We start from the raw sequence: 144,179 nt of genomic DNA, 5'->3' as shown, positions 1-144,179 counted from the left end.
TGGAACCAAGCCTGCAAAGAATTTCTGTGTTAAGTCTAAAAGTGTTCTTGTCTTCTTTCCAAATATAGAGATAAACATTCTTGGCAATATGGGCATACATTCTAATTAATTAGTCAAAAGTTGTATAGAAATAGCAATACTTTGTATGCCAGAAAAAGTACTGGTGGTAGTTAATAAATAATAATTATATTCTCATTTTCAGTAATCAGAAAAATAGTTTGAATAGAACAGATGAATGGTTTCCCACAGCTGAATAAAAATCAAAATAATTAGCATAGTATCATAAAAGTTCACTTTAGAGACAAGCTATTTTTAGGACTCTATCATTGCAAATATCCTAAGATATCCTACACAAAATAAATAAAAGAACAAATGAAAACTGCCAGGAACAGCTCCAATGATTTACTCTGAATAAGAATGAAAAATTCTTGGACTTGGAAAAACAAAGTGAGAAATAGACCAAAATGTCAACTCAAGCCACTGTCCACATAAAACATACCAGTAAAGTGTACAAACCACAAACCTAGGTCCTAAAAAGCAGGGATCCACTACATGATGCCAAAAACATCGTCAGGAAGTCCCAGCTAATTGAAAAAGGTACAAGAATTGTTCACAACTTGAAAATAACCGAGTAAAATCTGTTGTCACAGAAAGGATAGAGTTCATTAATTTCCCATCTCCTGAAGGTAGAAGTCAATGGACTGTAAACAGGCCATTCAAGCTTAAAGATTTATTATTTACCTACTTCTAAATAGTTTAGCATCATTAAACAGAGTAACAAGGCGCAAAATTCAAGACTAAATTAAGTCACGTAAATAGTGTTCGTATAGATATTGGTTCAAGTAAATATGGGCACTATCCTAAATCTACTGATGAAGTGACATTTTTAAAAAATAACAAGAAAGCAGGATGTCCAAGGCTCTAATGCTGGAATTTTGGACACATTGTACATTACAGGTTTCTGGCTATAGAATCCAGAACTTTGACAGCACAGCTTATAATTACATCGCTGTAGGAAGTTCTAGATTCTATAGCCGTAGTTGGATGATTGAGAAATGCATTTCCAGATGTTTGCTGACCATCTCCACTGTGTGCCCCACATGTATCTTCGATTCAGTATGCCCAAACCGGACTCCTTGTTTGTCCCCTACCTTGCCAAAAACAGAGCAAAACAAAAACTTAAGACAAACTGCTCCTCTCATTTTCTTATCTGAGAATGGTGTCCTTGTTCATCCAGTCACTCACACCGGACACCTAGGAGCCATGCTTACTTAATACCCCCCTCTCACTGCCTATATTCAATCCATCACCATGTCCTATTGATTCTGCCTACGAAATAGCTCAAATTTGACCTGTTCCTCCATTAGCATCAACCAAGTTCATCATCAGCTCGCAGATCCTTTACTGCAAAAGCCTCCTAAGCTGTCTCTGTCATTCACTTCAGACCCTTCCTATTTATTCTCCATGCAGCAACCAGATTGATTTCTCCCTCGAAAATGAAAATTTGGTCATGTCACACTGTTCCTTACACTACTTGATGACTCCCCCTTGCTCCTGTGGAGGAGCAGTTATAAAAAGCCAAATTATTCCAAGGACCTCTAAGGTCTTGCATGGTCAGATTTGGGACAGAGTGTGTCTGGGCAGTACAGAATTCCATCACTGTGAATCATAGGATTCCATTGACTCAAATGAGATTAAAAGTTTAACCCAGTTACAATAAAAATTAGGTAAGGACAAAACCTAGAAGGCATCCAAATAACCTATGGGGTCCAGGGCTGCAAAGCTGTACCCCAGTTAAAATGCATGGGCTTGGGGCCACCAGGGACCTAGCAGGTCAAATCAGGTAATTAGAAGTAGCTCAGCATGTTAGACTGACTTGGATAGAATCATCCATGAAGTAGCACCCAGTTCTCCAATTTCTAAGCTTCTCTAATCTGCACCCATTATTACAGTCACACATCTTTGACCCTGTAACAATATCATAGGCAAAATCTTTGAGCAAGTACAACTCCATCAGTGATGGTATCCACTGTACTAGTTGGATAAGTGATTTTGCAAACGCAGGAGAGAAAATACAGGATGCCCAGTTAAATTTCAGTTTCTGAAATGGTATTGGTGGTTCATCTGAAATTCAAACCTAAATAAGGTATCTTATGTTTTATCAGCTAAATCTGACAATCCAAGCAGTAAAATATAGCAATAAGTATGTAAATATCAAAGCAAATCAAACCCTCAGTAAATATTTTTTCATTTTAGGCATACATTATGATAATCTGTATGTGGGTTTGTAATTTAAGGTATTTGAAACATTTAATAGAAATGGACCTATTAGAGATTCTAAAATGACAGCTTTAAAATGTTTAATTATCATTAAACTACTGAAAAGGGTAAGATAATTTTGTTATGTGAATATAAAAAGCTCAAAAGCTTATCAGAATGTGACTTATTACCATTATAATTGTGACTAATTAAATTTGTAAGCATTAATGCGGGGCTTAGAAACATTTTGCTTATTAGGTATGTAAGATTACCCCCATTAAGCACTGGAAAGGTTTACAGGAATCAAACTTACTACATTTTAAAATGTATTTAGGGTAGAAAATTAAGGGAAAGTCTATTAAGAGTTACTCAGAGAACAAGTAATTTTTTAAAATGTATGTAACAAAAATACTAGATTTAGGACTAGAATGTTGAACATAAAGGTGTAAAAAAAATTCGATCTTCAACTTAGAGCTTTGATTAGTGAACATTAAGGTGATCACAACTGAATACAGCTTCACCCTCACCACACCCCAGTCACAGTGGACTTGTTTCAGGGGTTTCTAGGCTGCTTCCCACCACAGGTATTTGCCCCAGGTGGCTCCCTCTTCCTCGAGGCTATCGTACTCCCACACCCCACCAGCCCCTGATTAACTCCTCTCCTTTCAGATCTCAGCTAAGGCTTCAGAACTCCCTAACTAGGTCAAATCTCAGTACACACTCCCACACTATAGGGATAAGAGGCTATTAGCGGTTATGGTTATCATCGCTGTTATTTCTGGATTTCTCACCTCTTCCTTTTCCTTCCTGGCACTTGCCTTAGTTATAATTAGGGTCTCTTTCTCTAGAAGTTCCACAAAGGCAAAGACTACATTTGTCCTTAGTCATCATTTTATTCTAGAGGGACGGTAGCATCTGTAACATACTAGCCACTCAATAAAAATTTGTGGGAACTGGAGGCAGAGGTCAGCAAAGATAGATCAGCTTGCATCTTTTTGAACTGTGGGGCTGAGAACCTACATCAGCATTTCCGCTCACAGAGCCCCCTTTTTCTCCTTGCAAACCCTGGCTCTCTCCCCTCTGTGTAGACAGAAGGGAAGTTTATATTTATACTTGGGAGAAAACCAACATGTTTAGGGACACCAGGCTGGAAACAAAAGCCTTACATGAAGGTCCAAATATTGAATGTTAAGGGGTGTCAGTGGTCCCCTTTCCCTGCTTGGCCCCCAAAATGCTGTTAGCCAAGTTCCCATCACCCAGGAAGAATGGAGCAGTTCTCTCCAGAGTGAGAGACGCTGACAGCCAGTCCCTCATTATTTATTGCCCTACAATGCTACCAGTCAAAAACACTACTCCTCAACAGAAGCTGATCAGGTTTTTTGTGCATAGCCATTAAATACAATGGAGAGCAGATCTAAAGAAAGTCTCCAACATAAAAGACCAAAATAAACGACTCAGTGGACCTAGACAGTCCATAAGGTGGGGAGGGGAAGCTTCAAAATATTTATAATTAACAGCTTTAGGATTAGAAATATTGAACCTGTGAAAATAGTAAATCGAGGATATTTTTTTCCAAAGAAAACCAACAATATTGGAGGATAAGAAAGAGCTCCTGGAAATTTAAAGCATATTGGCCAAATTTTAAAATCCATTAGAGGTGGGAGGAGATGAAGTTTAGTTCTACTTTTGGGAAATAGTCTCAAGACAGAGAATAAAAAGACTAAATGTAAGAAAAAAAATTTTATTAAAAAAGCCACTTGGGGAGAACCTACACCCAAATAAGAGAAGTTTCAGAAACGGAGAATGAAGAAAGCAAAGGGGTAGGAAATCATAGAAATAAAACAAGAAAACTTCCCAAAACAGAAGGGCATGTTTCCACATTAAGAGGACGCACTGAGTGCTCAGCACCAACTCTCATGATCAAGAGTTAAATCAGAATAAAGACTTTTTCAAGATTCAAGGGATCGGGAACAGTCATTCCCCCATGAATCCTTCCAAGTTGGAAAACCTCAGTCTCTTCCCTCCTGTGTTTCTCCTTTATTCCCCCACAGCTACCACCCTCACACCACTTCGGCCCCCCGATGTGTGGGTTTTCCCCACACCACCAAGCAGTTCTCCTGTGCGAGCTGGGTGTCCTGCGATCCAACCTCATCCCGACACCATCCAGCTGGAGATAGCGTCAGACCCTGCGGGTTCAGGGCTTGGTCCTCCAAGACGGCCCTGGCCACCCCCTACTTCAGACTCCAGTTGCCAAGTCCGGGTTGTCACCTGTGCGTCTGTCCCCCTAGCTACAGATCAGAGGTTCCAACGACCATGGGTGGAATTAACTGGCTGCAGCGGCTCACAGAACTCAGAGAAACATTTTACTTACTAGATTACTGCTTTATTACAAAGGATATTAGAAGATACGAATCAACAGCCAGATGAAGAGATACATAGGGCGAGGTCCCGAACAAAGGAGCGTCTGTCCCCGTGGAGGTTGGGGCCCGGCAAGGCGGCACGTGGATGCATCCTGGTTCACTAACCCGGAAGCTCTCCGAACCCGTCCTTTTTTGGGTTTTTATGGAGGCTTCATTACACAGGCGTGATTGATTAAATCATTGGCCATTGGTGATTGAACTCAATCTTCAGCCCCTCTCCCCTCCCCGGAGGTCAGGGGGTGGGACTGAGCGCTCCAACCCCTTCTTCACGAGGTTGGTTCCCCTGGCAACCAGCCCCCATCCTTAGATTACCTAGGGGCTTTTCCAAAAGTCACTCCATTAGCATAACAAAAGACACCTTTGTTGCTCTCATCACTTAGGAAATTTCTAGGGTCTTAGGAGTTCTGCGCTTGGGACAAGACCAAATACAAATTTCTTATTATAAATCACAGTTCACACCTTCTTAGCAAGCTCTCTGCACCAAAACAAAGAAGGAAACCAAGAAAGAAGAAGAGGTGGAGCCCAGGAAGCTGGGGATCAGGAGAAGAAAGAACATGAGAGACTCCTAACTCTGGGAAACGAACTAGGGGTGGTGGAAAGGGAGGTGGGCGGGGGGGGTTGGGGTGACTGGGTGACGGGCACTGAGGGGGGCACTTGATGGGATGAGCACTGGGTGTAATGCTATGTGTTGGCAAGTCGAACTCCAATAAAAAAAAATACAAAAAAAAAAAAAGCAGTGAAGACAATTCCCCCAAGACAATGGTGAAAGAAAACCCCGAGAAGGGCAGTTGGAGACTGGTTTGGAGAGTGAGCGATCCCGAGTGGAGTGGGGAAGGTGGGGGTGCGGGACAGGAGAAGGTGGGGGGAAGAGAGAAGGAAACAGAGGAGGGGCTGAAAGGACACCTGATACGTGTGATTGTAACAAGCGGTTCTTGGGGTCTGATGGAGAGTCTAGGGCAAGTGTAGGGGGTAGCATATAAATAAAACAACAACAGCAAAAAAAAAAAAACACAGAAAACAAGGGAATTATGAACTCTATGGAAAGTAAACTTGTACAATTTTTTAAACAACTTGTACAATTTTTAATAGTTACAGCACACTATATGGCTCAGCTGTGTACAATATTTACATCATCAAAATACTATTTGCACAGATAATATTGATTTTTTAAATCATAACTACAGAAAGAATGGGGGTATAGGTGTAGGGGGCCATGAGTAAAATAAATCCAGTTTCCATAGTTGCAACTCAGTGAATGATGTGTAAAATGTAAAAAGCAAGAAATAACTGTAGAAGCGTATTACAAGGAATATGGAAATAGTCCTTATTCCAGACCAGGATAAAAGCTGACGAAGGTAAAAGTAGTTGCACCTGGAGAACAGGGGAACAGGACAGGAGTAAGGGGTGAGGATTAGGGACTCCTGTTGTTCAAGACTCGTAATACAATTTAATTTTTTGAGTTGTGTAATCTGACTTTTTAAAAAAATGTATGAGAACAGGACACCTGAGTGGCTCAGTGGTTGAGCATCTGCTTGGGCTCAGGGCGTGATCCTGGGGACCTGGGATCGAGTCCCACATCGGGCTCCCTGCAAGGAGCCTGCTTCTCCCTCTGCGTCTCTGTGTCTCTCATGGATAAATATAAAAAATCTTTTTTAAAAATCTATGAGACAAACTGGAGTGCCTAACATTGCATACAACAACCTTTTATTACACAATGAATAATGGGCGTGTTGCCGATGGTAGTGAGCAGCACCCATGTTGCCTGTTACCTCTACCTCCAAAAGAACCGCCTAATGACTGTGTTCAGGAACTTGAGTTTGAACTCCGCCTGCCACGTACTGGCTCTAAGACCACAGACGAGCTCCCTGAGCCTCAGTTTCTTCAGCTGTAAAATGGGGGTAATACTATGGATCTCAAAAGGTTGTTGTGAGGAATTAAGGAGTTACTAGTGAAAGCTAAGGTAATGATGCCATGCTCCCCCATAAAAGACCTCAAGGCTCCTGTTGCCTTTACAATGAGGTCAGACCCCTCTGGGGTGCCCTGTTGGCTCAGTTAGTAGGGCGTGGGATTCTTGATCTTGGGGTCATGGGCTCAAGCCCCACATTGCAGGTAGAGTTTACTTTAAAAAACTTAAAACGTGGGGGTCCCTGGGTGGCTAAGCGGCTTAGTGCCTTAGTGCCTGCCTTCGGCCCAGGGTGTGATCCTGGAGACCCAAGATCGAGTCCTGCATCGGGCTCCCTGCATGGAGCCTGTGTCTCTGCCTCTCTCTCTCTCTCATGAATAAATAAAATATTTTTAAAAAATAAAAATAACTTAAAACATAAATAAAATGAAGTCAGAATCCATCAAAGAACTCCACAGTCTACACTCCTCGTTATTCTATCTTCCACCCCAATCCTACTGGCATTTTACAATCCAGCTTTATCAGATTACTTGCCATTCGCCAAGTGCTTTCACATACGTACATTTCTGCTTGCTAACCCTCCTCTTGCCTCCTGATTCTCCCGGCCCCCACATCACTATACCCACCTGTAGCAGTCCTGGCCTCTCATTGCACAGCTCAAACCACACTTCTTTTGCAGACTTCCCTAGATCTCACCTGTCACAGGTCATCTACCCATCCCCCCGTATTCCCACTGGGCTCCGTATTTCCATTTTACCACAATTCTTTGGATGCATCTGCTGCTCCCCCAAGACCACTGCTTTTTTTTTTTTAATTTTTTTTATTGGAGTTCAATTTGCCGATATATAGCATAACACCCAATACTCATCCCATCAAGTGCCCCCCTCAGAGACCACTGCTTTTTAGAGTGTGGATCAGAATCACCTGGAGTTCTTGGTAGCAATTCGGACTCCAGGGCTCCACTTGAGCCCAATGCAATCAGAAGCTCTGCAGATGAGTGCTAAAAAAAAAAAAAAAAAAAAAAAAAATCCACGTTTTCGGGACACCTGGATGGCTCAGCGGTTGAGCACCTGCCCCTGGCTCAGGGTGTGATCCTTGGTCTCAGGATCGAGTCCCACATCAGGCTCCCTGTATGAAGCCTGCTTCTTCCTCTGCCTATGTCTCTGCCTTTCTCTCTCTGTGTCTGTCATGAATAAATAAAATCTTTTTTAAAAAAATCTGCCTTTTTCACAAGCTCACAAGGTAACTCTTAGGCCTGCTAAAGTTCTGGTTATTTGCTCAAGACTGAGACACCCCTCCAAAGGAATCACGCCTCATTCTTTTGTAGATATGTTCTCCCTTCATATCTGTTGCCCAGGTCACAGGCATCAATTAATAGACTTTAAACCGTAATTTAATGTGGTCACAAGGGGATCTTGGAACGGAAGCCATAGCTGCAAACTTCAAGAACTCTCCAACTTAGTTCTCAGTGAATTTTACTTTGAAGACAAGGGAAGGCACTCAGAGATCTCAACGATATCAAGATGCATCATTCTCCTTTCTCTCCACATTTCCAAATCCACTCTTGGCTTTTCAGAAATGTATAATAAAAGGTGTAGCTTTTAATATCTACTACACTAGAAAAGAACTCTGTAGCCGTTCTTAATCAGAATGAGAATAATGTGCTTGCCCTTCATCCCCGCAGCTTTTAATATCTGTACACTATATTTAATCATCTGGGCCCCTTAAATTTACTGACATTTAAATGATCTCAAATTAGATTTCCTGGAGCACTGTTCCAAATAAGTAACTTTTTAAGATAATGCAAGGTCTTATTAGTTGCAAATCATGCCAGTGGTTGCCACTTGCAGCTTCTACACCTTCCTGAAAAATTACCCTATTTCTATTTAAAGAATTTTTTTTCAGTGTGGCCAGAGTGTAAAACTATGTAACCATCTGAGTTTTTACATTTTACAATAACATCAAAAAAGTACGACATAATAGATAAGAGGCTTCTTTCTCATCCTTAGTGCAAAGCAGTTTCAAATACTTTAAACCCCTTAAATTTAAATTTATATAATAGTATTGTTATATTTCTACTGTATTCCTTTCACATGTGTCATTACATTTGGTCCTCAAAACATCCCTGTGAGGCTTAATAGAGTTGCTATTATTTATTCAGCCTTAGAGATGAAGAAAATGGGTTTCAGGGCAGTCATGTGACTTAGCCCAATGCCTAACCATTAGAGCTGAAACCCAGTTCTTCTGACACTTAAAAACATGTTCATTTAACTATAGCAGAGTTTCTCAGGCTTTTTGGACTGCCACAATCAGGACACATATCCCTAAGGTGTAACTACTCACTTATTCTCACCAACTCAAGACACCACTGATCATGTACTAACAAACTATAGCCACTCCAACTCCCTACAAGTGCCTTTCAGAGATGGTGAGATCACACGATGCAGGCAGGCACCACCTACTTCACATACACCCAAAGCCGGGGCATCTTAGACTCCCTATTGGAAATGGACGGCAGAGTACAGGTGCCCTCTTCGTGGTATGCTAAGCCTACAGCCTTACCCCTATTCCTATGAAGGTAGCATACACAAGCCCTGGCCTGCATAGAAGGGTATCTCCAGTGGACATGGTGCTCAGTGATTTCAGAAATGCTAGAGATCACAAGTTCCCTCAAAACTTGGGGACTTCACTGAATTGACAGCTCATTAGGATTTAATGCATTAACTATTCCAAAGGAAACATCATGTCACCCTAAATTACTCCAGACGTAATGACCAGAACCAAGAGGTGGTCGTCTCAAGCCAAGGAGGGAGACTTTAAGAAAGCTGCCTAGAAAGCTTGTCATATATCTCCTGGAGTTTGGAGAACCTATGAACTGGCTCCTACTGTCACCTGGAAGTCTAAGGATGAAAGACAGGAGAAGGTAGGCTATAGGGGAACAGCTGGCATAGCCAAAGTTTAATAGGAAAAGGTGTTTTCCTTAGGCAACAATAAACACTGAGAAAGATGGGTGTGAGCCATCCTGAAAGGACCCAATCCGAGAGATCTGACTACCAAGGCAGTGGTATCTCCAAAGAAAATGTGCATCAAAAAAAAAATGTGCATCAGGTGTACTGTCAGAAGCAGGAGAAGAGTGATGGGAGGAGTCAAAAGCAGTCAGTTCTGAGGATGTATGACCCATGCTAAACATGGTATAGTGGAATGTCCCCATGGCGGGTGACTCCAGAGAATCCTTAAAAGCACTTCACAAGAAAAAGAGGCAGCACTGGGGCCTGTAGCACCCCCAGAGCATGCTAATGCAGGATTAACACTGCACCATCAAGTAGGATCTTGTCCATTTCCTTCCATCCATTGGATCTGGATGATCCAAATGAGGTGAGAAACAGCATCAAGGGTGGAAGAGTACAAGGGCGATTGCTGAGAGGAATGAAAGAAAGACTGACTAGACCCCTTTGGTAGACTCCATGATGTGCTGCCCAACTCCTCTGTCAGGAATGAAGGACTCATTCCCCTATCCTCTGGAGGGCTGCCAATTGACAGCCCTCAGCTCTCAGCCCCTTAGAGGAGATTGTCTCGGCTGAAAGAAAAGACACCTTGCCTCAGGTCACATGCCTTTTCAGGGGTGGCCGTTCAATGCAGGTATAAAGGCCTGGTCTCTTCACCCAACTCGAGAGGATTCTAAAGGGTCATCTCAGCTTCAGAGCTCCCCCACAGGGTTGGCCGAGACCAATGAGGTGCATTGCAGCTCAACTTCTTTCCCTACCCAATCCTGCATTTTTCTCCTCCCTTTCTATCCACAGGTGTTGAGCCCAAGAGCACTCTCTAATGAACCACCTGCTCACTCATCTCCATCCCAGAGTCTGCTTCCTGGGAAGACCACCCACAAGAGCTCCGACTTCCCTATTGGATGCTTCTGAGTCCAGGTTAGGCCAGGAGCTGTGAGGGAAGAGGGCAACTTTAAATCGAAAGACATTTAAGTTCTGGTTTTTATCCGACTGAGCTTTTTAATCCTTAAGATTGCGACTGTTCATTAAAAACTCTACATGACAGAAAAAGTGATGGAATCTGCCTGAGATTCTGTACAAGAGCAAGAAGGGAGATCTTATGGAATGGATTTGAAAGTCACTTGTGACAAACTAAAGTAACTTCTTGATTTCACCCCACCGAGTCCAGCCTGGGCAATAAGCTAGTTATGTAGATCACACCTCGGTTTTCCTTCTTCCCTAGTACTCCCTTTGGGACATGATTGCTGTTACCTTCAAATTTGTCTCCATAGGAAAACATGCAGTGATTTTAATGATGCTGCCAGAACTCCAAATGTGTGTCATCACTCATTTGGATGTGCCTTCAGAGGGTTTGTTGATTGGCTCTTTGGTTTCTCCTCAATGGTGGCAACTCTCTGTTCCATGAACCCATTTTTTATTTTCAGGTATATTTAAAAGTGACCCAGCCAAACTGCTGAATCGAGTAGATAATAATGTATTCAGGCCAACATACATTTCAAAGTAATGCTATAAGAAAGACACCTTCATTTGGCTGGATGACTGCCTCTAAAAGCAAGACGAACTCTGAACACATTTTGAGCAATGGCAAGCTCTTTAGGATGAAATGAATATTCTTTTTTATAATTTTATTTATTTATGAGAGACACAGAGAGAGAGGCAAGGACACAGGCAGAGAGAGAAGCAGGCTCCATGCAGGGAGCCCAATGTGGGACTTGATCCCGGGTCTCCAGGATCACACCCTGGGCCGAAGGCAGATGCTCAACCACTGAGCCACCCAGGTGTCCCTGAATATTGTTATATGTCTAAGTTCTGGTGTGTTTTCTGGGCATCATCTAGAATTGCCCATTGCACTACTATTTGATAGGTAACTCAGGAAGGCTCTGAAGGTAGAAGGGGATCCCCCTTGTGCTCGGGATGCCAGACGAAGAACAGCCAAAAAAGTATTGAAGGCAAAGAGCCTCACACCAAGTTCTGTATCAGACAGCCTCTGTTAGTTGTTGAATTGACAAAAACAGACATGTGGGACACTGTCATGCTATTGCAACACATAAAATGTCACCCCATTCCCACTCCCATCACACATACTTGTATTACAAAATATAGAAAAACTTAGTATAAGGCACAACCGAAGTTTGACTCACAAATTAACAAAATGGGATTTGGGCCAGAAATCACTTTTACGTGCATTAGCAAGGGTAGAGCACAAGCCTCAGTGCTCTGAGGGCCAAACAGAGCAGGAAAAATTGGATGAGCTGACAACTGGTTGCTTTCACAATCCTTTCCCATGGAGGACCTAGATCTAAGCATCCTCCGTCTTATTACGGCCCTCAAATGTCAGCCCACTCTACAGAAGTTAAAAGAACGTACAATCATCCACCTTTCCCCTGGGCACAGAAGGTTTACAATAGGATGGATCCCAGAGGGCAGCCTGGGTGGCTCAGCGGTTTAAGTGCCTGCCTTCCGCCCAGGGTGTGATCCTGGAGTCCCAGGATCGAGTCCCACGTCAGACTCCCTGCATGGAGCCTGCTCCTCCCTCTGCCTGTGTCTCTGCCTCTGTGTGTGTGTCTATCATGAATAAATAAATAAAATCTTTAAAAAAAAAAAGGATGGATCCCAGAGCTGAAATCAAGGGTATGCATCTAGTACGAGAAGAAAATAGGTATGGGGGAAAGAAGAGGGTACAGATTTTTAATACCTCAGTCTCAGTGCGAAGCCTGGGGTGTGAAAACTCTGACATCACAATAAGAAAAATCGATAGCGTTCTTTTTTCCTCTACAAAGCAAACAGCAAGCATTTATAGAGCAACTGTGTTAGGCCTAGAACAGAGTTGACCACTTTAGGGGATAGAGAAATGAATGAGACACGGACCGTGGCCTTGAAAAGCTCACGCTGCAGAGAGCTGTGGACGTAAATAATCACAGAACAGTGTGGTACGTGGCCCCAAGGCGCCACAAGAGCAGTTATCACTACTACCCTTAGTAAGGAATTCGCGGGACCATGTGGTAGATACACCACTGACATCACCAACTCATAACTATTTTGTGTCTATCCATTCCCGTCCCAAATTGCCCCTAAATGAACCACTCCTAGACTCTTGAAGTGTTCTGTTTCACCAGAGGACTACCTTGTTTTATAAAGGAAAGTGCAGTATGTTAATTTTTAGATCTCCCTTATGTATACAAAGCTTCACAAGAGACCTCAAAAGTACTCTTATATTAGCTAGATATAGAAACTTCTGAAACAAACTACAGTGGAAATGAATAGCTTTTGACAAAGAAGTAACAGGAGGGAGGTGTTTGTTTCCAACAAAAATGTGACACTCTTACATCAACCCACCCAGTCTCCCAGGGATTCCAAAACGCAGCTAACGTGTCAGAGTATGCCATTACCTCTTGCTATTTCTGTATCAAAGAAATGAATTCAGTATTTCAATTATATTCTTCCCTGTGGGGCAGGATAGCTAATGTATTATTTATTTAACAAAAGAATTAAAATTAAAATGCTAGCATTTCCATAATTTGGTCTAATTTCTCATCAATGAAAATAAAAGATAAAATTGGCAGAAAGTGAAACACATGTAGGTCTTAACTGTTTAACTCCCTCAATTCGGATATCAAACTTTTGAGCTAAATGACCCTTTGGAAGGCCAGTTGTAAATAACAAATTTATTTGATTGCACCAATTTTTTTTAATTTTTTTTACTGGAGTTCAATTTGCCAACATATAGCATAACACCCAGGGCTCATCCCGTCAAGTGCCCCCCTCAGTGCCCATCACCCAGTCACCCCCACCCCCCGGCCACCTCCCCTTCCACCACCCCTAGTTCGTTTCCCAGAGTCAGGGGTCTTTCACGTTCTGTTTCCCTTTCTGATATTTCCCACTCATTTTTTTCTCCTTTCCCCTTTATGCCCTTTCACTATTTTTTATATTCCCCAAATGAATGAGACCATATAATGTTTGTCCTTCTCCGATTGACTTACTTCACTCAGCATAATACCCTCCAGTTCCATCCACGTCGAAGCAAATGGGGGGTATTTGTCGTTTCTAATGGCTGAGGAATATTCCATTGTATACATCTTAAAGAAAATCACAATCTTAAAACCTCATTTCTTGGGGCACCTGAGTGGCTCAGCGATTGAGCATCTGCCTTCGGCTCAGGGCATGATCCCAGGATTCCGGGATCGAGTCCCACATTGGGCTCCCTGCAGGGAACCTGCTTCTCCCTCTGCCTGTGTCTCTGCCTCTCTCTGTGTGTCTCTCATAAATAAATAAATAAATAAATAAATAAATAAATAAATAAATAAATAAAATCTTTTTTAAAAAACACCAAACCTCATTTCGTGACATCTCTGAAAGATAATTCTTATCGGACATTTCAACAGAAAAACTTGGAGGGAGTGGGATATCCTGAACATTCCTGTAGGTAGTTGCACATAAACCTGAGTGAACAACTTTATCATAAGCTTACTAGGGTAGAAGTGATGGGCGCTTCTTGCAAACTCACCTAAGTGCTTTTTTTGATATGATATGTAAATGCCTGCAAAAAAAAATATGTGAGCCTGTACAGAGTTGTAGAATCACTACGTTGTATACCTGAAACGAATGTAACATTGTCAATTATACTCAACTTCAAAAAAAAAAAAAACAAAACCACGAGAGCCTTATTTCCAAGCCCTCAGCATGAAGAGAGACTCACAGAATCTTCTTACACCTTCCCACACAATTCTAGAGCCCAGTCTGAGCAAGATGCTAACACAGGTAACCTGGAAACCTCCAAGGCAACGCTGCTGTTCCATAGCTCCCGGTGTGGTTGTGCAAACTGCAAACTGCTTAGACGCTTGCTCTAACTGGTGCAGCATGTAAGCAATCCATTTCCTACCTGACTATACCTACACCTGGCTCAAACAGACAATACAAAGGAGTGTGGAAGGATGACCAATCCACTCCTTCCCAAGATTGCATAGAGTATGTGTTGAAGACAGTTGACATCTAGCCCTGCAAAGCTCCTCTGGGAAATCACGTCCACAGCATGGATTCAGGCCGCCTTCACCTTCACTCACGATGTAGGGGCATCATCACATTTATCTACCATCTCCATTCTGATCTGTGTCACAACCTACCTTTTGGTCAGTGTCCTGACCAATCCTTCTCATCCTAGCATTGACCCTTGTGACTTGTTACACTATTTTTTTTAATTTTTATTTATTGATTGACGAGAGACAGAGAGAGAGAGAGAGGCAGAGACACAGGCAGAGGGAGAAGCAGGCCCCATGCAGGGAGCCCAACGTGGGACTCGATCCCGAGTCTCCAGGATCACGCCCTGGGCCGAAGGCAGGCGCTAAACCACTGAGCCACCCAGGGATCCCTTGTCACACTATTTAGAAGCAGCTTCTGTCTGCTACTCCAGGAATTCTGCTTCTCTAAGGAGTTTGGGGGGGGGGCTCTTCCAGCTTGGCACTGCTGTGAATGGGTGGGCAAACTTGCCCATTTCAGGGTTCTGTATTAGCAAGCCCAGTTAGCTAACAGGCCTGAGGCCACATCCTCCAAGCTGGCCTCTGAAGGTTATAAAGATGATATCTGGCTCCGGGTGCCATTTCTTGGCTTTCTCAAATTGTTCCAAACCTGGTTGGGAAGAAGGGCGTCTCCTCAGCAACCCCAGTAAACCCCAAAGCACTACGTAAGGCAAAGGATTTTGCTTGTTTTCATGGCTAAGTGTGTCTAGTGTAGTGGGTCAGTCAATAAATGTACCGGCCAGTGAAATGTGAGGGAAGGATGCTGGGAGGCTTCTGAGAAAGACTTCCTCAGCCTTGAGAAGAGACTTAAGGAAGGGAAGTTGTCTCCTCAGGCTTTGGGGGTGGTGCCTTGAGGCTGCTTTTCTCAGAGCCACCTTTCCACCTCGAGAGGGTTAAGTCTGTGGCTGAAGTTGGTCAAATGTATGTAGGTAGAAAGAACCCGGTTCTTTGATAGTATTGCTAACTCAGTGATTTAGCCAATGCCGTAACCACTCAGCCTCTGGACTTTGTATAATATACAATAAGAAATCTCCTTAGGGCTTAAGTCAGTTTGAATTGGGCCTTCTGTTGCTTGAATTAAAAGTCTCCTAAGTGCTAGAGCAGTGAAAAAGACAGTTACCGCTTAGACTCCAGGGAGGAGAGAGAGGAATACGCATGTCTACATGGATCGCTTAGGTTGGTTCAGATATTGATGCTCTGAAGAAGACAAAAACGGGGTGATGTAGAGTGACTAGAAGGGCTTCTTTAGCTTGTGTGGTCAGGGAAGGCTTCTCTAAGGAGGAGGAAATGCTTTTCTTGAGACCTGAATGATAAGAAGTGAACTATTTGAAAAAATGAAGAAAAAGTATGCCAAGTAGAAAGAACAGCAAGTAAAAGACCCTGTCATGGGAATATGGGCATGTTGAATCGTGAAGGAGAAAGCCAGTGTGGCTGCAGCAGAGGAAATGCGGGGCTGAGTACAAGAGGAGGTTAGCATGTTAGGCAGAGGCCAGATCATGGAAAGCCTTATAGGCCAGAAGGCGAGAATGGTCGCTCCTCTGCTGGTGAATGGGAAGTACTTAAGAGATTTTAAGTAGAGTGGTATGTCTGATTTATGTTTTAAGACATACACTTTGTCTGCTGTATGTAGGATGATCTTCATGGGAGGGACAGTCCTGTGAGGAGACAAGGACACTAATTTTGAGGCTATTGCAATAACTCAGGCAAGAGATGCTAATGGCTTGGACAATGGGACTAATAGTGGAGATGATGAGAAGTGATTGAATTTGGAATATATTTTGCAGGTAGAGCGATCACAAGACTTCCTTGGGTGGGTTGGATGTGACATATAAGGAGAAAAGAGGAATCAAGGCTGATTCCTAAGTTTTTACCCTGAGTAGTTGAGTAGATTGTGAAGTCACTTCCTGAGATGAGAAAGGCTTTTTGGGATGGATTGGTGGTGCAGAGATCAATAGTAGGGCTTCAATAAATATTTATGGAATGAAAGATCAAATATTTGGACAATGAAGCTTTATAGTTTAAACACAGTTGGGAGGAGGGTACGTATACACCTACTATAAACACCAAGAGTATGACTAATCATATTTGGATTGTATCACATCACGTTCAAAAGCCTCGTTATTGCCAAAAGTTGAGACAAACAATACAACCGTGTACCATTAACAAAAACATGCACAACAAATGAAACAGATAATTATGGGGCTAAACCAATTATAGCACGTTGAAATTAGAAAGCAAGAAAACAGCCACAGAACACTATAATCAACTCAGTAATGAAAGCACAGAGGGCTTGCTGACCAGGTATGCTCCTGAGAGCCATGGGGTCACCAGCGTCTACGTGTGAGCATGCCCGGGGGAGGGGCGTTTTACAGTGTTGCTCAACACCTACCAGGCTCCTTGAGAGAACCCCAGATTTAAGTCCCTAGGACACATCAGCAATGTGCTCATTTCATTTTATGAATACCAAGGTTTGATAATCTTTTAATATCTAACAGGAGGTCAGTATGGGTTGTCTCTGGTTATACATAAAATGAAAGTTTGGGAATTTGGTATCATTTTTTTTTTTTGTCTACAGCAATTAAAGAAAGGATTTGCCATGAGAAACCATTCAGATCCTATCAGAAGGATCTTTATGGCCCAATGTTGGTCCTGGGGTCCTACTCGTGAACTTCTACCCAAATGCAGCACTTTCCATAGGCTTAAGTAGGAGAAGCAGGAAAAATTCAGCATCTGTTTTTGTTTTTGTTTTTTCAGCATCTGTTTTAAGGGGTACCTCCTTCTCATAACCATTCTTAAGTGCCCCATCCCCAACAACCAGTCACTTCTCTCAGCTCCTTTGTCACTTACTGCTTGCATCACTGTTTTGGGCTCCTGGTATTTCTGTCTTGCTTCATATGTGTCCTCTTTTTGCAACTGGATGGCACTTCCTTGGCCCTCAAAGGTCCGCAAGGCATACCTCATTGTATGACTGCCTATAGTAGGGGCATAATTTATACTTGCTGTTTTTGATGATGATATCAATGGACATACACGAGCAAATTAATCTATGTGTATATTTTTGTTAATAGTAAGACCAATGGCCTAACTTCCTCATGAGTTACTAGAGTGTAAGCCTTGACAGTTGCGTTTTTCTTTTTTATAATACAGGTGCTTGACTGAAGCTTTGATTGCTGAGGCATCCACTTCAGAGATAACTATCTGGAATAAACGCACTGCCAGCCACAGGCCTAGATAGAGAGCCCGTCCTCCCTTACCCCCCGAGGCTCCCTTGTTGTAGAGATCTTGGTTGATTTCAATAACTGACCATTTGAGTGTCTTGTGTTTTCTCTTCCCAAGATTTAAATTCCTGCTCTTATGTTTTAAATTCACCAAGAAAGAATGAAACAGCAAAATCCTAAAGCCCCCACCTTCAACCCCCATAAAAGTAGAACTCCACCACCCTCCATTCTCAACACCCCTCAACCTGTGTGGCCCTAAGTGTACTATGTAATTTCTAGGACCTATAAGTAATAAGCCTGTTTTTTTTTTCAAAGTTTCATAATGGTTATTGCCAAGGATGTCTTGCAATCATAATAAGAACCACAAAGGCCAGTCCAGCCACATATTGGTTATCAATAGGCTGAGATTGGCACATAACAGTTATTTCATAGTCAAGTAATAGCATTATTCTGTTATATCTAAAAACATCAGCATGTGATACCATAATTGTAACATATGACATCTCATACACAAAATAACATATTGGGAGCCAAGCAACAGAATGTTGATTCTGTATATGAACTGTACAAATGTTGTATTAGAGAAGACTGAATAAGTTGTCATGGAAATTGTTCTAATTTGATACTTACTAGATGCATCAATATTTCATTTCTGTACCTGCCACATGTCCCTTAATCTAAGATACGTAGCTTCATAGGAACTACATATTTCGTTGTAAAAAGTCATAGATTCGTGAATACTTTTGTAATGGTTAGAAAAACAAAAAGTATACACTGAACCATATTTCTTTTTCTATCACTAAAATTAGAACCTGAATTTTCAAATAGCAACCTGAATTTTTTTTTGAACAATGAAAAGTTGACACCATATTTACCTCCTCAGCCTACCTTCCACTGTACGAGATCTTCCTAAAATTGCCTACAAGTAACTGGAGGAGTAAGTTGAAAGTGGAAGAATAAACACCTCCCCCATCCTCCTCCTCACTCTGCCAACACAGGACCTAAAGGGAATGAGAGCACTAAACTGAGGCCCTTGCAAGAAGTAAGTAATCTCAAAGCTGTGAGAGTCTTTGATAGCTGAGGGAGAGGTCATCAAGGCTTCTATGGCTCAGGCATGGGCCTCTTTCTTACTGCGGGGAAGCCTAAGGAGTAATGATAGGAGAGCCAAGAATGGAGGAAGAAGACATACTACTGATGAAGAGTCACCAGCACACACCAATGGTCATTGAAAATGAAAATGCAAGGAAATGGCCATGGTAAATGCAAACCAATCAAGGCAACAGCGAGCTGTGTATGAACATGCTCCATGGAGGCCTTACAATCCTGAATTTGAATTTTCAATAAACTTAAGCAATGTGCTGATTTAAGCTTATGCAATATCAAGTTTTAGAAACCTTTAATCACTCTCTTCATTAGTTGGTAGTACGTAATAATGTTCAAGAGCATGGACTCTGGAGCCGGATTGTCTAGATTTGTTATTTGTTTATTTATTTTAAAGTAATCTCTAACCCCAATGTGAGGCTCGAACTCACAACCCTGTGATCAAGGGTCACATGCTCTTCCGACTGAGCCGTCCAAGAGGCCCAGATTGTTTATATTTGAATCTAAACTCTGGGGATGCCTGAGTGGCTCAGCGGTTTAGCACCTGCCTTCGGCCCAGGGCGTGATCCTGGAGACCCAGGATCGAGTCCCACACTGGGCTCCCTGCATGGAGCCTGCTTCTCCTTCTGCCTATGTCTCTCTCTCTCTCTCTCTCTCTCTCTCTCTCTCTCTCTGTCATGAATAAATAAATAAAATCTTTTAAAAAAAAAAAAGAATCTCAACTCTGGATGTACTAGCCCTGTGTCCTTGGGCAAATTACCCAACTTTTCTGTACCTCAGTTTTCCATCCATAAAATGGGGAAGATAAAAGCATCATCTGTCTATAGTGTTGTTATGAGGATTAAACACAAGGAACCAGTATTTTAAAATTTCCTAGGACAGTGCCAGGCATAGCGTCAGCTCTATGTGAGTGTTAAGCAAGAAAGTAAGTTCTCCTAGTTGAGCATAAAATGATGGTCTCTGGAATTATGTGCCTTTTGCCTGCACTCACCAAGGAAAGGGCTCATACTTTTAGATTCTTCTAAAACTCACCAGGGGAAAATTCACTGCCCTGCAGTAGGCCTGGAACCATATCTTGAGAATCCTTTAAAGGCCTCCAGTCTAATTCACTCATGTTACAAATGAGGTAACCGAGGACCATGGCAGGGATAGGACTTGACCGAGGTAGTAATTTTTAAAATGTGACAGAGTTAGAAACAGAAGCCAAATCACTGCTCTCCTCACCAGCTGCCTCTCTGCCTTCCTAAGGTTCAGTTTCAAATAGATCTTGTGAGAAATTTATTATATATATTCTTGAAAAAAAATCATACTCATAAGGATGGTATTTGCACTAACGATCAAAGTAAATTGGGAGCACCTGGCTGGCTCAGTCCTTAGAGCATGAGACTCTTGATCTCAGGGGTCATGAGTTTGGGCCCCATGTTGGGTGTGGAGCCTACTTAAAAAAGATGCAGTGACCAAATACATTTAAGAGAATTCTTTAAAAAAAAAAAAAGTAAATTGTGTGCTTGGCAAACCACAATCCTGTGTTATGTATGAGACTGTGATTCTCAGTGTCATCGATATTGCTTATTTCACAAAACTTTTACCAATATGGTTCTCTCTCTCGTGAATAAATTAAGTTGCAAGATTAGTATTTCCTTCTGTTACTGTCTTAGTCTGTTCAGGCTGCTGTAACAAAATACCCTAGACTAGGTGGCTTATATACAACAGATTTTTTTTTCTAATTTAAATTTTGTTAGATAACATACAGGGTAATATTTGTTTGGAGTAGAATTCTGTGATTCATCACTTCCATACAACACCCGGTGCTCATCACAAGTACCCTCCTTAATGCGCATCCCCCATCTAGCCCTTTCCCCACCGACTTCCCTCCAGCAACCCTCAGATGGTTCTCTATTGTTAAGAGTCACTTATGGCTTGCTTCCCCTCTCTCCTTTTTTTCCTTTCCCCCCTTTCCATAGGTTCATCTGTTTTATTCTTAAATTCCACATATGAGTGGGATCATATTGGATTTGACTTTTCCTGACTTATTTCACTTAGCATAATACGTTCTAGCTCATGTCATTGCAAATGGCAAGATTTCATTCTTTTTGGTCAATATTCCATTGACTATATGTACCACATCTTCTTTACCCATCCATCAGTCAATGGACATTTGGGCTTTCTCCATAGTTTGGCTATTTAAACAACAGATATTTATTTGTCACAGCTCTAGAAGCTGGGAAGTCCAAGATCAAGGTGCTGGTAGATTCAGTGTCATTCATTTCTCAATTCATAGACTGCAATCTTTTTTATGGCAGAGGGGCAAGGACGCTCTCTGGGACCTCTTTTATAAGAGCACTATAACCATTCATGAGGATTCCACTCTCATGATCTCATCACCTCCCAAAGACCCCACCTTCAAAGGCCTTCACAATGGAGATTAAGTTTCAACATAAGGATTTTGAGGGGACACAAATATTTCAGTCAAATGGCAATTACACATTCAAAAACAGCACTTAGTAGTTAAATAAACTGAACCTGTTGAAAGAAACCCCCTAAGGCCAATTTTATTATTTACAATAACACTTCAAGAGATCTCTCCCTAATGAGTGACTCAGACGATAGTTTAATTGCAATTTTGATTTCCCATATCAGGATGTCTTCATCTTTTTAGCTTTATTATACTTCAAATATTAAATTATTAAGAATGTATACAGCACAGGAATTAAACAGGAAAGCCAGCTCAGAGGCAGTGAAGTATAAAACCACAAATTGCTTCTTAATTCCTTTGTCAATTAAAAAAAAATAAAAATAAGTGAAGAGCTTGGCCTTACAGTTTTTAAAAAGACATTTCTGAAAGTCAGGATTGTGAATCCATATGCTGTATTCCTAATACACAGGGAGCCCTTATAAGACTCATTTGTTAAAAAGCAAAAAAGCAGAGATTTGGAGGTGCCTCCTAAAATGAAAACCTAGCACTTCTCAAATTTGCATTTATTTTTATATTTATCACTGATGAAAACCCAGTGAGCTAACATTTATAAACATGAAATGTCCAATAGCAAACTCATTAATTGGAGTCTTTTTAAATTTTTTTTTTTTAATTTTTATTTATTTATGATAGTCACACAGAGAGAGAGAGAGGCAGAGACAAAGGCAGAGGGAGAAGCAGGCTCCATGCCCCGGGAGCCCGACGTGGGATTCGATCCCGGGTCTCCAGGATCGTGCCCTGGGCCAAAGGCAGGCGCTAAACCGCTGCGCCACTCAGGGATCCCTGGAGTCTTTTTATAATTTCATTACAGACCATGATTCTCTGTTTGGACTAAAGTCCTACTAGTTTGTCACAATCATTAATGCTTCCTAGGAAGCAGTGATTGAGATTTGTCCAAGCATGTGAATTGCACAAATCATGCATTTCCTCCTATGGGCTTCATTATCCTCAATACTTGACACTATTAAAATAATAAACAATTAGATACCACAATACAACAATGAGATATCAGTAGGATATTATGTAATAAATGTTACTATTTTAAAGAATTATTAGAAAAAACAAGCTAATGAACCATGGTACATTCTGAAAATGTTAGATTCAGTATGTCAGAATTGGAAGAGCTCTTAGAAATCCTGCAGTTAAACCACAAAGGCAAGGAAATGGATAAAGAAAATGTGGTTTATGTATACAATGGAATATTCCTCAGCCATTAGAAACGACAAATACCCACCATTTGCTTCAACGTGGATGGAACTGGAGGGTATTATGATGAGTGAAGTAAGTCAATCGGAGAGGGACAATCATTATCTGGTCCCATTCATTTGGGGAATATAAAAAATGGTGAGAGGGAATAAAGGGGAAAAGAGAGAAAATGAGTGGGAAATATCAGAGAGGGTGACAGCACATGAGAGACTCCTAACTCTGGGAACCAAACGAGGGTAGTGGAAGGGGAGGTGGGCTGGGGGTTGGGGTGACTGAGTGACAGGCACTAACGGGGGCACTTGACGGGATGAGCACTGGGTGTTATGCTATATGTTGGCAAATTGAACTCCAATAAAAATATACAAAAAAAAAAGAGAGAGCAATGAAATGGTTTAAATCAGTGAGTTAGTCTTAGAATCAGGAGTCTTCCAGATCCTTGTTCTGTACTTTTCCAAATTTAGGATCTTGCGTGTGTGTATGTGTGTGCGCACGTGCACACATGCATTTCAGTATATACTTTCCCCGTTTGAGGTCGATTAATTCCAAGGTTTTTCTCTGAAGCCAATCATAATCTAACCAGGTTTCATTGCAATAATTTCCCATTTATGAATATTAACATTTATGAATATTAACTTATGTTAGGTCTTCAGACATAACATTCATATTTGGAAGAAAAAGAAGTACAATATTGGAGAACTTGCACGCTACAGGCATTTTCTATTTTTCACAAACATAATTTTTCACAAGCTGCAGCTTCTTAGATTTATATTAAAATGTTATATATTAAGAAATTATCTATAGAATCATTCTTGCATTCTAAAGATAAGTGGACCAGCTACTTTGTTTTAGGCAAACTAAGAAACTAGGTAAATGGAAAAATCATCTCAAAAATGGAATTTCAAAGCAATAAGGGCAGAGGTCCTTTTAGTGACTTCTTAGAAGCACATTGCCACAATTTATCCTTCTGAACTCTCAAGAGCAAATAATATCCTATAATAACCATATAAACTTCTTCCCTGCTTTTGGTTCAACAGCTATTCTGACACAATGCTGTCCTCTTGAAGGACGCCTCAGCTTATATAATCCTTCCTTAAGACTTTACATGATGCTCAGTAAACCAAGACCAAGCTCCTCACCCACATCATCAGGGCATTTTGGCTCTTAGCCTTTTCAACTAAACCTGAAGCTTGTTGCTATTTCTTTACTTACTTCTCCCACTTACTCAAATGAGCTGACTTACTTGCCCACTTGCTAGATTTTATCTAGATAGTAGAGTTTTGAGGATTGCTCCATGCCACCCCCCTAAGGGAGAACTACAGTCTATAACCACTCTTAGCTATGGTGTGCAATTGGCCCCTCAGCCACAAGGTATCCTACTTCTCATACTGCCTTTCATCTGGCCTCTTTTATTTCAGTGTCCCCCTGTGGAAGGTGACGGTATAAAAATCTGGCTTTTGCTGTCTATGTAAGTAATTAATACACTGTTTAAATGTATCTGGGCTAATTGTTTTTTTACCAGCTGAATCAATCAAGGCATTTGACATAGCATGTATTGGCAAACACCCCAAGCTCCAGAGCAAGACAACCTGAGTACAAATCCCAAACGTCTCACTTACAGTTGCATCATCTTGGGCAAGGTACATAACCTTTCTGTGCATTGATATCTTCTTCGTATTACCCATTATGATGGAAGCCTCCATGACTGTAAAAGAGCAAGTTTACCGGGTGAAATAACCAGTCCACTCGGCGTCATAAAATAAGCTATGCCACTTTTTTCATCAACCATCATGTATTTACTTAAGGACAGTTTTGCACTAGGCATTCTAGATAATACAATGACTTTTAAGACATGAAACTCTTCGCCATGAAACCACTTAGTTGGGAATGCTGAAGAATATGTGCTTAATGAGGAATATACACAATAGGCCTTCCAAGAGTTTAGAGGAGAGACCTGGGGCCATAGTGTAGACCTATATATTGTCTCCATTTAATCCCTAGTATGCTTTAGCAAAGCCACAATTGTCTTTCCTCACTATTCCAGAAAGACATCAACCATCCCTTATTTAAATTATTTTAGGCACCAGCATTATAATGATAAACTCATGATTTCTACCATATAAGCATAATATATAAGTCCTATGCTTTTGTTCATCTTGTGAAATTTATTTTCATTCAATTATTTATTTTCTGCTTAAGAAATACTACATACTCAGTAAAGAAATTGAAGAATACAGAAAATACTTTAAAAACCACCCTTAAAAAAAAAACCACCCTTAACCCCAAGATAACCACCATTAACATTTTGGTATCTTTTCTCCCATTTTTTTTTCCTAGGCATTTTTACATTGTTGAGCTAATATTGCATAATTTGTATTTAAATTATTTCTTTTCTCTTAATTTAAAATGTATAATGTATAAGAACCAAATATCCCATGTAACTCTAATACCAGTTAACACCAGATGACCTTTTCAGAAAAGCTATACATGGTTAGAAAATTCAAACAGTATAATGGTGCATCCTTCACTGCACATATATCAGAACATATGCTATATATGCTATATAATATGCCAAATGACTTTCAAATAGGTTTTCAATTACTTGAAATTATGAACAATGTAGTGTTGAATATTTTTATCAGTGCATGTCACTATCATATGAAAATGAATGAATGAATTTTTGCCAGATTTGTAAGGTAGGTTCAGAATAGTCTGGCTCAAAAAATAGGCTATTTGAAGTACAGGAGCTTCACTTTAGGGGTCAGGAGGGAAACCCTCACAAAAATCCACTTCAAAACAGCTATAGTAGAAGTTCAGGGAGAGCCATTTTTGACTGCTAATAAGGAAAGCCCTCCCATATGCATTAAGATGCCAAGGAAACAAAAATCACACAATGCTTAAACAGAAGCCCCTTTCTGAAAGTCATAAGAGCAGATAACTCCAAATTAGAATACTCCAAATTATAAGCTCTGATTTTTTTACTGAATTATTTCTCAAATAGATAACTCAATGTTATGTGATCCAGAGTAACAACAGGGATAGTAGTGACATTATGATCATTAATAATTAACTTGAACAGCTCAGAAGAGGCCAGCTGAAAAATAATTGCCCATTACCTGAAGATGATGAACAGCATGCAAAAGTGAACCAAAGCTGAACAGAGGAACTAACTCCGAAGGCTTAATGCAAGAAACAGAAGAAAGCTTTAGGAAAAAGTCCTCGGAGAGAGATTCAAGAGGATTTTGAAAATCAACAACACAGGCAACAACAGATGTTGGCTGAGATGCGGAGAAAGGGGAACCCTCTTGCACTGTTGGTGGGAATGCAAACTAGTGCAGCCACTCTGGAGAACAGTATGGAGGTTCCTCAAGAAGTTAAAAATAGAGCTACCCTTATGATCCAGTAATTGTACTACTAGGTATTTACCCAAAGGATACAAAAATACTGATTCAAAGGGATACATGCACCCCGATGTTTATAGCAACATCATCAACAATAGCTAAATTATGAAAAGAACCCAAATGTCCATTGACTGATGAATGGATAAAGAAGAGGTATATGTATATATATATATATATACACCACCTCTTCTTTATGCATATGAATATATATATATATACATATATATATATGTTACTCAGCCATCAAAAAGAATGAAATCTTGCCATTTGCAACAATGTGGATGGAGCTGGAGTGTATTATGCTAAGTGAAATAAGTCAAAGAATGACAAATACCATATGATTTCACTCATATGTAGAATTTAAGAAACAAAACAAATGAACATGGGGGAAGAGAGGGAGGCAAAAAATGGACTCAACTATAGAGAACACACTAGAGGGGAAGTGCGTGGGGGTAGTCTAAATGGGTGATGGGCATTAAGGAGGGCACTTATGATGAACACTGGGTGTCATATGTATGAATCACTAAATTTTACACCTGAAACTAATGTTTTACTGTATGTTAATTAACTGGAATTTAAACTAAAACTTGAAACTAAAAAAAAAAATTGTGTATCCATAAAGGAACAGAACAGGCTACTGTGAAATAAAAAATATACGGTTGTAAAGGAAACAGTTTGCGAATATTGTAAATATAATTGCCAGATTAAAAAAGAAAATATTCCCTTAAAGGAAAAATCTAAGTAGCAGAAGGAACACAGCGGGAAATCAAATTAGATGTCTGGAAGATGACATTAAAGTACAGTTTTAGAACATACTGGGGAGGAGTAGGGAGGGAGAGAGAACAAAGCTAGGAAAGAAACATTCTGAGATATAAAGAATAGATACAGGTGAGTTGATGTCTGTCTGATAGAATTTCCAAATGGTGAAGAAGAGAAAGGAGAGATGGGAAACCATAATTGCAGGAGTAATGAAAGATACACTCCCTTAGCACTGAAGACTATTGTTTTGAAGAAAAATACTGAAAAAATGGCACCTTATGAGGTACTGCTTGCAAGAATGGCCACAATTATTCTCTCCCGGTATTCCTGCTCCTTTGCAAATTGACTTTAAAGCTCCTCCCATTGAGGAGTGGAATCTGTCTCCCATCCCTTGAATCTGATAACCTGGACTTCTGACTCACGTGAGCCAACAGGATGTGTTGGAAGTAACACTGCGCTAATGCCAAGCTACGTCTCCAGAGGCCTCGACCATGCTTCTATGTTTGCTTAGAGTCAACCTTATGATTACTGTGTGAACAAGCCCAGTGAGTGAGATGTGGAGCACTCAGAAGCCATTACAGCTGAAAGCCTGCCTAGCACTCAACTGGGCTACCAGATTATCACAGACACGTGAATGATTCCAGCCAAGAACCGAAAAACTGCCAACCCACTAACCTGCAGGAGTCAAAGGAACTAGCTATGTGGATAGCTGATGGAAGAATATTTCAGGCAAAAGAGATCAGCATGTGCAAAGGTCCTGAGGGGAGAGCATGTCTGCCATTTCTGAGGAAAAGCAAGGAGGTCATTTGTTTGGAGTAGAGTAAGTGATGAAAGAGGGGTAGGGGATGAAATGAGAGGAGGGGTGTGGTAAATTATAAAAATGGCCACATATTGTTCCCCCCTTTCCATGTTTGCCCTTGCAATGTGATATCACAGATCCTTCTGTCAAGAAGTGAACTCTACAGCGCCACTCCTTGTATCTGGGTTGGCCATATGGTTTGCTTTGGCCAATGGGATATTAGCAAATATTAGCAGAGACTTGAAAAGCCCTTGCACATCAAGGCTTGCTCTTTTGCTATTCCTGAACCCCCCGACTGCCACGTAAGTTCAGGCCATTCTGCTGGATTGAGACCCAGCCACACTTGTCATCAAGACAACACCTAGCTGACCCCTAGCCATGTGGTCTGTAGCATTATTCAAGTCAGCTGTTTCTTTATTGGCTTTCTGTCTGGATTTTCTATCCATTATTTTAAGTGGAGGTATTGAAGTCCCTTACTATTATTTATGGCTGTCAATTTCTGCCTTCAGATCATATGTATATATATACATTTATTTATTTATAATTAAATTTATAAATTTATTAGTATATATAGATGCTCTGATGGCAGGTGTTTATATAATTGTTACATCTTCCTGTTGAATTGACCCCTTTATCCTTATATAATGACCTTCTTTGTCTCTAGAGACAGTTTTAAAGTCTATTTTGTCTGATACAAATAGAACCATCTCTGCTTTCTCATGGTTACCATTTGCATGAAATGTCTTTTTCTGTACCTTCCCTCTCAGCCTATGCGTGTTTAATTCTAAAGTGAGTCTCTCTTATAAGCAGCATATCACTAAATCATGTTTATTCATCCATTCTGTGCCTTTTGATAGGTAAGTTTAATGCACTGACATTCAAAGTGATTATTGATAAGTAAGAACTTACTGTTGCCATTTTGCTGCTTTGTTTATCCTTTTTTTTAAGATTTTATTTATTTATTCATGAGAGAGAGAGAGAGAGAGAGAGGCAGGAGACACAGGCAGAGGGAGAAGCAGGCTCCATGCGGCGAGCCCGACGTGTGACTCGATCCCGGGACTCCAGGATCACGCCCCGGCCAAAGGCAGGCGCTAACTGCTAAGCCACCCAGGGATCCCCCTGTTTATCTTTATTATACTCTTTATTGTACTTCTCTATTGTACTCTGGAGCTTTCCTAGAGCTATTCCATTGGCATATAGTTGTTTATTCATTGTTTTTGTTGTTTTTGTAGGAGAGATGAGCATTGGGACTTCCTAATTTGCCATCTTGCTAACATGAGGGTAGAGACAATTTTCAATCACTCAGAAACTCTGAGTGAAAATATTCTCAATGAAAATATTCTCTGAAAGGGAAACATTCACTCACGAGGGCTCCACCCTCTTGACGTGATCACTTCCCAAATGCCCCCACCTTTAAATAACCTCACATTGGGAATTCAGTTTCAACATATGAATTTTGGGAAAGACAGACACGCATTCTATAGCACCCTATAACTTGCTTTGGCCAACAGAATGTGGCAGAAATGGTGATGTGCCAGTTCCATCTCTAGGCCTCAAGAGTTTGGTCTTCTAAATCTTGAAAGCAAGAAAACATGTGGAAGAGACCCCCAACCATCCCAGCTGGGGCCTTCCTAGGGCAGCATAGTGCTAGTGACCCCCAAATATGTGAGAGGGCACAGTTGAAAGCAGCACAGCTATGTACAGGATCCCCAGCTGATGGCCACTATTAATGGATTCCCTACATTCATACCTGTTGAAAGGTGACTTGGCAGTTCTTCCAATTGAAGGGTGAAGTTTTTCCCCCCAGTGTCCTTAATCTGGGATCCATTCTGACTTCCTTTGGCCAGCTGAGTATGGAGGAAGTGATGGTGTGCCAGTTCCACTTTTAGGCCTTGAGAGGTTTTACACACCTCCACTCTCTCTCTCTTGAACTCCTCTATGCTATGAGAACATGCCTAGGCTAGTCTGAATGAAAGATGAAAGATCATGTGATTGGGGGCCTGTTTATCCCAGCAAACCCCCAAATATGTGAGAGAGCCCAGCCAAGATCAACAGAGCTTCCTTATTAACCCATAGCCAAGTGCAGACTCATAAGGGAGTCTAGTAAAAAATGAGAAGAGATGCCCACCTAACTCATAGGCTTATAATAAAAGGTTATTGACTTAAGCCACTGAAATTTTTTTAAGATTTTATTTATTTATTCATGAGAGACAGAGAAAATGCAGAGAGAGAGAGGCAGAGACACAGGCAGAGGGAGGAGCAGGCTCCACGCAGGAAGCCCGACACGGGACTCGATTCCAGGTCTCCAGGATCCGGCCCTGAGCCAAAGGCAGAGGCTCACCCGCTGAGCCACCCGGGGGTCCCTAAGCCACTGAATTTTGAAGTGGTTCATCATGCCACAATAGGGAAGCAGCACAGGCCCTATCAATGAAGTAACCTGGAAGAAAGTGACTTCGTGTATCTTTTCTGGGGAAGTCATTAAATTACCACTAAATTCAAACTTGGGCTTACAGAGATGGGACATCTTAATCCATGTTGATCATTGATCTAAGACTTTAAATGGCTGTTTTGTCCTTTTATAAATAAGAAAACATGCAAATCATATTAGTCCCTGGATTAGCAGGAGAGAGGAAACGTGAGAAAAAGTAAGGAAATGTAACGAACATAAAATTACAATTGAAGTTTGTTATCTTAGTTTTCTGGTGTTTTGTGTTGGTGCTTATGGTAAACAAATTATGAACTATACATGTGTACAGAAATAAACCCACCTTAACTTCCTGGATAAAAATTTAAGTCTATTTTTGACACTGGCTACATTTTCAGATATTCTCATTCTTAACTGCTATTTGCAAAGGTAAGCTGGTGAAGTACTAAGATAATAAATATCTATATTTATCTAAAGGCCTTTAATAAACTGGGGTTCAACATTAAAGCTGCTCTCAACAAAGGAAAAACACTAGTTCCCATAAAAATAAAGCATTAATAATAATTTTTAGATAACTGCCCAATATTCTCTTTGAACTACTTATGTCCTACACTTTTGAATTCCCCAGATAGAGACTTTTCTTTGCAGACAGCTGGGGTTTGAGGAATATTGATGGAGACTGTCTGAAGCTATACAATTTATAGCAATTTTGAAGAAACATATGCTATTAGAAAGAAAAATGAAGGCTGCTAAATTGGGAGAGAGGCTAGCAACACTAATTTGAACACATGGTATGGTCTTGTAAAACATAGCATGGTTCAGTAAAGTCAGTAGAAAAGGAGAAAAAGTTGGCTGCACAAAAACACACATGAAAAAATCAGACTAATAAAGCCCTCATTCAACCAGGTAAAAAGAAATAGTGACTTAAAAGCAATAACATGAACTTGCAGTATATTTTGAAAAAAGTAATTTCCATTCTTCATGAAAGTGGCTAGTCTGTGAAGATGCTCAAAAGGGACAACATAAAGTGGGTGAGAAAAACATTGCGTACAATACACACGTGACTGCAATCCTCAGACAAATTCTGTATCAGGACTACCAGAAACTTATCGGCAAGCACTGCACGAGCATCTGGGCTCCCCCTTATTTTTCACATTGCTGTGAGGACAGGACCTTTCTGATGCTGAAGTTGGTTCAAAATGGAGGCACATGTGTTGGGGAGTTTATCCTAAGTGATATAACATCCGGATATAAAAAGGCCGTGGTACAGTGAACTTAGATGTGTCAAGACCCCATCCTGTAGTGTAATTTTGCAGCTATGTGTTCCCAGAGATCCTACAAGAGCAGCTTTGCTGAGCTATGAAAGAAAACTTGATGCCACACTGTAGGGGGGCAAAACATGTTTTATTCACTAAAAATAAGAAATGCATACAAGAAGGGACAAGACTCGGCGCTAACCAGGAAACCAGGAAAACATATTGTCTCAATAAACTATTAAGTTAAGGTCATGAAATAGAAACAGTACAGTGTAAGCAACCAAAAATATTTTGAAGTCTAGACAAGGGAGCAGTGGTTCATCAAGAATTCAGCTTTGTTGATCCAGCAGAACTCCATCTCATGAGGAAAATATTGCTTGCAGATGTACTGCCTTCTAGGAACTCTGGGGGCAGAATTATCTGGAAGAGATGGTAAGGGAAATAAAAGTAAAAAGTATGCTAAAGACCTTGTCTTGTTGGGTAGGAGTGCACTAGATAACTGATGATTTCTTGGTATTGATTAGAAAATATGTCTCCTCGGTGCCTAGAGTTCTTGTGTCCTATTCCTAGCTTCCATTCTAGGGTAGGATTGGCCACACTGACTGAAATGCGAGCAAAGGCTCTGTTGATGCATCAGGCCTCGAGCAGCTGATAGAAACTTCCAGAGGAGCTCAAGGTCACAGATTACAGTTTGATATCCCCCAAACAATTCTCCTGGAAATAGAAGATTGACTATCCTTTGCTAGAGAGGGTTCAGAAATGGCGGAAAGGTTTAAATTGAGGTGATGTTTAAATTGAGTCAACTATTGTTGACTATTAAGGAAATAGTATAAAGAAACCTTTGGTTTGGAGTGAGGGGTAAATATCAATCTCAAAGTTAAGTCCTTTTAGGACATGGTCTAAATGTCCTTTCTCAGTAAACATCAAATGCTTTAGGGTTTCATGGTCAAAAATGAAGTCTCTTCCCACAGTTTTGTAACCAGAAATGTTTCTGCTCCCTGAAGATATACATCTTCCTATAATGGAAAACTATTAGGACAAAAGAATAACTCATCTTGTAAGACAGGTATCTGCACTCTTTGTGGTTGGGTGGGACTCAGCAAAATATAGGGGAAAAATAGAGAACAATATAAATGAAAGTAAAGGAAGGAACAAATGCTGACATATGAGGGAGTGAGGAAACCGGTCTGACTGGAGTAGATCCACAAGCAAGTAGAGAATAGGAGGGGTATGTAGGGGAGTCATGGAGGACTTGGATGTCAGTTGTATTGTTTAGATTTATTAGGAATTGAGTTATATGAAGAACATGATATTTTAAGAAGATAATCTGGCAGCGATAAACAGGATGGACAAGAGTGGAAGGATATAAAATCTCGAAGAGAGAGCCTGAGCAAGGGGCATGAGACTGGTGAGGAATGAATGAATACTAGGTACATTTAGAAGCAGATGATTTTGTTTTATTTTCTTATCACAAAGGTATTATACGCTCACTTTAAAAGTTTTAATGATACAAAAGTATAAAAGGTTAAAAAATACATACATTATATGTATATATGCAACCACTATTAGAAGTGATATTTCAGGGGCGCCTGTGTGGATCAGTCAGTTAAGCGTCCAACTCTTGATCTCAGCTCAGGTCTTGATCTTGGGGTTGTGAGCTCAAGCCCCACATGGAACTTACTTTAAAAAAAAAGAAGGATATTTCAAAGTCCTAAACCACTATAGGAAAGGACATGCAACCCCCCCCAAAAAAAAAGGACATGCACTTTCACAAATCTAGCAAGAAGAGAAAACAATAAAAATGACGGAATTAGAAATAAATATTACAGAATTGTAAGAAATGTGAAAGATTTAATTATGAACTAAAAGGCAGACATTCCAAAAGAAAAAAAAAGAACTTATCTTGTACTGTTTTGAAAAGATACACCTAAAACCAAACAACACAGAAAAACTGAAAATACTGAAATGGATAAAGATCCAGCAGACAAATGTAACAAAAACCAAGTAAAGGTGGCAAAGGAACATCAAGGCAAAAAGCATCAAAGATATCTTTATGTTGTGAATTAACACAATCCAATAAGATAACCATGAAATTTAATGCACTGAAAAAGAACTTCAAGTATGTAAAGCAAAAAAAGGCTAGATATAAGAGACTATGATAAAATAAGAGGGGGGTTTTACATACTTGCATCAAAGATTTAGATCAAGCAGATAAAAGAAGGAAGAGCTTAGTAACAAGTTTGATTTAATATGTAGAAATATGATATAATATTACCCAAACAAAAAAAATACATTTGCTTTAATTGCCCATGGAATAGTTATAAAAGTTTATATGTAATGTTTATTACATTAGGACCCAAAAACATTCCAAAATGTATAATCCACGCAGGAAACATCATCCATCCATGAGACAGTGTAAGTAGTAACAAGGGGGGGGAAAGGATAGAAAAAAACATCAAATAAAACTTGCCCATGCTGAAGTATATAAATACTTCTAAATAACTCTTGGGTTTAAAAGGAAAACAAAACTACAGATGAAGTGATAAAACAAGGATGATGGTAGCACTGCAGATGGAAACTAGGTGATATGGTCAAACATGAATCCAGAGGAAAATTTATCATTTAAATGCATTAAGTAGAAAATAAGAAAGACTGAAAAATAAACCAAGCACTCACCTAATTAATCTAAAAGAAAATCAAACAGAACCCAAGAATATAGAAAGCATATTAACAAAAGCAGAAAGTGATATTTTAAAAACAACTTGTAAAAATAGTTAACTGAAAACAAAATATACTAATCTATGAGCAGTTCTATTAAGGAAAAGACAAAAAGGGAGGTGTAGTCACATACATACAAATTAAGACACATTACAAAATATTAGGTACAAAAAAAATTTAAAAAAAACAAAATATTAGGTACAATTTCTAATCAATACATTTGAAAATTCAAATGAAATGGAAGAGTTTTACAAATGGACCTCAGGAGAAGTGGGAAACGTGCATGAACTAATCATCAAAGCAAAAAGGAGACTTAAATACAGAGAACAGACTGCTTGCCAGAGGGGAGGTGGGTGAGGGAATGGGTGAAATAGAGGGGATTACAAGTGTACTTATCTCAATGAGCACTGAGAAATGTACAGAATTGTTGAATCACTATATTGCACACCTGGAACGGAGATAAACTATATGTTAATTATTCTTCAATAAAAATATAAATGAAATTTTAAAAAAAGAATTCACACACATAAAAAAGAAACTGAAAGATTTATATTTCTGCCCACCCTCTCCCCAAACAAGCACCAGGTCAAAATGGTTTTATGGGTATTACCAACTTTTCAAGGGAACAGGTTGTGCTGAGTTACACTGTAAAATAAGAAAAAAGTTCAAGTTCATTCACAAGTACACACAGTCATGATATTAAATCAGGAAAAGGATATCACACAGAGGAAAACTATAAATGAGAGTTTCCCAACAAGTGTGCCTTGGATGGGCTGTAGGTGTAATTTATCTCCTAAGGCCTCAGGGGCAAATAGGCAGAGCCTGAGAAGCCAGCTGCCTCTACCCTGAGCAATCCTGCCCATTTACCCCTGTATACCATGATGTGAAAAAGGTAAGGAGGCACACTGTTCTAGCCACTTGTTAATGTACAGTTTTATATCCTAAATCAAATATTGACATAGCCGAAACACCACTGTCAATTTTATTCCAAGAATGCAAGCATATCTCAATATTAGGAAACCTATTACTGTAATAAACTACATTAACAGATTAAAGAGAATAACCATATTATCACCCTGGCGGACGCCAGAAAAGACATTTATACCATTCTATATCTATTCCTGACAAAACTATAAGTGAATCAGGAATCAAGACTAGAAGGGTATCTCCATAACTCGAAAAAGGCTATCCATCAGAACGTTGGTGATCATCATTTTTTTTATTGGTAATTGTCATATTTTAAAGTGAAAAGGGGTATTTGTGTTAAAGTCAAAAACAAGAGGATGCCTTCTCTTTATTAATCAATATAAATCTGCATTGTCCTAGAAGTCATGAGATCTTTATCAATGTTGTAGAAGGAAAAAAAAATTAGATACAAACATTAGCAAAGACCAGTGTTCCATTATTTACAACTGACATGATTGCGAACCTAGGAATTCAAGCTAATTAACTGGAAAAATAACATAGAGCTAAGAACAGAGTTTAATATGATGCCTGGATACAAGATAAATGCAAAACTCTGTATCGTAAAGATGTCAGTTCTTGACACAAAAGGTCCGAGGCAATTCAAAGGATTTTTTTTAATAGAAGTTGATGCGTTGGTTCTAAAATTCATCTGAAGAAAGAGGATGTACAAGAATAGACAAGTAAATTCTGAAAAATAAAAAAGAATAGTGAAGGGGGAAGAGCAGCCCCATCAGATTTCAAAACACATTATAATGCCATAGTAATTAAAGCAGTGAGGTACTAGCTCAGTAAAAGACAAAACTGAACAGAAAAGATCATAAGCATATCTACATACTTCACGATTAAAAAAGAATTCCAAAGTAGAGCAAATATAATACAGTAATACAGTAAATAAATTAGGAAAACTAGCTATCTCTTCTGAAAAAATAAACGTAGGTCCCTACTTTCCACCACACACACACACACACACACACACACACACAAACACACTCAATGCCATATGGATTAAAGCACCAAGCAATAAAAAATATATAACATATTCCTAGAAAATGTAAGAGACTATTTTTTAAAATGTTAGAATACAGACGCCTACCTAAGTATGAGACAAAACCAAGAAACTATAAAACAAAGATTAATATGTTTACCTATTTCCATAATTAAATCTTCAGGGCAATACCACCATAAATAAACTTTTACAAAGACAGATGACAGGCATTTGTAGCATAGAGCAGACAAAAGGATACCAGCTCTAATATCCAGAGACTTCCTACAAATCAACAAGGAAAAAAGACAAATGATTCCGCAGAAAAACAGGCAAAGGATATGAACAAGCAATCTCCAACAGAAGAAATACAAATAGCTAATAAATACATTAAAAGGTGCTTAACTTTACTAGTGATTAGGGGAAAATAACTTAATGGAATGAGATTGGATTTTTTTTCTCCAAAATGCTGACAAATTAAAAAGAATGATAGTGTCCAGCATGCCAGGAGGGCTATTTAGCTCAAACCCTTTGATCTAGCCATTATACTTCTAAGGTACCAGCCTAGAAAAATACTTCTAAACATGCAAAAGATAGATGAAAAAGAATACTTTTTATAGCATTATCTATAATAGTAAACACACTGTTAACAATCTAGATTTACCATGTGGAAAGAGTTGGATAAATGATACAGCACACCTTACCATGGAATTCTACTGGCTATTACAGCAATGACTTTCTATCGAGCGGTGGTGGGTGGGGAGGGCAAGCTGTAGAATAATATGTATAGGATGACTTCATTTTCTAAATAAAACATACCAAGAACACACGCACAGAGAGAGAAAAAGTACTTGGAAGATACAAAGTAAACAAATAATCATGTCTGTCTCTGGACAGGGGACCAGGAGAGGGATATTTTCGCTCCTTACTATATATACTATATATACTTATATAAAATGTTATAGTCCATATTCTATACACTATACTAAATATACTATACTTATATATGAGTATATATAAGTATATTTACACTTATATATAAGTATATAAGTATATATAAGTATATAAGTATACTTATATACAAGTATATATAGTATATATAGTATAGTGTATAAGTATAGTATATATACTTATACACTTTATAAAAAGACTGCACTTTTTACTTTTATAATAAGCATAGATTACTTTTGTAACCGCAAAAAAGTAAGCTCACTCCATAACATTTGGCTTAAAAAACAAGTAGAAGGAAACATAAAAAAATGATAGGAACTCTCACTCCTCAAAGGCAATTATTATTAACACGTCAACACTTTTTCAGTCCCCGTTATGCGTGTTTAACATATTTGAGATCTTACTCTATGTAATTTGGGGCTTATTTTTCAATTAATATAATATTGTATTTTCCCTATAGAAAATTTAGAGACTAAAGAGCAACAAGAGAATAAAAAGCCCATGTACTCCAACCACCCAAAGATAACTGCTTACGAAATATGAAATTTGAGTGCACTGAATTGTATTATGAGTGATCCATGCACACTGTCTCATCGGTCTATGCATGGCCCTCTTTTATTTTCATCCATTAACTTATTTTAATTTTCATAATAATCGTGCAATTATTAAATAGTCAATGGTGTGCTTTTAGTTATTTAATGAACAGCCACCCACCCATCAAAACCTGAGCACTAGAAGATGGACAAATAACTTCAATCCATTTCTGTGATCCTCTCCTATTCCAAGCCCCTTTCCTAAGCCCCAATGATCATTATCCCGATTTTTTAATTTGTTTTTCTTTGCTTCTTATTAAGAATATTTTTAATCCCAAATATATATGTACACCTAAATAATATAATGCTTAGTTTTACTTGTTTTTGAAGACTATAGAAAGAATATCCTTTTATATGTAGTCTTCTGGGACTTCATACCTTAATCTAACACTATAGAAGTACAATCTACTCATATTATTATGTTAGCAGTTCATTCATTTCACTGCTGTGTAACAATATTACATTGTGAAAATATACCACAATTCGGTTATTTTTCTTTTGAGATTTTTACTACTAACATAGTATATGTTCTTCCAGTTATTTTTCTGAGTACATTTATATAGTTTCCTTTCTAAAATTTTAAATATTATACATACTTTCATGTGACCTATTCCTCTCACTAATGAGATCTTGTGAACATATTCCCATTTCAGTAAATATTCTTCTGTGATATAAACTTAAATGGCTGCATAGTAGTCCATCATACAGTTACCACATAATTTTATTTAACTATCCTCAATTGTTGGACATCTGGATTGCTTCTAATTTTTTTGCTCTGGTAAGCATCATGATGTATATAGTCGTTGGCTCAGCAACTCTCCTTTAGGAATTATCCTCAGTAATACCTGTGCAAATTTGCACACAGTCATGTACAGGGCCACCATGCAGGATGACATGTTCTGCACAACTTGTGCTATGTTTGTGCTCATCACAGCAGTTTTTAAAATACAAAAAAACTGGGAAGAACCTAATGCCCACCAAAAGGAGATAAAGTAAATAAGTCATGTATTAAAATCAGAACATAGATTCACAGTTACTGACATGGAAAGATGTTAACAATCTATTGTTAAGTGAAAAAAAATAGGTTAAATGGCAGTGTGATTCCATTCTGTTAAAAAGAATAAACATACCTACTACGAAAGAGTGTGGAAATACATACATCAAAAACTTTGTAGCAATTATCTCTAAGTATTGAGTTTAAGATTGTAATTTTTTCACTTTGCTTGCTTTTATTTTGAAGTGTTTTCAACAGTAAAACTTGATTACATGTATAATAAGATGAATAAATAATGAACTTTTTATGCACAATCATTTAAATATTTTTCCTGAATATACTTTCACACCGTAAGAACTTTGGAAGAAGAAAAAGAACACCAGGAAGTAAACAAAAATCACACATAATCCTACCCACCTAGAGATAATTAGTTCACAATCTCTAATGTGTTTATTTCTAGTCATTTGTCTCTGATTATATATATTTAAGATAATTGCAATCACACTTTATATAATCTTGTATGCTGATTTTTCACTTAACATTATATAATATCAACATACCATAAATATTTTAATGAAAGAATATTCCATCACATGGAAATAGCACATTTACTTAATCATGCCCTTAAAGTTAGACCCCCCAGGTTTTTCTGTTTTTCACTATACCGAATAACTATGTGAGGAACATCTTTGTGCATGAATTATCCACATTTTAGATTATTTCTTTGAACATATTCATTGAAGTGAAAATACTAAGTTGAAGAGTACCAATATTTTTATATCCCCTGATATATATTGCCCAAACCGTACTTACTATTTATTTTAAGGCAGCATGGAGTAGTAGGGAAAGAAAAGAAGTCAAAATACATGCTCTCGTGACCATCTTCAGTACTCGCTGTTTAACCTGATTAGGTAAAACTGATATAAAAGCATCCATCTTAATAATCAAATAAGAAAATCAATCCTTCAGTCACCATACATGTTACTTCCTCAGGAATGCTCTCTAACTTTCCAGACTCTTACAGCATCCTATATTTACTTTTCCTTCATGGCCTTGCAACAACATATAAATAATTGTTCAATTGTTTGTACATTGCCAGTTTTCCCTAGGTGATTGTAAGCTCCATTGAAATATGCCTGGCACACAGCTGGCGCTCAATAAATATCTGTTGAATGAATGAATGAATGAATGAACCAATAGATGAGTGATGGATGAAATGACAGCACTTTGCAAAATAAGTCACTAGACATTTGGAAGGTATTTCAATTTTAGTAATAATTATTATGATTCATTTGCATTACCATGTAGATGATTCTATGTCTTTAGAAATTCCCTGTCTGACCATAATTTCATTATGTGGCTTTAATGCTTGTTCTGCCAGCCAGAGGCATGGTAGCAATGTTGCTGAAAGCACCTGGTAGGAGCTGAGACTCGGAGAACCAAGTAGCTGGCTCCCTAGGTCAGCATACTGGGAGTTAGGGAGTTGTAGTTACCATTAGTTGAACAACAAGACAGTGGTCAGGAATCCAGGAGGTCAGTGATATTGGAAGAAACAGGTGAATCCTGGAGGTCAGAAACAAACTAATGGTAAGTGGTCTAGATAGTAAGGTGCAAAGTGGAGAACAGTCAGTGATAAGGGATGAAAGTAGATGGATAAATTCCAAGCACCAGTACTCAGAGCATGGATCTGTGAATATGATTCTAAAGCAAATGGTACTTGGAACTCAGTGCTTCCTTATATTGTTTCTGCCCAGACTGAAAATGGTATCAGAAAGTGTTTGTGGGATGCCTGGGTAGCTCAGCGGTTGAGCATCTGCCTTTGGCTCAGGACGTGATCCTGGGATCCAGGATCGAGTCCCACATCAGGCTCCCTGCATGCAGCCTGCTTCTTCCTCTGCCTGTGTCTCTGCCTCTGTGTGTGTGTGTGTGTGTGTGTGTGTGTGTGTGTGTGTGTGTCTCATGAATAAATAAATAAAATCTTGAAAAAAAAAGTGTGCCTAGTTCCACATACATGGGCAAGAGAATAATAGTAGCTAGTTGAGGAATGAGATCTGTGAATACAAATAGGTTCTGATAGTGGCAGCATAAAGAAGACCATTTGTATATAAGATCTGATAATAGTCTGCACATAAAATAGGAGCAATCAAGCTTTGGATCCCATAATTCTCAACTTGACTTTCAACAGCAGATATTATAGCACAGTGATTGGGATCATGGACTCTGGCAAAAGGCTAAGCTGGGTTCAACAGGCTAGCTAGGTCTATCATTTATTAGTTGTGTCCTTTGAACAAGTTACTTCCCCTCTGTGTGTCAGTTTCCTCATCTGTAAAACGGAGATGATAGTACCCACTTCAGTGGGTTCTTGTGAAGATTAAATGAAGTGATGCATTAGAACAGTGCCTGGATGTAGCAAATGCTATGTCAAATGTTATTATTATTATTATTATTATTATTATTATTGGCTAGTCACATTAAGATCAAACAAAAATTGGCGGTATAAGAAATGGATAAATACATTGTATGTTCACTCTAACTAAAATAGTCTCTAAACAGGAATTTTTTCTTATTAAAATAAGAATTTCATTTGCACCTAACCATAATTGACTATATAAAAACTTTAAGCATTAGCCAAGTAGCAAAATTTATCACAGCAATCCCTTCAATGTGCTTATATTACAGAAGCTGTCTTATGAACACTTATCTTAAAAAGCTGTGAATAAATACACATTTCCTAACAGCGAAAAAATACTATTAAGCTTCAATATGGTGGATCCATAGAATCTGGTCTATAAGAAGGATGGCCTTATTTAAATTTTTTGAGGCTAATTCTACTGGAAGCAGGGTTATTTGTGTTGGAAGACCTGTCTGTGGAAAGATCTGAACATGGAAAGGCTCGGACTTGGGAAGACTCCTTTTAAAAAGGTCTGGACCTGGGGAAAGGTCAGAAGACCTGGACTATGGAACATGTCAGAATACCTGGATATCGTAGACACCGGAAGACCTGAATGTTAGAAGGCCGGTACCCTGGAGGCGTCGGAAGACGTGGATATTGAGCCCGCTGTTGGAAGACTGGGTAGTTGTCGGAAGACGTGGAGATGCTGGAAGACGAAGAGATGCTGGAAGACGAAGAGATGCCGGAAGACGCGGAGATGCAGGAAGACGCAGAGATGTAGGAAGACGCAGAGATGCTGGAAGACGAGCAGATGCTGGAAGCCCTGGAGATGCTGGAAGCCCTGGAGATGTAGGAAGACAAGGATTTTCTGGAAGACGTGGCTTAGTTGGAAGACGTGGATTTTCTGGAAGACGCAGATTTTCTGGAAGACGTGGCTAGGCTGGAAGACATGTATTTGATGGAAGACACACAGCTTTGCTGGAAGACGTGGATTTTCTGGAAGCCATGGATTTGATGGAAGACATGGATTTTCTGGAAGACCTGGAGGTCACTGGAAGACATGGATTTCCTGGAAGACATGGCTTTTCTGGAAGACGTGGATTTTTCAGGAAGACCCGAATTGTCCGGAAGACCTGGATTGTTTGGAAGACGTCGATTTGCTGGAAGACCTGGAGGTTACTGGAAGACATGAATTTTCTGGAAGACGTGGATCTCTAGGAAGACGTATATTTGTTGGAAGACTTGGATTTAGTGGAAGACATAAATTTTCTGGAAGACGTGGCTTTTTTGGAAGACCTGGATTTATTTAGTGGAAGACATAAATTTTGTCTGGAAGACGTGGATTGACTGGAAGACTGGATTCGGTGGAAGACATGGATTGGTTGGAAGACCTGGATTTTTCCGGAAGATATGGATTTGGCGGAAGACATAGATTTTTCTGGAAGACGTGGACTGAGTGGAAGACCTGGATTTCTTTCCGGAAGACATCGACTGACTGGAAGACCTGGATTTTTCCGGAAGACATAAATTAGCTGGAAGACTTGAATTGATTGGAAGACTTGGATTTGGTGGAAGACATAATTTTTTCTGGAAGACGTGGATTGGCTGGAAGACCTTGAAATTGCTGGAAGACGTGGATTGTCTGGAAGACCTTGAAATCATTGGAAGACGTAGATTTTCTGGAAGACGTGGATTTTCCTGGAAGATATGGATTTTGTGGAAGACCGAGAATTACTGGAAGACGTGGATTATCTGGAAGACGTGAATTTTCTGGAAGACTAGGATTAGCTGGAAGACCTTGATGCTGTTGGAAGACTTGGAATTTGTTGGAAGACTTGGAGTTGCTGGAAGACCTGGAGTTGTTGGAAGACCTTGACACTGGCGCCATTGGAAACCCTGGACATTGGAGACATTGCAAGCACAGGATGTTGGAGACACTGGAAGCCTTGGATTTTGTGGACATTGGTTATTCTGGACATTGGAGACTTTGGAGACCTTGAATGTTGGAATTCATGGGTACCGGAAGCCCTGAATACTAGAGACATCGTAAGTCCTGTACCTTGGAAGCCCTAAACATTGAAAGATATAGATAATAGAAGATCTAGACAATTAGAAACCCTAAAATTGGAAGGCCTGAGTATTGGGAAACATTTGGAAAACCTGGGTATTGACACATTCATGTTAAGACATAGAATTTGGGAATTGTAATTTTCATGATGCTGGAAGTCAAGGGTGTTGGTTAGCCCCAGACATTAGGAAACTTGGACATTAAGATTTCAGGATTTTAAAAGACCTAGTCATTCAGACATTGGGGATGTCAGAACACCTAAACACTAGAAGACCAAGTTCTTAGAGATATTGAAACACTTGGGCGGTGGAGGAATGATAATGAGATACTACAAAACCAGAATTTAGGAGATACTGAAGGTTGTAGGAACTGAATGATGTAAGCACTAGAGGGTATTATAAGAGCTGGACTTGGACACAATGAGACATGTGGACTCTAGAAGACCTGCATATAGGACTCACTGGAGGATTGGGAACATAGAAAAAATGGAACTTGGAACTCTGGACCCAGAAAGACAAGACCTGGATCTTGAAGATTGACTGTTGGAGAAAGTAGAAGACCTAGACTTTTAATTTCCCTGATATTGAGGAGATTAGAAAACCCACATTGGAGATGCTTCAGGCCAGAGAGTGGAAGACATATTTTAACATTTAGAAGATCTGGCAATTGGAGATGTTGGAAGCTATGGTGCTCAGAAAACCTGATGTTAGAGACACTAAAGAATTGAAAGTCCTAACCTTAGAGATGCTAGAAGGTCATGTTGAAAGAACTGGCAATGTTGAAAGACTTTCATATTAGGACCTGATATGACATTTGAAGACATATCATAAAGCTACTCTAGTAGTCTTTATGTCTAGAACATCTCTTTCGCTAAAAAGCAAAACACAGAGAAAGGACATTTTGGGAAGATGACAGAGAGGAAGTCGGAAATTCAAGTAAAAGCAAGTCATTTGAATGGGTTGGAATCTATTTTCATGGTCCCAATGAACTAGCTTTCTAGATCCATATTGTTAGACGGGATGGAAACAATGAATTGCCAAAGAATAAGTAGTATCAAGGCATGGAGAACTTCATGGTTTTAGGTAGGAGTCAGCAAATGTTTTCTGTAAATAGTTAAGTTTTTAAAGGCCATATGGTTTCTATGGCAACTACTCAACTGTGTCATTATAGTGTAGCCACAGACAATACATAAATGAGTGGGTATGGCTGTGCTGCAATAATACTTTATTTAAAAAAAAAAAAAAAACAACAGTTGGGCCAGATTTGAACCGGGGGCCTTACTTTGCCAGGGCCAGCTCCTTATGCCAAATCTAGGGTATAGTAAGTATAGGGAGTACATTCCAGGCTAGCAGTCACATGCCAAAGAATGAGTAGAGCAATTTGAAGCTTGGTGGTAAATAAAGATACTATGTATGTGATGATGCTCAGAATAGGAGGCTAGCAAGAACCTAAGGATGGAGTTTAGATCTCTACTTAATTATTTCAGGGCCCTGACAAGGATATTTGTATTCAGAGCCAAAATTAAATGGGTAGCATCCAGGACTCTAGGTAAGGGGTGGGTAGGGTTCAGATACCCTAATTTGGTAGGCTGGAAGCTTAAAAAGAAAATTAAAGAAGAAAGTCACTTTTACAGACTGAGGTTATCCTTCCAGGACTGAGCACCACTCACCCAAAGAAAGGGAGTCCTCAGCCCAGGACAGACAAGAAGGGGCAAAGCCCTCACTCTACTTCCCATGTTCTTCTCATTAGCCGGAGCCAAGTTAGGTGTTTGTAATGCTGGAGGAGAAGAGGAAGGAGACTACAGCTTGGTAGTCTCATCTCAGGCACTCTGGCTCCAGCTAATAAGTCTAATTTCTGTTCTTACCCACCAGAGCTTAAGTGACAAACTTAAGAGATCAGGGCTGAGTTGTAGGCTAAAGATTCTTAGTGCTTAGTCAGATAGGACTGAGGAAGTCACAGACTATCACATAATCGTATGAAAGAGTATACTGGCAGACAAAACCAATTCCAGTACACTGGGACTGGGCTGTGATTTAAAGGTCAAATAGTGGAATATATAGACAGTGGGCAGCCACTGAAGATTTTTTGAACAAGGAAGTACCACAATCAGAGCTGTACACGAGGAAATTTCATCAGGAAGCAAAGCGCTGAAGACTACCAGATATATATATACCAGGACATCAAAGACTCCCAGTTAAAGCAGTAAAAGGGTCGGGATGTGAGTTATGAGGCCACTCTAATCATCCAGGTGAAGAGGTAAATGAGGCCAGAAACAAGGCAGTGACAGCTCCGTTGCTCAACAGATCCAGCATTGGGATTATGATGAACACTCAGCATTCTGAAAGCATGATTTTAAACTTCTTGAATGCTCTCAGAATACACGGAATGACAAAGCTGTTCAGAAGCTAGTTATGAGGAATTGCGCTCACCTAGCAGCATTACTTGGATATCCAATTCTCCCTCAAAGGCAACTAAGCTAATAACTTGGTGGTTTAAGCAAAGAAGGCCCTACATAGCTGTATCTTTAGCTCCTATTAACACAGTGTGAGTTAATTATCTCAAAAGTGGAACCAAGTGGATGGACTATTTTCTAGAGACTAGGAATACATCCATGTGAAAAAAGTCATTAAAAGTAACCACTATATAAATAAATACCATGCAATGATAACTACATTATAAATAAATCACATATAAATAATAAAGCTGCAGGTCAAGGAGTAACATCGGGACAGAGGAATTACTGTTTCAGGTCTGTTTCACAAGCAAAAATAAATACTGAAAATCGATTTTTATTCCTTCTCTCTTCTTAAAACAATCATGCATACTATTTTTTTTGGAGGGAAATCAGATAAATACCAAAGTAATAAGATTTTGCAAAAACAAGAGTAAACTATCATATTTATTTCTATAACGTTTCTTATAATAATAATAATAGCAACAATTTATTGAGCGCTTGCTATGTGCCAGGCACCGTACTAAGCATTTCTTATAGTCTCATAGCAATCCTATAATGCAGGTATTTTTGACCCCGTTTTACAGATTAGAAAGTCAAGTCTGAAAGGTTAAAAAGCATGCCCATAGTCACATAGCTGCTAACTGGCAGGGACAGGATTGAAAGCAGGTCTGATTCCACAGCCTGGGCTCTAGGCTGACTTGTCACACCCCAATAACCCAAGGGTTATCCTGACAGGACTAAGCGCCACTCACCCAAAGACAGGGAGATCCCCGGTCCAGGACAGGCAAGAAGCCAGTGGCGAAGCCAGTGGCGAAGCCCCTCCTTATTATCTAAGTGCCATGTTCTTCTCATTGTGGCCCTCATCACACCACTGCCAATTAATCAAGAGCCAACTCTAGGTATTTGCAAAAATGGGTTAATTATATCATTGGCTTTATGTCCTGGGCTACTTTCATCTTTCAGCACACAGATCACCGCATCATCAGAGCTGTTGGAATCTGACTCCCAAGCCTCAACTGTCACTGTGGCCTTTCTGCCTGCAGCTCGCTCGTGGGCTGGGCTCGAATGACAAAACCCTAAGGTCCAGCCTCTTCTACCCTGTTGAAGCAAACAGAGAGAAAAGGCTTACTGGCCTTCATTTGAAAGTTTCTTATTACTGCTTTATAGGGCTGTGGGTAATCCTTTTAATCTTGCCTGTAGGTCAATAAATATTTCGTCGAAGGATCTCTTTCCTCTGAATCATTACGGCAATTTGATTTGCAGAGGGGCTGCTTCACCATTCTTCGAGTTCTGGATGTTAACCTATGCTGACCTCTTTTATCAATTTTTGATATGATCACATCTCTGAGAAATTTCTCAACGGTCTCCTGAGGGGGGGAATCTGACAGTTCAGCAAAAAGCCACTTAATTCAATGTCTTCAAATCCTTCACCACCCAAACATTTTGCAGATGCTACAACATTTTCAATTCCTTCTACCACTGGAGGAAAATTTCCAGTCAGTTACAAAGTCATTCCAAAGTTTCTGCCAGAAAAAAAAAAAAAAGTTTCTGCCAGGCTCCATTAAGGGTTGTTTATGTTATTTCTCTCACCGATTGTTCTACTCTCGTTAAAGCATTACAAATGGAGAAATTTTGCCAAGCTACTTTAACAGTAAGTTCTGGTGTCTCTCTCATGAGATCTGCAAGGTAATCAAATATATGGCAAGTACAGGACATCGTGAACAATTTTTAGCACTCCCAGAAAGGGGAACCCTTGCACTGTTGGTGGGAATGTGAACTGGTGCAGCCACTCTGGAAAACTGTGTGGAGGTTCCTCAAAGAGTTAAAAATGGACCTGCCCTACGACCCAGCAACTGCCCTGCTGGGGATTTACCCCAAAGATACAGATGCAGTGAAACGCCAGGACACCTGCACCCCGATGTTTATAGCCGCAATGTCCACAATAGCCCAACTGTGGAAGGAGCCTCGGTGTCCATCGAAAGATGAATGGATAAAGAAGCTGTGGTCTATGTATACAATGGAATATTCCTCAGCCATTAGAAACGACAAATACCCACCATTTGCTTCGACGTGGATGGAACTGGAGGGTATTATGCTGAGTGAAGTAAGTCAGTCGGAGAAGGACAAACATTATATGGTCTCATTCATTTGGGGAATATAAAAAATAGTGACAGGGAATAAAGGGGAAAGGAGGAAAAATGAGTGGGAAATATCAGAAAGGGAGACAGAACATGAGAGACTCCTAACTCTGGGAAACGAACTAGGGGTGGTGGAAAGGGAGGTGGGCGGGGGGTGGGGTGACTGGGTGACGGGCACTGAGGGGGGCACTTGACGGGATGAGCACTGAGTGTTATTCTATATGTTGGCAAATCGAACACCAATAAAAATAAATTTACAAAAAAATATAAATTTTAGCACTCCCAGATGCATGGGATAAAGGAGTGGACCGTACCAGAGGGAACAGAGAGGACTCGAACACATGGATCAGTGTTAACTATGGCAATTTTGTCAGTGGGAACACTGTCCAGAATCAGCAACACTTTGAATTCGTGATTTTTTTAGTTTAAATCTTGTCTAACCTCAGGAACAAACCCTTCAAAAAAGTCCAAAAAAGAGTCTCTCGGTGACCCATATTCTCTGGTTTCCCACCATGCAAAGTGAATGGGTGACGGGCACTGGGTGTTATTCTCTATGTTAGTAAATTGAACACCAATAAAAAATAAATTAAAAAAAAGAAAAAGAAAGTGTTTTTAGCATTCTCTTTAAGAGGACAGGGATTACGGAATCTGTGAGGCAACTTGGATTTAATCAGAAAGTCACCAGAAGCCCTGGAACAAAACAGAACTCTGAGCTTGTCTTTACCAGGCTTGAAGCCTCTGGTCTTTTGCTCATCCTTTGCAATAGAGGTGCAAGTAGGCATGCGCTTCCAGAACCGGGCCGTCTCATGGGCTCGGAAGAAGCAGCCACGGGCCTCAGTTTCCTCAGGTACTCAGGATACTCAGCAGCAGCCTCACAATCTGCTTCCTCTGCCAGCCAGCTCTTTCCACACAGACCACACGGCGTTTCTTAAACCTACCCAAACCACCCGTTACTGGTGATGAATGTTACAACTTTTCATCCAGATCGAAATTTAAACTTGCATTTTTGGGGATCCCTGGGAGGCTCGGTGGTTCAGCGCCTGCCCTTGGCCCAGGGCGTGATCCTGGGGTCCTGGGATCGAGTCCCACGTCGGGCTCCCTGCATGGAGCCTGCTTCTCCCTCTGCCTGTGTCTCTGCCTCTCTCTGTGTGTGTCTATCATGGATAAATAAATAAATAAAATCTTTAAAAAATAAATAAATAAACTTGCATTTTTGTGATGCGCGCTGGCAAGTTACACACACAGGAGGAGGCCTCGCCAGCGATCCCCGTGTTAGAAGCCGCACAGGCCAATCTTTTTCCATTGTCTATGTTTTGACATTTCAAGCTATGTATGGTTTTCTCAATGATTCTAGTGTGCCCTTCGACACACTGGCCCTAACAGCTTTCTCATTTCTCTTCACTGTTCAAATTAGATTCATTAACACCCAAAAAGCACCCTATAGAGGTCTCAGTTTCACCATTATGGAGCATTTCAAGCACTTTCATATTGTTTGCTACAGACATCACTTTTCTTGCCCTTTGTTTTTCTTGCATTTCTATCGTCTGCCTTCTTGTTTTTCTGCTTGGATGCCATTCTCACCCAAACCTACGCAAATCGACAAGTACTGAAAGTTCTATGTATCAGTGGTCAGCACGCAACACCAACTTATGACGTGCATGAAGCCAAGGACAACATTCACGAGACAAATACGAAAAGCAAGACAGCTTTTGTATGACAAACACGCGTGTGTGATCAACGGCTGCAGAGGGACCAGCGGGCAGAAGAATGAGGCCAGAGGCAAGCAACCCGGATGTTGGTCTTGTCACACGAGACAGCAAGATAACATGCTGGTGACTTGAACTTGCATGTTGTTCCAAAACTCTCAAACTGGGTAACCTCAAACTTTGTGGGAGAATGACTTGCAGTTGTGACGGGATCACGGACCTCAGGAGTCAGGGTCAGGCTACCAGGCTGAGCTGAGAAGCACAAGTATCACCATCTAGGAGAAAGCAGATACAGAAATAGAAAATGAAGTCAGGAACTGGAGCAGACTGTCTAAGGAGCTTTTACATTGGCGAGGAAACAGAAATTCAATATATGCCAACTCGCCCTTACGAGGGCTGTGCCTACCGATTTGTATGCTCGCTAAGGGTGGAGGAGAGGCCTTCTCTGCCGTGTGTTCAGCAACATGAAATATTACCAATCTTTGTCATTTGTGCCAAACAGAAGGTGAATAACGAGGTAACTCATTTTTGTCTTAATTTTCATTTCTTTAATCATCTTTCCATATGGTGAGCCATTTCTATTTCTTCATCTTGAAATTGTCTTGTTTATATCCTTTGCCCACTTTAAAATGTTTTCCTTGCCGATTTGCAGACACCATTAGCATATTAGGGAACTCTTATTTTTAAGTCTGTGTGGCAAACGTTTTCTCCGAGCCTGTCATTTATTTTTTAATTTTGTCTTTTGCCATAAAGATGGTCCAAATATTTACATAGTCAAATGGTTCAGGCCTTGCTTTGAAAAGGCTGCCCTACCCTAAGAGGATAAAAAATATATTCACATATTTTCTTTCATTATTTTATAGCTCTGTGGTATTTCTGTGGTATTGCGGAAAGGATGGACTACTCAGTGAATGGTGTTGGAATAACGGACCGTGCACCTAGAAGAGTGCCAGAGGGCCTCTCTCCATGGCACTTCCCCTCTTTACAGGAGACGGGGGCTCTGGTGGAGTCAGAGCCCCCATGTGACCAAGTCAGAGGCGCAAGTTGATTCCAATCAATGGCTCAACTTTCTCCAGAGGTCAGTATGGATCAAGGAAGGGACTGTTTCCAAACGAATAATTAATTACTAGACATTTTGCTGGCTTAAGTTCTGCTCTGCTACCAATCTATACTCCTGACATGTCAACTGAGGGACAGTAAGTACCAAGTTCTCAGATCTCCGACCTTCCGATAATGGCTTCACTAATAATTAACGGTCACTCACAGTTTGGGCACAACTGGAGAAATCTGGATATGAGGAGGCTGCTGGTGGAGAGCAGGTGATTATTGTTGACTCTATTAGGTCCAATAATGGAACCGGGGTGACACTGGCAAATACTTTTTGGGGGGCTGGGGGTGCTGAAGCAAATACATATATAACTAGTCACTTCTTTTATGAAAAAATATCAACAATTGTTTGATCCAGGTGGTCGGTAGGTGGACATGCATTTCACTATCCCACTTCTCTGTAGATGTGAACATTCTCGTAATAATAAGTGTGGGGGTGTGTGCATACACATGTGGGCGTGAGGGAACAATCTCATGTTTCATGGTACATTTTAGGCACTATCACATAACTGTCAGTGGCTTTTCGGGTTAAATACAAGATTCAGAATTACAACTACAGAACAACTGATCATTGGGGAGAAATCATGTTAAATGAAATCTTTCTTCACTTGAAATCAACAGATTAAATCCTAAGGCGTCATGAAGCCCGAATCCCAATAGCAATTTAAAGGTATGAGGCTCAATTTCCAAATCTCCTCTCTCTCTACCAAACTTGAACAGAAGATTTATGGCAATTTTATCCCAAACCAGATTATCTGAACCTGGGGACAGTTTAACTTCATTATACTAATAGCAATTCTTTTCTATACCTTATAAGATAGAGATGGGGGCACCTGGGTGGCTCAGTCAGTTGAGCATCTGACTCTTCGTTTTGGCTCAGGTCATGATCTTGGGGTTGTGGGATCTAGCCTCCCATCGGGCTCCATGCTCAGTGGGGAATCTGCTTGAAGATCCTCTCTCTCCTTTTCCCTCTGTTGCTCCCCCATTCATGCATGCTCAAGCTCTCTCTCTCTCTCTCTCTCTCAAATGAATAAATAAAATCTTTTTAGAAAGAGGTGGAGATGTATGAAAGGAAATAAGGAGCAAACAAGAGCATAAAAACTGATCACCCAGGGCAGGAGGAATGACTACTACATGTTTCACTGAATCACTGGGTAAAACTTCATTCAACCAACTTTCAAATGATAAAATACCTTCTACCCACCACATTCGCTTATGGTCACAGTTTCACCTTGTGTTCTCTGAACTTGCCAAGGACACATCACTTTTGCACCAGGCTAGTGGGAAGGGCAAAGCCTCTGAAATAAACGTCCTCTGTTACCTTTTGGTTCCGTGAACTCTACCAAGACTGGAAGCTGTTGGGATGCTGTTAAATAATGATACACTCTTGTGCCCCCCTTCTCAAGGTATTATTCCCAAGTACATTTATCTCCACGGCTGAGGGTGGAACATCATTCTTCTAAGTCCTCATGAGTCCAAGGAGGCCTGGCATGCTCTCCAAGGAGAATTAAAGCCTCACTGACTGAGCTTTGAGTTGAGGCTCACGCAGCTCACATGCCCAAAGGGGCAGGAGGATCTCAGGATGTTTTTTTCTGTCAGCCTTTGAACAGAGAAGAACAGAGACTTCCTAAACACACCACAGCCTGTGAGGATTTGTATGGACAAACCGGACTGAGTTCATCGTAGCCTCTGTTTGAAAGGACATTGGGTCTCAAGGGGTTTGCTGTCATATAAGCTGTGCAGAGCTATGGGTCTCCTCCTTCACAACTCTTTTTTTTAAGATTTTTTAAAATTTATTCATTTATGAAAGACAGAGAGAGAGACAGGCAGAGGGAGAAGCAGGCTCCACGCCGGGAGCCGGATGTGGGACTCGATCTCGGGCCTCCAGGATCATGCCCTGGGCCGAAGGCAGGTGCTAAACCGCTGAGCCACCCCGGGATCCCCCTTCACAACTTCTAAAACACACACACTCAAGTGGCGAGCTCAAAAAGTACAGCCCATTGGAATCATTTAACATTTCCAAGTATGATACCCCTAAGTGGGAGCCAATGGTGAGATTTCCATGAGAAATCTTATTTCCTTTCAAAATGTATAAACTACCCCAGCGCGGTGACTAAGATGATAAACAAACCTGTCATGCAGCTGGCTTTTGAGCCCAGAGGGCACAAATAGAGCATTTCAAAAGTAAGCCCTCCTGAGAAAATCATTCAGACATTTTCTCCTCAGTCAACTCAAGCTTATCGTGTACCAGGCCATATGATACAAAGAATAAAGAAATGAACTGAGAAAAAAAAAAAAACAAACCTTGATTTCCAGGAACTTCGTTTTCCAGGGAAGGGCAATGTAACATAACACAAGGTAGGAAGCCACACATTCTGTAAGAGTCACAACAATGTGTTATTGGGGCCTCATGTGCCCCCTTTTATCCATTTTTACTTTATCTATCCAGTTGGGGCCTTTCTCTTTCCTCATCTGAAGAATGGTACCACTTCCTAAGTGGGGCACCGGCCATTCAAACCTATGGACCACACTGCCTCCAGAGCAATCTTCTGAGATGCGGGTCTAATCCAATATCGTCTCCACTTGAAATCACCCCATGAGTCTCCATGGCTTATTGAATCAAGTCCGACCTCCTCTGTGTAATGGTGCCGGCCTACTTTCCCAGGCCTACCTGTCTCTACCTCTTCCCTTCCTCCCTTGTCACCAACAAGGTAGCCAGTCTCGGGGGCCATTTCAATCATCCAGAGTTCCTTAACCTTCAGCACTAGTTCAAGCACCACCTCTTCCAGGAAGCTTTCCCAATCTCTTGGCCTGTGTCTGAAGCACCCGCTGGCTCTGAAGTACCAACCAGAGCTCCCAGAGCCTCCTTCCCATCCCCACTCTGATTACAGCACTCGTGACATTTCACCACAGTGCCATCTGGCTCCCTAGGCTTCATCCCTTGACAGCACTCACAAAAAGTCAGTATTTGAAGTGGATCTTGAAGAATGGGTAGGATTTCCAGAGTGTGAAGAGGGAAAGTGAGTGGGGAGTAAGAGGAGGCAGAGGCAAGGAAATGCTGGAAAAAATGAGACGAGGCTGAAAGACAGGGTGGCTAAAGTGGAGAGTGAAACACAAAGTTCAAAATCTGTTGAGGCAAATCACAGAGGGCCTCAGACGGCAGATTTCTTTGGTGAGAGGAAGTTTCGTTTAACTGTCTCAGTGTTCATGAAAGTTCGTTTGTAATAAATGAAAAATTAAAAAGAAGATGTTTAGGATAAAGCAGACCCGTTCTTCCTTGTTACTAGGTCTCGGCACACACATTCCTAGGAGAAAAAGTCTTATTTGTGTCCTAAATAATTTAAGTATATCATGCTGATATTTATTACCACATTGCTATTTTAATGTTTGATAACGACAGTTATGAGACCTCTTCTTTCCTTCCACGGTTTGATGGGTCATTAATCAAATAGACATACACAAGTTCTTAATAATAATCTATTTTTCCCATTAATATTTCATGGAAAATCATGCATATTTCTTACTGGGTCCAAGTATTTTTTTATGCCTCTGAAAAGTCTCCCCGCCCCAAGAAGTCCAAGGGAGTCTGCGTGGCAAGAGTGCCCTCTGCTGGCTGGAGCGTGGAACAGCTAGGCCCGGAGAGGGAAGGCACGCAGCCCAGGCGGTGGCCTTGCGCCTGCAGGACAGGGCCCAGGATGTCTGCACCTCCCCAACTTCTCCCCCTTTTGTATTGAGGGGGTGGGGGTGACTGGGTGACGGGCACTGAGGGGGGCACTTGACGGGATGAGCACTGGGTGTTATGCTATATGTTGGCAAATTGAACACCAATAAAAAATAAATTTATATAAAAAAAAAGGGGGTGCTAGAGCATCGCAAATTCGGACTGAATTGCAATACCGGGAAATGCTCATGGCGGGCTAGAAAGGAACAGGCTGTCCCCAAGCACAGAAGGATCCGTCTTTCTGCAAAATAATCTGCAAAGTCCTTCCCTGCTTTATTGTGGTTCCTTTTAAAACATGTATATTCAAGCGTCCTCTGAATGGGTTCCTAGGCCCTAATGAGGGGAGCACAGCTTCCTCTTTCTTGTGCCTTCCCTCCGTGGGGGTTTGGTGGGGGGGTTGGTGGCTCCAGTGCTGCTCCCGCACCAGCTCTCGCCTCTGGTCTCCTCCAAGCTGCGCACCTGTTCCAATGGCCTCAGCGAGCCAAGAAGTGGGCTTGGCTCCTGGGGGCACGAGGTGGCGAAGCGGCAGTGTCACCTTCCTTCTGCACAGCCGGGGAGGCACAGGCACCGTGAAAACCGAACTCATTGCAGAGAAAGAGCAAATGAGAAGTAGGACGGAGGCCCAGGACTTGCGGGCACGGAGAGAGGAGGGAATCGCTACAGAGTGGACTTGCAGGGCCCGGGTGAGGGGGAGGCCAGGGTGGCTGAGTGGTGCCACATGAGGGTCACATCTCGTCTTTATTTCACGTCTTCATGTTTTGTTCATCATCGCATTTTATTTTGCACGAACTTTGAATTTTTAATGATACTGAATTCATTTTGATGGTAATTACTGGGGGTCTTGGTGCGCAAGCCCCACGCCTCCTCCCCCCCACCCCCCGCACACCCCCCACCGCCGCTGCCTTCAATTTGGCGCCTAAGGTGCGTGGGTCGATTTGCCCTCGGCCCGGCCGGTGACCGGAGGGAGGGAGGGGCAGGCGGGGGCCCCTCATTTTGCAAGTGGAAAAGCGGTCGGCGGCGGGAGCAGGAGGCGCAAGAGGCGCTGCCTGGGAGCCCACGCCGCGGCCCCGGGGGTTTGTGGCAGCCCGGTTCCCGCGGAAAGCCGACCGGCGCCGGGCTGCCGGGCTCCCGCCGCCCCGGAACCCCCCAAGCCCTCTCCCGACCGCCGAGATGCGAACGCTCCCCGGCGGGGACGAGTCTGGGACTCGCGCGGCGCCGCCTTTAGCAACGGGCCGCGCCGCGAGACGCCTGCGCCCCCCCACGCCGCGACCTCCCCCCACCGCGACCTGCCCCCCACGCCCCCCCCGCCCGCGCAAGGACGGGAGGACCGGTGCAGCGCAGGTGGCCGCGTGCGGAGCGCTGCCCCCCTTACAGCGCTCCCCCCGCCCCCCCGCGGCCCCTCGGCGCCAGCAGCGCGGCCCGGGGCTCCCGAGTACCCGAGTGACCGTCCCAAGGCCCGAGGACGAGCCTCCGCCAAGGGGACCGACGCCCGAGCGGTCGGAGGCGCTGACCCGCCGCACCGCTCGGGCAGCGGCAAATCGGCCGGTGGGGCTCAAGCCTCCGCGTCTTTCCGCGACAAGTCACCAAGCAAATGAAACACGTGTCACCGTGCGGAGCGGGAGTGCCCCTAACCAGCGGCCCGCAGCGACCACCCGACGCCGCCCGGGCAGCGGGAGCTCGGCCGCGGGACGCGAGCCGCGCGCGTTTCGACCCCGCGGGGCTCTGGCCGCAGGTAAGCGCGGCCCCGGCCGCCCCGGCCCCCCCGCCACCCCGGCCTGGGGCGCTGGCTTCGCCGCTCGCGCCCAGCCCCTTCTAAGGCCTCACGTTCCCCGGAAGCTCTCGCAAAAACCCAAGCAATGAAAACGGGCTGTTCAGGCGAGGCTGGCACGCGGGATGCAAACCCAGACCCCCGGAAAGCGGCTGGAAGCCGGGTTTACGCCCAGCGGAGCTTGCAGCGGGTTAAGGAACGCTGGAAGCCACCACGGGGTGCAGATGAGCCGTCTCCTCAAACCTCCTTTAAAGACTCGTGTCACTTTAGAGTCCTGCCTTCAGATCTGTCGTTACTCTTAAGGCTTCAGCCAATGCGGGATGGACGAAGTCCCTAAGTACAAGAAATGCCGCATTTACCGATAAAAACACCCCGTTAAAATCTCAGAAAAACAACAGATATTTCGTCAATACAAGTATGTCCTATGCAATACAGGGAACAAACTTTTAGGGTAAAAATTATTCGTTGCTTAACTGAAATTCAAATTTAACCAGGTGTTCTGTTGTTTTTTTTTTTTCTGGTAATTCTAAGAACAACGCATCCACTGTTTGAATTCTTTTCTTTATAGTCGATCTAGCAAACAAGACACAAGGCTATATTGAGAGGTAAGCAAAATATCATAGGCATGGTCAGTCATTTGTACACATACAAAAAAAGCCACGTTGAAATGGATTATGAAAGCAGTAAAAAGTTTATTTACGTTAACTGAGGGGACTGTCCATCTGATTGTTAAGACTATTATGGGTATTAATCCAGGGACCTGGGCAGCTCAGGTGGCTCAGCAGTTTAGCGCCACCTGCAGCCCAGGCCCTGACCCCAGGTCCTGGGATCAAGTCCCATGTCAGGCTCCCTGCATGGAGCCTACTTCTCCCTCTGCCTGTCTCTCTCTCTCTCTCTCTCTCTCTCTCTATATATATATATATATATATATATATATATATACATATATATATATGTCTTTCATGAATAAATAAAATCTTTAAAAAAAAATCCAGGGACCTACAAATGACTTCCCGGGGAATAAATCAGGCCTATTGCCATTCTTTGTATGGTCTTTGAGCTAAGAATGGTTTTCACATTTTTAAATGGTCAAAAAAGTCAAAAGAAGAGTGTCTGGTGGTAAATCAAAGTTATATAAATAAATAAATAAATAAATAAATAAATAAATAAATAAATAAATAAAATAGAGTTACATGGATTTCCAGACTCAGCATCCATCATTAAAATGTATTCTAACCGAGCCATGCCCACTCATTGTCTTATTGTCTCAGTCTGTTTGCAGGCTTCTAGCCGGCAAAGGCAAAGTTGAGTCCACTCAACAGAAATGGCTCAACCCGCAAAGCCAGAAATATTTACTCTCCGGCCCTCTACAGAAGCACTTTGTCGACTCCTGATATGGATGAAACCATTATCTGTAAAGTGGTGCCATAAATAATCGTTAAGTCTGTTAGCTATAACTCGGAGTGGGCTAAACACTTCCTTATTGGCTGAAATTATTTGCTTAGCTGTCCTTTTTTCTTATAGTCAAAAGGATCATGTTTTCACAGATACAAGATTTTGGTGAACTGTAAGCCTGTGGCGTTTGAATGAAATTTATTTTCACAATACAGGCTGCCTCTGCTCATCACAATTCTAATCCACCCTTTGTGGTTGCTGCACTGCCTCACCACCCCACGATTGCTGGCTGCGTGGATCCTCGGCCCGAACAGTATTTTACCAAGTGGCTCGCCTGCCATCTAGTGGGGAGAGACATAAGTGACTCACTATATATATTTTTTTTTAATAAATTAATTTTTTATTGGTGTTCAATTTACCAACATACAGAATAACACCCAGTGCTCACTGGGTGACTCACTATATTTATTCAGACAAACTGACTAGCCAGGTATAGGTTGTGGGACTATCCCGGGCAAAAAAATTAATTAATGAATTAAAATAAAATAAAGATTAAAAAATAAGCTGTAGGACTTTGAATAGTGATGATCAGAGTAATTCCTTACATTTGTTTTCTTTTTTTAATAGAAGAGAAATCTCTTTGCCACAACAAGGTGAAGACCTACCCAGGGAAGCTGGGCAATAAAAAATAATAATAATAATCAGAGAGGAAGAAAAATTATTTGTTTCCATATGACATGATCTGCTACAGGGGCAACCTCTATAGATTCCACAAACTCTAGGAATTAATTAGTGATTTCAGGGTAATTCCTTACATTTGAATAGCAGCTTGTGATTTACAAAAAGCATTTTCCCTATTTTAGACTATTTTAATTAATCCTCCTTCGGGACACGTGCTGTGTTATAGGGGGATCTTTTTTGCCCGGTTTTTTTGGATGAAGAAACTGAGTCTGCACTGTAGCTCTCTCGGGGTCATACAGGTGGCTCAATCCCAAGTGCCGCGTTCTGTTCGCTCAACCTAACTCCTCTGAACTTCAGTTCCCTTGTTTCTATGCCCCTACCTCTACTCTGTGAATGATTTTTTTAAAGATTTTATTTATTTATTCATGAGAGACACACACAGAAAGGGAGAGAGAGGCAGAGACACAGGCAGGGAGAAGCAGGCTCCACGCAGGGAGCCCGACGTGGGACTCGATCCCGGGTCTCCAGGATCCGTGAGTGATTTTGAAAGTCTGTTTGCCACAAGTACATTTATTTTAGGAAACTTCCATGGGTAGTGTTTTTAAACAAACAAGAGCCATCCAAAATATCCCTTCTCAAGAAAAAAAAAAATTCAAAGGAGGCACAGGCAATTTTTTCCAGGCAAATTTTTAATTAGCGTTTGTCAAAAATGGGGTATTAGTTAAGACCCATTTTCTAATGGAAGGTGCAAAAACTGGGCAGAAGACACTCAAAGCTGAACCCTTGCAGGGCTGTTGATTACTGGCACAATACCTGCCACTGGCCACCTTTAAATCCTTTTTGATTAAGACACAGAATAATAATTTTCCAGTGCAGTATGATTCCCTTACTTCTAGGTCTACAAGATGATGTTTACACAGAGCTCTGAGAGTGTAAGACACAGAGGTCTCAGAAAGAGATCCGTTTTAATTGCTCTGTGTCTCAGAAACTTCCAGAGGCTCGTCGTGAATCTGCAAAGGAACCTTTGAGCCTGCTATGCTAAAGCTCATTTGAGAAGGGAGATTTGTGGGCTCTTCCAGGAGTTGGTAAGGCGCCTCTGTCTTGCAGCAGTGGTGTGTGTGCTTAGCGATTACGAGGAACCAGATTAAATAGCCAAAGGTTAGGGCAACCCGAAAGAGTCACGTTTACGATGACATCCATCTGCTGGATCTGCAGTTGGGCGCACAGTGGGAATATACGGAGTCACAGGCCACCTGCTAAATGCAGCTGTACATGTCGAGCGCGTCCGAAAATGCACAAAAGTGTCAACGCAAGAAAGAACAGTTTCCAAAAAATAAAAAATAAAAAAAGAACAGTTTCCGCGACTTTGCAGATCACTGATCTCAGGCTGTGCCTGTTTCTTGTGAGCCTGCCCCTAGTGGGAACACTGCGGGATTACTTGCAGACAGCCACACACACTTCCATACTAAAATTTCAGCTGGAGGTAGGAGTATGAACACTAAGGCACCCGGGACATAGGCATTCAGTTCTTTGATGGCCAGACTTTCAGCACCGCCTTCATTTTTTTTTTTTAAGATTTATTTTAGAGAGAGAGAGCATGAGCAGGGGAAGGGAGAGAGGGAAAGAATCTCAAGCAGACTCCCGTAGAGCACAGAGCCCAGTGCAAGGCTCGATCCCCGGACCCTGAGATCAGGGCCTGAGCCCAAACCAAGAGTCGGACACCCAACAGACTGAGCCACGCAGGCGCCCCGGCACCGCCTTCAGTTCAACCACTGGCAGTGCCTACTGTTGGCAAGCTCTGCTGCTGGTGTGATGTGTATCACAGACAGGGGGCTCTGCACCTCCACCTTGGACGTGGTCCTCATCAGTTGTCCCCATTGTCCCGGAGCCAATGTTCTGCGTGGGCCCTTTGCAACTGCTGAGGCCTGGTTATTTATGTGGCTAGGACATGGCCCAGGGGTACCTTAACAACTATGCCAAGAGGACACGACAGTATTGATCATTCTTCAACGGCCCCTGAGGCTCCAGCAGGTCAGGTCATCCTAGGGGTGTCCCCACAAGCTCCCAGCACAAAAACTCCCTAAAGTTGTTCCTATTTATATGACAGCTGCGGTGGATACTACCGCCGCTGCCGCCCACAAGGGACACATGCGGTGCGCCCTCTCTGCCCTCTCGTTGGGTGCTGCTGGGGGGCCTACGTATGCGTGAACTAAACTGATCCTCAGGGGCTGTCCCTGTGGGATTCAGTATTACTGTCAGCCCCGTTTTACGGATGTTCAAACCAAGGCTCAGAGAGGCTAAGACACTTGCTCAGTCTCACCAGCAGGCCTGACTGTGAAGGACACGGCAATGCTGGAACCCCACCAGCCCGACTCCAGAGCCCTCGATCCCAAAGCACATTCAGAAGTGTGTCCTCCACCCCCATAGGACTTCCCAGTGACAGGCCATGCCTATATGCCTGCCGTTCCTGCTGCTTCGTCCCCTCCTTCCCTCCCCCTGCCCTCCCACCAGTGTTTGCTCAGCCTTTAAGGCCCAGCTGCAATTTGGTCTCTTTGAGAAATAGTCCCCTGAGGCCCCCAGCTGGAAGTCAGCACATTCACCCTACTCTCCCCCCTCGCAGCCCTTAGTCCGAAGCTCTCCTAGGGCGCTCAAGGGCACTCAGCACCTTCTCCTTGGTTTGGGAATTATTTGCATGCGTAGCAGTCACACTCACTAGAGTATAAACTCACTAAAGAAAACCCAGCTTAACCTCTGCTTCTGCCATGACTCCTTGGTTCCCCAAATATATTAGCTCCTAGGTTCCCTCAGCACTTTGTTCCTGCCTTAACCGTCTCTAAGGTGCTGTCATCAGCCTGGCTGTCCGCCTCACCCAAGAAGCTAAGCTCCTTGAGGACAGACCGAGTTCTGTCTCTGTAGCCTCAGCCTAGCACAAGCTCTTGTTCATTTGTTTCCTGAACGAATGAGCGTAGCCCTGCCCGAATTCCCCCAACTGAACACCAATCGCTCCCTGCTCTTCCATGTGACCTTTTTTAAATCTTTGTTATAGTTAATCTCTAGACAGGTCTTAGCTCTGGTTGGAGCTGTGCCTTAGGCATCTCCATGATTCCGTCACTTAGCAGAATTTCTGGTCCAGTAAATGGGCTCAATAAATATTTTCTGGATGAATGATTCATCACAATGACTGAGACCCATAAGTGATGGGCTCACGGGCGGTCCCAAAGAATAGGTTCAAGAAGGCTGGGGCGCATGGGGGGCTCCGTCGGTTAAGTGTCCAGCTCTCTGGCTTCAGCTCAGGTCATGATCTCAGGGGACTGAGCCCCACCTTGGGCCCCACACTCGGTGTGGAGTCTGCTTGAGACTCTCTCTCCCTCCCTCCGACCCCCCACCACTTGTTCTCTCTCTCTCTCATTCTCTTTCTCTCAAATAGGTAAATAAATCCTAGAAGAAAGAATGAAAGAAACAAACAAACAAGCAGGCTGAGCTGGGTGGGACTCAGCCATGAAGGCTGAGGTGAGATGTGTGCGATGGAAGGGCTGTGAGCTATGGGACCTGTCACTCACACGCATACAAACAGCCATCATCTATCATTGTCAGGACTGACATTAAAGGCAATGCATTATTTTTTGCTTTGCTACTGGAGGTATGAGGAAGACAAACATCAACATCCTCCAAGAGAATGGGACAAAGTGATAAAAAAAAAAATCCAGACAAAGAAAAAACTATTTTCAGGTTCACACAACACTTGTATATATTCTGGGGAAAAATTCTGCATCCATTTGCCAGTGTGATTATATCCCAATCCTAAGTTAGTATTCCTTTCAGATCATTAAAAACATCATCTTAGCACCATAAGGTAAGAAAAATATGAAATTAAGAAGTTTGTATTATAATTCAATGGTAGGAAAGTGTTAAAATATCATAAAAAATTATATGGGGGGGGATCCCTGGGTGGCTCAGTGGTTTTAGCGCCTGCCTTCGGCCCAGATCGAGTCCCACATCAGGCTCCCTGCGTGGAGCCTGCTTCTCCCTCTGCCTGTGCCTCTCTCTCTCTCTCTCTCTCTCTCTCTCTCTTATTAATAAAGAAATAAATAAAATCTTTTAAAAAATTATATGAGTCTACAGGTTAATAATGGGTCACTCTTATGCCATCAACTGATAAATAAGAATAAAATATCTCAGAATGAAGTCATCTTCAAAACTGAGTTCTTAATAGAATAACAACCCTAAGACTTAAGAGAAGAAAGAAAAAGAACATTTGCTGAGACCCTTCTAGGTGTCAAGTACTATCTTCATTGCTTTTACTCACATTATCTTATTGGTCTGAAAAAAATCGTGGAAGGCTGCATAGCTAATAAGCATCTGAACTGGAATTTGGCCCACGTCTTCTGTGTCCTCACCTTTATCCTCCCCTTCCTCTTAAGAATTCAGCGCAAATATCACACTTACTGAAATTCCTCATCAGTACTGTTGAACTTTATCCCTCCCCACCACGAACGGCATTTCAGATGCTATCCGGGCCAGTTAATTGAATTTCAGAGATTCATTCCACACATCTGAAGTCCAAGTGGTCAGGATTTCTCCCATTCATCTACCCTAGAGCCAATGCCTATGATATTTTCCTTTAGAGAGTTTAAACCTGTTAAGTCACAGAGCCTACCAGTGTTTTTAAATTGTTTTCTTCTTCTCCAGACACACAGTTTTAGTAACCTGATGACAGAAAGCCAATCCTGGCAATCCAAATGGGCTGAGCTCCACTGGATCAATAACTCACTTGGTGGCCTGCTGCCCAGTGGCCAAACAATCACCATCAGAAAATCTGACGCCCAATTCTTCTCTAGTCTGCCACTGACTGAGTGGCTCGTTTTTTCTTGGCCACGATGACAGTCCCTTCCAGGCAACCATAGGTGTGAGAGTAGCCTGCGACCAGCATGCACACAGGGGACCTACCGCCAACATTTGTAGACAGTTTCAGACTGGGGGAAAGTTTGCGAAGATGTATAACCACAAATTTCAGCAAGAGAGTATTCATGATCAGTTTTAAAAACACTAAGCACTTGTCAAAATGGCACAGTTAATTTCTTTTAGAATTAAATGAAAATGAAGGAACAACAATTAAGCATGTAATTAGCCACAAAAATGTTTTTAAGATTTGTAATTACAGCTAATTGCTATGAAATATCATGTTGACTTAAAAAGCTGTTAACAGAATTGAAAATAAAGCAATGGCATGGTAAATGCATATTTCCTTACATTCACCCAGGCACAGAGGCCAGAGTAAAGCTCCAACTCACTTTGTGACCCAGCTCCCTGTAGCACCTGTTGAGCCGGCTATACATCCAGCTTCCTTACTTGCACCACTTTTCCCTCTTTCTCACTTTGTCCCTGCCCACGTGAGAGATCCTAATATTCTCTGCTCCCGTCCCCCACGCCACAGAGGTCCAATAGTGAAGACGCCAAAAGAAAATGATCCATGGGATTAAGAAAAACTAAAATGAAGCTATGCAGGTGATCTGGCTTTATTTATTTTTTATTTATTTATTTTTTTATCTGGCTTTAAAACTGGAATTCCACGGGCATCTCGGTGGCTCAGTCAGTTAAGCTGACTCTTGAATTGGGCTCAGGGTCATGAGACGGAGCCCTATGTTGGGCTCCACACTGGGCGTAGAGCCTACTTGAGATTCTGTCTCTCACTCTCTCCTCCTCTTCCCTCTGCCCCCCTCTCAAAAAATAAATAAAATAAATAAAACTGAAATTCCAATGAATTACATCAGGGTCGATGCTCTCTAACCGGGACCTAACTTAAAGCATGTCATTTTTATTTGCTGTAGCTACAACTCTCTCTTAATCCAAGAGGTTTTCAATTTTATTTTTTCCAAAGTTTCATTCAAGTGTAATTTAGGTTATGACTATAGCATGAAGATGAACTTTCAGAAAAATCTGTCCTCAGTAAAAAAGCATGTTGTTATCTTTCATACCACACCTGACATTAAAAAATCTAAATGCATGGCTCCATGTAAAATCTTTTTGGTAAGTTAATATCACTATCCTCTTACAGCTGCTCTTAAAAAGAAAAAGTTGGGCTCCTAGTTACACATCTGCTCTATTTTGGGGGTGGGGAGAAGTTACATAGGCAGTTCAGAGAATCCTACTTTTTTCCTCAAGCACTAAAATGTACATGTTTCAATATAATATATAATTACTGATTACCAATCCAACTCAATGCTTGTCCATTTCAATGGCTCCTTATTTAGTAGACTGTACTTACATTTGGCTATAAAGTATCTGTATTTATCATTTTTCACAGCTGAGAACAATTTGAACCCCTAAAATATCTCTGCAACATAAAACATGTACCCTGGCCAGTGTGAGCCTCAAAGCCAGTGTTAGAAGATGCTTTCTCTAGTTCTTCATCTGCTATGTCTGGCATCTACTGTATGAAAATGCCAAGGAAATGGAGGCACACCGAGTCTGAATCTTTGATAGAGAAACTAATTAGGCTTTAGTAATTAGTTTTGCATACTAAACCCTGGTACTTTTATTTTTTTTTAATTTATTTTTTATTGGTGTTCAATTTGCCAACCCTGGTACTTTCAGATTGACCCAAAAAAGATTGACCCAAAAATGCATCTCTGTAAGCATGCGCTTTGACTGTAATATTAATATTTGTTAATTCATTCATCTATTCATCCCACAAACCTTTCCTCAGCTGCTATTCTGAGCACGTCACTGTACCAGGGGCTGGAAATATGCAGGGCGACTCATTAAATCTTCACAAGAATAGGAGGTAGGTACTGTGATGACTCCTATTCTACAAGTGAAGCTTAGAGAAGTTATTTGCCCAACGTCACTCCAAAATAACTCAGACAACATCAACACCTTAACGTAATCTTAACTCAGGAAAACATAACATAAACCCTTTAACTTAATCTTAACTCATCAAAGTGGTATTTAATCAAAATTCCCGGGCAGAGAGAGGAATGGTAAAGCCTCAGGGCACTGTGGACACACTGGATTATTTACTGGAACTTTTCTCCCATTAATCATCTGGTGCCTCGACAAGGTAGCACCACCACTGCAGGTGGCACTGAATTTGGCCATTCGTGATCACAGTAACTCAGTACCTCTTTCTCAAGCATCCCTAGAATTGAGAAGGAAGGTGACTTCCCCAGACCTCATGAGACAATTCAGTAGAGTCTGATTTAAAGGCCTAGGGTTTTCAGTTGTTTTTTAAACCTGTCCCAGATTAATTGCCAGGACTCCAACCTGAGTCATCTGTAGAGGGCGGACAGGCACCTACAGCCCTGAGAAGCAGGAAGACTTAGCAGAAGAGGAGCAGCATCCTCCTCACTTGGACCCATGCCAGGGCCTAGCCACAAACAACTGTGGCTCTAATGAGCATTCCGGGCGGCAGATCGCAGAGGGCAACTCCCAGAATTTGAGGGTCAGGCTAGACAATGCAGCCTATGCTACTAGGAATCAACATGAACTTGATGGTTGCTTGCTCCATTCTAGAGGACAGTCTAAGTCCAATGCAACTGCCTTTTCTATGTTCTCTTCCTTAGATCCCTTAAGGGTCCAAAAAAAAAAAATCTCTGCACTGAAACAAATGTAAAACAAAATAGGCAAAATTTGGCAGAAGGAATTCTTTTTTTTTTGTAATTTTATTTATTCATGAGAGACCCACAGAGAGAGGCAGAGACACAGGCAGAGGGAGAGGCAGGCTCCTCCCAGGGAGCCCGATGTGGGACCCAAATCCCTGGACCAGGGATCACGCCCTGAGCCCAAGGCAGACGCTCAACCGCTGAGCCACCCAGGCGTCCCCAGAAGGAATTCTCTTAACCAAAGAGATGGTCATAGTCCTTGAGCTCCATTTTCCTCTCTGAAAACAGACCAAGCAATGCCCAGTATCTCCCTGGGAGGCCGGATGGAATGCTGTAAGCTGATTTTCAGAAACTCAAATAAGCAGTAGCAGCTAAGACAGAATTAATTCAAGTTACTGTTTTGGTTCTGTTTGCTTGATTTGTAACAACTGAAGAGCTAAGGAGAGGGCCCTTTTGCTCTTAATAACTAGCTGAGGGTCTGAGCTAAGCCTGTTTCAGTGCTGCCTCCCCCTCATCCAGCAGCTGTCCGGCCCAGGCTCAGATGTGTTTCTGGCATTCGGCTAACAGAGTCCGCCTCTTCATGACCACACCCCCTACGGCCTTCTGGAAGAAATTCCAAGATCGCTAGGAGCTGGATCAGAGAATCAGAATAATAAGGTGGGGGGGGTCAGTATTTTTTAAAAGATCCCCATGTGATTCTAAAGTGCATCGAAGGCTGAAAACCACAAGTTTAGATGGTTTCAACCTTGGGAGATTTCTAAGTAGTGGAACTCAGGTCACATGGAGAAGGAGGAACTCTCTAGGCCAGGGTTGTCCAAGACAAATATAGTATGAGGCATGGATAAAATTGTACAATGTTTAGATAATACGAAGAAGAAAGTAGAAAGTAACAGGTAAATTAATATTATAACATATTTCATATGACCAAATGGATCTAAAATATTATCATTTCAACATGTAATCAATATGAAAAATAATAGAATAATTTTTTCCGTTCTCAATTCTGGAAGTGTGCTGTGTATTGTAGACATACAGTAGTATATCCTCTGCACTGGACAGCTACAAGTGAAGGCGCTCTTCTATCGTGGGAGTAAATTCGAATGGATACCCGCCAAATGGGCATGGTTTCTACCTCCCTATCGGTTACCACTCCAGAATGGAACTATATAAAGTAATAAAATAATGTTTCATCTATAGTCAGAGCTGGAAGAGCCAGTCCATATTTGATCCAACTCCTTTACCTATTAAGTGATTAAGGCCCATGGGTAGAAGGCTTGTACCAGATTGTACTGATAATCTGTTACAGCACAAAGGCTCTGGAATCTCTGGCTGTTTTCTCTATCCTGAAAAAGATTGGCAGTTGAAAAGGTGGCATCTGTCCTAATTCTCCTTTTTCTTGATTAGCAAAGAAGTGTTTTTCTCCAATGCTGAATAAACAAAAATTCATCAGAAGGTCTTCATTTTATGTTAGAAATTCAAATTTTTCACTTTGTTGAGATTTTTTTTTTGAATTTTAGAACAGCGGGCTTTGGACAGCTTACTTGATGCCTCCTCAACTGTCAATTTCAGCACATACAGGGCCAAATTAACTCAAGAGGTTCCCAGTTGAATAGACTGATTTCTGGAACAATCCACGTATCTGGTAGGAGCAATCAGAAGCCTCATTAACAGACCTGAGTTAAACAAAATGTTATCAGGGGTGTTAAAGGCCACTTGTTGGTTATACAAACCTCCTTAGTCTTTCATCTGTTTCCTAAGGAAACAAGAGTCAGTAAAGGTTACTTAAATAGCAAACTGCCTAATATTCAGGAATGTGTAGTAACTAAAGTGTCTCCCCGGCCGCTCCTCCCACCAAAAAGACAAGTTGATAGTGACTAACAACATGTGCTTCCCTAATATGCAGTTGTGTACTAGAGAGAGCTATGGGTCCATGTGTTTGGGTCTTTTGTTGTTGTTGTTCCTTTACTTATTCACTTCTGTGGTTTAGGTTAGGGCTAACCCAGAGACAGTTCAGCCCCACTCACTACTGGCCTCACTATGGCTTATCACTGTTACACCACATAACGGAGTAAAGAGCCAACATGTAGATGCAAACAGACACGTGCACACTGATCCTGTCCTTCATGCAGTCGATCATTGACCCCTATACAAGGCACCGGGCTGGGCCCTGCAAGGGACACAAAAGCAAAGGAGATAGACCTTCTGCCCTCAAGATGCTCACATGTATGAGAAGGGAATATACAAATAGCTGAACTATATCAAAAACTCTAAGCGTTCAAAGACATGCAGATGCAATGTTATGGGAGACACATCTTTTTATAGATTTATATCCTCAATAATTTTTTATATTTGCTTCGACGTGGATGGAACTGGAGGGTATTATGCTGAGTGAAATAAATCAATCGGAGAAGGACAAATATTATATGGTCTCATTCATTTGGGGAATATAAAAAATAGTGAAAGGGAATAAAGGGGAAAGGAGAGAAAATGAGTGGGAAATATCAGAGAGGGAGACAGAACATGAGAGACTCCTAACTCTGGGAAAAGAACAAGGGGGAGGTGGAAAGGGAGGTGGGTGGGGGGGTGGGGGTGACTGGGTGACATTGGACGGGATGAGCACTGGGAGTTATGCTATATGTTGGCAAATTGAACTCCAATAAAGTAAAAAATAAAAATAAAAAATAATTTGTTTTTAGATCATTTTGACTAGATCTGTCAAAATGAGAAAGGGACACACAGATGAGGCAGGATGAAGGGACAGGGAGTTTTGATTAACTCCAACACTTGAAATCAGGACTTAAGGATGAAAGCTACAGTTTTAGCTTCCACAGCAACAGGTTTGTTTTTTTTTTTTTTTCTGTATTCTGCTTTAATTCCACAGTGGTGAGAAAATCCCCATTTACCCCAAAAAAGTAATGCATTTTACCCAGAAAAGTAATGCATTCTTGCTCAGCCAACTTGACCGTCCCCTATAAAAGTTGGGCATGAATTTTTACCAAAATGTGGAAGACAGCCTTCCTAGTCAATGGTACATTTACAAGACAGTCAAATATCTGCACAGAGTAAGTAAGAAAATCGTCACTACGGGGCTTGCACAGAGCCCAGGTCATCTGGCAGTTCATGAGCCATATGAGGAAGACACAAGCAAATGACCATGCCTGGCAGTTGGAGCAACAGACACTGTTGATGTTAGGGACAGAGAAGCCTTTCCCTCATGGGAAAGCCTGGGACCTTTGCTCTCCACTTCCTCCTCCTCTCGACCTTGGAACCTGTAAGATTTTTAAGTTTTGCCACTGAGTAGGCAAAGCTGGGATGGCCCAACACCACTGAAGATTTTGTTTCTTGTTTGTGATGGAAGGGACAATGAGGATGCATTTGAGATGAGCCTGGAAGGAGGGGATGAATTTAAACAGCCAAATGGAGGAAGAGGAGCCTTCTGGGAGAGGCAGTGGTATGCGAAGGAGAGGGGGGAGCCCCTACAGGGAGCCTACACTTGCAGATTAGGAGCCCTAGCAAGCCTATTCAGGAGGCCAAGCTGCGTGCGGTTCTGCAGGGCTAAATACCCCACCCTGTCCCCAGAATCATCAGCAGCCAGGAATCGGAGAGGGGATGAGGGGATGGGATGGCAAAGGTGAAGGAACAGTCGTGAACATCTCTCTTCCCCTGGCCAAGTTCCCCTGCCAAAGCTGTTCGGGTTCCCCTTTGTCTTCCCTAAGCCCCCCTGCGATAATGACCAGCTGTGGGGGCGAATGTGTAGAGGGCTTTCTGAGCCCCTGCAGAGAACTGAATAATAGGGCTTTGCAAACGAGGGGCTTTAAAAGTCCTTAATCCCAAGAAATTTAATAATATTCACAAACACAAGTTTAAATGAAAAACTTGAAAAGCAAAAAATGTCTGCTACATTAATAAAGCATTAGTGGACTGTAATCAGGTTTTGATTTAATCTCTTTAGGAAGCCCTTAATACTCTGCATCAAATACAAAGCTAATCTTCTTGTTTCCTCTGAAACTCCACCTCAGCAAATTGTTCATCCAGCCGTGGAAAGAAATTGAAGCCTCTTCAAAATTTATTATGCCCACTGGCAGACCAGTTGAGGTTTTCAGATCTTATTTTATATTCTATGCATCTCACTTTGGACTCAATGTGATTCTTTTGTGGATTAAACCATCCTCTATCAATAGTCATTTCTAAATTTTGCAGCTTTGCAGGTTTTAAGCTGCAAATTTTAAAATACTTTTCCAGTTGTGACCCACAGATATTATTTCTCTGCTTCCCCTTCCTGCCCCACCCCCATCCCCCTCTTTTCCTCCTCTCATGTCTCCCTATAATTTACAGACATGCTGGGTCCACCTGGGCACAAGCTGAACACTGTGTGTCTCCCTCTTCTTTTGTGTCCGGGCCACATTGCTCTTTCATTCTGGCTCCCCAAGGCTTCCTTAGGGGAGCTGATCTCAGATTCCAGGCATGGGCATCTGTGTGCTTAGAATCCACCCATTTTCCTCTGCAAGCAGCAACAACTCTTTCCCTATTTTTCATTATTTTTAAAAAATATTTTACTTATTTATTTGAGAGAGAGAGTGAGCAAAAGAGAGAGAGAGAGAGCATGAGCCAGGAAGGGGGCCAAGGGAGAGGGAGAAGCAGACTCCCCCTTGAGCAGAGAGCCCCGAGGAGGACGAGGATGCGGGGCTCAATCCCAGGACTCCGGGGATCATGACCTGAGCCCAAGGCAGATGCTCAACCCACTGAGCCACCCAGTCGCCTCCTATTTTTCATTATTTTACGAAGTGTGCCAATTTGCCTCTCTCTGAGCTGGGGGTAAATAAAATGCATCACAAAAACTCTCCCACCCCCGTTACCCAAGATAAATAGAGAATTTTAGAAAACTCTCAATGACAAGACAGTTATATTCCCATAACTATGGCTACTTGGGCTATTTCACGTGGCCTACTGCCTCATGTTTGACGTGTTATAGGGTTGCCATTGAAAACTATGCAGAAAAAAAAAAAAGAAAACTATGCAGAATTGTGGAAGCCACATTTTTTTTATCCTTTCATGAAAAGGGACTGATTCTGAGAAATAGGTTGGAATCTAACTCAGCTGAAATATCGTGATCTTTATAAAATATATCAAAAGATGTCTACAAATTCGAGGAAACGGGGGTACACACTAAAATCTGCAGTTTTAATAACTACTGGAGCAGTAAAAGCCACTTATATTAAATATGTTAGGCATTGTTTTCCACAACTGACAAGTTCCTTATGCTTGTTATTACATTTCACAATACTCCACAACTGTAGATCACATTAAATTTTATGTGTTCATACGTATTTTCTCACTTGTACCCACAACAGCCCCGTGAGGTAGGCAGAGCAAATATTATTATGCTTCCCATTTTACAGATGAGGAAACTGGGAATGGGATGAAGTTTACCCAACTAGTCAGTAGTGGGGGTGATGCATCCCAGTTCTCTGCCTTCCTGTTCAACATGGGTGTTGCCAGTAAATACCACTGGGGTAAACTCGAATTCTCTGCCATTCGGTAATAAAGACGTTCACCTTCTGGATAAACTGGATAGAATTACAACAGGGAACTACCTGACCCTTAACCGAGAAGCAGAGGGAAGAGAATGGGGCTGAACGTCCAGGGGAAGAGATCCGTACCACCCCCGGGTCAACCGCTCACCTGCTGCCATGAAATCGCAACTAAAATTTTGCTGCTTCATGCTCTCGCCTTCTCTACACAAGAAACACAGGTTCCTGAATATTAAAATATGAAGCTCATAGCCTTAATACAGCTTCATTAAGAGCAAAGCGAGGTAGTTTCTTCGGGAGTGGAAGTTAATGCTCTGTGTTCCACGCCAGCTCTCTATCTGCATGTAAAACAGCATGCACTGGTGCTTTAACTGCATGAGGCAGTGCCATCCGTCTACACTCTGCTCCCTACTACCAGGCCGGTGGCCAAAGAAGGGGAGGCAGAGTCCAGGGCAGGGATGGGCCGTGGCCAAACAGGCCAGGAAACCAGAGGAACTTTGCTGCCCGTGGCCAGTTCTGCTTCTTCAAAAAGTTCTGCTCTTGGAGAAGGCGGCTGGGCATGGCCGGTCCCCCCCACTGCGAGCTGCGAGAGACCTACAATCGAAGCCAACACACCTGGTTTCACAGGCTCGCAATTACTCTGCTGCTGTGCATGAAGCCAGGCCAAGATTCAGTGCATTCCAACACAATTCCTTATTCATCGGTCCAGAGATTTCCAAGCTTTGAAAAAATATAAGACTCAGCTCAGCTCACCCTTTACCTAAATAAAGCTTTCTTATTGTACTCCTTATTTCTCCTACTAAGAAAACTCCAAAAAAAAAAAAAAAAAAAAACTCCAATGCAGGGAAAATGTATTTCTCTTTCCTTTTTAAAATGAATTCAGGGGGATCCCTGGGTGGCTCAGCGGTTTAGCTCTTGCCTTTGGCCCAGGACGTGATCCTGAGGATCCGGGATCGAGTCCCACATCGGGCTCCCTGCATGGAGCCTGCTTCTCTGTGTCTCTGTCTCTGTCTCTCATGAATAAATAAATAAAATAGTAAAAATAAATAAAATAAAATGAATTCAGTTTTGTGTGACGCTTACATGCTTTCTTCAGAACACTTCAGGGAGGGCAAAGGCAAGGAATGAGATTCGAGACTATAGGAACACCAGTCCCCAGAAGAGAGGGAGAAAGAGCAATCAATGTAGTGAAGGCCAAGGAGGTGCGTGGGGCGGGGGGCGCAGAGTAAGTCATTGTGAATATGGTACCATGCAAGCAAAACCTTCACCCACATGTTCTTCTTTCCAGAAAGTTCCTCACGCTAAATAGTGTGTTCTACTATGTCCATAAATACATTTGGCTCTCAGCCCTCGTGTTGTAAGATAACCATTGCACGGAGCATTGATTACATAATTTTAAGTGAGTGATTACTGTGATGTGTGCTGATTATATAAACAGGAATGTGAACATGCTCAAAAAGTAGTACCACACTGGATCCTGCTTTCGTTCATTTATATGAAGCAGAAATCGGCAACATCACATCTTTATGTTCCGCCAGGGATTAGTTTGGAGGGAATTAGGTAGAGAACATACCACACTTTGCAGCCTATGCAGTGAACAAACTTATTAGCTAAAATCTAGAGGAAGAAAAAAAAAATCAAATTGCTCTATTTTTAGTGACGGAGTCCTGTCTTCCTCTCCTTTGCAGGTAACGCTGTTCCTTCCTAGGACTGGGAGGGGGACATAAGAGGAAAGGAAAGTTTCAAGCTCACTCCTGCTCCATTGTGAGCCACGCGTGTGATTAACACAATTTCTCAACCACATTTCAGGTTCACTGTTCCATATGTTCCCAGGTTCCAGACTCCATATGAAATGATATGTACATAAATGAGGGATGTGTCGAAGGAAAATAGATACTAAAGCTCTTAAAAGACAATACACCAGATAGCTTTCTACCTTTAACTTTGTTCCTCCCTGGAACACCTGGGTGGCTCAGCAATTGAGCATCTGCCTTTGGCTCAGGTTGTGATCCCAGGGCCCTGGGATCGAATCCTGCATCGGGCTCCCTGCAGGGAACCTGCTTCTCCCTCTGCCTGTGTCCCTGCCTCTCTCTCTGTATCTCATGAATAAATAAATTAAATCTTAAAAAAAAAAAAAACCTTTGTTCCTCCCAAGCCACCATGACCTAATGTTCAGTGAGGGAAATACTCCTGGTCAGAAGCTTCAGCTACCCCCGTATTTCTCTCATTTTTATTTATGAGAGAGCACGCACGAGCAGGGGGAGGAGGAGAGGGAGGAGGAAAAGCAGACTCCACACTGAGCACAGAGCCTGATGCGGGGCTCAATCCCGGGACCCTGAAATCCTGACCTGAGCTGAAACCAAGAGTCGGACGCTTAACTGACTGAACGCCCCCACCCCAGGGGCCCTATCGCTGTAGTTCTTAGGGAAGCAGGTTTCAGGCTTCACTAAGGTGAATTTAGACTGTCTGCAAAGTCTGAGTGAGTCAACACTCTGACTATAAATGCCATGTGGCCAATAGAGAGATCAGACTGTGCAAGACTTCAGTACCCCAGGGAGGGGGTCCCCTGACCTTTGGTTCCTGGTCGAGAAGGACAAAACAAGGGGAACAGGGGCCCAAACTGTCAAATGGGCAATGCCAGAGAGAGACGAACCTTGGCAAAGAGAAGAGTCCAGGAACTGTCTTCAGTGATCAACGGGGCCATGTGTCAGCAGGAGGCGACTTGCCTCGAGTTCAGAACGTGCATCCCAGGGAGGCAGACTGCATCCAACATGAGGCCAAGCTATAAACATGGCCAGACACTGAACAGGCTGCCTCAGAAAACATGGCATTCCCCCTTCCTGGAGATGTTCAGGCCAAGGAAGGAGAAACTATTTATTGCAGATTTCAAAATGGAGATACAAGGACTGAACTAAATGGCCTTTAAGGGTTCTCCGCAATTCAGAGACTATATTATCATCTTCCCTTCTCTGGTCCTCAACCTCAACTGGGGTCCTAAGAGAAACACTGGAAATCTTCCTATATTACAAATGAGATCTTTGCTGAGCTCCCAACTTACCTTCGCCAATGGGTATGGCCTCTCTTGGTTGGTCTGGGAACACAGTAGTGGTTTCAGGCAGTGCTACAGGGAGCTCAAAAAAGCTCTTATCCCTGGGGGCCTGGAGGGGCTCAGTCAGTTGAGCATCTGACTCTTCATTTCAGCTCAGGTCATGATCACAGGGTCATGAGCTCGAGCCCCACATTGGGTTCTGTACTGTTCGTGGAGCCTGCTTAAGCTTCTCTCTCTCCCTCTCCCTCTGCCCCTCTCCTTTCTCTCTCCCTCCCTAACAAAGTTCTCTTATTCCAACCTGAGTAGAGCTTAACCTAAGTCAGTTACAGACACCTACACAGACAACCTCCATCCAACTAGTTCATGAAGTCCCCACGGAACCCCCCAACTCCTCACCCTCTCACATGCAGGCATCTTTGTGCCTGCACCCAGACCTCTATGTGCCACAGCCAACTCCCTTTCGCAGGCTCCCTTGTGATGAAAACCTCTCAAAATGAACATGCTCTTACAGTTGCCCAATCGGCATCCTTGTCCCTTGTCTCCAGTCCTGATCTAGGTTGTCACACAACCTCCTCAAGCCAAGTTGTGAGGTAACTGGAAGGCTCAGATCTGAACCAAGGGATCACAGACCAGATATTGACTCTTTGCTTTTGGTTTATCAGGTCTTCAGCCCTTGCCACAGACCGGACCCAGTGGGCAAACCCTGGTGCAAAAAAAAAAAATCAAAATAATGGAAATACATCCCAGCCACTTCATGCCTGCATTCCAGTACAACACAGTAACCCCTCATTTCCCCATGGAGATATGCAATCAAATACACTGTACCCTCGTAGCCAGAAAACAGCCTTCTCCTGGACACTCATTCCTAATAAGCTACATACCTATCCTTGCTTCTGCCCCCCACAAGAGACAAAGTCTTCAGTGATCTCTAATATAGGCTGATATATGAAATAAGACAAATTGTTGATCACCACGTCCCATCAGCGACAGGAGACATTGCCAAGATATTTAGAATAACATTTTCTGTGACCTCACTTGAAGTGCTACCTTCACCTCTCTCTATGGCATCACAGCAAGACCCAGCGAGTGTGTAAATAAGACTCTGAGGACGTACCATGGAAGTCACTGACAGGCATTCTTGCACACTTAAAAGCCATGCAGGATTTCCTGCTGGGAGGAGGGTAATAATTTTGCATCTGTTTCAGTCTTTATGGTTCACAAGTACTTCCATGGGCATTTCAGTTGGATTCTGAATTAGCCTCATCTGGAGCTAAGGAGAACAACTGCAATGGCATTGCCATTTTATAGATGAGAAAAATAAAAACACAGAGAACAAACAATTCTAAAATTTATATGGAGCCACAGAAGACCCTGAATAGCCAGAGCAATCTTGAAAAAGAAAAGCAAAGCTCCGGGCATCATAATCCTGGACTTCAACTTATCCTACAAAGCTGTAATAATCAAAAGAGTATGGTATTGGAATAAAAATAGACATACAGATCAATAGAACAGAACAGAAAACCCAAAATTATGTGGTCAATTAATCTGCAACAAAGTAGGAAAGTTTATTCAGTGGGAAAAGTCTTTTTAACAAATGGTGTTGGGAAAACTGGTGAGCTACATGGAAAGAATGAAACTGGACCACTTTCTTACACCATACACAAAAATAAACTCAAAATGAATCAAAGAAAAAAAAATGAATCAAAGACCTAAATGTGAAACCTGAAACCATAAAAACCCTAGAAGAGAGCACAGGCAGTAATTTCTCTGACACCAGCCATAGCAACTTTTCCTATGTAGGTCTCTAAGTCAAGGGAAAATAAGAGCGAAAATAAACTATGGGGATTATCTCAAAATAAAAAGCCTCTGCACAGCAAAGAATACAATCAACAGAACTAAAAGGCAACCTATGAAATGGGAGGAGAATTTGCAAATGGCATATGCAATAAAGAGTTAGTATCTAAAATATATTAAAAATTCTTAGACAACTCAACACCAAAAATCCAAATAATCTAGTTAAAAATGGTCAGAAGAATTGAACAGACATTTCTCCAAAGAAAACATCCAGATGGCCACCAGACACATGAAAAGATGTTCAACAGCACTCATCATCAGGGAAATGCAAACCAAAGCCACAATGAGATATCACCTCACACCTGTCAGAATGGCTAAAATCAAAAACACAAGAAACAAGTGTTGGCAGAGATGTGGAAAAAAAGGAACCCTCTTGCACTGTTGGTAGAAATGCAAAGTGGTGTAGTCACTGTGGAAAACAGTATGGAGGGTCCTCAAAAGTTTAAAAATAGGGGCAGCCCAGGTGGCTCAACAGCTTAGTGCCGCCTTCAGCCCAGGGCATGATCCTGGAGGCCCAGGATGGATTCCCACATCAGGCTCCCTGCATGGAGCCTGCTTCTCCCTCCTCCTGTGTCTCTGCCTCTGTGTGTGTGTGTGTGTGTGTGTGTGTGTGTGTGTGTGTGTGTCTCATGAATAAATAAATAAAATACTTAAAAAATAAAAAAATAAAAATAGAACTACTCTATGATCCAGTAATTGCACTATTGAATATTTACCCCTAAAATACAAAAACACTAATTCAAAGGGATAAGTGCACCCCTATATATTTTTTAAGACTTTATTTATTTATTCAGGACAGAGAGAGAGAGAGAGAGGCAGAGACACAGGCAGAGGGAGAAGCAGGCTCCATGCAGGGAGCCCGATGTGGGACTCGATCCCGAGTCTCCAGGATCACACCCCGGGCCGAAGGCAGCGCTTAACTGCTGGGCCACCGGGGCTGCCCACACCCCTATATTTATAACAGCATTATTTACAATAGCCAAGTTATGGAAGGTCGTGATCCTGGGATCCAGGATCAAGTCCCACATCGGGCTCCTTGCAGGGAACCTACTTCTCCCTCTGCCTGTGTCTCTGCCTCTCTCTCTCTGTGTCTCTCATGAATAAATAAATAAAATATTTTTAAAAATTATTAAGAATTTCAGGACCATTACAGCAGAGCATTAAACTAAGCATGGAGCCCTATGAGACTCACAAGTCACACGTCCGGGAAGCAGGCCCTGCTTTTGAGCCCCTAAGAGATATGTAAGTCTTAGTATAATGTTTAACTGTAGTTAAACCTACAATTAAACCTGGTATTGGTTCTTTTATCCTCCTCATTTCATGAAAACTTTTGTTTTTGTTACCTCTTGCAAGTCTCTCATATCATCAAGAGTATCATTAGAATCAGAGATGTGTCACAATTCCTGGATGACAAATCTAGGGTTGTTTTCATTGATTCTTGAGATAATGTACTTCCTGTGGAGTTCTGATTCATCTTATGGACCCTCTTGAATACTCTATAAAACAAAAACTAGAAAAGCAGCTCAATCTCCATTCCTCCCTCTCTCAAGCCCTTCAGTCAAGAAAGGATACAATGAACATGTTAAAATTAAACTAAGCCATGACAAGGAGAAAGGCTCCTTCTGTTAGGCCACTTACGAAGAACAAACAGTGCCATTGAAGGCACAGCCTCCCACAAGACTGTGCTAAGTGGTTCTCACAACAGAGATGCTAGACTTTTTCAGTCTGGAGAAATCCACTCTGTTCCCCAGCCATACTCCACCCATCATGATTCCCACTCCCGCGCCAGGAAACAAATAAAAGAATGCTAAGAAAACTATGAAACAGTGCAGATGAAATGTATAATGCAATTGTATTTAAGTGCGCTATGATAGATGTTTAGATAAGAGCCACATTTTGTTTTTCACAAATACAGTCATACACAGAAGAGAGGTTTTCACTAGGTTGATGTCTTGGGGTTTGTCTCCTGTGGTCCTTTTTTCGTGACAAAGGACTTACCATATTTACCTGATTCTGAGATGTATATTTTCTTCCCTTTTTAATGTCTCTGCAATCAGAATGCACCTTATAATCAGTGGGCATTTTACAATCACTGTCAGCCAGGACGCAGTTGAAAGGGAGTGGTCATCGCCTGTGTACACTCAAGTCTGCGCGTGGCTATTGTAGTATCATGACCTGCGATAAACATATATATCTAAAGAAGCCAAAAAGAGCTCTCCAATAAGTATAAAGTTACAATTCTACTGATATGAAAGCATTACATCACAGCTTATTTAGAGGTGTTTGTTTTCTTTCTTAGTGTTACACAAAAACATAATTATAGGGGGAAAAAGCATCTCAAATGCGATGGAACGCTTCATATCTTCAATAGAATGCAATATCTGCCACTGACATTTCTGAAGAGTTTGAAAAGCTTCACACGCACCCACTTAGAAGCCATCTAAAGTTCACGTTGGCAAAATTCCTAGATACTAACAAAAGACTACTTTTTAAATATCCTTAATGGAATATCGAAGTTTTTGTTTTGTTTTGTTTTACTTTTTCTTGCTTACAACTAGAAATTCCCCAACCCAAGAACCTAAACACTAGTAAGAGGTCCTGGTTACATCAGAATACCAATATACTGGACCAGATTAGTGGACAAATCCATTTTTTTTTCTGTGGTCATGCTTTTGGAGGAAATTCAAGAGTTCCAACATAAGGTCTAGAGCAGCACTATCACATATAACGCATACGATGCCAAGCTACAGGTGTAATTTTATTTTTCATGTGCGACCTTTTAAAAAAGTTTAAAAAGTAAAAAAAAGTTTAAAAAGTAGACGAAATTAATTTTAATAATATGTTATTTAACTCAATATATCCAAAATACTATTATTTCAACATATAATCAATATAAAAATATTAGCGAAATATTTTGTCTACCCTGTCTCTGAAATCTGTTGTATACCGTATTCCACACTTAGAATATATCACAGTTTGCACGAGCCACATTTCAAATGCTCAAGAGCCGTATGTGGTTCCCATATTGGACAATGCAGACCTGGTCAATACATACATTATCAACAAAATAAAATAATCCCTTCCAGAACATTTTGCTCAAACACAGAAGCATTCAGCAGAAATTCAACAGTGGCAGCTATTTCCACAGCACTCTTTTGCGTGTCAACTATGATGAATTGATTATGACAATGACAATGATATATTGTTCTGGAGCAATCCTGCTGAAAATAGTCTAGAGCAGTGGTCTTCGAACTAGGCTACTGGTACATGAAATCTTTTCAAGAAGTATTCTGTATGTTAGTAAATTGAACACCAATAAAAAATAAATTAAAAAAAAAAAGAAGTATGTGAGCATGGATAGTTTCCATGGATCCACTCTCAGATTCTCAACTCCCATGGATCTTTTCTACTAAAACTGATCTGCCTAAAAACTTTTTTCCCACGTGCTTAAAATTAGGCATTATTTTGCAACTATTCTCAATACCGATCGCTTAAATGTATCATTAACTGGAAAAAAAAATGCACCTAACTAATGGCAGTATATATTGTTGATATTGATTCTTTTAAATATAACTAGAATGAGGACGCCTGGGTGGCTCAGCGATTGAGCGTCTGCCTCCGGCTCAGGGTGTGATCCCGGAGTCCAAGGATCGAGTCCCACATGGGGCTCCCTGCATGGAGCCTGCTTCTCCCTCTGCCTGTGTCTCGGACTCTCTCTCTCTGTGTCTCTCATGAATAAATAAATAAAATCTTTAAATATATATATATATATAACTAGAATGTTTTCCTATACGACAAAATGTTTACACCAGTAAAACCAATACATAGAAATTGTTATTTATTTCAGATAAGATACATCATTCAATTAAACTACTTAAAACCTGTTTTCTCAGATTGTATCTTGAAGTATCTTTTCCAATTAAAGTAAATCCTCATATCACTTTATAAATATATGCTATATATTTATATAATATTTCACTTTATAATATTCACTTTATAAATATATATTTATATAATATTTCACTTATATATTATATATTTTCTTCCTCCCATTATCAAAAACAAAATATAGTAGTTTCCAGACCAATTATTCTTTAGCTATATATGCATATCTCTTTCATAAAATACAGTTGAAAAGTTTGATTCTGTGGTCTAATAAAGTTAATGGATTTTTAAATTTCTGTACATGATTCCTACTTAATTATTTCCACAAACCCAACACCAGAGTTCTAAAAACACATGCATACAAATTTACCAAAGGAAACTATGCTTGCTATCAGATTCCTTGTTTTATACATGAATTATAACGTTAGCTACATATTACATTGTTTAATTTAAAATCACGAGAAACAAAATTATGATTTAATCTCTTAATTTATTTTGAAGTTGATAAAATTCTCATTATAATTTTAATCGATTTCCTTTGTTAATAAACTATTAAACAGGAGGTGTCCCGTAATTGACTTCTGTGTGGTTTTAATAATGTTCCTCAAAATGCATATCAATTGATTTTTCCATTGAAAAATGAAGTAGACATTTTTCTGAAGGTACAGCTGATCTAGCCGATTATTTTGATATGGATATTGCTTTTGCCAATTAAGTTATATTATAAATATTTTCTATGAAATCAATGATCCAAATCTGTAGCCTCAAAGATTTATATTTAAATAAATTAAAGGAACTTTATCAAAATTATTATGTTGGCTAAGGCATATCGGTCTAAGTATTTTGATTTTTCTAATCTTTTTAAGTACACTGCATTAAAAATAATGCCCCAAAATTAAAGTATGTCAGATATAATAGTTATTTGCCAAATCCTTGATAAAGTCATTTTGGTAAACTTACCAGAAACCCAGAAATAAATTATTCAGCAAGAAATCCTTTAATAAATTGGGGCTTCCTTACTTTCATGGAACTAAAGATAGGCCTAATCAAGTTGTCTGTTACAAATTTTAAATTTTAATTAAAATATTTAAATCATGAAAAATTACTTGTCGTAACAGGTCACTGTGATTTTTGACTTATGATTTGGACATTCATTCCATTCCCTTCTACTTATTTTTGGGAACGAAGTTTTCTGACCTCTTATAGCTCTAAAAGTGAAAAATAGGAAGAAAATTTTTACTGCACTGTCTCATTAGAAGTAATAGCCATCCTCAGAGTCATGAACTATCTTGGAGGAAAATAAACAATCATATGCCCTTAAGGGGTGCATTTCCAACCAAATTTGAGTTTTTATTTTTAGTAATTACTTATCAAAATATGTAATATTTTATACTGTTCTGATAAACTGTATACTACTAAAAATTTAAAGGTAAAAAGTTTAATATTTAATAGGCTTGGCATTATAGGAAAATTTCTTTCAATCCATATTGAAAATCTTTCGCAGAGATGTATGGTAGGATGACCAATAAAAGGCTTTTAAACATAAAAATATATTACATTAGGGTAATTTACTGAGGGCACTTAAATAGAATGGTGATTTAAAGGAGGTAATATCATGAAAATTTCTGACTGTTCATGTTTTTTTCTTTGCTTTTAAATCAACAATGATGAGTATCAAGATGCTATGGTACTTTTAGTTCACTGAATAAATGTACAAATGTGATTAAATCGTTTTATTTAAAAGTATGGTATTTGTAATATGCCGGAAATAATAACTACAAATAAACTTATGATCAAAAACTTCAGATGCCAGCTTCAATATTGGTGATGGAATTGATAGTTTTCCAAAATTATTTTAGCAAGTCTATAATTAGAAAGTTTAAAAACCACTGTTATAGAACAGTCTCAGTGAAGCCCAGAGGAAAACTAAGTGGGAGAAAGGAAATTTAGAAAGAAAGATTTATTTTACTATCATTTTTAATTTCTGAATATACCAGAAATCACTATAACTTGAATACACTAGCTTATTTGCCAAGGCAATTAGGCAACTTTGCAATGGGTGAAATTTTAGGAATATTTCTGAGCAATCCACAAACACTGTACTTACTCACTATGGTCACTAGGTGGCAAGTACACACTGGAAACGAAGCCCTCTCCCCCTCCTCCAGGGCTCTCTCAATTGTCCAATCTCCTGCAAAAAGAAAAAGGATATGAATAAAGAAAATCACAACAAACAGTAGCAGGGAATATTTGCTTCCTTTTGCCAGGGAAAGTAATAAGCCCTTAACATCTGAAAATTTCACAAATGGCCTTATTTATGTAATCTAATCTACCCTTCATTAATACCATTTACAAATAATGTTAATACATTCTATGGTATAACCATGTACTTTGACCACAAAACCCAAACTCTATGCAGCTAAGAACTTCACCTCTGGTAAAACCGAAAAGCAGTATCTATGACATTCCAAGCACAAGGTTAAGATCTTAATTTCATTGAATCTTCAAACAGCTCTCAAAGATACAGGCTAATGTCACCCCCATATTATATGTGAGAAAGCAGAAAAATGGCCCCAGATCATTGAGTTAGTAAGAAAATGCAAGTTTGTGTTTCTCCCAATTCAATAGCCATGCCCTTAAATATTACACTGTATGATGTTCCAGCGGTGTGTGTGTGTGTGTGTGCGCGCGCACGCATATGAGTGTGCATGCCATCTGTCTGTGTATCTTTCTGTATTTGGCTGTGCACATTTGTATTTCTGTGATTCTATGCCTGTGGTTCTATGCACGTGGAAGTGTGTGCATTTGTGTGTGCAGCACACAAACACCTGTGCACCCCAGATCTTTTAGATCTCTTTCTGGTAATCTCTACATCTGCTTTTATACTGTATAGTCATTAGAGGGAGCTCAAGAATTTCCATTTTCTCTTGATGAGGCTAAGAAAAAGGTGCATTAAAAGTCACTGAAGGGGGCACTTGATGGGATGAGCACTGGGTGTTATTCTGCATGTTGGCAAATTGAACACCAATAAAAATAAATTTATTTAAAAAACTAAATTAAAGTCACAGCTTCCTTTGAAAATGTGGAAGTGTGTTTATTTGTGCGTGCTTTTATAAGTATTTGAGTCTCTGTGTTTTCATACATATAAACCTCTGCATATGTCCCCGTGACTGTGCATGTGCCCGTGTTTCTGCTTGCAGACTAAGTCCACGTATGCAGCTATATGCCTATGATGGCAGATGCATGTGTGTGTGTGCACTCCTATACTTGATGTACATCTAGGATTGAGTGCCACAGGGGCATGGGGTATATTTGTAGATCATTTGTGTATGTACATCTGTGCCGATGTGTATATATGCTGATGTGTACATGTCTGTGCCTCCGTATGCCTATAGATATGTCTATTTTTTTTAAAAAAATAGACCATGTTCAGGTCTGTGTTGTCTGTAGATACCACGTGGCTTGTCTCTTATGTTATATGCTGAGGATGTTGTGTATTTCTGGCAGGTACACCTGGCATCTGAGTGTGCATCTCCATGTGCATTTATATGTCTGTATACGTGAGTGCTTTTATGGAGTTGTGTGTGCGTGTGCCCCTAAGAGAGGTTTGGAGTGTGTCACCACCTGAGTAGGTGAAATCTTGTCTTTTTTGGAGGCAGTACTCACGTCTATGTATACATATGTAAGTCCACGGAACCGTACCTGTATTCCTATGTATATGTTTCTGCATGAGTCCATGTGTATAAGTAGCATCTATGTCTATGCAGAAATGTTTAGTCCTCACGTTTGCTGCCTGCAACTATTCATCTGTGTGAGTATTTGCACGTCTGCATGTCTGTGTGTCAACTGATATGTCTGTACCTATACATTCTTGCTGTAAGCCTCTTTATCCATGTCTAGGCGCTTCTATATTCACATGTACAAGCCTCAGCATTCACCCATCTGTTTGTCCACCTCTGTCGGCCTGTGTAAGTCTGTGTAACCATCTGCGTGTCCACAGGGGCACGTGTGAGTGCATCTGCCTCAATCTGTATACGTGAGAATGAATTTTTTTGGATGACTCTGGGTGAATGCGTATGTGCCTGTGTGCAGATGTTTATGCTGCTGCCTAACATAAGGACTCTGCATGCAGGAGAATTTTGCATGTCTGCATGTACTTGTCTGTGTGCACGCTTCTGTGCTACGCATACTCATCTGTTCGTGTGCATACACAGGAGAACCCATATAAGCATCTGTGTGGCGGGATGTCTGGAAGGTATGCTGGGTTCTGCTAGTGTGTGCCTGCATTTCTGTGACTATGCACAGAGGTCAATGCACATGCACACTTCTGTGTGTATCCGTGCACCTCCTGGTTGGTTCAGGTGTATGTCTGTGGGCCTCTGTGTCTACCTGTACATCCTTGTGGGCCTCCACATCTACCTGCACGGGTAGAAATCTGTATGTGTGTTTCTGCCTGCATCTGCTCGAGCTTCTGCAGCTGTCTCTTTGTGACTCTATGTGCGTGTGGGTCTGTGTACATCTCTGCCTCTGTGTCCATGCCTGCATTCCTGTGAATGTCCCTGTGCTTCTCTATGGGTAGGGGACTCTGCGTGCCCCTCTCATGCACCCGTGTGAGCCTCTGAGAGTGCAGATGCGTTTGCCCACATATATCTTTGTGTGGGTCTCCAGGCCTGTGGCTATATGTGTAGGTGTATGTTTCTGTCTATAAAAGCATATGTCCCCCCAGATCTATATACAACACATCTCCCTCTCCGTATAAAAGCATCTCTCTAAATGCACATGCCACTACCCCTGTGTGTGTGCATGTAGAAATCTCTTTGTGGCTCCATCTCGGTTTTGTATCTGTGTACATGTATACTTCTCCTCGCACAAGTGCATTTACATGTGCACACCTGCGTGCTTGTGTATTTCCATATGTACATCCACACGCCCGAATATTCCTTTGTGTATCTTCATATAAGTTTTCAGGCATGTGCCTGTATGCACATTTGAATTGTCATGGTTAGCATGAGCACTTGCAATGCAGGTGCAGGCATGAACGTGTTTGTACATATGTGTTCTAGTAACAACTATGCTTCTGTGTGTACATGCATGTGACTCTGTAAGCAGGAAAACGCCAGTAAATATATGTTTAAAACACATGTATTTACCTATGAATGAGTCTCTGTGTTTCAGTGTTTGTGTGAATGTCTCTGTGTCTGCACAGCAGTAAAAACACATATGTTTATGTCTATGTATGGATGACTCAATGCACCTGTCTGTGGGTACGTGTACACACGTGCAAACACATATGTGTCTCTGTGGGTTCGTATATGCCTGCCTACATTTCTGCATAAACATCCAGGGGTGCTTGAGAATGTGTTTAGGACTCATGAGCCTCTAGAAGCAGCTATGTGTTCTTGCATGCGCATATGTGTGTGCATCTGTGATTTTGCATCTTTGAGGCTATGAATCAGTAAATACACCCTCTGGATGCTACCCAGGTCAGCATATATGTCTCTGCATGCTTCTCTGGGTCTATGTGAATGTGGATTATGTATTTATGACTATGTGTTGCTCTGTGCCTACATACAGAACTATGGGGATTTGTGTGCATCTGTGTGTATCTGTGTGTATACGAGATGACCCACGTCGGGACGCTGGAGTTTTAGGTTCATACTTGTGCAAACATGTATCTCTGGTTGTGGCTGTAAGAATATATGGTCTGTGAGATTATGACACCCCTGTAGGTCTGGGTCAGTGTGAACATCTCTGGCACTGTGTGTGTGTGTGTGTGTGTGTGTGTGTGTGTGTGTGTGTTCTAGGGTGTATTTATCTATGATGAATATATGTGTGTAGATGTGAGCACTTTTTTTCCAGAAAGACTTTTCTGGGCATTTCCACACCTGCTTTTCTATGATACAGCCAGCATGAGGGGCTCAAGATCTTCTTCCTACTATTGAAGTAGCCAAGAAAATAAACATCAAAATATGGACTCCTTTGGAAAATATCCATTACTGAAGATAGTAATAATGGTCTAACAGCACAGAGGCTTTTTATAATCTGAAGACAAAAAGCGGGTGGCTGCTCAGTTCTTCAAATCCCACTGCCACTGCAGACGTTTCTGTCAGAGACTCTGGCACGCACCTACCTTCTCCCGTCCGGCCCCAGCCGGAGCCCACATGCTGCCTCCTGGCTGCCCAAAGCCCACATCATACGGCCCCCACCCCACCTCCCACTTCCCCAGGCTTGCCTACTGCCAAGGGCCCCAAAGGTGCTACTGCTACTTTCTTCTTCATTCTACTTTTCTTTGGCTAGAAAATCAGATTAAGATACCTGCTGTCATTCAATCCTCACAACGGCCTCGGAGGCGGGAACCAGTGTCATCCTCAGTTTACAAATGAGGGCTGAGGATCAGAGACTTAGAGTGCATTACGTGGGTCATGTGGCCAACAAGTGGCAGCCGCAGAATTCGAACCAGGCCTGACAGACACCAAACCTACATTCCTTCTGCTCTGCCGACCATTTCTACTATGGAACGTGCCCGGGTCCCAGCAACCAGTAAACGGGCACGTCTGCCTCCAAAGACTGTTCTAAACCATGATTCTTCCTTGAAACGATCTCGCTTAATTCTTGGAATGACCTAAAAGGAAGTACTGTCCAAGTTTACATGTGAGTAGACAGGCTCCAAGAAGTGCAGTCACTTGCCAAAGTTCTGTGTGAGCACACAGGTCCTCTGTCGGTACCCTACAGAGCAAAGGGTCATTGAGGACAAACACGATGGAGGGAGGACGTGCCTCGTGAAGTGAAGCTGAATGTTCTAGCACCAGGATACATATTCGGCTGTCATTCTTGGTGGGTGGGGCCTCCTGAGCATTGTGTCATGAGTCCGGGTATTATTAGAGGTGCCTGTGAAGTTTGGGAGCAAGTCCGGGTGTCCTGGGGTGAATACGTATGTCGTGGATTACGTGTCTCTGCGTATGGCTCTTCTCCGTGTTGTGGAATGGGTCTCTGAGGACCGTGGGGCAAGTGTGAGCGCTCCGGGGCTAGTTTCTGGGTTAGGTGGCACGTCTCTGTGTAGTGCTGTGAGGCTAGATGTCATGTGGTGAAATGTGTCACAGGGTAGGTCTCAGCTAGTCTCTGTGCTCTGGCATGAGGCGAGGTGTGGGGGGACTCTGGGTGTGGTGGAGAAAACCTTTCTGTTACAGGGCAATCTCTTTGTACTGTGGGTTGATGCTACATGGTTTGAGGTGATAAGTCTTATGTTGTAGGGTGAGTCTGTCTGAAGGAATGTGGGTGTAGGTGTTGTGGGACAAGCATGTGGGTTTTATGAAGTATTGGTAAGTTGTAGGTCCTGTGAGTGAGTTTCCTGTGCTGCCAGTTTGTGACTAGTGTGATTCATGTGTGCACCGTAAGCTTGTTCTCAGTGCACATTAAGGGAAGCATAGCAAGGAGAGATGAGGTGAAGCAGTGGATTGTGGGTTGTCTCTGTGAATTATGGATCCTATGAGTCCTGAGCTTCTGATTTGGAGGAACTGTGCTTTGTGGGAGTGATTCTGGGTGTTCTGACTTTCATGGCAGTGATTTTTTTTTTGGATGTATTATCTGGAAAATCTGGGGATTGTGGGACATCTTCCTACATTGTAGGTCATGTCTAGGTGCTGTGGTGTATACACTGCAGTCTGAATAATGTGGGATGTATCTTGGAGTAATGAGGTGAGGCTGTGTCATGGGTTGATTCTAGAGATTCATAGCAAATTGTCTTGTCATAGGGCCAGTCTTTGCATTGTAGGGAATGTCTGTGCCTTATGGTGAATCTATGTGGGTTTTCTTAAAGCAGGGGGGAGACTCTCAGGTATGGGGTTGTGTCTGTACACGGTATGTATGGCATTTCAAGAGGTTGTGGTCCAATACTGTGTATTGTGAGGCAAGTGTGTATGATACAGGCTGACTGGAAATGTGGTGTTGGGTCTATTCTGGGGTTGTAAACAGAGTATGGGTTATTAAGGGGCAAATCTAGGCATAGGGGAGCTTTGTGTTTGTGCTGTGGGACTACTCTATATGCTGTAAGGCCTATCTGCTTTGTGATGCATTTCTGTGTGTTATGGGGTATGCCAGTGTGTAATGAGCATGTCTCGAGTTGGAAATCTTTATGTTGGGTGATGATTTGTTTTGTAGGGTGAGTTTATATGGCAGGCCATGTCTGTGTATCAGGGGGTGGGTCTCTCAGTGATATGGGGCAAGTCTGCATATTGTAAAGCTTATCTGTAGTACCGCAGTTCATATATTCATTTTGTGGGATGGTGTGAGGTTACAATGAGATTTTGTGTGTGTAGGAGAACTTGAGTGCTATGGGGCATGTCAGTGCATTGTGGGGAAAACCAGGTATGGGTTCAGTTTGTATCCTGTGATTTGATTCTAGATGTTTGGGAGTGAATTTGCATTCGGGACAGAGTCTGAGCATGACGTGACCATTCTGGGACTGTGGGGAGTGTCTGTGTATTTTCAAGGTATTCTGAACATTGTAGGCTGCATCTTTTCATTGGAGGTTTGTCAACGTGTTGTGGGGGTATGTGGACCACAGACTGTGTCTAGATTGTGGATCAAGGGTGCCTTGTGGGGCAAGGCTAAGTTGTAAAGCATGTCTGATGAGGAGCAAAACTATGTAATATGTCTTCATCCTGTGAGGGAAGTCTGTGTATCCTAAGGCAATTCTGGGTTTGGGGGATACGTGTTTTTCTATGTGGGGTATTTGTCTTGTAGAATGACTGTGTGCATGTGTGTGTATTGGGGTAAATGTGTGTATCAGAATGCAACTTTGTGTTTGTGGGAGAGATCTATGTGTTATAGAGTCCCTCTGTCCATGGCAAGTTAGCTGTATTAATGTATCATGGAGCTATTTTGTTCCCTGTAAAACATGTCTTAGAGGTGTATGGCAAGACTGTGAATTTGGGGATGTGGCTGGATGTCTGCAGTCGATCCTTACCAGAGTGGGGTAACTTTCTGTTGTAGAGTGAGACTGTGCATTTTCGGGAGGTTTTTCCATTGTGGAACTTAACTGTGGGTTATAGAGCACATCTTGGCATTATGGGGTAAGTCTTGGCATTATGGGGCAAGTCTGTTCACTCTAAGTTCATTGTAGGTATCATGAGACATTTCTGTAGTATTATGGTGCAAAACTGAGTTTTGAGGCAAGCCGAGTTGTTACGGTAATACTGAACGCCTACCGAGTAAGTCTTGGCATTTATTGGAGAATTTTTGCCTTGTAAGGTATATTTGTGCATTGTGATGGGATTCCATGGGCTATGCTGGGAGTCTCATGTCATGGAACATGTGTGAAATCATAAATTAGTCTAAGAATTGAGGGGTGAGCGTGGGAGTTATGGGAGAATCTGGGCGTTGTGAGGTTCATAAGCATGTTGTGGAGTGTTTCTTGGTGCGGTGGTGCAGGTCTGTGTGTTTGGGCACATATCTGGTGGCTGAGGTACGTGATGGGTTAATTATTTGCTCTGTGGTTGAGTCTCTGCATTGTGGGATAACACTGTGTAGGGGTAAAGTTTGTGCACCGAACGGTGAATTTGGAAGTTGTATCAATTTCTACGCATTTGTGGGGCAAGTCTGTTTTCTGTGGCATGTTTTAGAACTACTGGCCAAGAATGCTGGTGGGGGTGGGGTTGAGTCTAGGCATTTAAGGATGTGACAGGATGTTGTGGAGGAGTCCACTGATGATGGAGTGCATGTTTTGAGAAGTGTTTGTAAGTTGTTATGCAATACTGTGTGTTTCTGGGGGGGAATATATCTTATGAGGCATATCTGTGTACTGTGGGATGTATGCTGTGGGAAAAGCTGTCCATTTTGGAACAAGTGTGTGTTTTCATGCAATTTGGGGTGCTGTGAAGTGGGCATTATAGAGGAAGCTCTGCAGTGTTATGGATTCTGTTCACTGGGGAGTATCTAAGCTGTGATTGTTGTCTGTACGTTCTATTGTGTATCTGGGCATTGTGGGGCAAATATGAGTTGTCAGCTGATTCTAAGTGAGGGCAAATCTATGTGCTATGCTGTGTTTGATGCAGGGTGGGTTTGTGTATTTTGGGCTGAGTATGCGTGCTTGGCACAAATTTGGGAATTGTGTGGTAGGTATGCGGTTGTGGGAGCCTTGTTCTCTGGGGTAGGTCTGTGAGTTGTCAGTCATGGTTGTGCATTATGATGCAATTCTGTACATTGTAAGGCAACTCAAAAAAAAAACTGTGACTTGAGTTTGAGTGCTGTTGTTCCTTTCTATTCATTGCAGGGCAACCATGGGCTTAGTGAGGGTGCTTCCATGGAGGCGTATTTTTATATTTTAATATAACTTGGCAGCTGTTTTTAAAGTTTCTGTGCGATATTGCGGGTTTGAGATGCTATGGGTTAAATCTGTACAAGTTTGGGTTTTGGTGCAAGTTTGGGATTTGTGGAGTTAGCGTGCCGTGAAGCAGAAGTGTGCCAGGCTGGTCTATATCTTGAAGAGTGAGTTGATGTGCTGTGATGTAATCCTGTGTGTTGCAAGAGAAGTTGGTGTCTGGGGACACATCTCTACACTATAGGATGTGCCTATGTGTTGTAGCGTATGTGTGTGCAGTGCTTGGGCAAATCTTTGCACCATGGGGTAACTGCATTAATTGTGAGATTGTTCTACCTATTGTAGGATGGATTATGTTTGTGATGCTGCTCCACACCTTATTGGAAGAGGAGGTTGAGTTTTGTCACTGACCCCAAGTATTTTGGGGTCCGTCTTCTGATGAGGGGTGTGTGTGTGTATTTTGTATCAACTCTGAATACTGTGTAGCACATCTATGTGTCATGAGTTGACCCTATACAACGCATGGCAAATCTGTACACTCTGGGGTAACTTTGTGTGCTTTGGTGTGCACCTATGCGTGGTGGGCAGAGTCGTGGCTTATATCTAGGAACTGTAAAGAATGAATGACCGTGTCATGGAAGAGATGCATGCTGAGGCATGTCTCTCTGTAGGAAGAGTCGTGTGACATGAGAGGCATTTCCCCCTGGTGACTTGATATTGTGTATTGTAAAGGGCATATCAGTGCTTTGTGATATGATTCTGTACTTTTTGGGGAGAGTCTGAGTTGTGCATTTATGTCTGTGCACTGGGTTTTGTGCAATTCTCTATGCTGCACAATGAGCTAGTAGTTGGTGGAGCTAGTATGTCTGTGTAATGTGTTGTGGATGCCTATTGTAGGATGTGTCTTTGAACTGCAAGGCAGTTCAAACTCTAGGTGCTTTGTTGCTCCTATTTTCCTTGTAAGCCTGCTGTTTGCACTGCAGGGAGAGGGTGTTTTGTGAGGCGTGTCTCTGTTGTAGGGCATGTCGTGCATTGCTGTGCAGCTAAGCACTTTCAAGACAAATCTGTGTGCTGTGTATTTCTGTCTGTGCATTAATGATACGGTGTTTCTGGGTAGTGTGGAGTGAATCTGGGTATCATGAGGTGATTCTGGATGTTGTGACACATGTCTGTGCCCCTTTGTGTGTGGGGACCAGTCTAGGGTTGTGATATTAGATCAAACTGAGTAAGGTGGACTTATGCTTCACAGGACAAGCCTGTGCACAGAGGGTTAAATGTTCTCTGAGGCATGTTTGTGTTGTATACAAGGTGTTCTGACATCTGTCTGGATCGTGGGGGATGTCTATGCATTGGATGGCATGTCCAGGTGTGGATGGGCAAGTCTATGAGTTGAGGGGCATCTCTATGCATTTTAGGGCCTCTATGTGGTAGAGAAGTGGGGGCGGGGAGGATGCTTTGCAGTGAGCCTGAGTGTTGTGGTTCTAGTGTTTTCATTGTGGAATGACTGCATATGTTGTGGAGCAGATCAGTTGTGTAGAGTGGGTCTGTGCATTGTGATTCCGATCTTTGCATGGAGTGTGTGTTGCACGGCACGCTTGTGTTATGAGGTAGGCCGATGCCCTGTGGGGTTTATCTGTACTTAGTCGGGGTTTACATGTGGCATTGTGGTGCATGACTGTGCTATGTAAGAACTGTGTGTATTGTGTGGCAGTGTGGGCTTTGTGGAGCATACCACTTGGCATTGTGTTATTATTCTATTCATCATGGGGCAAGCTGGTGAGTTAGGGTTACGTCCATACTTTGAGAGGCATGTTATGGGGCAAGTTTGTGGGTTGTACTCTGTGACCTGTGGGTTGACTCTGAATGCTGTGATGTGCACGTGGTTAATGCAGGCAGACATCTGCATTGTGGGCGATATCAGTGCATCATGGGACGTGTTTTCAGATTGTGGGATAAGTCTGTGGTTATATGTTGTTTTTGAGTTGTACGGGTCCTGCATATCCTTTGGGGGACTATGTGGAGAGAACTGAAGGTCTTTGGGATCTTTGCGCTGTGATGTAACTGTTCCCTTGGGGAGCTGTGGGCTGTGGGGATGCTAGAGTGTACAGTGGGACGACATGGTGTGCTGCGGTGCCATTCTCTACTGTGTGGGAGGAGTTTACACCGGGACACTGAGTCTGTACAGTGTAGGGCATTCGAGGTCTTGTGTATCTGTGTGTTAGAAGGTTTTCTGTATGTTGTAGGACAAGTCTTGGTACTGGGAAATGAAGATATTTACTGGAGCCAGTGTGTGTTATGTGCCTAATACAGGCATTGCAGAGTGCATCTGCTCTGTCACATGATTCTGTATATAGAAGATCTGTTTGTGGGGAATGGGGCTATCGTGTGCTGAGGTACAAGCCTGTGTGCTGTGGAGCAAGTTTGAGTCCTGTGGAAAGACAATCTGCGTTATGGGGGGAGTCTGAGCATTGTGAGCAATTTGTGGGTTTTGACAGGGATGATGTGATACAATTCTGTGTGTTGGAGAAGTCTGCGTTGTGGATTGTTTCTAGGGATTTGAAATTGAGCTCTTCAATGCTGTGGGGCCAACGTGTTCTGTGGTGAGCATGCGTACTGCAGAGCCTGTATATATATGATAGAGTGCATTCAGTTGATGAGTGTTTGCATGGTCTGTATCACGGGTATGTCTATGCACTGAAATGTGTGCCTAGGTGTTGTGTGACGAGGCTTCGTGTTATGCGGAGACTCGGTGTGGTAACTGCTTCTGGGCGTTGCGAGCTAAGTGCAGTCATTATAGGAATTATAAGCAAAGGGTGGTGAGAGTGTGAGCTATGGTGTGACTCTGGGCTTTATGGGGGTATACCCCATGTGCTGTGGGTTGATTCTAATTATTTTAGATTAAGTCTTACCATCATAGTCCAGTTCCTTGCGTAGAAACAACAACAATAATAGCAACAACAAGATCAACTAACATTGATAACACTAATTCTGTGCCAGGCACTGTTCTAAACACTGTATAGGCATTCACTCATTTATTTCTCTTAACAGCCCTACTAAGTAGGTACTACTAGTATTCCAATTCATATCTGAGAAAAATAAGGCACAGAGAGGTTAAGAAACCTTTCCAAAGTCACACAGTTAGTAAACAATACATGTGGGATTGAAACCCTAGTAGTCTGAATCCTAAGCGTAAAGCTTTTAACCACAATCTATACTGCCCCTTTGTCTCTGGGCCTTGCGGGGATATGTCTGGGTGTTGTGGCATGTCCAGGGTTACAAAATACTAGGGATTATAAAATTTATCTAAGTAATGTGGGGCTTATCTGTGAATCGTGGGATGGGTCTTGTTGAGAGGGCATTGTTTTACATCGTTAGGAAATGCTAATATTTGCACTGTGTGGCAAGGCTTTCTATTTGTGGGCCAACGGCGTAAGGGGTATGTCAAGCCTCTGCTTTAAAGGAAAGTTGTGTGGTGATGGGATTTTGTGATTGTCAAAGAATTTCGTGTGTTTGCATGAGGTAGAAGGTATGTTGAAAGGTGTGTTTACTTGTGCGTCTAGTCCCTGGATTATGGCGCGTATCCGTGCCTTGTGGAGTGGGTGTGGGTATTGTTGCTCAAAGTCTGCTTTCTAGGGGAAGTTTATACACTGTGAGGCAGTTCTGTGAGTCATGAGGGAACCATGTGTGCTGTGGGAAATGTGTGTATGTTGTAGGGGTCTCCAGGCATGCTGGGGCTAATTGCTACATGGGGACGAGGGGCTGTGCATTGTAGGATGCCTCCGTGTGTTGTAATACGTGTGTGTGCACACATGCATAGGCGTGTTGTCATGGAATGTGTCTGTGCATTTTGGGGCCTGTCAGGGCTCATGGGAAGTATCTTCGTGTTGTGGAACATGTTTGCGCAATAGAGGCCAGGAGGCATGCTGCAGGGGGATCGGTTTGTGCATTGTGGAGTGAGGATGTGTTACGCGATGGTGAGGCCTCCCTGTACATGCTGACATACCGCTAGGTGTCTTGGGATATGTAATCTGTATTACGGAGTGTTCTCTGTATTCCTGAGGCAAGCCTCAGTTTACAGGAAAGGCCTTAGTTGTGGGTCTAGTCTGTGTGCTATAATGCAATTCCATGCATCGTGCAGGGCATACGTGTACAGGCTGAGCTGTTTTGGAGGAAATCTGTGTACTGCAGAGCATGTCTAGGTGTCTTTGGATGAGTCTGTGTATTGCAATGAGTCTGCATCATGGAGAACCTCTGGATTGTTGAGTGAGTCTGTGTGTTACAGGATGAGTCTTGGGATCACGGTACAAGTGTTGTAAATTTAGGAGCATGTTTGTGATTAGAAGATACATCCACACATGATAAAACAAAAATCTGAGTGTGGGAGGGTGTGTTGGTGCGATACAGGGCATATCACTGAGTTGTAGGGTGCATGCGTGTTTGTGTGTTGTGGTGTGTTGTGGGTCTGTGCCTTGTGGGGTGAGTCTGGGTGTTGTGCATGTGAATGTTGTGGGATGAGGTTGTGTATGATGGAGCGAGCCTGTGCACTGTATAGCAAATTTCTTGACTGTGATACAGCTCTGTCTTTTGTGAGTGGCATCTGGTTTAGGGGTCTGTCTGTGCTCTGTAGAGCGTGTGGGGGTGTTGTGGGATAGCTGTGTGCTACAGAGCATCTGTACATGTTCTAGGGCTAGTCTGTGTATCATGTGGCGAACCTTTGTGTTGTCAGATGCTAGGTATTTGAGGTAGACCCTCTTCGCTTTAATAGTAATGGGGTGGGGGGAGTGATAGTAACATATAGGAACAACTGCAATAGTTCCCATGTGCCAGGCACTGTACTAAGCGCTTAACATACTGTAACTCATTCAATCCTCACAACCACCCTTATCTTTGTCTTACAGATGAGCAAACTGAAGAACAGAGAAATATACTTACCCAAGGTGATACAATTAGAAAGGGGTGGAGCCTGGATCCTAACCCAGGTAGCCTGGGTCCAGAGGCCTTGCTCTTAACCAGTACACAAACCGTGTCTCTGTTGCAGGCCAGAGTCGTAGCTCAGTAATGTGGTAAAGTTTGTCTGCACACTACAATGGAAGCATCTGCATTGCAGGGGTAATATGCGTGTTGTGTGCCTGTCTATGCACTGGGGAAAGTTTATGTGAATTGTTGGTTTTCCATTTTAGGGTTAAGTCTGCGTTACGATGCGATCCTGTGCACTGCACATAGAAGACATCTATGTGTTCACAGGTGTGCCCATGAATCGTAAATTTTGTTGAGTGTGATTAAGTGGCGGGGCAAGTCTATGCCCTAAAGGGCTTGTCTGCCCACTTAGGGTGAGTCTCAGTGCTCGGTCGTGTTCGTGTGTGTTGTGGGGTGAGTATGTGTATTAACGGAAGAACCTGTGCATTTGGGTGGAATTCTGTGCCTGGTTGAGCATAGCTGGTTTACGGGCAGCGGCATGAGCAGTGAGACTAGTCTGTGTGGCCTGAGGTAGATCCGGGACTTGTAGGGCAAATGGTTGCACATGTTGTGGGCATGTGTTCTCCCTGTGTAGCCACCCTAAGGAGTGTGGTTTTCGCGAAGTGAATCTGTGTGACAAACGTGTGTTGCGACGCAGTTACGTGCACCGTGGGGATGGGGTGCTGCGCTGTGGGACGTGTTTGTGTGTTTGCATCTGTGCTGTGAAGTAAGTGAGGGAAGTCTGGATCATGTCTGTGACTGTGCCCTGAGGAGCAGATCTGGACGCTTTAGGCGCTGCTGCAGCATGAGTGTGTCTGTTCTAGAGCGAGTCTGTCCGTTGTAGGGCCAATCTGCATGCTGTGGTGCAGTGCTGTGCACCGTGGGGGGGGGTCTATTTATTGCAGTGTGTCTAAGGAATTCGGGGCACGTTTCATCGATTCAGGGCCACAGTATGTGTGGTGACCGTATGCATGGTGGAGGTCTAGATGTTGCGGGGCAAACGAGCGTACCATGAGGCAAGTATTTGTACTGTGTGGCGACTGCATTGGTTATAAAGTGAACTGGTGCCCTGTAGGAAAAGGTTGTGTGCTGGGCTGCATTCCTGTGCTTCATGGGGGGATAAACGTCCTGTAAGATATACTACTGCGTCTCTGTGATGTGGGGTGAGCTTGTCTGAGTGCCGTGGAGAGAGTCTCTGTGCTCTGGGTTTTAATCTGTGTGCCATGAGGTAGGTCTTCAAGTTGTGGGGTGAGTCTGTGTTCTTAGGGGCATGTCCTTTTGCTGGGGGATGAGTCTGTGTCTTGGGGAGAGCCCGTGCATCCTAGGGCCAGTCTGCCTGAAGTGGGGAGGGCCTGTATCCTGTGAAGAAAGTTTGTGGGGTGATGTAGGCTGTAGGGAGTGTCTGTGTGCTATGGGGAGACCCTCTATGCCATGGGTTTAGTTTGTGTGTTGCAGGGTGAGTCTGCGTGACTTGGGTAGGGTCTGTAGACTATGGAGCAAGTGTGGGTCCTTTTGGAATGGTCTGTGTCCTGTGGTGCTTGTCTATGTGCCACGAAGCAAGTCTGTCTGTTGCGGGAGAGTATGTCTCTGTGTGGGTGGCCAAGCTTGGCCGTGGGCTGTATTCTGGGAGGGATTCTGTGTTCTGTGGAGAAGCCATGTGCTCCTGGGTGCCTCCATGTGTTGTGGGATAAGGCTGTGTGCCCTGAGTTGGGGGGGGGTGGGATCTGTGTGATCTAGGGAGTGTTTCTGGGATGTGAGGGGAGTCTGTGCCCTGGGGAGAATCCTGGCCATGGGTTTAGTCAGTGGGGCACTGGGAGAAATCTGTGTGCTGTGGGGAGTCTGCACGCCTTGGGCAGAGACCGTGTTCCGGGGTGAGAGTTTGTATCCTGCAGGGCATGTCTGTGTCCTATGGGGTCAGTCTGTATTCGCTAGAGAGACGTGCCAGGCAAAGGGCCTGCGTGATATGGGGACACTCTGTGATGTCAGGATTGTGTGTGTTTGTGTGTGTGTGTCATGGATAGAGTCTATGGAAGAGTGAGTCTGTCACGTGGGGCAGGTCTGCGTCCCTTAGGTGAGACTTTTTGCCTTGCGGAGAACATGTGTGCTTTTGGGTGAGTCAGTGATACGGGGCGAGGTGGGGGGGATGTGTCTGCTATGGGGGCAAGTCTTTCTGCTGCGGTGCCTGTCCATGTGCCATGGGAAGAGTCTGTGTGCTGCAAGGGCAAGTGCGTGCGTGCGCGTGTGTGTGTATTAATTGACCAGTGGACATTAGAGGGTAAGTTGGCACATTGCAGCGCAAGTCTGTTTTAGGGCAAATTCTCCTTTAATATCTACAAATAATAGCAACACTTACACAACGGTCCCCACGCAACAGGCACCGTTCTGAAGGTGCTATTATGCATCTGCATTTTACGTCTGAGAAAACTGAAGCGCCCTGTGCTATGGTCATGCAGCTAGCAAGAGGCAGAGGTCTGAAACCAGGCCGTCTGCTCCCCGCGCCCACACTATCGTGAGTCCCCCGAGGCCCTGGGGACATCAGTGGCCTCCAACACTGGGGATACTTCGTGGTCACTGCCGGGCACATTGAGAGCAGGTAATTTGGAAGAAAAGGGGAGTAGCTCAAAGCCTTCCATGTATTTAAAAAAAAAGAAAAATAACGAAACGCTCTATTTACAATAAGGATGGCAGTTTAGGGATCCCTGGGTGGCGCAGCGGTTTGGCGCCTGCCTTTGGCCCAGGGCGCGATCCTGGAGACCCGGGATCGAATCCCATGTCGGGCTCCCTGCATGGAGCCTGCTTCTCCCTCTGCCTGTGTGTGTCTCTGCCTCTCTCTCTCTCACTGTGTGCCTATCATAAATAAATTAAAAAAAAAAAAAAAAAAAAAAAGGATGGCAGTTTAGCCCAGAGAAACTGACATCACGACTGCAGAAGGGCTCCTCCAGTGACGTCGGCCCCCAAACAGCCCCCCCCTCGCCGCCGCAGCCGCATTCGGGCCCCTGCAGAGGAGCAAATGCGCATGCCCCGGCGAGCCGCTGTTGCCAGGGAAACCAGCCACCAGTCACAAACAAACCACCGCCTAACTGCGCAAGTCAAGAAATGACCCGGCCGTGGCTGTGAGCCAAAAGAGCCCCTTGCACTGAGGGCGGCCAGGGCATCCTCCCACCCAATGCCCCCTATTTTCCTTCCCGAATCGGTAAAGCCTAGAGGCTAGAGGCCAGAGTCCGAAGTCATTAGAGAAAAAAGGCTGCGGTGGGGGTGGGGATGGGGGTGGGGCTGTCAACAGTAGGTGGCAGGTGATCTTAATAATCAAATATGTCTGTGAGCAACGTTTAACTCTTCTCCCACTAAGGGTCTGTGTTTCATGCTGGAGCCTTCCATCTACAGTGAAAAGAGGTGAGCCACTGGGGTGTGTCTACCTACAAGAGATGGTGGCAGTGGTGGCATGGATTGGGACTCATCCTAACTCCTTTAAATCCCTAGATCAGACTACTGCCAGCAACAGGCTGGCAGATATCATTTATTTCTGCTCCTCATACATTCCTTACATTTCCTTCTTCTACCATTCTAGAAAATTCCAGGAACTGAGTCCAGACAGCTTTAATTCTCCGAGTACCTGAGGAGTAGAAAAAAAGGTGAAGGAGGAACCTTAGGAGTAACTCTACTAACCCTGGTGTGTGGGGGGGGGGGATTTCGAACATACAATTAGGATGCCAACTGTGTCCAAGAGGAATAGCATATCTGGAACAGTGGTTTTATATACTCGGATTCCTCGATTTTAATTTGTAAAAAGCATCTGATAAAAATATAATTTTGGAATATTTAAAATCTAAAAATCCTGTTTGAAAACCACTACCCTAAACCGCATGTGCCTAGAATTCTTGAAAGGCATGAGCACGAACATGATGTTTTAGCATGTTGAAGCTGCAAGAAGGTAGGAGTGCTATTGTGGAATGTGACCATCTTAGGTAGAAAGAACATGGCTTATCTGTGGACACTATACCCTAGCTAATGGGACAGCAGTTGTTGCCATTTCAAATCAGTGGAAGAGGTTGGATTATTCAATAAATGATGCTGAAACAATTGGTGACCTATTTGGAAAAAAAACAAAATTAGATCCTACTTCATATTCATACCATATACCAAAATGAATTCCAGATGAATCAGAGTTAATCATAAAAAAAATGAAGCAATGAAATAACTAGAAAAAATACAGGTCAATATACTCATCAAAGGAAAGAAATAAATCATAAAATCAAAAACTGATAGCTGAGGATATCTAAAAATGTAAAGCTGCATCATGTAAAAAAAAAAACCAGCATAAATGGTACAAAATCAATAGGCAAACAACAACTGGGAAATAATGTTTTTACCACATATGATAAATAAATTAGGTGATAATGTATAAGGTGGTGGTGGAGGAGAAATCTTAAACTGGTTCATACCATTTGATCCAGAAATTCCACGTCTATGAATTGATCCTAGGGGGGTAAAAAAAAAAAAAAAAACAGAAAAGCACACAGAGGTTTATATGGAAAGATATTCCTTAAACTATAACAGCAAAAATTGCACATATATGCATTCAATAACAGGACATTTAGTGAGACACCTATATGATCAGAAATTATGCAGCCAGAGAACGTTGCCTTCTTGCGGAATGTTTAAAAATATGAGGAACTGCTCCCAATATATTGCTTAATGATTATTAAAGCAAGTCGAAAACTGTATGTACATATGATTTTCATTTTCTATATATAAGGATCTACTTATATGCATTTATCTGTATGTTTTCAGGGGCGAGGGACCGAGAGTAATCCTTCCGTATTTTAAACAATGAATATGTGACTTTTTTACAAGAAAGGGGAAAGGTGGGATTTTTAATAAGCTATTTTAATAAGTGCTCTAAAAGCAGTGGGAGCACAGAAAAGAAAGTCTAGGCAGAAAGACAATAAAAAACCAAAGCCTAAATGTACCTATATGGCAATGGAGGATCCAGCAAAACAAAGTATGTACTACATGAAGATCACAGTATTATGTGCATTTGAACAGGTACAGAATTTCTTATACAAGATGGACTCCTGGAAAATTTTCTTCACTACACCAGAGAATGGTCACATGTCCCTGGATGCGCCAGTCATTCTCTCTGCCGCAGTGCTCTCAGTGCAATGCCCCCCTCCCTTTGCCTGCAACACACTCACCCCCCCCCCCCGTCCCCCCTGCAAAACATGCCACCCGCAGACATTTTTGGCTTGGAAAAATGGCCCATCTTGTGAGCTTTCTTTTAATCTCTTCCTTCTTATTTTTCCTCCTCCACTGCCTGCCTGTCATCTCACTCAAAAATTTACCTATCTCGTTGGCTCCTTCCTGTTGAAGTGACACACAACCTGAATTTCAAAGAAATAAAAAGGCCACCACTTCAGCTTTTTTTTTTTTCTTTTCCTCGCAGAAATGGATCTACAAATACGATTTCCAGGTGAAAGGGGGCACAAAAGCTTACACATTTTCAGGCACATTTCAGAAACCAACGTAAAAGCTCTTTTGATAGGAATCTCTGCTATCCTTCTCACATCCCTTCTCAAATAAAGAAGCACTGAGAATATTCTGTCCTTACTGTACAAATCGATGTCCATGAATACAAATAAATTATTTTCAAAATACAGGCAGTCACAATATTCATTATTTCTTTTCCATGATTTTTCATCGTAAAATCAAATTTTAATCTTTCCCATTCAACACATGTTCATCTCTCACATGAAGCAATTAAGCTGAACATGCAGGCTGCCTTCGTCATTTTCTCTCCTGTACAGACATCCAGTCACATGATTTTCTTAATTAAAAAAAAAATGAGGCATGGTATCCTTCCCATTGCAAAGTAACAGTTTTCTCATGCTCTCTCCATACAAGGACAGGAACTCAGATCTGAGAACATCTTCAATCATAACCCATCCTATCAAGTCTAATCCAAACATCGTAAGACTGAGATACTGTTCCGAGTACAATTTCTCATCCTGGTAACATCTTCGTCAAGTCACAGGTTGGGAAATATCTTACCAGAGTCACAAGGGGAAGATTTCTATATTTCCTTCCAGCAACTCATTTGCCATTTAAGAAACAAGCTTTAAACTCATAAAGTGACCGTGGATTATTTAGAATCTAATGAATCCATTTTCCCAATACTGCTGATTAGAATCAGGAATTCCTACACAGTTCTGTATTACTCTATTCCATCAAAACATGTCACTGGCTTTGAAAAGCGTATTTTGGGTATCTATTTTACAAAAGATTTCTCAGCTACTTACCAGCTGCAAGCGCTCTGCTTCTCCACCAGCTCTGAGGCTGTCGCACTGAAGGGGGGGCGGGAAAGCGGCAGCAGCCACTTGAAAATGAGCTGTGCTCTGAAGAAGGGATTAGCTCTGTGGAAAGAAATGAAATGCCTTGGGATTATCCTCCAATTCCTCCAAAAACACAGAATCATTTTAAGTATCACATGCTAAAAAGTACATGCTCATCACAGAACTGATTTTAGTAGCAAAACTTCTGATCTAAAACACAGTTAAATTGCCTTGATTTCCAGTGGAACCCCTATAATGTCATGGACTTTTGGCTCTCCCGTCTCCTGGCAACAGTCTCATTAATATTTTTTTTTCTGCAGTGGTCCTACTAGGCATCAGAGAACATTGACAAGGTCTAGTCTCTGGTGGCATTTTTTTGTTCAGTACGTGTTTTCCCCCACACAAGTAATAAGGAGAGTCAGACATTCAATAACATGTTCTCTAGAGGAAGATTCTGGATTGGAATGCATTCCATTCAAATGATTTGTTCTGCCCTCCCTTGGTGCAGTGTTCTCATTAGGCCCCTGACCTGAAGATGGGTCTCAGCAAAAGATGCCTAACTCCTTCTGCAATCCTCAAATTACACGCAGAAATTCAGGCCCAGACCCAGTGTTGTTATTATCTACTCTGCTCAGAAAAAAAATGCACAGAGTTCACCTGTGTCCTCAGCTCTAGCATCATGACCCCCACCTGTCAGCATGGCTACTGGAGGTATGTGTCTCTCAGAAATCTCTTTTAAAAACAGTGGATGAAATATAATCAGATAGAAACCCATTTATCTGTAAATATTAACATCAATAGGACAAAATATTGACTACATGTTAAGCAAATAAGAGCTGGTTATTACACAATATGTATAATGCAATCACTTATAACTTATGTAGATAGGAACAAATGTACGCAACAAAGTCTGGAAGGATATTACACCAAAATGGTAAGAGTGATTATGTCTTGCTTTTCTATGGATGGTAGAATTTGATGGGAGTTTAGATCATTATTCTCTTTGATGATCTATCTAATAACTTTTCTGCAATTAACACATATCCCTTAGGTTATTAAAAGAGAACCATGCACAACAATGTGAATGTACTTACTGCCACTAAACTGTACACTTAAAATAGTTGCAATGTTAAATTTTATTTTATGAATGCTTTACCACAATAAAAAAAGAGAGAACAATCCATTCACTCCACAAACATGTACTGAGTCTCACCACATTCAGTATACTGTGTGGTGGGCAGAGATTATAAAAATGAATAAAACACAGTCTGTTCCCTTTTAAAAGCTTATAATCTAATGGACAACTACCCCCAAAATTTCTATATGGGCTTTTATTATACATGACATATGGAATTGCTGCATTTAGAAATGGAGATATTTTAGTAACATACTTTTAAATTTTCATCAATTATGGGTGACATTTATAATTAGGGTTGTTACAGTGTTTGCCTAAAAGATACCAGACTCCCAGTGGGTAGAGGAAGCAAAGAAATACATATTACATATTTTAATATGTTATTAAGTATTTTAATATATAAATAAGTGTATATACCCATCTGTATATAGGCATAAAATTGTCATATTTTTTAAAGGATGGGAAGGGCAACTGTTCTAGATAAAAGAAGATTAAAGAGATATGACCAAAAAAAAGTATGATGACCAAATACACAGTGTGATCTTTGATTAGTTCCTGGACAGAAAATAAAACAGCTATAAAAGACATTTCAGGAACAACTGAGACATTTGAATGCAGACTAGATAATATTAGATCAACATAAAAGGTTTCTGGTATGATAATATAGGATGATGGATTTGTTCTCATGACATACATGTTAAGTACTGAGAGGTGAAGTGCCATAATGTCTATAAATTACTCTGAAATGCTTTAGAAAAAACCATAGTGAGAGATAAAGCAAATGTGGCAATATGTTAATAATTGGTAAATCTAGGTTAAGTATACACAGGTTTTTTACTATATTATTCTTTGGTCTAAAATCCAGAAAATAAAATCTTTTTAAAAATAATTATTGCACAATAATTATATTTACAGTTAAAATTCATGGGGCACCTGGGTGGCTCAGTCGGTTAGGCTCTGCATTCTGCTCAGGTCACGGTCCTAGGGCCCTAGGATCGAACCCCGCATCAGGCTCCCTGCTTGAGCAGGAGCCTGCCTCTCCCTCTGCCTGCCCCTCCCCTTGCTTGTGCTCTCTCTATCTGTCAAATAAGGAAATAAAATCTTTTTTAAAAAAGTTAAAATTCATATACATTTTGGAATTGATGACAGGTTTATAATCTCTCACTTAGAGAAAGCTTTCCCTACTGACCAATTGGATGATGTCGTTTTGTCATGCGCCATCTAGTGGTAAAATACTGATTTACCATGATTGAAGGATCGTAAAGAACACAAGTTGACAACTGATCCATTAAATATTCCTATAATTTTATTGTAACAAATAAAATAAAAGTATTATTGTTGTTTATAAATACTGTTAATTTTCACTATTTGTTTTTGGTTATAGGAGAATGTCTCTGTTCAGGTGTCCTAACAACCTGGCACATCTCCACATAGGGTCCCATAAACAAGGTTCAACTGTAAGCTGACCTAAGTTTTGGTGAAATGCCCTGGGATCCTCCCTGGAACATGGCAAGACGAACAGTCTTATAAAAACTGTTTCTCACTAGCTCCCTATTTTGTGAGGGGCTGCCAAAAGGCAGTTTTTCATCTACCCCCCCGCCCCACCCAGTTCTGGTGAGGCATGGGACTTTCCATCTTGCTTCCTCCATTAAGGTAAAACTTCAAGCTATACAATCCACTAGATGTAATATGGAAACAGCTCCTCCATGATAGAGTGATTCACTTCCCATGTCATCTGTCATCTTGCCCTTCTGTAGGATCAAGGATGTGGAGAGCTGACAACATGCTGACCTTCTGTTCTTGCTTTTGCTGCACTTGTACATAACAGACTGTGTCCATTTGGCTCACTGTCTCTTTACCAACTGAATACAGGGCAGAGTGGCAAGCCAGAGCTAGAAGTTCTTGTGGATTAGAGCCTTCATCACTGCTTGGTTAAAAAAAAAAAGTATCTACAGGGACACCTGGGTGGCTCAGTTGGTTAAGTGTCCGACTCTTGATTTTGGCTCAGGTCATATTCTCAGGGTTGTGAGAGCCCCGCATTGGGCTCTGTGCTGGACGTGGAGCCTGCTTAAGATTCTCTCTTTCCCCCTCCCTCTGTACCTCCCTCTCACACACACACTGCGCACTCTCTCTCTCTCTCTAAAAAAGATTTGTTTAAGTATCTACAAATGTGCATGGGGGTGGGGTAGGGGTTGTGGTGTGTGTACATAGAAAGAATGCACAAACGTCATACGTTCTATTGAAACGCTGAAAGCTTTCTTCCTGAAATTGGGAACATGATGAGTGATGTCCATTTTTAAAAATTCTTTTTTCAACATTGTGCCAGGGTGAGGGTGGGTTGCAGACAGTGCTCAGTGTAGTAAAATTACACAGAGAGGTAAAAGAAGAGTAAATATGAAGAGTTTAACATAGGCACCCAAGTAATCACTTAGTTATAAATAAAAGAGTAACAAATCATGAAAAAAAATATATGGCTTCATTGTGAGTCCAACATACTGCTTCAGGCCAAGTAAGTAGAATTTATCATCAGCAGGCACCCCTTTTCCCTCCCAGTCATTGCACCAAAGTAGCTCTTGATTTGACCTGCCTGCTTGGTTACCTAATGGAAATTTCCAGACCCACTCAAAAGCCCCCATGAAGGGGCTCATAATAAACATAAATACCAGAAATGACTGCAATGCATCAATATGTAAAAATCATAATTAACCTCCTCAAATCATTGGTAGTTACTAAGGTAACACCCCCTTATTCTTAAAAATTGGTAAGTAAAGGGAATTATTCAAGCACTTAACTCTCCTGTGTGGACTGCATTTCAGCATAATCAAGTAGCAAATAAGGGGGAAGCTCTTTTTTAAAGCAAATTTCCAGCTAATACATAAGAAGGAAAGAAAAAAATAGAAAAAAAATCATCATTTTGCAACCCTCAACAAAACAATGGATCTAGGCAATAATTTTCAGTAGCTGCCAAAACCATCTACTGAAGGATTGATAAGAAATCTCTTTTTAAGCAATAAAAATAACTTCTTGGGCCCAACCTCCCCAATATCTTTTATTATGCCATTATAATTATGATATCAGCCCTGGGAAAGGATAGTAGAGGAAAAGGAAGTTACAATTTTATCTTGTATCCTCGAGTGTTACCATTTCTGAGTAAAATATACATATTTTCATTGGAGAGTTCTGCAGCGAATATTGATACCAAAGGAGTGACTCTATTCTAGGCCTGATCCAAATTATTTCCTGATCAAAATGCAATCCAATTTAAATAAAATATCTGCAACATACTGTTTAGGAAGGATCCTCCAGAGAGGAATTTTGGACTCTGGATTGTTAAGGCAGGTCATCAATGGTGCTGTGCGAGACACCTGGGTCTTTGGAGTTGATCCTTGGATCTCCAGCTGGGCCAAGGAGAAGAGCACTGCTGGGCAATAGCAGGCCAACTAAAACAGACTCAACAGCAGAGCCACACTTGCCACTTGTGTGCCAAGGTAACATTAGTCAGGACCTATTTCAGTAGAAAAAGAAGAACCAGTATTTGGAGGACTGGCAGAGCTGGAACTATGCACCACTGAGGCTGTATCCTGTGCTGTTTATGTTCTCGTGCCTGGTACTGCTATGAAGATGGCTCTAATTTCTTTTGAATCAGGAGATGAGAGAAAAGATGATGGTGTTTGCAACCTAATGCCTAGAAAATAGGAGAATACAATACATTTAACTGCTTTTTTGGCATAAAAGGAAATTCTATGGAATTTTCCAGCAATTTGCATCTATCAGAACATAGCCTCTAGCATGAGATGGTACCAGTGCAAGCACAGCATAAATAAAATCACAGAAGGCATCAGAGGAAACTCAACTCTTCTGCTGAGAATTTAGACAAAAGTGTAATTTCCATCTGAATTCAACGGTTTTCATTATAAGGAGAATAGAAGGCCCAGATATGGAGTTTATTTCTAACCCAACTAGAAGCATTAATGACTAAAATCTGGGAAGAAAGACAGCACAAATGAGCAAGAGAGTAAATGACACTGGTGATGAACCTGAGATGGCTCTCTAAGGAGAGATGGCTCTCTAAGTCTGTCTTTCTCCAGATGAAATGTCGAAGTCTCATGACCTGCTCCTCATTAAGCTTCCAAATTTTTCACCATTTTGAACATTCTTCTCTGGAGATTCTCTGGTATGGCTTTCAGAGGATGGTACTACAAACTCCTCAAAGTAGTCTAGATTTTGGCTAAAGCTCACAGAGGAAGCTAGAGTTGTTATTTCTGATGATCAAAATTCAACTTCAGGACACTACAGAGCAAAGCACGGGGTGTAGTGGGGAAAGCCAAGCATTGTCCTAGGTGCTACGGTACAACATGAATAACACAGACAAGGTCCATGCCTTCAAAAGAGATTACAAGTTTAATAGAGAAGACAGATCAATACAAGGAATCAAACAAATAATAAGAACATAAGATCATGATGAGTGCTACAAAGAAAATAAAACAGAATAACATGACAGAGCATCCTTGGGTGGTGAGGAAAGGTCACTCTGAGGGAGTGACATTGAGGTGAAACCTGAAAGACAAGGAGTAAAGCAAGAAATTATATGTAGAAGTGTTTTCTAGGGCTGATAGAAGAACTAATGCAAAGGTTCTCAGCATGAATGAGCTAGACATGTCCAGGAATAAAAAGATGGGAAAAGGTAAGAGATAAGGCCAAAAAGGTGGACAAGAGTCAGATCGCATAGCACCTTACTGGAAATGGTAATAAATACCTAATTGCAATGTGAAGCTATTGCAGGGACTTAAGCAAGGAAACCGCATGATATGATTTGTGTTTTAAAATTATAATTTTGGCTATTGTGCTGAGAATAGACTATATCTTGGCAAGTTCGGAAGGCAAGGAGATCTGTGAAGAGTATGTTGCAGAAGTCCAGGCAAAAGAAGTTGATGGATCAATTCAGGTAGAAGCAGAATGAGTGGTGAAAAGAGTTCAAATTCAGGATGTATTTTGGAGGCAGAGTCAACAGGGTGCTAGTGCTGTAATAATAAGGGAGAATAAAATCTAAGTAAATGAAACAAGAAATCTAGGATGACTCTTAGTTATATAACTGGGTGAACGGTGGTGCCAAATAATTGATGGGGAGACAGGAGGAGGGATAGATTTGAGGGAGGAAGGTATGAATCAAGAACTCTCTTTTGGAAATACTGAATTCGAGACTCTATTTGTAAAAGCTGGACAGAGTTTCACAGGAGAGGTGCAAACTAGACATATAAACTGGAAGTCATCGGCCTAAAAATAGTAATGAAAACCACGGGAGTATTTGAGGGTACCTTGCACACCTTGGACAAGTCACTGCATCTCTCTGGACACCAGAATCTTCATCTATAAAAGGCAGTTGAGGGCATCTGGGTGGCTCAGTGGTTGAGCGTCTGCCTTTGGCTCAGGTTGTGATCCCGGGGTCCCAGGATCAAGTCCCACATCAGGCTCCCCGCAGGGAGTCTGCTTCTCCCTCCCCTCTGTCTCTTTCTCTCTGTGTCTCTAATGAATAAATAAACAAAATCTTTTTTAAAAAAGGCTGCTGATACCCATTAATGTTTGTGCCAGATTGAGTTGTTGTAAAGATTAAAGAAAACCAATGTAGCCTATGATTGCTTAAACGATTTTTAGTAGCTGTGCTGATGTATGTAGGGAAGTAGATCTGTGTTTAACTCGAATCTCTAGAGCTTTTCATATGATACTGTTCTGTTAAAACAGATATCCTCCGTTTTTGTACTAGTGCAATTGATTTATTTCATCGAACTCCCTCTCCTCTATCTGCAGCCTCAATCTTAGGCCAGATCCTACGGTCTCTCCTTCCCTACATGCAACATGTTGCCATGAGACACTGTCATGCTGCTTGCCTACAGTCTCCCTACTCTGGCTACAGAATGGACCACACTTCAGACAAATGGACTACAGCAGGCTCAGCCACAGTTTGGCAAAGCACCAACAACCCAGGAGAGCTGGGCAAATGGCCAAACAATTTCAGACTATAATGCTTAATCTTCTCATAGCAATTTAGTGAGGCATGGGTATGAATTAGTATTATCCTCCAATGTGACATAAGGTGCAAAGACCCCAGAAATAATAGTAATAGTGGCAAAAAGAGGCTGGGAGCCAGATTACAGAGACTGAACAAGCAGAGAGATAAGGAAACAGGAAGGAAGCAAAGCTAAGAAGGAAAAAGTAGTGCTTAGGTCCAGCCATATGAACTCTGGTTCTCTGGCAGGACTTCTGTTAAAGAAGAGTAACTTTTAGGAAAAAAGCAAAACCCTAGTCCTGAAGATGGTGAAGCCACGCAAGGGATTCAGTCAGTAGCACAAAGAACAGGTAAGAGCTCAATTAAAAATGCTAAGATTTATGGTCAAAAGCCAGATTGTAACTAAGCTAGCAGCGTTGTGTATGGGTACAGAGGCCTTTCTAGTGCCCTCTCTGGGGGCCAGACTGGTCCGATTCTGGAGTGTTGCTGAGACAGTTCGCGGGAGGTTGTGGCCCAACCGGAGAGAGTGAAGGAAAGGAAAATGCATAATTAATCTTATGGCAGAGAATCAATCCTAAACAGAAATCTCTCCTAGAAATAAGAGCAGCACTTTGCAAGACGAATGGATAAGCTGCATAGATCAGTTGAAAGATTATCGTAAGAGTTTCTTCGTCAGTCACACAAGGAGGCCAGACCACATCAGGAGCACCAAAATCACCAGGAAAAATATTTTTCAAATGCATATATGCAGTATGTCCCCAAAGACACAGAATTAGCAGGTCTTGAGGGGGGCTACCTGAGAATCTGTATTTTAAAGTTCTCTACAGGATTAGGATGTATTGGCAGGTTCAGAAATCACTGGACTAGAAGATTCCCAAATACTATTATCTGCCATCAACTGTTTTATTTGGCACCAATACAGCATTACTTTCTCTTAAGCCTAATTGTTTACTAAAGCCTTACCTCTAACTCCAGAGGGATTATAAAGTGAGATAAGATAAATTTTTCCTCTTATTTTAATTATTTTTTATTGAAGTTCGATTTGCCAACATATAATATAACACCCAGTGCTCATCCCATCAAGTGCCCTCCTCAGTGCCCGTCACCCAGTTACCCCATCCTCTCACCCACCTCCCCTTCCACTACCATTTCTTCGTTTCCCAGAGTTAGGAGTCTCTCATGTTTTGTCTCCCTCTCTAATTTTTCCCACTCAGCTCCCCTCCTTTCCCTTATAATCCCTTTCACTATTTCTTATATTCCCCAGATGAGTGAAACCATATGATGATTGTCCTTCTCCGACTGACTTACTTCACTCAGCATAATACCCTCCAGGTCTATCCATATTAAAGCAAATGGTGGGTATTTGTCCTTTCTAATGCCTGAGTAATATTCCATTGTCTACATAGACCACAGCTTCTTTATCCATTCATCTGCCGAAGGACATCGAGGCTCCTTCCACAGTTTGGCTACTGTGGACATTGCTGCTATAAGAATTGGGGTGCAGGTGTCCCAGCATTTCACTACATCTGTATCTTTGGGGTAAATACCCAGTAGTGCAATTGTTGGGTCGTAGGGTAGCTCTATTTTTAACTCTTTGAGGAACCTCCAAACTGTTTTCCAGAGTGGAGATAAGAGAATTAAATGGCCCTCTAACCCATGCTTCTCTCTACCAACATCATTAATACAGAGCCATATCCTTGTAGGTAGGTAGGGCTAGCTAGCTAGGCTAGGTGCATGGCTATTAAGAGCCAAGGGACAGGACTCTCAGTAGAGCAAGGTGCTCACTGGGACCTCAGAGCAATCTGGAAAAACTGAGTATAATGTTTAGTTAGCTTTATGTGTCATCCTGGTCAGGCTGTATAGTACCTAGTTATCTCATCAAACACTACTCTAGGGGCTAGTGTGTGAGTGTTTTGTAGATATGAATAACATTTATAATCTCTTTATTTCTAGTAAAGGAGATTATCTTCAACAATATAGGTGGGACTCATCCAATCAATTTAAAGGCCTTAAGAATAAAACTGGGGTTTCTCTGAAGAAAAAATTGTACGGGTGTGTGTGTGTGTGTGTGTGTGTGTGTATCCACACACATATATATCTCCTATTGGTTCTGTTTCTCTGGTAGAATCCTAACTTACACATTGATTAAAGCATCAGTGCCATGGGGAGACCAGCAGGCCAAAACTAAGTCAAAAGGGAACAAACAGCAGGACCAGTCCAGGTCTAAAGGCAAACCAGTGTGGAAGGGACGAGTCAGAGATGTAAGTCTGATTATCCATGGCAGAGACAGAGTGAGGGCCAAGGCCTCACATGGGTCATTCAGAGCCAGAGAATGATGGGAAGGAGACAGGAATGGGGTGTTGGAGGAATAAAGCAAAAGCCTGCCATAGTAAACTCCCTGGGAGGGTCGGTAGACTGGTCATCCTCACGATATTCATAAAGGGTAGTTGACCTTTGCTGCTCTCACACAAGGTAAGCAGGATCCCGTGCTTAATATCAGTGGGTTTTAGAAGGGTCCAAAGACCTACTTGCTCACTTTCTCCTATGTGGCTGTGGAAGAGGGGCAGCCTGAAAGTGCCTTGTGCATAATGAGAACTTCTGGATGGAACCAGGGCAAGGGCTAACAATCTTCTTGTATGCCATCCACTTTTCATTTCCATTTTCACATTTGGAGATTATCCAATTTGTCTCCATAAACAAACTAGGAGATGGGCACTTGGGTTTAGGTCTCTAAATAATACCCAGAGGTTAGACGTGTACAGAGTTGTTGATTTACTGTGGGTGTACAGATTACCATATATAATAGCAACAGCTCACATATGCTCAGTGTCAGAAACTGCTCTATGAACTTTACACTGATTATCTTATTTAACCATCACAATAACCTTATGCAAGAGGTACTATTTTTACTTCCATGTTACAGAAAAAACTGAGACTCAGAGAACAAGTAGCTTGTTGAATCAGGTCAACTAATAAGTGAGGCACCAGGATTGGAATCCAGACATTTTGATCATAGAATCCTTCCTCTTGATATTCTTTTACATTCCTTCCTCTGATTCTTGTGATGTGTGTCATCCTAAATTATCACTGATAACTGTCTGCCTACTGTCACTGAAGTATAATCTCTCTGAGAGCAGGGAACTAGTTTCATTACCCTATAGCCACAGGCCCTACACAAACCTCTAGGCATGCCCCTTCATTCTTGCCCTCATTCCATTGGCTGGCTTGTTTCTGTGAGGTAATACCATTATGATGATGTGAGGTGACCTCATATTAGCAGCTCAGAACTTCAGAATCCTGAAGGGAGCAGAGCACCTCAGTTCAAAGGACAGAGAAAAAGCAGATAACTGGACTGCAGTCCAACTTGTTCTGAAAAAAGTATTGAAATAAATAATGGACAAAGTTCCAAAGCTGTTTTATTTGTTTATTTCTGTGTTTTTAGTGGAGAGCCAACTTCATCTACACTTGGCTTATTCTGGTAAGTGAAAATTAACTGGATTAATTAAGCTTTTAATTAGCTTAAAAAGTAATACTGGGGCAGCCCGGGTGGCTCAGTGGTTTAGCGCCACCTTCAGCCCAGGGTGTGATCCTGGGGACCTGGGATCAAGTCCCATGTTGGGCTCCCTGCATGGAGTCTGCTTCTCCCTCTGCCTGTGTCTCTGCCTCTGTGTGTGTGTGTGTGTGTGTCTCATGAATAAATAAATAAAATCTTTTTAAAAAAAGAAATTTAAAATAAAATAAAATAAAAATAAAAAGTAATACTAAAAATAAAAAGTAATACTAGCCACTGGGGAAGTTAAAATTGGATCCCAGGGTAATTACATTTTCCTGTTAAAAGTGTTCAAGACAGTTAATAATCAGAAATATTTTGCAGCACCCATAAAAATCAATGAATGGCCTGATGAACCAAATGAAAACAACGAAGCATATGAAGATGATGGATATCCATCAAAATACTCAGGTAAATCAATGCGATATTCACTTCCAGTAAGACTATAGTTATTTCAAAAGAAAATAAGGGCTAAGGCTTCTTTTTGTACACTATGTGATTCTTTGCCTGTGTATTGGCTATCAGCATTGGCCATAAATTACAATAATTAGATGAGCACTTGCTCAGAAGTTAAATATCATAATCTTCTGTATCTTTAAGGGGAACATTCTCTTTAGGGATTACTGCTTTCTTTCTTCTTCTTTTGTTTTTGGTTGGCACACACACAAAATCCTCATTCCTAACCTGCCCATATGAACATGAGTGTAACTGTAATCTGATGCACATGTTTTGGTGGTAGAGGCTATTAGTCCAGACACAGATGATGAGTACAGCTTTCTTTAAAGTTATTTGTCTTTTGCTTTGCTTTGCTTTTTTTGTTCGAATGCCAGTGAGAATTCTGTTTATCTCAAAAGACAGGAATCAAAACCCAACAGTCTATACAGTCAGAAGGTGAATATTTATTGGAGATGTGCAGTATGCAAAAATGATTCAATTTCTTGAAAGTAAATAATAGCGAAATAATATAATAACATTTACCTAGTGCTAGTCTTGGCCCCTCCCTGACACTGACTTTCTTGTCTTCTGGTGAAGAGGCTTCCTAACCTACAACTACATTTCTGGGTCCTTGTACAATTTCAAGTTATTTCCTAAGCTCCCTAAACTTATCTCTCTAATCTGTCACCTCCCTCAGATCTCCTTCCACAGCCTTCAAACTGGGAGCCCTACTTCTTGCCCTTCACTACTCTTGGCCTATCAGGGGAAGTTGAGGACCTAGGAGGGTGAGTGAGAACCCACAGCCATTGCCAGGGACACTGCTGCATGACTGCGGAGGGGACGAATGTGGCCACCACTAGCCTACACAGCACTTTTGTACAAATCAGAGAAGGGTACCCCCTCAGGATAAATGGGTTTGGGAAAAGGTGCCCCTCCGGGTTAACAAATCAGTCACACACTCTCTCTCGTCGGACATATTAGAAATGAGAACCTTCTCCAGGCTTATACAGCCCTGTGGGCCCCTGGCATAGCAAACAGAACACAGCCAGATTTTCAAGCCTTATTACTCACTCCCACCTACTAGGTACCCTTGTGCAGCACACAAATTACACAGCCACACACAGCAGTCCTATGAGCAGCTCCTCAAAAGTCCAGCTAAGATGTGCTGTCTCCCGTTCTTTTCCTCTCCTTGTCTCTTGAATCCATTCTAACCGGGCTGGCACTGCCCCCCTCACTCCACCAAGACATCCCCCTCCCACAACTCCAGTTACCTCCACATTGTCATTTCACAGTCAATTATCAGGCTGAAATCTTACCCAAACCACTTTGCATTGTTTCTTAACATTTTAGTACGAAAATTGTCAAATGTACAGAAATATGGAAAGAACTGTACGTTGAACACGACCATTGTCTAGATACTAAAATTCAACATTTAACTATAGTCATTTCTCACAGCCCATGCCATTTTTACCATGCCACTCTCCCTTTCTACTGGTGGTATGAGCCTCAGGACATTTTTCAGCTCGAGAAAGCCAAGCCACCTCATCCTGGACCAGGGAAGGAAGGTAAAGAGTGGGGCTCAAGATGGTCAACTCAAATTCTCAGACTTAAGGAAGGAAGGAGTAATATAGCTACATCACCTGTTACATTTCTGTTCAATTTATACCAACAATAATTCCTGTGGTTTTTTTTTATCCCAGGTGCAATGAAAAATGAAACCGTGATCAAAGAGATAAGAACCCAGAGAGATCATGATATAGCATATGCTATACCAAAAAGATACATCAAATGGAATCTAGGGAATATGGATTTATAAAGTTCAATCCAAAAGTGCCCTGTAATCCATTCTCATATATCACTACACTATGTGAAACAATAAATGCATTATTTAATCAGAAAAGTATGGCTTCTATTTTTTTTTTCAACCAAATATGTTGTGTCATTCCGAGTCAGAAATTCAGATGCTCAACAATGCAGGAGACAGGTGCTTGCTTTGACTAGGGACAGGAGGCAGATGCAATAAGGGAGTCAGGCATTAGTGGAAATTTAATTTGTATTTGTTTACACACATTGCAATGTAGTCTCCATTCTTTGTTATTTGTTTAAAATGGCATTTCTGGGGGCACCTGGGTGGCTCAGTCAGTTAAGCATCTGCCTTCAGCTCAGGTCATCATCTCAGGGTCCCCTATTCTTGAGATCGAGCCTCACATTGGGCTCCTGCTCAGTGGGGAGTCTGCTTCTCCCTCTCTCTCTGCCCCTCCCCTTGCTCATGTTCTCTCTCTCAAATAAATAAAATCTTAAAATAAATTAAAATAAATAAATTAATTAAGAAATACATATCACATAATAAAGAATTTAAAGTAGTATAAACTTACCTGTTCCACTAAAATTAAGGAGAAAAAAAGCAGAACATATTGCCATGTAAGTGTTATTTTTTCATGTAGCCATTTTAGGACTACTTTGAAGTAAGCAAATATAGACAAAATAAAATGGAAAACAAACCCAAAGAAACCTTGCTGTTGACAAAAAGTAACTGGCATGTTTGCTTCTGAGCCATCTAGTCTGGTTGTCTAGTTATTTGCATTATCTTAACCCACATTGATTCAATTTATTCAAATGTGCAATTCTTCTGTATTTCATTAGTGTGCCCAAATATCAAAATATAAAATTTTCAAAAGTAGTTCCCTAACATTTAAATTGAAAGAACATCCCCCTGATCATTCAGTGCTCAAATAAGGAGCTGAGCTAAAGTAATCTTTCAAAGTTCCCATACTTGGCTTACACATTTTCTTGAGTATCTTTAACAAAGTTTAATACAAGCCAAATTCTTCCCACCAACCAGCATGCTTCTGGAATGCCTGCCCTCCTCCCACTCCTAGCTCTTGGAATACAAATAAGTTAAGTCAAAAATTACTTTTTATTACATAACCAAACAGAATTAAAAACATCAGTATGTTAGGAAAAAATAAAAATTTTCATTATCCACTCAAACAGTGAATAATGAGAAACAGCTGTTAGATGATCCACACTCTGGAATTACCAGAGCTATTCCCCTCTTAGCACATAAATTTGAGAACTGACTATAATAAAGATCCATTCCTACCCTCCTTCCCCACCAACCCATACCCACAAGAGACTCAGAGACTCACATAGATGGTTGTACACCTTTCCAGTAAAATAGCCACATGATTAAGATGATGATTTCCAGTTAAAATTCATTCCTAAATTTATACATATTAATGTATCTAGTTGTCATGAAGAGTTTGCGGAAACACTTCCAGCTAACTGGCTCAATCAAAATGTTAAAACATCATTATTAGTGGTGGAAGAAGAAATTTAGGAAGACAAAGATCTTTAAAAAAAGTAGTAAATCTACCAGTTTAATCTATCAGATTCAAGTTTACAGGAAAGCTAAGCTAGCAATGATAATCTGATTTTTAAAAAAGATTTTATTTATTTACTCATAAGAGACACAGAGAGAGAGAGAGGAGCAGAGACACAGGCAGAGGGAGAAGCAGGCTCCATGCAGGGAGCCCGCCGTGGGACTTGATCCCAGGACTCCAGAATCAGGCCCTGGGCTGAAGGTGGCGCTAAACCGCCAAGCCACCTGGGCTGCCCCTGATTTTCAACAACAATGCTGAATGGGATTTATTGCAGTTAAAGGTAATAAAGATTAATATTAAAATATTCACAGCTACAGAAATAAAGCTGTTTTCATCGAATTATACTGAAGGACAAATAGCTTATTTGGTTGCTTCATTTTGCAGGGAAATCCTAAGCATCTAAAACAGGAGTCTGTGAACAAACTATTTTCCTAGACAAAATATTTCCCATAAACATACATATGGAAGTTGTGTTATTCCTGTACATAGGAATACACACAGATGGTACCTCTTCTAGCCGTGCCAACTGCTTAGATCTGATGATGAAATGTGACCCGAGCCCACTTAAATGCATTCTTGTGCAAAGAACATCAGAGTATGTTAGGGAAAACATTCACCCCAGTGAAAGACCCCTATTCTAGAGGCATATCTATAATAAAAGAATTCTGCATTATAATAGCAAAAGGAATGCAACATATATGATTATATAAACCTGACTTTGTAAAAGTTCTAAGATTTCCGGTTACCTGTTTAAGAAAATCTAAAGGGAAAACATTTAGGTAGTGAAGTCATGCACAGGTTACCTCTGATAATTCAAGGCATACATAGAAGGGCATTCAAAAGGCGTAAAGGACCCAATAGACAAAGAGATAATGGATATTTACTGCAATAGATGGCCCATGTCATACTCCACAGAAAAAGAAATTTTAATGTTACTTCTAGCATATGTTAAAAACTTTTCTACATTTTTGGGGTGCCTGGGTGGCACAATTGGTTAGGTATCTGACTGTTGGTTTCAGCTTAGGTCTGGTCTCAGGGTCATGGGATCGAGCCCTATGTCGGGCTCCACACTTGGCGGAGACTCTGCTTGAGATTCTCTCTCTTCCTCTGCCTCTCCCCCTAAACCCACTCACTCTAAAATAAAAATAATTCTTTTTAAAAAAAAACTTCAAAAATTAAAGTTAATTAATTAATTAATTAAAAATTAATTTTAATTAATTAATTAATTAAATTTTTAATTAAAGTTAATTAATTAATTAATTTTAAAAACTTCTCTGCATTATTTATAAATTTTGACTAAAGTGGGAAAACAATTTTAAAATTCAATTTTCAGCATCTTTTGACAATTAGCACATATTCCCTTGAAATTCCCCTGTTCACACCTTTATCTTTCCATATTTTTGACTTTTTGTTTCCACTTTTACTCTTCAACAATTAGCAATTCAGTAACAATTTGCCTAAATATTAATTATGAAATGCAATGGAAGACTAGTATTAATAATTTTCTTTTTTTCTTTTTTTAAGAGATTTTATTTATTTACTCATAGAGACACAGAGAGAGAATGAGAGGCTGAGACACAGGCAGAGGGAGAAGCAGGCTCCACCCAGAGCGCCGACACGGGACTCGATCCAGGGTCCCCAGGATCACGCCCTAGGCTGCAGGCGGCGCTAAACCACTGCGCCACAGGGGCTGCCCAGGAAGACTAGTATTGAAGAGATTTAGTAAAATGGAAAAGCTGGGAAATCTCTTTAAAGGAATACTGAGGACACCTACAACCTGAAAATAAAAGGTTGGAGAACCATTTACCATTCAAATGGCCCTCAAAAGAAAGCAGGGGTAGCCCTCCTTATATCAGATAAACTAAAGTTTATCCCGAAGACGGTAGTAAGAGATGAAGAGGGACACTATATCATACTTAAATGATCTATCCAACAAGAGGACTTAGCAATTATTCAATACTTATGCCCCGAATGTGGGAGCTGCCTAGTATACCAATCAATTAATAACCAAAGTTAAGACATACTTAGATAATAATGCACTTATACTTGGTGACTTAAATGTAGCGCTTCCTACAATCGACAGGTCTTATAAGCACAACATCTCCAAAGAAACAAGAGTTTTAAATGATACACTGGACCAGATGGATTTCACAGATATTTATAGAACTTTACATCCAAACACAACTGAATACACATTCCTCTCAAGTGCACATGGAACTTTCTCCAGAATAGACCACATACTGGGTCACAAATCGGTTCTTAACCGATACCAAAAGATTGGGATCATCCCCTGCATATTCTCAGACCATAATGCCTTGAAATTAGAACTAAATCACAACAAGAAGTTTGGAAGGACCTCAAACACATGGAGGTTAAGGACCATCCTGCTATGGAACTGGAGGGTATTATGCTGAGTGAAGTAGGTCAATTGGAGAAGGACAAACAGTGTATGTTCTCATTCATTTGGGGAATATAAATAATAGTGAAAGGGAATAGAGGGGAAGGGAGAAGAAATGTGTGGGAAATATCAGAAAGGGAGACAGAACATAGAGACTCCTAACTCTGGGAAACGAACTAGGGGTGGTGGAAGGGGAGGTGGGCGGGGGGTGGGGGTGAATGGGTGTCGGGCACTGAGGGGGGCACTTGAGGGGATGAGCACTGGGTGTTATGCTGTATGTTGGCAAAGTGAACACCAATAAAAAATATATTTATTATAAAAAAAAAAAGGACCATCCTGCTAAAAGATGAAAGGGTCAACCAGGAAATTAAGGAAGAATTAAAAAGATTCATGGAAACTAATGAGAATGAAGATAAAACAGTTCAAAATCTTTGGGATGCAGCAAAAGCAGTCCTGAGGGGGAAATACATCGCAATACAAGCATCCATCCAAAAACTGGAAAGAACTCAAATACAAAAGTTAACCTTGTGCCTAAAGGAGCTGAAGAAAAAACAGCAGATAGATCCTACACCCAGCAGAAGAAGAGAGTTAAAGATTCAAGCAGAACTCAACGAAATCGAGACCAGAAGAACTGTGGAACAGATCAACAGAACCAGGAGTTGGTTCTTTGAAAGAATTAATAAGATAGATAAACCATTAGCCAGCCTTATTAAAAAGAAGAGAGAGAAGACTCAAATTAATAAAATCATGAATGAGAAAGGAGAGATCACTACCAACACCAAGGAAATACAAACGATTTTAAAAACATATTATGAACAGCTATACGCCAATAAATTAGGCAATCTAGAAGAAATGGACGCATTCCTGGAAAGCCACAAACTACCAAAACTGGAACAGGAAGAAATAGAAAACCTGAACAGGCCAATAACCAGGGAGGAAATTGAAGCAGTCATCAAAAACCTCCCAAGACACAAGAGTCCAGGGCCAGATGGCTTCCCAGGGGAATTTTATCAAACGTTTAAAGAAGAAACCATACCTATTCTACTAAAGCTGTTTGGAAAGATAGAAAGAGATGGAGTACTTCCCAATTCGTTCTATGAGGCCAGCATCACCTTAATTCCAAAACCAGACAAAGACCCCGCCAAAAAGGAGAATTACAGACCAATATCCCTGATGAACACGGATGCAAAAATTCTCAACAAGATACTGGCCAATAGGATCCAACAGTACATTAAGAAAATTATTCACCATGACGAAGTAGGAGCTATCCCCGGGACACAAGGCTGGTTCAACACTCGTAAAACAATCAATGTGATTCATCATATCAGCAAGAGAAAAACCAAGAACCATATGATCCTCTCATTAGATGCAGAGAAAGCATTTGACAAAATACAGCATCCATTCCTGATCAAAACTCTTCAGAGTGTAGGGATAGAGGGAACATTCCTAAGCATCTTAAAAGCCATCTACAAAAAGCCCACAGCAAATATCATTCTCAATGGGGAAACACTGGGAGCCTTTCCCCTAAGATCAGGAACAGGACAGGGATGTCCACTCTCACCACTGCTATTCAACATAGTACTAGAAGTCCTAGCCTCAGCAATCAGGCAAAAAAAAAAAAAAAAAAGAAAGAAATAAAAGGCATTCAAATTAGCAAACTCTCCCTCTTCACCGATGACATGATACTGTACATAGAAAACCCAAAAGACTCCACCCCAAGATTGCTAGAACTCACACAGCAGTTCAGCAGTGTGGCAGGATGCAAAATCAATACCCAGAAGTCAGTGGCATTTCTATACACTAACAATGAGACTGAAGAAAGAGAAATTAAGGAGTCAATCCCATTGACAACTGCACCCAAAAGCATAAGATACCTAGGAATAAACCTAACCAAAGAGGTAAAGGATCTATACCCTCAAAACTATAGAACACTTCTGAAAGAAATTGAGGAAGACACAAAGAGATGGAAAAATATTCCATGCTCATGGATTGGCAGAATTAATAATGTGAAAATGTCAATGTTACCCAGGGCAATGTACACGTTTAATGCAATCCCTATCAAAATACCATGGACTTTCTTCAGAGAGTTGGAACAAATCATCTTAAGATTTGTGTGGAATCAGAAAAAGACACCGAATAGCCAGGGGAATTTTAAAAAAGAAAACCATACCTGGGGGCATCACAATGCCAGATTTCAGGTTGTACTACAAAGCTGTGGTCATCAAGACAATGTGGTACTGGCACAAAAACAGACACATAGATCAATGGAACAAAAGCGAGAACCCAGAAATGGGCCCTCAACTTTATGGTCAACTAATACTTGACAAAGCAGGAAAGACTATCCATTGGAAAAAAAGACAGTCTCTTCAATAAATGGTGCTGGGAAAATTGGACAGCCACGTGCAGAAGAATGAAACTAGACCACCCTCTTTCACCATACACAAAGATAAACTCAAAATGGATGAAAGATCTCAATGTGAGACAAGATTCTATCAAAATCCTAGAGGAGAACACAGGCAACACCCTTTTTGAACTCAGCCACAGTAACTTCTTGCAAGATACATCCATGAAGGCAAGAGAAACAAAAGCAAAAATGAACTATTGGGACTTCATCAAGATAAGAAGCTTTTGCACAGCAAAGGATACAGTCAACAAAACTCAAAGACAACCTACAGAATGGGAGAAGATATTTGCAAATGACATATCAGATAAAGGGCTAGTTTCCAAGATCTATAAAGAACTTATTAAACTCAACAGCAAAGAAACAAATAATCCAATCATGAAATGGGCAAAAGACATGAAGAGAAATCTCACAGAGGAAGACATAGACATGGCCAACATGCATATGAGAAAATGTTCTGCATCACTTGCCATCAGGGAAATACAAATAAACACCACAATGAGATACCACCTCACATCAGTGAGAATGAGGAAAATTAACAAGGCAGGAAACAACAAATGTTGGAGAGGATGCGGAGAAAGGGGAACCCTCCTGCACTGTTGGTGGGAATGTGAACTGGGGCAGCCACTCTGGAAAACTGTGTGGAGGTTCCTCAAAGAGTTAAAAATAGACCTGCCCTACGACCCAGCAATTGCACTGCTGGGGATTTACCCTAAAGATACAGATGCAGTGAAACGCTGGGACACCTGCACCCCAATGTTTCTAGCACAATGTCCACAATAGCCAAACTGTGGAAGGAGCCTCAGTGTCCATCAAAAGATGAATGGATAAAGAAGATGTGGTCTATGTATACAATGGAATATTCCTCAGCCATTAGAAACGACAAATACCCACCATTTGCTTCGACGTGGATGGACCTGGAGGGTATTATGCTGAGTGAAATAAGTCAATCGGAGAAGGACAAACATGATATGGTCTCATTCATATGGGGAATTAAAAAAATAGTGACGGAATAAAGGGGAAAGGTGGGAAAATGAGTGGGAAATATCAGAGAGGGAGACAGAACATGAGAGACTCCTAACTCTGGGAAACAAACAAGGGGTGGTGGAAAGGGAGGTGAGCGGGGCGTGTGGGTGACTGGGTGATGGGCACTGAGGGGGGCACTTGATGGGATGAGCACTGGGTGTTATGCTATATGTTGGCAAATTGAACTCCAATAAAAAAAATAAATAAGTAAAAAATAAAGGAATACCGAGAATTCGTCTGGTAGTCATGAAATGTCTCCTTACTGTGCCCCCTCAGAACTCCAGACTATGGGAAATACATTTCACTGATGGTTCCACCTGCTGTGCTCTGTAATCCATCACTGTATTTACACCGAAGCCACACTTTCCATGAGCTTCTCCTAGGCAGTGACTGGACAGGAGAGGGATGGTAAGGCAGGCCCATTCCTGACTGATGCAGAACACCTCTGACAGCCAGCTTTAGTTCAAATACCCTGCGCCCCCGCCCATTGGCCTTGACAAATGTCCTCAGAACTGTCCTTGGTCTAAGATTCTTTCCCTCATTCTTCCTTCTCAAGTTCTTTCGTAAGGATGAAACCTGCATTGTGATCTTTCAGCTCTCCCGGCCTCCTCTGGCAACCTTTACACTTTCCCTTATAGGCATTCTTCTTAATAATTCTCTGCTTGTTTAATCCTATCTGGGCATCTGCTTCCTGGGGAATTTGCATAAATTGTCCCAAATGTGGTCTGCAAAAACAGGCAAGACGATTTGGATTCGGGGACTGGCTCACTCACTACCCAGTAGAGGAAGAGGACACCATCCCAGTTGGTAAATGGAACACAGAAGTCTCTGACACATAGTGGTTTTGAGTAATTGCTGAAGATTCCCCAGTGCTGACCTACGAAATGTCCGGGTGGAGGGAAATGCTGTTGCAGGTGAAATGGTTCAGGTATTTGAGAGATATGGGTGTAATGGTGCCTACACGGAGGAGGAGCGCCTGGGTGACTCAGTCAGTTAAGCAGCCAGCTCTTGATTTCAGCTCAGGTCATGGTCTCAGGGTCCTGGGATGGAGCTCTGCATCAGACTCCATGTTCAGCAGGGAGTCTGCTAGAGAGTCTCTCTCCCCCTCTCCCTCTGCCCCTCCCCCTGGGCTTGTGCTCTCTCTCTCTCTCTCTCTCTCTCTCTCAAATAAATACATCTTTAAAAAGAAAAAAGAGGAGTTGACCAGTTACTGAGAAGTTATATTGATGCTCTTTAGAGGGATAATGAGTCTGTGGGCCTCTAACAAGCAGTTAATGGCTAAGTGTGAGAACAAAGTCTAAGTGGTAGCTCACAAAGAGGCTGTTATCTCCTGCAGTGAAGAGCAAACACAACTAAAACTGTTAAAGATGCAGGTTCAGAGATGCTTAGCCAAGATAAGATCAGTTATGTAAATGTTAGGGACCTGGTGGGGGAAATCCTGGGACATTGAACTATGAAAATAGAACGTCTATCTGAATGGAAGTCCCTGAAGATGTCAGCTCTGCATCTTCACATGGGATTGCAGAGGTGGCCTAACCTTCCCTGGTAAGTGCAAGTGCTTCTGCTGTACTAGAAAATGCTGCAGAGGCTTCTTCCTTGCAAGATTACAGATGCTACACTAAGGATCTGCCTTCACCTCCTCTCCTGACTGCCTCCTTAGACCAATACCTGGGGCTAAACTCTAGTATAACCCAGATGATGATGGGCCAGGCCTGACTAGTGAGGAACGTGACTATATGCTGAAATGATGTAAAACTTAGCCTGTGTGTATCTATATGATCCATGAGATGCATGGGAGCATTCCTGAGATGGGATTCTGAGGCTGTTTGTCCCAGAGGGATGGAATTAAGACTTAATAATCAGGAATTCATTGACTTGGGAGTACTCTCTTAAGACACAAGATCTAACATCCTAGTGAGGATCTCGTTGGGTGCACATATGTTACTGGGGGTATTTTAGTAGCCTGGAGAACGTCATGGCCAATATTCAACAAGAAGGAAGCATTTGAGATGGTAGAAAAAGGAATAAAGGGGTGGCGGGAGGGAGCAGGAATGTGGGAATGGTACAGTGAAGAGCTCAGCAAATCCTCTCCCCAAAGGAAAGGATAAAACTGGACAAGGTGTCAAAAGCAGTCATTTTAGGACTCTGTAAGTTGACCAAAGGCATACAACAGACTGAAAAGCATTTATATAAGAGAACAGACTGAACTTTTGGGTCTTGGATGTTGAGCTCCTATCCTCAACCAACTCTGGTAGAATTACTGCCCTGTGGCCAGAGGGTCCTAACTTGAGAAAAAGCCCAGAGCCTGGGGTCGCTGACAAAAATAACACCTTAGTGGTAAACAATTGGAGAAGGCCATTATCACAGTTGCTTGAGACTGCAATCCTGCATGGGACAAGCAACATGCCGGCCAGAAATTTAAAGAGAAACAAAGACAAAATAGCCATAATGAGCCTTGATAAGCTACCAGATATCTCTGGTGTCCTGGAAGACTTCACATATGTATGAGGTTACTTGCCCTAAGAAGATATATATCCACAAGGCTCAACAAACTCCAAGTTGATAAACACAGAAATTTACACCTAAATGCTTCATCATCAAAGTGTTAAAAGAAGTAAAAAAAAAAAAAAAAAAAAAAAGAAAGAAAGAAAGAAAGAAAGAAAGAAAGAAAGAAAGGAAAAGAAAAAGACTCATCACACATAGGGAAACACTTTAAGATTAACAGCCAAATTTTTGTCAAAAGCAGTGGAGGCCAGAAAGCAATGGGAGCCACAGCAAACAACAGAAAGAAAGGGAAAAAATCATCAACTAATAATCTTATGTCTAGAAAACCATCTTTCAAAAATAAAGGAGAAATAAAGATATTCCAAGAAAAACAAACACTGAGAGAATTCATCATTAGCATCGCCACCCTACAACAAATATTTAAGGGAAATCCTTCAAATTGAAAGAAGTGACACCAGATGGTAACTTGAATTCACATGAAAGAACAATGAGCTGGTAAAGGTAATGATGTAGCTAGTTATAAAGATGGTATAAATACACTTTTTGCTTTTCTTCTCCTACCTTAAGATACAATTGTATAAAATAATAATTATAAAATTGCATGGTTGGGCTTATAACATATAAAGATGTAATATATATGAAAAATACCACAAAGGAGTAGTGAGGGAATGGAACAACATTAAAGAAAATGTTTATATTTTACTAGAATTAAGTTAGCACTAATTATTATTTTTTATTTTTTTTAATATTTTATTTATTTATTCATGAAAGACACAGAGAGAGTCAGAGACACAGGCAGAGGGAGAAACAGGCTCCATGCAGGGAGCCCGATGCGGGACTCAATCCCGGGACTCCAGGATCACGCCCTGGGCCAAAGGCAGGCGCTAAACCACTGAGCCACCCAGGGATCCCCTAGTTAGCACTAATTAAAGTCAGTTGTGATACATTAAGGTTTATACTGTAATCCCCAGAGAAACCATGAAGAAAATAATTCAAAATATAGAGAAAAAATCAATAAATGAATTAAAATGGTATACTAGAAAATATTTGACACAAAACAAATAGTAAAGGAGGAACAGAAAAACAAAAAAGATATGTGACATAGGGAAAACAATAGCAAAATGGCAGTGGTAAATCCAATCATGTTAATAATTACATTAATTGCAGAGGATTAAAAATAAATCAAAAGGCATATTTTCAGACTGAATTTTTAAAATACAGTCCAATTGAATTCTACCTATAAGACATGCACTTTACTTTTTTTTTTTTTGAGATTTTATTCATTTATTTGAGAGAGAGTGTGTGTGAATGGGGTGGGGGGAGAGAGAATCCCAAGCAGACTCCATGCTGAGCACAGAGCCTGATGCAGGGCTTGATCTCACGACCCTGAGATCATGACCTGAGCCAAAATCAAAAGTTAATCGTGACCTGAGCCAAAATCAAAAGTTAATCGCTCAGCCAACTGAGCCGCCCAGGCACCCCCAAGACATGCACTTTAGATTCAGACACAAAGAAACTGAAAGTAAAAGGATAGAAAAAGATACACCATGTATACAGTAAGAAAAAGAGAACTGGAGTGACTATTCTAGTATCACACAAAAGCAACTTTAAGACAAAAATTTTAGAGATAAAGAAGAACATTTTATAATAATAAAATGTCAATTCATCAGGAAGCTATAACAAGTAAAAGAAATACACATACTTCACAACCCAAAATACATGACAGAATTGAACGGAAAAATAGACAATTCAATAAAAATAGAGACTTCAATATCCTCTTTTCCTTTCAATAACTGATAGAAAATTAGCAAGGATAGAATAACACTATCAACAAATTCAACCTGGTATCTGTAACACCCCATCTAACAACAGCAGTTTGTTGAAATGAAATGAAAACAGAATTTTCAAGCACACACAGTACATTCTCCAGGACAGATCATATACTAGGCAAGCACGAAGCAAATCTCAGTAAATTGTAAAAGACTGAAATTACACGAAGTATGTTCTCCAATCAAAATGAAATTAAATTAGAAACCAACAACAGAAGGAAATTTGGGGAAAAAAATTTAAAAAAGGAAATTTGGGAAATCAACAAATATTTGGAAATTAAATAATACACTTAAAAATAACCTATAGGTCAAATGTCAAATCATAAATTGTAAGAGAACATGGGACATATTTTTAATTGAGCAAGAACAAAAACATATCAAAATGTGTGGAATCTGACCAAAAAAAAGTAGAGCAAAATTTATAGCTTTAAACATCATATTAGAAAAGGAGAAATCTCAAACCATGAAACTAAGCTTCCACCTTGACAAATTAAAAGAGAAGAGCAGGGCAGAGAACCTGAATAGACATTTCTCCAAAGAAAACATATGAATGGCCAAGAGACACATGAAAAGATGCTCAACATCACTCATCATCAGGGAATGCAAAAAAAAAACCATAATGAAATATTGCCTCACATCTGTCAGAATGGCCAAAAGAAAAAACACAAAAAACAACAAGTGTTGGTGAGGATATGGAGAAAGGGGAACCCTCTTGCACTGTTGGTGGGAATGTAAACTGGTACAGCCACTGTGGAAAACAGTGTGGAGGTTCCTCAAAAAATTAAAAATATAACTACCATATGATCCAGTAATTCCACTACTGGGTATTTACCCAAAGAAAACAAAAACAGTAATTCAAAAAGACATATGCACCCCCGCTATGTTTACTGCAGCATTATTTACAATAACCAACATATGAAAGCAACCTAAGTGTCTATCCATAGATGAATGGATAAAGATGTGGTACATATACAATGGAATATTACTCAGCCTTAAAAAAGTATGAGTTCTTGCCATTTGCAACAACATGGATGGAGCAAGAGGGTATAATGCTAAGTGAAATAAGTCATTCAGAGAAAGGCAAATATCGTATGATTTCCCTCATACATGGAGTTAAGAAACAAAACAAATGAACAAAGAAAAAAAGAGACAAGAAAACGCTCTTAAATACAAAAACCAAACTGGTAGTTGCTAGAAGGGACATGAGAGGGCATGGATGAAATAGGTGAAGGGGATCAGAGGTACATGTGTCATGACCAGCACCGAGTAAGGTATAGAAATGATGATTCATTATGTTGTACACCTGAAACTAATATAACACTGTATGTTGATTATACTTCAACTTAAAAAAGAGAGAGAACAAACTAAACCCAAAGGATGCAGAAAGAAGGAAATAATAAGGAGGAAAGTGGAGATCAATGAAATAGGAAACAGAAAAAAAGACAGAGAAAATTAATGTAACCAAAACTGGTTCTTTGAAATGATGAACAATAATTGGCAACCATAAGCAAGACTAAACAAGGAAAAAAGAAGATATGGATTACCAAAATCAGGAATGAAAGAGAGGACATCACCTCTACTCTTACAAAAATTAAAAGGGTTACAAGAAAATACAATGAGAAACTATATGCAGACAGATTTAAAAATTTGGATAAAATGTAAAAATTCCTAGAAAGATGCAAAATACTGAAATTGACTAAAGAATGAATAGGAGGTTTGAATCAACCTATAATTAGAAAAGAGATTGGATTAGCAATCCCAAAACTTCCCATACAGAAAAATCCAGTCCCACGTGGCTTCACCTGTGAATTTCACCAAACATTTAGAAAGAATTAACAGCAATTCTGCACAAACTTAGAAAAAAAAAAAACAGAAGAGGAGGAAACACTTCCTCACTTGTTCTATAAGGCCAAAATTATTCTGATACCGAAACCAAAGATATCATAAGAAAATACTACAGATCAATATCCTTTATAGAGATGCGGAAGTCCTCAACAAATTCTTTTTTTTAGAAATCTTTTTTTAAAAATTGTTTTAAAGATTTTATTTATTTATTCATTCATGAGAGACACAGAGAGAGAGAGAGGCAGAGACACAGCAGAGGGAGAAGCAGGCTCCATGCAGGGAGCCCAGTGTGGGACTCGATCCCAGGTCTCCAGGATCACGCCTTGGGCCAAACGCAGGTGCCAAACTGCTGAGCCACCTGGGCTGCCCAACAAATTCTTGTAAACTGAATCTAGAAGCATACAAAAAGGACTATATGCCATGGCCATGGGATTTATTCCAGATATGAAAGTTGGTTCAAAATAGAAAAATAAAGAAAAAATAAAGAAAAAAGAAAATAAAGAAAAAAAACACATCATGTCAACAGACATAAGAAAAACATTTAACAAAATCCAAAATTCCTTCATGACCAAAAAAAAAAAGCCTCTCATGATAAAAACACCTGTACAAGTGTAAGACTTGTATGTTAAAAACTACAAAATAATGCTGAGAGAAATTATAGAAGGCCTAAAGAAATGGTATAACATTCAATCTTCATGGATTGGAAGATGCAGTATCATTAAATGGAAATTCTCCCCAAATTGACCTACGGATTCAATGCAATCTCTATGAAAATGTCAGTAGGCCTTTTTTAAATATAGAAAACTGACAAGCTGACCCTAAAATGTATATGAAAATGCAACAGGCCTGTAATGAGCAAAGTAGTCTTGAAAAAGAACAAAATTGGAGGATTTATACTCCCAATTTAAAATTTTACTAGGAGGCTATACTAATTAAGTAGAAAAATAACTTGACCAGTTGACATTAGCTCTCCATTGCCACTGGCCAGCCCAGAACTGTCAGGATGGGCAAAGGAATGGAATGACCACAGTGCAAAGACATAGTCTGTATATGGGCCAGGTGGCATCAACTCCCACTTACCAAGGCCAAACTAGCTATCACTACCTCTCAATGTCCAAACTGTCAGCAACAGGGACCAGCTCTGTGCTTCTGCTACTGTACTACTCGTCAAAGAGAGTAACTAGCCACTTCGTTTTAAATTGACTATAACCTGACCCTCCCATCCTGGATGGGCTGACAATTCACATTCACAGGGATAGATACTCATTCCGGCAATGAATGTTCTATTATTGCTAACAGGGCCTCAGCCACCACCACTATCCTGGGGCTTACCGAATGCACAGGCATGGACCAGAAGACTCAATTCAGAATGAAGGAAGTGGGGGAGTGGACTCATAACCATGGGACCTACCATTATATAACATACCATACTATTCAAAAGCAGCCAGCCCCAGAGAAAGATATGGATGAGAGAGTGCTGGAATGGCTTTCTAAAGACACAGCTGAAATACTAGCTTGGAGACAATGGTCTGAAAAGATGGGGTCCCACCCTGAGAAATGCAGTGTATATATTAATTAAAGACCTCAATATGGTGCTGTGTCCTCACTAGGAAGAATAAATGGATTATGAACTAAGGAGTAGAAGCAGGTCTGGCCCCACTTACTATGACTCTCAGTGACCACCTGCAGAATTTATACTTTCTATTCCCTCAACCCTGAACTCTGCAGGGTTGGAGGTCCTGGTTCCCAAAGGGTACGCACTCCAGTGAACACAGCAAAGGTCTTGTTGAACTACAAGTCAGAGCTGATGCCAGGGCACTGTGGATTCCTCATGCCAAAGGACCAGCAAGACAAGAAGAGTCATGATCCTGGCAGAGAAAATTGATCCTTATCGGCATAAGAAGGCAGTCTTGCTTTTACACAAGGAGGCCAGGAGGAATTATGTGTGAAACTCATGTGATCCACTTGGTTACCCTTGCCCCATTGTAACTGTGAATGGACAAGTGCAGATTTTCAAGAGCACTTTCTCAGAGTGCTCATGAGTGGAGGTATGGGTCATACCACCAGGTAAGCCACCAAGATCTGCCGAGGCGGTCACTGAGGGTGAGATGCATTTTGAATGGATAATGGAGGAGGGAGATGAGTCGAGAGTTGTGGCCCCAAGATCGACTGCAATGGATAGGGCTGTAGGTCACCCCACTAACCTCCCTCTTCCGAGTTCTCAGAAAAAAGTACATGGGAACCATGAAACAAGTGCTCCCTGAACCTGTGTGGAGAAAGAGATCTGGGCAGAGCAATAAAATGCACATTCAAATCTCCAGCTGCTATGCTCTGAAGCCAATGCCACATTCAGGCTAAGACTATACTTCCAAGACTGAAAGTAGCAGGCATGCTGGAAGACGTAGGCCTCTTTAAGAAAACCCTGTGAATGACCTAAAAAATATCTTAGGTCGCTGATACTCAACTGTTGTGTAGACCCACTGCACTGAGTCAGAACGACTAAGTCATTTAGGACTTAACAACTGGGCCAGCATTAAGGACACGCAGAAGCCAGCCCTACTCCTCCCTCCCAACCTCAGAAAACACTACCACCACTACCCCAACACATATACACATAAATTATTTTAAGTTCCTCATAGATGACATCAAAATTATATAAAGACATCACTCTGGGATTGAAAATTGTATTGATTTTTAGTTCCTTTTTTCTGTAATTGTAGGAAATCAGCAAATGGAACATGATACAGTAAAAGAAGTAATAGGCAAGAAGTCAGAAAAATTGATCCCAGCTCTGTTGCTAAAGCAGATGTGTGAGCTTGGGAAGAGTCCATTTGTTCTCTGGGCCTCACTTCCCTCATGTGTAAAACAAGAAAATTGGATTAGATTATCTCTAAACCTCCCTTTTAGCTCTAAATATGATTCTGTGGACAATCCATATGCCTTCGGTTCAACCAATGGAATTATAATATCACATATACCCCTAAATGACCACAAGGTGTCAGAATGTGCTCATCTAACATTTAAACAGTTCTCGATGAACTATTCTGGTAATTTTGCAACAGACTAGAAGACTAATTTCCATATATCTCACACATTTCAAGAACCTTCCTAAATGCCCTATCGAGGAGGTAAGAAAAGTATTATCAGTAAAATTTGTCCTGGAGATAAGAGGGACCCACCCATAAAGCTACTACCACCCAATAATTAACCCTTAACTTTTCCCAGACGCTACATGTTTATTTGCTTCAATAAACCTTCCATCATGCTAATTTTGTTTCCCAAATCCAAATTTTACCCATCTCGTTCCCCAAATCCTAATTTTACCCATCACTCAAAAGCTAGCTCTACCTATTCACAATAGCAATAATAATCATCTCTAGAAATAAACCTAACATAAAATATGTAAGACCTACAGGAATGCAACAATAATACTTTACTGAAGGATATAAAAGATGATGAGGATAGATGAAGACATCTACCATGGTCTGGAAAGGTCAGTTCTCCACAAATTAATTTTAATGCAATGCATTTTTTCCCATTAAACTTGAAGATTTTAGTCTAATTATTCATCCAGAAGAGATATTAGATAATGGGGGAGAATGGCCTGTATTTTTTTAACGTCTAAAAATAGTAAGAAAAAATAAAGAAATTACACATGCCTTATGAAACATCAAAACAATTTAAGCTAGTTATTGAAACAGTGAAATGGCATAGGCCCAGAAGACAGATCAATGGACCAGAACAGAGTCCAGGGGCCAATCCTGTATATATAGGAATTTAAGCATATGATAAAGGTTGATTTTAAAATAAGTGATAAAAGGATTCAGTCAACAGTAATCATAGAATCAACTTTACTGGGAAAAATAAAATTAACTGAAACCCTAACTGCATGCCATGGTGAACTATAAATGAAGTAAGGATCTTTCTCTAAAAATTCTAAAATAATAGGAAAGAACAAATACCTTCTCTGTTTGCCTCTTTTTCCTTTTCTGAAAGAAGAGATAATAATACCTACTTCACAGGGCCACTGTGAATGTTTAAAAGGCTGATTAATGGCATATTGATAAGTACTGAAAACATGTCAGCAGTATAATAGAACCTCAGTAAATATTTATTAATAATGAATTTTTTTATTAGACTGGGAAAACATAGGACTGGAGAACAACTCACTTGCTCCAAATCACTCAGTATATCATGGACCCAGAGGGGGGAAAGGAGAGAAGAAGAGAGGGGGAGGCAAGCCATAAGTGACACCTAACTATAGAGAACAAACTGGGGGTTGATGGAGGGAGGTGGGTGGGGGATGGGCTAGATGGGGGATGGGCATTAGGGAGGGCACTTGTTATGATGAGCAATGGATGTTATATGTAGGGGATGAATCATTAAACTCTACTCCTGAAACCAATATTGTACTGTATGGTAACTACCTAGATTTTAAATACAAATTTGGAAGAAAAAAAATAATGAATCCAGAATTTATAACTGAGCCACAATTAGAAACTGAGTCCTCTGAATTCCAGCTCAGTTCTTTTTGTCTTTTTGCTATAGGTTCTGTCTCTCACTCTCTCTCCTGCTTTTTCTCTCTTCTCTTTCTCTGTTTCTCTTTTAATAATAGGATGCTATTTTAACGCTGAAATGTTTCATCGTCTTCCACATAAGAGTAGTACCAATTCATTTAGAAACTGATGGACTAAAAAAAAAAAAAAAGAAAGAAAAAGAAACTGATGGACTGCTACTATAAAGTCAGTAACATTTTAAAGTCAATTTGTATTGAACTAAGCATAACAGTACTTACATGCATTAAAAAAAACTACAATATGTTTATTTTTTGCTATATTTATTCAGTCCACAGTAAATGCCTGCTATAGCCCCAAGGGTAAGAACCACTGAACTACGTACAATGAATGCTCTAGTTTATTACTCCAGAGAAAGCACTCAATCAAAATAATCCAAAGACTGATTGCAACATGTCGAAGAACAACCTAAGAGCCTATATTCCTATGCCATCTCTCAATTGAGACCTTAATCCTACAAGTCAAGAGGAAGCTGAGAGCCATAAGGGAAAAGGGGCTAAATTTTACAGACAAAAATGGTTTCATTTATTGCAGCAACACAGTATTTTATTTTATTTTTTTAATTTTTATTTATTTATGATAGTCACACAGAGAAAGAGAGAGAGAGAGAGGCAGAGACACAGGCAGAGGGAGAAGCAGGCTCCATGCACCGGGAGCCCGATGTGGGATTCGATCCCGGGTCTCCAGGATCACGCCCTGGGCCAAAGGCAGGCGCTAAACCGCTACGCCACCCAGGGATCCCAACGCAGTATTTTAATTACCAAGAGAGTCATTTCTCATAGGATAAGCAAGTCTTCCAATTTCACCTCAGGAGAGGAAAAGTATGGATCCAAACCTGGAAGGGACATGTCATGGCTCCCTGGGCCTGGAATAGAGTCAAGGGAAGAGCTGGTAGTGGTTGCCATAGAGAAGCAGGACGAAAGGCACTGGCCAAAAATTTGGGGAACAGAGTAGGAGGATGGTAAGGAAAGAAAGTATGGAAGGGATAGGGGTACCGGGGAAAGAGATGGTGCTAAAAAAAAAAAAAAAAAAGATGGTGCTAGTGTGTGATATGCATCTCACAAGGATTTATTCTTTCAGAATCCTTTCAGGGCTTTGAACCTTTGAAGTTGTGGGTTCAGGTGCTATTCTATGCCTATCAGGTTTACTTACATCCAGTGACTTTTATCCACGTCCCTTCATTTCTGTACCTGTTTGCCCACCTGTGAAATAGGCCAATAACAACTGCTGCCAACACTCCACGGGTTATTTGGGAGATCTTAGGAGACCTGGAATATTACACAAATAGAAGGGACTGTTGTGATTCAAGGCATTTGTCCAGCCTGGGTTAGGTAGAAATGGGAAATAGAGCCACACCTATCTTTACCCTGTGACAGGATTTTGCTTGTGCGGACAAGAAAAATAACAATCATCTTTAGTTCTACTTCTTGGTATCTGGAAATATGGGAGACACTGACATGATGGATGCTACAGAGTTCATCCAAGAACCTGCCCTCACTTTCTATCACACCAATTTATGATTGCTTCTGAGTTTCACAAGCAGGTAGACTACAGCCAGAAAAAACTTCACCTGGAGGATTTGAGATAGAAAGGAAAATACAATTCCCTGGGATCATAAATATAAGGAAATACACCTTTCACCTTTATCAGGTAGAAATCAGAAGTGTCCCATTCCCCCAGCTACTCAATCAGAATAATCACCCAAACCACTCCCACAACTTATACTTCTATTTCCACCCTTTCTCTCTGAGACTTGTTTTTACCTGGAGGACCTTCTTATCATCATAAAACCATCCCAGCATGGATATTATTCTGAACCAATGAAATATTAGGAAATTTTCTGATAAAGATCTTGAAAAGAAGGCAACAAAAGGATAATACTGCATGCGTGAGAATTCCTGGCCCCAAATTTCGAATGGTATTTGTGAAAGGTGCATGCGCTTGGCTCTTAGGTAAGACAGGCACAGATCATGTGATTCTGGTACTATCTACAGGCACTTGCTATGCCAACAGCACTTTTTCATTTCCAGTGCTCCAAATTGTAATCTGCAGCTTCTCAGTAGAATGAGACACCCAACAGTGCCTTGAAACAACTCTGCAGCAAGAAAACCCACCATTGCCTTTTAAAATAGACAGCAGAGGTCAGCAAAGCCCAGTCCGCTCACCTACCCCTGGGAAGACTTGCAGACTCTGACATTCATATTGCAAATTTCAGGTCCATTAGCAACCAAACCTCTCTTGCAAGGATCCACAAAATAATCAAGAAAAGGTTTCTCCTTAGATATATAAAGTGAACATTACTAATCGCTTCGGTATTGGTATAATGAGGATGAACAAAGCCATGGCTCTCGTGATTATGCAGTAAACACAAACAACCTAACAGGCTTCAGGAGACATTATTTTCAAATGAATAGGCTCCTCTCAGAATTGGTCAGGAGCAGGTGATATAATATACAAATAAACACAAAGCATACATATGATATGTATCGCACTTGAATAAGAAGGCTGCAATTAAGGAAAGCCATTTAAAACTATAATTGATAATTTTTAAGTAAATATACCCTTGTAACCGAATGCAGATGGCATACCCACTATACAGCTGACCCTTGGGCATGAAGAAGAAATAAACAGGAGGTGCATTACATGCTATTAATTATTTTCACTGCTACAGTTGTTTGCTATATAATATAGGTCAAGGGGTTAGCCTGAAGCTTCTCCTAATATATTAGTAAATAAATTTGAACAGATTTTAATTTGCTAATGGAAAGGTCTGGGCCAGTTGCAAATAAGAGTGAGGCTACTTTGTCTCCCTCATTAGCATGCAACCAGGCTTATCCTTCCCATTCATACAAAATGTTACATTTCCATAAAGTGTAGTGTAATTTGTCAGGAAAAAAACTCTGTAAACTATATTAGAATAAAGATAAATTTGTATCATGTGGTCATCTTCCTCATAGAGTCTTTATGATAATTGCATGTCTAACACCTGCCTCCAAATAATACCGCCTGCCAAGTAATACCACTCTGGATCTTCATAGTACATAAAAATGACAGGGAATAGAAGAGCTATTCCTCTAACTTATTTCTAAGCATCCACCCTTATGGCTATTGCCTTTCTGGCCGTTCACTGGAGTGCCCCAGGTTTGGTTTGGTTTTGTTGTACAGAAGATTCGCCCTGCTTAGTAATTTTAAAAACTTAGTCTACATTATGGATTTATGATGTTTTCAGAAAGCTGACATTAAAATAACGTGACAATCACTGCCTGCTACGTGACGAAAGCCACAGTCTGAAACGAAAGGGCTGTTCCAAGTTACGTACTGTAGACAATTTAATCTAGTTGTAGTTGGCACTTTTCAGCACCTCCTGCCCCCACCCCCAATCATTTATGTGACCCGATGAAAATAATCTCTGAAATTTATGAGATTGAAGTCCCAGATACGGAAGAGCCAAGATCTATAGTTTTAATCCTCCATTCTCATTTTCATTCTTGCTCTCAGCCTGGCCCATAGGGGGAGTGTACACCTGCCACCCTTCCCCAACCCCAGTCCCTGAGCTGCCTGCAACGGGGTGGCAACCTTTGCCACTGTTACTCAAGAATGACTGGGAGTTCCCTCGAGTTCCAGCCCCTCTTTGGTGCCTGTTTCCCAGGCGCCCCACACTGCTGGCCAAGTCCTTTCAGGTATCAGGGCAGAGGAGGCCAGGTGGGCTAGCTGGTTCCTCAGCTTAACTTTGGAGGCTCAGGAAGAGATGGCTCACACAGTAAAAGGACAGAGTGGCAGGGCCGAACAGCAGAGGTCTCTTTTTGAACAGATAAATGTAGAGTCTACCTGCTAGGATTACGGCTTTGTAAGGGAAGGGTCTAGATTCCCCATCAAGGGGAAAGACCGTTAGGGAAGGTCAACAACACAAGAAGTAAAAATGATGAGAGAAATCTGAGTTTAGAAAATCTGATGATCTAAGGACTTAAACTGACAGAAAAAGTCTTACGAAAGACTGCTCTCAGGCTTTCATTCTTACATTTATATCGATGACTCAACTCTACATTTACAGTCCTGAGCTCTCACACAAAAAATTAATACTGGTTTAGTGTTTTGTGGTTTTAGAAAATGCTTTGCAGGGGTGCCTGGCTGGCTCAGTCAGTGGAGCATGTGACTCTTTTTTTTTTAAGACTTTATTTATTCATGAGAGACACACAGAGAGAGGCAGAGACACAGGCAGAGGGAGAAGCAGGCTCCCTGCAGGGAGCCCTATGTGGGACTCGATCCAGGTCTCCAGGATCACACCCCAGGCTGAAGGCAGTGCTAAAGCACTAAGCCACCAGGGCTGCCCAGAGCATGTGACTCTTGATCTTGAGCCCTATGTTGGGTGTAGGGATTACTTAAAGACAAAATATTTTTAAAATATGTTGATGTTTATTGTTGGGTAAGATGTTCACCACAGCACTATGAAGTTAGCAGGGCTGAGAGAGATGCAGTGACCTGCTTCAAGTCACTCAGGAGGGATTTGGGTACTAGCCCAGTGACCCCAAATGCCAAGCACTTTCCAAAGCCCCATGTGGCTTTCCCCCAACCTTAAGTATCTAAGACCTGTGCCATGCTCCACATCAACTGCCACGGGAACAGCCTAGGTGAGTGCAAGATGACTTTTTGAAATCCTTCGCCACATTTCCCCCACATCTCCTCCCTCTTATCAGAATCCCTGGCTGAGTCTTGAAGCAGAGGATGCTTGGATAATCTTGACTCCAGAATGACCTCCCACCCCTCCAACTCTGGCCCTTTCCTTGGGCAAACATCCTCTCTCAGCAAGTGGCAAGTGTCTTTTGCACCCGGGATGGGAAGAGATACTATTGTTCACAGGGCTGAGTTTGGGAAGCAGATTGTAGGTGGGTGGGTAGCTATCTGACTACTGTCTCACCTTTCGGGGCTCGAGCTAGGTACAGCCAATTCTATTATATCACAGCTATTTCAGGCACATTCTCCAGAATTGCTTAGAGCTGAAGTGAATTAAACTGATTTCCCAACTTGGGTGGCACAACAGATCACAAGATTCCCTGCTATAGATCAAGTAACCTACCCTACATCTCCCCCTCAAACTGAAGAAAAAGGAAATCGTGCCTTCAGTCCTCTCCTAGAATCTCCTAAAGGGATATGGAACTTTTGGACAAACTGCCTCACTCACATCACTCTACAGTTTTAGTGTCTGAATAAGGGACAAACCCAATTTTGTCCAAAATATTTGGACTAAATTTGGGTGAGGCGAGAAAGAAAAAAATAAGACAATGATTTTACTGTGTAACAATTGCAACAGAGACAGAAAAATTAACTACGTTCAGGTAAAGAAACACTATTCCACTTGACAAGCACGGGGCAGGGGGGGCATTTGTCACTGAGTACTTACCGTTTCACCTGTCATTTCATACAAAGATAGAGGACCTTATTTTTTTTATTACTCTTGCATAAGTAATGGCAGGAAGAAGCGTATATGTTAATCCTTACTAATTTCCAGCCCTTTTTTACTTTTGTTTGTGATGCAAAAAAGGGGGGAGGGGAAAGAAAACCACTATTTGGAAACCAGGAGGAATGGAGGAGCATAAGCAGTAGAGCAAAAGCAGAGCAAAGCATAAACATAACGAACAATGCCTCAAGGATGATTCAAACATTGGCCAAAGTCAGGCACTTTTAATTCCAAATATCTTCGCTATTTTGTATGCTACAGAATAGAACCAAACCGAACAGAAACAACAGAACTTTGAACTTTCAGGCATCACTGTACCGGTTGCTTTAAAATACTAAATGTCCGCTAACTGTATTTTCCCTAGAAATGCAGGCAGTTATTATGAACTTCACTGGTATTCCCACCATACAGATAAAGTACTGAAATAAAGCTAGAGGACAACGAATTCAGAGAATTCACTTTATTGTTCAGAAGAAGTAAACTTGGCCTTGATCAAGGGAGCCCAGACCGTGACACTCCAGGCAGGAAGTTAGCCAGCTTTTCAACAAAAGAACTGAGGTAAATATGGGACTTCCCCACTCTTAGACAGTTGTCTCAACTCTTCACCTCACTTTACATAGAAAGATGAGAATTATGTCAGCATTTTAGTAACCACACTTGGAGTTCTAACTCTCCACTCCATTTGTGTGGCCTTTATAAAATACGGATTAATTTTCCACCTGTGACTGTCTCCCTTGCGAGAGCTATAGGAAGTTTGAAAATCCAAGAGATTTGCAGTCTGGAAGGAAAAAAAATACAGCATCACGCAGCAGATTTGACATCGTGTGTGATAGTTTACATTATTCAAAACCTAAAACAATTGTTCTCAAATCCAATAAAATTACAGATAGTTGGAATCTAAGCCAAATGAGTTTTGCCGGTAGTTTGCCTAATACAATTCACCAGTGTACAAAAACATAGAGTTGGTTGTAATTGCAAAGACTACACAGAACCAAACAACATTCCGACTGCTTTTATTAGGAGAAAAGAAAAAAAAAAACTTAGAAATATCTATTGCTGGAAAATGATAAGATAAACCTTCCTAAAGTCACGTCGTCAAAACATCTTGTGCCCACTTGCAATTGAAATATTATCTGCCATATAAATCTGAAGGTGCATATTTACCAACTGTCTTTCCGATTCTAAGAACTATCTGCCAGAAAAGGAAATTTACAATAATAGTGACAAGGACAAAATCAGCAAGGGAAGCCTAATGGTTTTTCTATTTTGTTATAGGATGTCAGAAGTTGTGGGTTTTACACAATTCTCATCACACTAGCTGCTACCCCACTCTTTATCCTCCCCTGATGTTCAGCATTCCTAAAGTGACAATTCTTGACTTATTCTACAAACACCTCTAAACCTTCTATAGATATTTTAAACATTTAGCCAATTTAATGGAATGCTTACTTCTGAAGGGGAAACTGCATTGTATGCACCCTCTCTCCTTCTTGAGGCTGCTTTAAATTGGGGGAAACAGGGGATCCCTGGGTGGCTCAGTGGTTTGGCGCCTGCCTTCAGCCCAGGGCATGATCCTGGAGTCCCGAGATTGAATCCCACATCGGGCTCCCTGCATGGAGTCTGCCTCTCTCTCTGCCTCTTTCTCTGTGTGTGTGTGTGTGTGTGTGTGTGTGTGTGTGTGTGTGTTTCATGAATAAATAAATAAATTCTTTAAAAAATTGGGAAAAACATGGGCATGTAATTGTATTTTCAAAATACAAATATTAAATATAAGGTTCCTTATCAACTGAAATCATACTACTTATGGTCATCACTTCTGCTAATTTTTCTTATCCCTACACCTACTCACAAAAGAAAAAGCAAAACTTAAATAGGCCAATGTCCAGTGTTAAAGTTGCATATTCAGGGACACCTGGGTGGCTCAGCGGTGGAGCGGCTGCCTTTGGCCCAGGACATAATCCTGGAGTTCCAGGATCGAGTCCCGTGTCGGGCTCTCTGCATGGAGCCTGCTTCTCTCTCTGTCTATGTCTCTGCCTCTCTCTCTGTGTCTCTCATGAATAAATAAATAAAATGTTTTTAAAAAATAAAATAAAACTGCATATTAATATAACCCTACAGATTACAGAAAGAGAAAACTTCCCTTACAGCTTATAGCATGGGTCACAAGGGACAGGATTCCCTTCTTAGAGATGAATGGAAACAAAAATTACTTCAAATAATAACAATAATTACTTCAACACTAGTTATAATTTATTGAGAAGAGCTAAAGTTTATTGGGTGCTTGCCAAGTGCCATTTTAGCCTGTCCCTAACACAGGTAGATATTATTATTATCCCTATTTTACAGATAAAGGAACTGCAACTTAAACAGCCTAAGATCACACATCCAGTAAGTGGCTAAAATCGAATTCAAAGCTGGATAGCCTGTCTCCAGAGTCCATCCCCTTTCTACAGCCTCTTTGATGGCAAACAAGCACACAGCACTTTCTGACTTGTATTTTATACATTTGTCAAGTGTTTCACAACCACTCTGTCACTGCTCACATCACCTCTGCCAGCCAAGAGGTTAACTAGGCTGTCTGAGTGCTTCTGGAGACATGGAAACAAGAATAGAGTCCTGCAGAGCCCCTGAAAGCTGGAATCTGACACCCCTGGGTGAATGGCTTAAACTCTCTGGGCTTCATTTTCTTCACCTACACATTGGGTTTCATTGTGTGTGCAGCCTTATTTTCCCCACAGTGTCATCATTCCTGAGATAATGTATGTGAAGGTGTTAACTGTAAAGTGATGGAAATGGAGTTTTTTAAAGATTTTGTTTATGTATTCATGAGAGACACACAGAGAGAGAGGCAGAGACACAGGCAGAGAGAGAAGCAGGCTTCCTGTGAGGACCCCGATGCAGAACTCGATCCCAGGACCCCGGGATCACAATCTGAGCCAAAGGCAGACGCTCAACCACTGAGCCACCCAAGTGCCCCAGAAATGGGATTCTTAATGTAAGGTCCACAAACAGGCTACAGGGAGTTTGTTGAACCCCTTGATATTGTCTGCAAGCTTTGCTTGTATGTACATATGTGCATTTTTTGTGTGTTGAAAGATTGACTACCGTTTTCATCCGATTGCCCCCAAATAAGGTTAAAAACTGCTACAGTACGTAAATAACCATTTTGTCTTTAGGTGACTGAGAAGATAAGAATTCTCTCTATTGGAGACCACTTGGTCTCCCCAGAGTTTCTTTCTATACCTATTGGGCCTCATTTTATGAGGGCAGCCCTAGGAGACCAGCACATTGCCATTTGCACATGCCAGCCTTCCCAAGACCCAACAGTAGTTTTTCACTCCTTGTCTCTACCCTCTATGCCTCAGACTCTCATTCACTCATTCATTCACTCAATATATATTAAATGCCAAATTTTGCCACAAGCAGTGTGCTGGACACAAGGCATATGGCAGGAAACAGCACTCCCTAGCTCATGAAACTTCAGAATCTAGTGGAGAAAACAGATAAAACTTGGGTCTTGAGAGTGACAAAGGGGTGCCAGGGACAGGTGAAGTGTGGAGCACAGGTGAGTCCTGCATCCTTTTCACCTCGGAAATGCTGAATTCCCTCCGGAGCCTCCTCTCTCTTCTTCCAATGCGCGTGGTTTGTCTACATGGTCCCTTTAAAATGAGCCAGAAAACACAGACACACACACACACACACACACACACACACACACACACAAGGGTATGATGATCCACCAAGCAACCACATCTCCATCATTACAGACCCTAAACTTCAATTAATTTACCCTTACACCAAATCACATATTTCCTCAATTCTGAGGTTTATTGTTGTTACATTTTAATGTCTGAAAGTGAGAAGTAACTGCATACACTTAATATAAAGCACTTTCTTTTCCAACAGAGATCTTTTTGGATCAGTGATGTAAGTGTTGGGCACTTGGGCACTTGACGTAAATGTTGTAGGCAACAGGTGACACCTTGAAATGAAGGAAAAATGATAAATTCTTGGGCAATCACATCCTGCACTCTTGACTCACGTATGATGAAGCATGAGCTCTTCAGAATGTTGGACAAGGCCCTCAATGACTGGGCCTCTGGCCAATTCTCACCAGGTGCTGTCTTGAGCCCTATGCTCCAGGCCTTCCTAATTGCCTTCCAGTGACAGGTGATAGTTTGTCACCTCTAACAGCTATTAGCATATCTTCCCCAACTAACCTGTGCGCATCCCCAGGGCATTACCATGCTTAATTCTCCAGCACAGTTCCCCAAATATAAGTATGGTAAAGCATTAAGGAATATATTAATTCATGGTCTAACTATAGCCTAAAACCCCCCGACCCTTTTTCACATGGGATGCTAGGCCCATCTCTTCCACCTGTACTTGTGCAATGGGTTTCAAGATCTTGTCCAGAAGCCTTTCCTCATTATCCCAGCCAGAAAGCACCTCTCTCGTCTCTGAATTCACTCTGATACTCCATGAGGCTTCAACAATAGTTCACCAGCAAACAGAAGCAAGTTTCACTAGAATACTGTTTCTGGGGGGTTCTGTGAACAGGACACACACACAAATACTGTATTTTATACAGCACACTTAAAAGAGATTAAAAGAGGGGATCCCTGGGTGGCTCAGAGGTTTGGTGCCTGCCTTCGGCCCTGGAGACCCGGGATTGAGTCCCACGTCGGGTTCCTGCGTGGAGCCTGCTTTTCCCTCTGCCTGTGTCTCTGCCTCTCTCTCTCTCTCTCTCTCTATGTCTATCATAAATAAATAAAATCTTTTAAAAAAATTTTAAAAAGAGAGATTAAAAGATTCAAAACAGTGCTCGCTTCAGCAGCACATATACTAAAAGATTCAAAACAGCTCAAAGCATGTGGATAACGACCTCACAGTCACCACTGCTCTGTAGAGGAAGGCATCCACAACTATTGCACACCCAGGTAGCTGTCTGAGTCAAACTGTTTAGTGCCCTGAGAGCATATGCTCTCTAAGCCAAATTCGTACTTGTGGAGGAGTTTCTCCCTCCTTTGACATTTTAAGCATTTGGGGTGCTCCACAGGGTTCAGCAACGATGAGACACTATGTCTGGTTTTGCTCCAGATCTTGTAAATTCTTACTTTTATAAATTCAAAGATAGGCATTACAACTGTTAAGTGACATAATCTTGAAGGGTCTTCCTAGTTTAGGCAGAGACTCATGCCTTCATCTTCTAGATCCCCATACCTTAGCTGAGGTCTGGGGCCAAACACATTTACAATTAATAATTAAATGAGGTGACTTGCTTTGTATTTGGCCTTGTTTGGCTTTATAAGATGTGTGTCTTTGGCATTAACAACTGATTAGTATGGGCAGCCTGGGTGGCTCAGCGGTTTAGCACCGTCTTCAGCCCAGGGTGTGATCCTGGGGACCCGGGATCGAGTCCCACGTTGGGCTCCCTGCATGGAGCCTGCTTCTCCTTCTGCCTGTCTCTCTCTCTTTCTCTCTCTCTCTCTCTCTCTCTCTCATAAATAAATAAATAAAATCTTTAAAAAAAAAACAACTGATTAGTACAATCTTTATGAAAGTATCAGGGATGAAGGAGTCATTCAAGGCTGGCTTAGTTAGGTTCAGGCCCCACAAAGGACTCACACAGACTCAGCTGATTTGTGAGGAAGCCATCTCATCACTTACCAAGACACTCTATTATTCCTCAAGGTCACAGGGGTGCAGGAAGTACTCAGGAAGTATCCTGAGGAGGTGAAGGGAATCTCATCTCACATTTACAAATTCATAAGTCCATGGTTTGGGTACCTTGTATTATAGGAAATTATTTTAAAATAACAAAAATTTGTGACTTCGGTAACCCTCAGTGGGAGTGCAGAAAGCAAAAACAAGACTCTAGGAGACTGGGAAACAAACTAAGCCTTCTGCTGTCCCTATCTTCAGCCAAATATCAGCTTGAAGTTATCGGGGAAGAGTTTTAATTTTATAATAGCTAGAGTGGCCCTTTCTTTCTTTTTTCAAAAAAAAAAAGAATGAAGGAACAGAGGGAGAGAATCTTCAAGCAGACTCCGCAGTGAGCAGGGAGCCCGATGCGGAGCTTGATCTCACAAGCCATGAGATCATGACCTGAGCCAAAACCAAGAGTCGGACACTCAACTAACTGAGCCACCCAGGCGCTCCTAGAGTGGGACTTTCAGTTTTACTCAATTAAAAAATATATAGGTTTCTGGAAAACAACATAGAACTGTCCAACTTATCTACC

The 144,179-nt window shown here is 41.4% G+C and overlaps 1 long non-coding RNA gene across 4 annotated transcripts; it reads right to left on the bottom strand.

The window, feature by feature from the left end:
• Positions 1-31,366: 31,366 nt before the first annotated feature.
• Positions 31,367-101,445, bottom strand: LOC112668474 (uncharacterized). 4 transcript variants are annotated; one of them, XR_007409497.1, is made up of 7 exons: positions 101,363-101,445; positions 99,509-99,544; positions 81,900-81,983; positions 39,255-49,475; positions 36,067-36,188; positions 32,778-35,608; positions 31,367-31,657 (listed from the first exon to the last, which is right to left on the bottom strand). It is a non-coding gene; the product is annotated as an uncharacterized LOC112668474 (long non-coding RNA). The 4 variants fall into 4 exon arrangements; XR_007409496.1 differs by having other exon boundaries at positions 36,067-49,475; XR_007409495.1 differs by having other exon boundaries at positions 32,778-36,188.
• Between the last annotated feature and the right edge of the window lie 42,734 nt (positions 101,446-144,179).

Source organism: Canis lupus, chromosome X (genome assembly GCF_003254725.2).
Source record: "Canis lupus dingo isolate Sandy chromosome X, ASM325472v2, whole genome shotgun sequence".
In the NCBI taxonomy this organism is placed as follows: domain Eukaryota; kingdom Metazoa; phylum Chordata; class Mammalia; order Carnivora; family Canidae; genus Canis; species Canis lupus.
This window is presented reverse-complemented; position numbering and strand designations above follow the sequence as displayed.